This window comes from Lacerta agilis, chromosome 6 (genome assembly GCF_009819535.1).
Source record: "Lacerta agilis isolate rLacAgi1 chromosome 6, rLacAgi1.pri, whole genome shotgun sequence".
NCBI lineage: Eukaryota > Metazoa > Chordata > Lepidosauria > Squamata > Lacertidae > Lacerta > Lacerta agilis.
The window spans coordinates 66,800,060-66,922,719 of record NC_046317.1 but is presented as its reverse complement, the minus strand read 5'-3'; the positions used below and the strand labels follow the sequence as shown (position 1 = coordinate 66,922,719).

The following is a 122,660-nucleotide window of genomic DNA, read 5'->3' as shown; positions in this document are numbered from 1 at the left end:
TTTTCAGAATGGCAGCAACCTATCTCAGTGCCTAGCCTAGCAGACTGCTTGCCATCTGCCAGCAGCAAAACAACATACAGTTAAATGTTAAATACACAGCAATGCCATGTGACACCCAGAAAAGAAGGCAATGGCTTAAAGCTATATGGGCTTACATAAACAGCATCCTGAAATTAGTATTTGCTTTTTGAAAAGTAAATAGACATTCTGAGTGTTCTGCCTAGCAGATGGTAGGAACAACAGTTCTTTCCTGGGGGGAAATTTGCTTGATGACCCGAGGGGAACTGAAGTCCCTCTGCTCTCCAGATTGGGGCCCAGAGACAGTTTGTTTCATTAATCAGCTGATCAGTTTATATCCTCGCCCTCTTTGCCTGCCGGCTGAGACTTCCAAAGGGTGATGGGCAGTGAAACTAAATAGTCAGCCAGTGAGCAAAGGTTTAAATAGTAGAAAAGCCAGCAAATCAATGGGCAAGGTCATAGCTCCCTCCTGCTAGTCAATAAACCTGATTTACAAGTGTATTCGCTATTTCTGGTGATCACTGGTCATGATATTTTACGTATATTTCTTTATTTCCCAGCAACGTTTTTCCTCGCTTGATGGTGAAAGGGGATAAATTCTAACCCAACCAAAAAATATGGAAATGCTACTACTGGCATTTAGTGATATTTATGCCAACACATTGGTAGATAAATGTATCTTCACAACCCACACTCATTACAAGAGGTGGGTGGTATAATCACTTGCTTGTCACTCCAATCCTAAAGGTCCACATAGTTGTGATGGTCCTTTAAAAGAAGTCACTACCAGATATTGCATATTGTTGATAAGTATGCAGTGTCTAGATCCATTTGGGATGCCCCATAAATGAATGATCCAAGAAAACAGGAATATACGGAGTCAGACAAGTGGTTCATCTAGTTCTATACTATTAATTGATGAGCAACAGCTCTCACTACAGCGGCATCTCCCAGCCCTACATGGAAATATCAGAGATTTAAACAGAGACCTTCTGCATGGCAAACCTGTGGTCTATCATTGCTCAACTGTCCTTCTCCTGCCCTGGCTCATCTTTTCCCATTCCTGTGCTACTTTATGTTGTGCCCTGCCCTTGAATTCTGGGTACTGAAGGCTATATTTTGTAACGTGGCCATCCCATCCTGATCTGCTACCGCTGGCACCAACATCCTTTGTTGACTTGTGGTGGTGGCACAACGTCACAGGTCATGATGTTGCAGAGGAACAATAATATTCACATATATCCTATCAGTAATGTTGAAATAATATTCAACTGCTAATCCAACCAGTTTTTTGGGGGGGGGGGGAATCTTGTTTTTTTGACTTCGTTACCAATGTTTTTAGGACTGGCCCTAAGTGTAATTATCATTTGTACTTGCTTTGTTTTTACAAGTGGTGTATATTCCATATGCAGGTCAAGATTATGTTCATCAGTGTCAGGATATTAAAAATGAAAGCACCAATATGCCATTGTTGGCTTTATTTTTCCCTTTAAAATCTCTTTAACTTCAGCCCAGCAGTGGGAAAGTTTAAGGGGAAAAGACTGACAGCCTGAGAGTATAAAGGCTTATTTAGACCTGCTTAAGGGACACGTGTGGCGCTGTGGGTTAAACCACAGAGCCTAGGGCTTGCCAATCAGAAGGTCGGTGCGGTTCAAATCCCCATGACGGGGTGAGCTCCCATTGCTCGGTCCCTACTCCTGCCAACCTAGCAGTTCGAAAGCACACAGTGCAAGTAGATAAATAGGTACCGCTCTGGTGGGAAGGTAAACGGTGTTTCTGTGCGCTGCTCTGGTTCTCCAGAAGCAGCTTAGTCATGCTGGCCACATGACCCGGAAGCTGTACACTGGCTCCCTCAGCCAATAAAGTGAGATGAGCGCGGCAACCCCAGAGTAGTCCGTGACTGGACCTAACGGTCAGGGGTCCCTTTACCCTTTAAGAGTAAAAAACTGAGCTAGTAACAGAAAACTTCCATTTGTGCAGTTTTGTAATTTGTTCTGTAGTTATTTGATTCATGACTTCTGTGTGAATTTCATTATTTCTTCTTCTTTGTCTCTTCTTACCCTTGGCTCATTTTTTTTTGGCCAATCAGCGCCTTCTGATGCTGGCTTTCAACTGTAAGATTTACCTAGGGATTCCAGCATGTAATTGTCAAATTTCAACTCGTCAATGAAATCCCAAACACTTGTTCTTTTAAAAGAGAGAGAGAGAGAGAGCACAAAGCAAAACCTGGAGCAAAAAGATTCAGTAACAAGTTAAGCATCAAACAACTTATTAGGCACAAAAATTAGTTAATCGAACTCCTTGGAAAAACATGCCTCTTAAATAGAATAAACAGTCTTGGCATGAATCCAAGGTCTGGTGTCACATGATGTTTAATCCCTCAATACAGGACATAGTGAACTCATGAGTAACCTCCTCCTCCTCTCATAGTCCTGCCTCCCCTCCAATGCCTTGCCCTTGGCTGCTGGGCTGCCACCTGCTCTCTCTATCCCACCCCACAGCTGCTGGTTTAGAATAACAAATTAACACCCACTTGCAGAGACCATTACCTACTAGGCATGACAAAGTAAACCTATTAACCTGGGACAGTGTGTCAGCTGGGAGTCTGAGAGGAAATACAAGCCTTCATTCAAGAAGTGGGCAATTTTGCTAGTCCAGCTGTAATAAAATAAAATAAACACTGGACCTGGAAGCGGTTTATCTAGGCCTACAAAGTAAAGAAAAAAAATTCCGTAAGAAAATAGGACTAAAGTGCATGTCTCCCTCCTTAACTCCAAAGAGGATGGCTGGAGTTTTGTTTGGAATGAGGGGTGCTAGAAGGATGAGTTCTTGAGCCCAGCTGTTTCACTGTTCCTGTTGAAGTGAAGGCACGTCTCTGGGTGGAACTGAGAATACACCCTGCCTGGAACCCTGGAAAACTCCTGCCAGTTGGCATAAACAGCATAGACCCTAGATCAGGGTGGTCCAACCCTACATGCGGCCCTCAAGACCTGTTTTGGTAGCCCTCACCAACATTTGGTGTCCCCACAAGCCCTTGAGCTGCCTGGCTTTGGGAAGGAGGCATGAGGACTCCTTTCCAAAGCCCAGTTAGCACTTTTCTATCTTTGAGAAGAAGGTGAGAGGGCTCTAGGACCCTGCAGAATCTTGTGCCTCCTTCCCCAAACCCAGCACCTTGTTTAGTTGGTTTGGGAAAGCAGCATGAGGGCTGGGGGGGGGGGCAGAAATTTTTGTCCTCGCTCTCCACCCCCTGGCAAGACAAGGCAGTGTGCAGCCCATGAGTTCCGTGTTGAAGTACCGGTACTCTTGCCACCCACTTGGTATGCAAAGTTGGACCATGTTGACTAGGTGGATCTACTGGCAGTCTTCCAGTGTTCCTGAAGGTAATGCATATGAACAGTGTAGCTATTCATCACATCAGTGGAGCAGGTGAAGTATAATGCCAAGAGACTCAGACTGCCATCCTAACCCAGTTACCTGGGAGTAAGCCCAGTTGAATTTAATAGGACTTGCAAATGTCTAGATTTGGTTAGGATGGCCCTGTTATTGCAGTGAGTCTTGCCAGCAGCCTAGGAGATAAAAAGCTTCCTGGCTATTCCCCCCCCCCTTTCAGGTCAATTGCCAACAATGCATGGGGCACAAGGCCAGTTTCTCCACCACCCTCCTTTCAGACCTTTAATTTTGGAGGGTGATACATCTAAATGAATAGAGACGGGTGTACACTGAGTTCCATCCTGCTGGGGACCACCCCAGCTCCACCCTAATCCTGCTCTGAGCTTTGCCCCCAAATTTATGGCTTGTTGTCGTTTAAATTGAGGAAAAATCCTAACTGCAACCAAATGCAAGCATGGGTGTATTTAGTAACTTTTTTTAATTTTAATTGTGAAATACAGAGCAGGAAAACTGATAACGAATGCTTAATAGTCATGATAGCCACTTATTATTCCATGCAGCTATTTCAGGCTTCCCAGCAGGAATGGTAAACAATACAGTGACACCATGCATTATACTTCTGCGCAACTACTTGCACTTATTTGTGTGCAGTTGCTTTTTAAAGTGTACTTGCTACTGTTTTTTTCCCTACCTGTGAGTGTGGTGTGGTGGTTAGAGAGTTGGACTAGGATCTTGGGAGACCAGGGTTCAAATCCCCAGTCAGCCATGGAGCTCACTGGATTGACCTACTTTATGGGGGATAATTGATGCTTTTGAATTATGGTGCTGGAGGAGACTCTTGAGAGTCCCATGGACTGCAAGAAGATCAAACCTATCCATTCTCAAGGAAATCGGCCCTGAGTGCTCACTAGAAGGACAGATCCTGAAGTTGAGGCTCCAGTACTTTGGCCACCTCATGAGAAGAGAAGACTCCCTGGAAAAGACCCTGATGTTGGGAAAGACTGAGGGCACAAGGAGAAGGGGACGACAGAGGATGAGATGGTTGGACAGTATTCTCGAAGCTACTAACATGAGTTTGGCCAAACTGCGGGAGGCAGTGAAGGATAGGCGTGCCTGGCGTGCTCTGGTCCATGGGGTCACGAAGAGTCGGACACGACTGAACGACTGAACAACAACAACAAATGGGGGATAATGTAAGGATGAAATGAGGAGAGGGAAAACTATGTACACCCCACTTTGAGCTCCTTGAAAGAAAAGTGTGATATAAATGTAATAATAAAGAAACAAATCCCTTTTCCAGTAAGACACTAAAAGAAAAGAAAAGCTGGAGGCACCAGTTATTGAAATTTCAAACTCATTACTCTGTTTTCTCCCCAAGTATGGAGAGGCTGCTGTCAGTAAAAAGCTTTCTCTATGTTCGAGCTCTCGAACTATGAGCAGCCCATATGAATTATGAATTGTCGATAACTTCACATGTGGTACAATAGCTATCCTTTGTGCGGCTCCTTGCCTTAAGCACTTTAATGGCAAAAGCCTTGACAAGGCGCTTGGGAAGGCAGTGCTGCGGAATGCATTCTCGCCCAAGAAGCCAAATGATGTAAAAGCTGCCTTGGATTCCAGACAAATGAGGGGACTTGTTTCAACTGGAAATGGAATGGAATCCCCTTGCAATGCATTAAGCTCCTCTGCTCTCTTGTCAGAAGAGGTAGATTGATTGTGCCAAAGATCTGGTCTAAACTTAGCTCTTTGAACTGCAAATTGGTTCTTGTTGCAAAATGGGTAGGCTTTAGCTGGCAAATCCTCCTTCCAAAATTTACTAGGTTCCTATCCTAAAGTAAAGGAGCACATCTCCTAAAACAGGTTAAGCTTTTGAATAGGCCTGCCTGGAAAAATGAATAATTTATCAGAATCACTACAACATAAGCAATTAGTTAAGAAGCCAGAGGGAGTAATACTTGCACATCATCTGTCATTCTGACTGTTTTACATAAGACACAATCCTGTACATACTCAGAATGTTGCTGGACTGCATCTCCCATCATCCCTGACTATTGCCCATGGTGACCTGGACTGATGGGAGCTGGAGTCCAGCAACATCTGAAGGGCCACAGATTCCCCATTTCTGGGCATGGCAGAAGCCCCACTCCACTGGCAGCACTTGAATTATGCCTACACACTGAAAATAAACTGATTCAACTGTATGGATGTGCTGGCACACCACTATGCCAGTATATTGGTAGCACTGATACAACTCTGCTGCAATATGCAGCAACAACCCAAGCAGGATGGAAATGGTGACTGCAAATTAATGCACTTCTACCCCGCCTTTTTCCCAAGTTGGGAGATGGGGAGGAGCAGGTTAGGCCAAATCTTATAGACTCCAACCATGTTCCTGTCAGTGGTTGCATCCTCTCTAAAGTCAAAGGTCAGAAAACAAGAATGGCCTGAGATAAATAGTTCAGTACTCTGGACAGATCCAAGAGAATTGACAATTGGTTCTGATAAGGGTTGGTTGCTGACTGAGCTCTTATGGAATCCCTCAGCCCTCTCAGTTGGAGGATGTCCTGAACGTGACTTGTCTCTGGTTTGGAGCCTAGCCCTCCATTGCTTCTTGCCTCGTGGGGAGCATATCTCCCACACAAGGCCTTTGGGGCCAAGGGTGCTGGTTTGGGTCCTTGGTTGAGACTGTCCTGAACCCCTGGCATACCTGATGGCAAGTCAGTATGTCAAAGTACATGCATCTAAAGTCCCGTGTAGGTCCAGGAGCATCCAAGGCAAGGTCCACCAACATGGGCAGTTGAGCAGACACAGCACCTCAACTCTGCTTCCCTTTTATACCTTGCTTGCTGATTGCAGCATCTAGGCTTGAGGAGTCATGTGACCCTCACCATCAGATTCACTTGCTGCTGCTGCTGCCCTTTAAATGCCTTTTTGCAATTTAAATCACTTCATTTATTTTCCGCCACAGTGCACATACGCGGTCGCACCTGAGTGGGAAGACACCTGTAATGTACTATGCAAATAACGTTCAGGAATCCAAGTGTGAGTTGCTGTATCACCGTTATGGTATATCACTTGCTTTGTATGTAGAAATTTTTCATTATCCGTCACTGATATCTCCAAATAAAGGATCATAGGGGCTTGAAGAGAACACTGACCCAAGTCCCAGGAGAGCCGTTTGTCATCTGAATAGATGATACTGGTGTAAATGCACCAACAGTCTGACTCAGAATGGACATTTTATCCTTATAAGCTTATTTACTTTTGCTTTCAGCCAGTAGACTGCTGAGCAGAAACTGGGTTGGGATCTCATTATTGATAATCATAGTGGCAACCAGACCTATGCTTTCTTCACCATGCTGTTTATAGACAGCTTGCTTCGATGCAATTTGTGTTTCACAGAAGGAACACAGACTATGTTTTCTGCAATGTCTTACAAGACTTGCATATGCATTTGCGGGGCAGTGGCAAAGCATTTATTCTGCTTCATTGGTGTGACTAGGTTATTCTGGTGCAAACAAAATGTAGCAGTGATCTATCTGATCAGGCTGCCCAGTTACTCAGAGGTAACAAAGGCTGGTAGTGGGAAGGTGCGATGTTAAGCATCCAATTTCCTTTGCTGTTGGGTGCTCAAAAGGTGGCATAAATCACACTGAAACCGCAAAGCAGTACATTAGCTGGTGTCAGAGGCATCAGCACAAATAGATGGTGTAACAAGAAGCAGTCTTGTTAAATCAATACTGTTTTAACAAGTTGGGAGCCTCAGAATATTTTCCAGCCCGCTCTTCCTGGGGGCATCATCAGCCCATGTGGAGCTAGTTTCTGATGGTGGGATAATTACATTACTTCTTCCTTTCATCTCTTCAGTTGCTACTTCATAACTCAGATGCCTGAAAAGCTTTTTCCATATGAGATTGGATAGAATTAGATAAATGTGCATATTTTGACAGCTTTTCTCTAAGCCTTCAAATATTTTTCCCAAGAAAATTTCAGTACATTATTATTAGGCTAATCCATCTTTCCTGATTTTGATTTTAAGGGTGCAATCTGTACTAAAGATCCACCAGTTTGGGGGGGGGAGTCCTGGGATATGGCAGATGCCCAGCTGTGCGGGCAAAACTTGAAATAATTACTCCATCCAAACTCCCCTAACATGTCAGTGGAACACTCCATGGACAGAGCTGTTCCTTACACTAGTGGAGTAGCCAAAACTGGGTGGAGACATGGGCAGAATATGGGTAGCATGGAGGAATAGCACACTCGAACCAAATATTGTACATATATTCCAGACTACATTGAGAGCAGGCCTTTGCGCCACCCATGGATATGGTATAATGAATTCCCTTCTCCTTGGTTTCAATGTGAAGGGGAAATTAAAAAATAGTCATTGTCCCCGTCTTCCACCCCACCCATATTGCCATGACATACTACTGTATAGGAGATGGTGTGATTCAACATCCAATCACAGCACATCGCCAACAGTATATAAGCCACATATATGAAGACCACAAGTCACATGACATGGGGCAGTATCTTGGTGTCCTCATTGCATACACACTGTGTGCAAGGGGGAACCATAGAGAACGAGCACTTTACACAACAGGGAGCACTTTGTAGATATAAAAAAAGCCTGGACTCATGATGCACATGAAAACCTCAGCACATCGCCCACACTTTTGTGTCTAAAACCCTAATAGTTGCCTCACCTAGGGACTTCAGACAATGTTGTCTTCATAGACTTGCATGGGGGGTAATGAAGGCGACATCCCCAAAAATGGCTGGGGTGGGGGAGCTTCTTGTCAAGGATTCACAGTGCAACAAGGTCCTTGCTGGGGGTAAAATACCTCCCCTCAGCCATTTTCAGGAGGATGCAGTCTTTATTTCTCTACTTTGGGAGCTGCTCTGAAGCATGTCTGAAGCATGTCTGAAGTTTCTGGACCACTCTACTTCACCTTGGACCATTTATTTGCTTTAAATGATGTCAAAATACCTCCAAACTGCTTCAGTTCAGTATTCAAGTGTAGTGTAAAGTGGATGCAAATCTCAATTGTTTGGTCACAGGATGGCATTCATTTTAGTTGTACCTGGGTGGAGTAAGCAGTTTGCTGCTGCTGTTCTGTAATTGTTTCTCTGAATAAAGGGGAGGGAGAGATGTGTGGATACTGTCATTATAAGGTTTAGCCACTAGGTGCCACTGGTCAGTTTCCTGTCCCTGTTCGATTCTTGTTGAACAGAGACAATAAAGTTCTTGTTTCATTTCCTGATGGTGTGTCTTTTAAGCCTTCCACAACAGTGAAGATGTCAGCGCACAGCAGCAGCCCTTCTGCTGATTAGCAGAGTCCTGCCCTCTGGCAGTTGATGAGACTGTCCAGGTTCCAATGGGCAGAAGGAGCTGCAGATGGCTGGTAAGGATGCCAGCCCCTCTGTCAATCTGCAGAGTCTTTGGATCTTGACCAGCATGCTTCACACTGTAGCAGCATGGCAGTGTAATGTTACACACAAATCTACTCAGATGTAAGTGAGTATAGAACTGCAGCTTTAGACAACCAACTCTGTTACAGGGAAACTCTTTTATAGGAAATGTTATAAATGCCAAAAAAAATATTGTTTTCTTTCTTCAGATTCAAAAAATGATGCTATTTTGGAAATGGAAAATCAGCTGGGCTGAAAAAAAGAAAGAAATATAACTATGGAACAACACAGCTGATCAGTGACAGATGCATACTTACATTCCAAATACTTACATTCAGGGTTTCTCAGCGCTTTTTAATTGCCCAGAAGTTGCACACGTTTTCTGGTTTTCGGTGGAGGAATGTTGCCCTGAGACACAGGGCTAAGCACATTGCTTTTGGTCAAGGTAATTCCAAGAAATAGAAAAACCTTCTGGAAAACGTATCATGCAGAGCTGTAAAATGAACCCATTGTTGCTCCTGCACCCGGCTATCTCTTGACATCACTGCTGTGTACACAGCACTCATTAGGACCCCCTCTGGCCACTCAGAGAGAAAAGACCAAACAGGGCAAAACAGCTGGTTAGTATATGTGCAAGGGTGTGGTGACTGTATGCAAACAGTGCTTCAAGGAGCCACAGATGAGAATAGTGTGTTGGAATTGGTCCAGATTCAATTAAGTTAAAGGGGACTAACCCTATAGACAAATATCCTGTCCTGTTTCAGTGAGGCATGCTACCTATAAAACTTATACCTACTCACTCTAGTAGCAGGCCCCCTCCTTGAAAATACACACTGAGTTGGAATCATACGGCTGCTGTTATGTGCGTTTGTGTGACGGCTGCAAGTTCCAAGTGATAAACTGGCCATTTGAAGTTTCCACTCTATGGCAGCTGTCCTGAACTAAACTTCCCCATAAATGCTGTTGATCACACTAAATTATTATTTTTTACAACTATGTATTATTATCTGGAGCGTTGTTGAGTGATAGTTTATCATTTTGATTGTAAGTCACTTTGGACAGTCACTTGCCCCCAAAAGTGACCTAATAATAATAATAATAATAATAATATTTGGGAGCAAAGAGGTGATCATATCTAAGTATCCTGCCACATTGTAATTGTCGTATTGGCTGGTCCTGTGCTACTAAGGGATGCGGGTGGCACTGTGGTCTAAACCACTGAGCCTCTTGGGCTTGCTGATCAGAAGGACGGTGGTTCGAATCCCCGCAACGGGGTGAGCTCCCGTTGCTCTGTCCCAGCTCCTGCCAACCTAGCAGTTCAAAAACACGTCAAAGTGCAAGTAGATAAATAGATACCACTGCGGCGGGAAGGTAAACAGCATTTCTCTACACTCTGTTTTCCGTCACAGTGTTCTGTTGTGCCAAAAGCAGTTTAGTCATGCTGGCCACATGACCCGGCAACCCCATAGTCGCCTTTGACTGGACTTAACAATCCAGGGGTACTTTACCTTCTACCTATTTTACCCTGGGCTTTAATGTGGGTGTGAATATGCTTGTTTCTTTATTTCTTTATTTTGCAGAGTCCACACAATACCCTCCTCAGGTGACAGACAGCCCCTGCACACCACTAAATTCAGATGTCCCCAATCCGTTGAGAATACCAAAGGAAACGAAAATCCAATATAAAATCACATGTTATTTAACCGTGGATGTACTGAAATGCATTGTATGAGAGAGTTTTCTTTTTACATGTGTGGTGATGTTTCGCTGGGTGTTGTCTGCTACCGCACACTCCTACTTCTGGTCCATTTTAATCTTTGGCAACTCACTTGAAACCATTCTTGAAATGCAAATCTCTGTTTCTCGTTTAACCCCTAAAATATTATTTCTCATTAAGGATGAGGTTTGGAATCATTTATCAGAGATAAGTAAAATTCAAAAATTTCTTCCCTGCTCTTTCGCAAGGATTCTGAGGAATACCAACAGGTCAACATAATTTTAGCCACAAAAGGATATTTAATTTTTCCAGCCCCATATACTCTGCTACTTCTCCAAAGGCCACCTAGTGAGCGTTATGGCTGTGTGAAGACCTTCCAACCCTGCACTCTAACCACTGGACCTCAAATTATTCTCTTTTTTGGAAAGGGGCAGCTACAACCCCAAGAAAGAAAGAAAGAAAGAAAGAAAGAAAGAAAGAAAGAAAGAAAGAAAGAAAGAAAGAAATTTTCATTCTAGTTTTTTTTAATAAGTCCTGAAGAGTGTTGTTGTTGTTGTTTTTTACACAGTCTTGATTACCTTGGTGATCTAACCATTTTCCAAACTGTGTTTCAGGCTGCAGTCAAGCTAAAAATGTTATATGGAAAAATACAAGAGAGATATTGCACTACCTTTGTAAATCAAGAAAATCTTTAATAAAAAGATTTTAAAATAAATAAATAAATAAATGACTACTTCACGTACCATCTGGCTTCTGACAGGCTGACGGCAGAGTTCACCGGCTCTCCTGCTGACAACACCCTCTGCGTGGCAGTCTGAATTAGAGCAGTTTAGAAAATGTAGAAGCCAGGACCAAGTGCAATAGGAGAATGCAACCATTTCATGTTTATGGAGGACACTAGAGCAGTCGACGTATGACAGCAGAACACTTCAGATCATTCACTACCAATTAAACACTAGGTTTGTATTTGGATGCTGATGTATCTGATAAAATGCTATCCAACACTGCATGCTCCTTTTGATTCACATCCCAATGAAGAGTGAAAGTCCCAGGTTGAAATCTTCTCTAGCTGGAAAGGACCTCAAGTAGGAAGGTTAAAGAAAGGGGTTACCTGATACCTTGGAAAGGAGGTGTGAGTCACTCATACTTTCTCCGCAGCTGGTTTCTGGAGGAGGCAGTAAACTGCACCATGTCTCTGCAGATCTACATGTTACGGGCTCTAATGTGAGGCCTCGTTCAACTGATTCCATAGTAAGAACTAGGCTCAGCCCAAGTCATTTTGCAGCCTGAGGAAGAACAGCAAATGGCACTGCTCCTAGTTCAGGATGCATACATACCCTAGGCCAGCCATGTTATTTTCACACTCAAGCCAGACGATCCCACAAGGACTCTTTCCTGGGAGCAAAAATAGGATCATAGGGTCTGAGACAATTAAGCCAGCACAATGACTCTGTCTTGCACAAGAGGTGGGACTTTGCCACCTCTTGTTCCCCCAGGTGCCCCTCTACCTTCCCCAAATGTGCTTGGGAGGGTCAAGAAAACACAGAGAACAGTACACAAGGAGGGGGAGATCATTATGTCTGGCAAGCAGAAATGCTTGAGCTGACAGACCGATCATCTAAATTAGCTAGCAACCACTACACCACACTGGTGTAGTGGAGGAGGAGGAGAAGAAGAAGAAGAAGAAGAAGAAGAAGAAGAAGAAGAAGAAGAAGAAGAGCATGGGGCTTGCGTCCGCCAGGCAGACTCCGTGGGCAGCTTGCTGTGCCACCCTCCTGGGTGGATTGCCGCCCCCGTATGCGGATCACTTTGCCACCCCCGTGGGTGGATTGCCCCGACCCTGCTGCTCCGGGTGCTGGAGCAGCTAGCTACGCCCCTGAGTTTACACGCACAGAGAAGTATCATGGAAATAAGAAACAATAATAGCATCAATAAAAGGGTCCCTTAAAATAAGAGGCATTTGTTAGCTTTATGCAGAAGGCACAGGGTAGTACTAACTTGAGACCATGGGCTAAAGGTGCCATTAGGTGTAGCAGTGTCCATTCAGATAGTAATCTTGTATGATTCACATCTTTATTTGGTCTAAAGTGTTTGCCATGTGCCATGTTTGGATTGCTGTTTTATGATGTTGGTTTTATGGGTTTTATGCAATATTGCTGTGTTGTATTTTCACTAATTGCTTGTGTAATGCCCTGGGATCTTCCGGCTGCACAGTGGATTACAAATACTACTACTGCTACTACTGCTACTACTACTACTAAAAATCCCTCACTTTTTAAGAGTTGGCATTTTGAGAGCCTCCAGATTCTCAGCAGAAGCTTACGGTTCAGAGAAGCATCTGACATTTACTTGCTATTCTGAGAAATGGTTAAACATCCTTCCTTTAACAAGAAGCTGGAGTGTCTCTGGATACATTAACAACCCAGCCTTTCTCCCCACCCCACCTGCAAATTCCCTGCCCCAAATTGGTTTAATTCCTAATCCTATAAAGCTCATGCATATACCAATCTGGTAATTTGGCTCAAGTCTGCTTTGAGAGTCTCTTGATATTCTTTTATACAAAAATGATCCTTAACAGTTGTTCCACTGTTCAATTTTACCAGATTTACTGAAAACATTTAGCTCTGTTAATTGCAACATGCTTCCTACTGTATGAAATACAGCAACAGATTGAGGGTGAATAAAGATGAAGAGAGCAGGTATTTAAAAAATATATATATATTTTTTTATTCAGCAACAACCAAGTCAAAAATGATTTCCTGACAAACAGTGCGGCTTATTGTCTATTCTCATATATAAACTCCTCCACACCAACCATCTGATATCCATTATTACCATTGCAAACAACCACTAACTCCCCAGCTGGTCAGCTCCATCTCAACACTGCAATAACCATTCAAGGCTGCCATATGGTACGAGAGTTTCCTGAGCTGGGTTGTCACTCAGCTTTATACATTTCTGAATCAATTTCCTTCTGGGGATTTTGTAATGTATAATTTGGAAACCCTATTTTCATGCAAGCTGAAAATTTGGTTTGAGCTCTCTCTCTCTCTCTCTCTCTCTCTCTCTCTCTCTCTCTCACACACACACACACACACACAACCTGATGGTTCATCTACAGCTGTAGATCAACTATCTAAAAATGACTGAGGGAAGTTTCTAGCTTAATGCAAGGCTGCAACCACAGCTGAAGAGGCTGCTTGACTTGGAGAGTTTATGTATATCCAGTTCTAAAATGGATGCTAAAAGAAGTTCTTCCTATGCTGCAGAAAGATCTGTTATTAGGGTGCTTCCCAAAGTCAGGGCTAGGAAATTATCTAATGATAAAGGTTCTTGGGTAGAGGAAAGGTGAGCTACTGATGCCATTTAAGTGCAATAGATGTTCCTTCCCAATTCTGCTGGTTCATATGGAGTAGCAATGATAAAAATGGAGAACACCTGTTCCCCCCTTTTTTAAATTAGATGTATATCCTGCTTTTCTTAAAAAAAAAAATGAACACTTTATTTTCATTAGGTGTATTAGCACCAAGGAAGCTAAAAGGAATACTAAAACTACAATAACATTTTAAAATAAGTTAATAGGTACATTGGCAGAAGCACCACCGCAACCTCCCTAATGCTTCGCCCCCTCCCTTCCAGTAAGCAGCAGCTACACCCCTCCAGGGAAGTGAGCTTGGTGGCTCTGCCCCACTGGGCAAGATACTTCTACATGGGTAGGATTGCTGTGGACAACATTACGATGTTGGAAACATTTCAACTCCAGGTACTGTGTTTTTTGATGATGCAGATTATCCATGTTGCTCCAAGAAGCTCTCTTCGGGCAAGAGATACAGAACAATTACCGGTAAATCAAGAATGAATAGACTAAAAAACAGTTTTTATCCAAGAGCTATAATTATTTTAAATGCTGTAACTAAATGATATGATCTTGGGGAGTCGTGATGGATGGTATGTATGTGTATGTGTGGCTGTAAATGTATAAATGCATATATTTGGCTGTAAATGCGGGATGGCATTCAATTTCGTTGTACTATGTACAATGACAATAGAGTATCTATCTATCTATCTATCTATCTATCATCTATCTCTCTATCATCTATCTATCATCTATCTCTCTATCATCTATCTATCTATCTATCTATCTATCTATCTCTCTATCATCTATCTATCTATCTATCTAACATCTATCTATCTATCTATCTATCTATCTATCTATCTATCTAACATCTATCTTTCTCTTGTGTTCAGGAAATCTGCAGATGCAGAGGGTGCTTGCTGATGTGCCCACATATGGGGCAATGTCACTTCAGCTCATGTCACTTTCCTGTGGGGGAGGGAGCTCGAAGTTCAAGGCATCCTGTTTACCCCAGTCCTTAGCTTTGCTTCATGTGGGATGCAGCTGCCAGATGTCTTAGCAGCACATCTTTTTTCTCTCTTTTCCTTGAGATGCACAGCTGGTATCCCTGTGGTGGAATGCAGTATATATGAAGCTGGAAGGGCTTTAGAAAAAGTCTGATCATCTGTCCTGCCATCTGGACCCAATGCCCATCTTGATGACTGAAGGCAGTTAAATCATCAATCACAGCTCTCACCTGAGTAGCACAACAGCAACAGGTCTCCATCTTCTAAGCTCCCTTCCTGGGAATTGCAGCAACTACAAAACACAGCCACTAGGGCTAAGTTGGCCACTTACCGGTACATATCACCCCCCCAAAATGAGGAAATGTATCTCTTTAATAAAAATAAAAAAGAGGATGAATGAGGATACCGATTCTCTTTAATGTGAAGATGGGAATTTATATGTAAAGATGCCAATTTAGAAATAATTGCTAGAATTTAAATAGAAAAACAGTGCACCTCAACCTAGTGAGAAAAACTGGGGCAGGCGACCAGCTGCTCAGTCTGCTATTGTCTGATGAGCAGCATCAATGCGTCACCTACTGGTAGTTGTAAAACAATGCTGTAAGGTAAGCCATTATTATTATCCCTCATATTGCACATGGGGGACTGAGAGAGAGAGAAAGAGAGAAAATGGACTTCCACAAGGTGGAATTCCCTCATGCGGAAACTTTTGGGGAGGCTGCATGCCACTGGCTAGAGGTTTCGCGCATGTGTGTGTATGTGAACACACATTTCCTTCCTCATTTCAAGAACGCAAGAGGCATTGTCACAGTTCAAAAGTGCTGCAGGAGGACCTGGGCACAGCTGATGAGGGGTATCGCCTGGGAGGCTGTGTGACTTAGAGAGTGTCCTGATGGCTGCATAGAGAGGCCTGGATGCCAGCAATAGGAGCCAGCTTCTAGGGGCCAATGTCCCTTCAGTTTTCCCAAGCTTATCTTGGGTCCCCCAATATTTTATTCAACTTGGTACGCCTGATGCCTGCATTTGATTCCCTGTGAAGTGCTAACTAGGCTTTGAGAAACAAAATAGAAAATTCTTTCCAGTAGCACCTTAGAGACCAACTGGCAGACCAGCATGGCTACCCACCTGTAACTAGGCTTTGAGAAGAATGCATGAGGACTCTAGGACCCTGTCAGAATCCCACACCTTCTTCCCAAAACCCAGCACTTCATTTACCAGGCTCTGAGAAGGTGCCCCCCTCAAATCAGTGTCCAGTGCATGAGCACTGCTCACACAGCCTTAAATCTGCCCCTGCCAAGGCTACCTGGTGGCATAGGTGAGATTTGAACAGGGGACATCCTGAATCATTGCTTTAGCTAGTACACCTTTCATTACTTAAGATGTGAAACATGCATAGGATCATGGAAAGCTGCCTGCAAGGTCAACCTATTTGTTCATCTAGCCTAGCATGGTCCACACAGGTGGGCAGCAGCTCCCCAGAGACCCGGGCAACAACCTTTCCCATCACTGGCTACTGGATCCCTACTTTGTCTGGGGATGCCAGCAGCTTACCCTGGGACATTCTGCAGCAAAGCAAAAGCTCTGTCCCCTGTTTGCATAATCTTGCTTGTGACATTACTCCTGAACCAATCTCTTTAAAGTGCCCATTTGCCCTGGTTGCAAAACTGCTGTGACAAGCAGAATCAGCACAACCAATGGACTGGGGCTGAGATGGATGGAGAAAAGTGGGGCTGGGTCAGGTGTGTGTAGGAGGCAAAATGTTTGAAGGGAGGGAGGCTAAGGAGGCAAGGTTCCTGTCCAGAGCCTAAGAAATCCCAGAGTCCAGGCTATCAGCAGCCAGAATTCTGGAACTGTGCTTGGAACTGAGTCTTCATGCCTAACCTTGTGAGAATTATGAGTGTAAGCGGGGAAGCCAGCTGGATAATGAAAGCACTCACAATTGAACAGGTGCTAATGAGCCCAGGCCTGCTAAAGATCAAAAGGTGAGCCAGGTGCACAGGTTTCAGAACGAGATGTTGAAGAAGTACCAGCTGCAGGCACAGCAGGCTTGGGAAGATGCCTTCAAGCTTAATTTATTTATTTGCAGAGTGTTCTTCCAGTAAGAAGTTGTTCCTTACCACTCTGGAAAACTATGGCCACTTGTACAGGTACAGGCTTTATTATTTTCTTCAAAGATTGTTAAGATTCCTGTGAAGATGTTGGATAAATATTATTTGAAATGTTTGAGGTATCTAGAGCTTTCGCCAGTCCTGCTAGCAAATGCCTGTGCTATGACTTCCACTAGCACAATAAAGCTCCTCTCCTCTTTTCTCCCCATGCACCCACAAATTGCCTCAGGAAGGTGGGTGGGATCACTTCCACACACACCCCCAAAAAACATGCAGGAGGAGGAGAAGGGAGATTGTTCTATCAGACAAGCTGAAAGAGATCCCGCCCCCTGCCACTGCGTGTAGAGTCAGTGGCCATTTTCAGACAATTATATACTGATGTGTCAAGCTATGACAAGAACAAGCCTTTTGCCTTTCCTGTGAATTGCAATTAAACCAGAAAGTCTGTAATTAGTTTCCTGTTGCATCTCAACTGGGAAATTATGGTTATCCACTTCAGACATGGGTAAACCATGGTGTGAAGTTGGGTAGATATTATGGCTTGTTCCAGAGCTGGTAACCATGGCTTCCAGGCTCAGATGGAATGGGAAACCATGGTTAATTAGAAGGGACCCAATCTGGATCAAAAGGCTTCTGCAAAGCTCAGCTTAATATGTGGATATAGGATCACTCACTTGGGATCACTCTATTTGCAAAGTTGGGTTCTATAAAAGATATATGAGCAAATGGTTCACAAAACGGTTTTTCCTTGAGCTGCATTCTGCTGGGTGTGTGCACCCTTACAGAGGATATTAATATGGCTTTGGAGCATATGATTTAAGAAGTCTGGGTATTTTCATGCACAGCTGGCTATTAGCAGGTACAAGCTTTTTTTTAGAAAAAAGATTGCTTTGTACCGTTCATTACCATATCTGGCCGTACATGAGAAGAAGAGTAGTGTCTGTGCAGCTATTGATTTTTCTAAACTGGGTTTAAATTATCTCATGGCTTGTGCCTGTTCATTCATCAGGTTTTACATATGCATGCAGGGGCACATGGGTCATACTTATTTTGTTAGCCGAAAAGCAAGATTACGATTACTATGAACAAGGCTTTCAAACATTCACTTCTCTTAATTGTATGGTACATGACAAAGTGCAGCCACAAAGCAAGTTTGAAAAGCACTGTATATCAAACTCAGGTTGTTTCCTTATCGGGCTTGTTCTACATTCTTGGTTTCTGCATTCATCATATACAAGAACATTTGTAACAGCAGCAGTCGTCTCGCCCCTACAACAGCATATCCATTTCTCCAAAACAAACTAAAGAAAATCCCCGCAACACTAAACACTAAACTATTCCAACATGCAGCACAAAACCTCCAAATAAAAACCTGGCAAGCCAAAGGCCAACACCAGGCATAGGCAAACTCAGCCCTCCAGATGTTTTGGGACTACAACTCCCATCATCCTTGACCACTGGTCCTGTTAGCTAGAGATGATGGGAGTTGTAGTCCCAAAACATCTGGAGGGCGAGTTTGCCTATGCCTGGCCTACACCATCTAAAAGATTTCTACAAAAACAACAAACCCATACCAACACAAGAAATACAAGACAAACTAGGGACACCCAAATACCCTGGCTAACACACCACCAACTACCGGTATACGCAATCTTAAACAAACCAGCAATAAAATCAGCAGCCACTAGGCCCTTGACCACCTTCAAAAATCTTCTCCTGACAGCAAAGGGGTGGTATCCACAATATACAAAATACTGCTCCATAATCCCACAAACCCCCTTGACACAGTCAAAAAGCAATGGGAAGATGGCATAGGCTATGAAATCAACCCTTCCCAATAGACCAGAATGTGGTATAAACCTCTTTAAATCCATCTCAGCCAAAAGAAGGAAACTCGCTCTGAAACTCACCTACAGATGGTACTTAACTCCATGGAAACTGGTGATGATATGCCCAGGAACCTTACCAAAATGTTGGAGAGGCTGCAGCTCCACAGGGACATACCTCCACATGTGGTGGGAATGTCCCCAAATCCAACCCTTCTGGACAGCAGTCCTACAAGAAATATGCAAAATAACTAAACAGGTATTAGAACTCACCCTAGAACTGGCCCTACTGACATTTTCCAAGATCATAATGACCACTCACATTATAAAGAGCTTTTAACTCACCTACTCTCAGCAGCCAGAAGCCTCATAGTCAGACACTGGAGAGACCTGACAGGAGTGAACATGGATAACTGGTACCAAATTGTATGGGAAAATTGTTGGTTAGCTTCCTAGAAAAGCTAACCAACAGACTGAAACTGACATGGGAACAAATAGAAGAGGATGCCTTCACCCCACTATGGCTCACCTTTATCACATACACAGCCCAACAAGACAACAACAAGAACCCACCGACAGCATATTAATCAATCTGGCTAACTTGACCAAACAATTCCTCCCCTCCTGTCTCTCTCTCACACACAATCTCACTGCAGCCAACTAAACACCATCAACCACACCCTGGGCCCCCCAACTCAACCTCTCTCACTACCAAGGAAATATAATAAACAGAAAGAGAACTTACCCAAATGACACTGACATAAAAACCCCACATACACACTTCTCCCACCTCCTTTTCTCCTTCCCCAACCTTATTCTGCATACCGGTACATATCATATGCACCTGTAACTGACATATAGGGGGGAAAAAACTTTACAACCTGAGAAAAGAGACAATGCACGTACTTCTGTAAACCAAGAAAATATTTTTTTAAAATAATTTAAAACAAACCAAAACAGCAGCAGTCTCTTGGTTTCCCAGGCATTTATCACACTTCTTTTTCTGAAATCACAGTCCCTTACCTGCGACATCAGTTTTCTGCTATAGGCATGATTAAGTTGGCACACACAATGGATTAGCTATCCAACCTGGATGAAAGTGAGATCAGATAAAGCCTTCAGAAACAGGGTCAATAATGTCATTGTGTGGTGTAGCCAGTGTGGTATAGTGGTTAAGAGCAGTAGACTTGTAATCTGGTGAACCGGGTTCGCTTCCCCGCTCTTCCACATGCAGCTGCTGCGTGACCCTGGGCTAGTCACACTTCTCTGAAGTCTCTCAGCCCCACTCACCTCACAGAGTGTTGTGGGGAAGGAAGGGAAAAGAGAATGTTAGCCACTTTGAGACTCCTTCAGGTAGTGATAAAGTGGGATATCAAATCCAAACTCTTCATCATCATCATCATACAAAGGACACTGGCAAGAATAAAAATTAGAGAAACAAATCATCCCCCTAGAAACTTGCCCACTTTCAAAATGTCTCCTACGAAATGTGGGCAAACCACAGTTTTGAAATGAGCCTAAAATGTTCAGTCTATACATTCCATAGGCCTCTGTACACTTCCCTGTTGACTCTTCTGTATAAGCAACAGAAGTTCAACACACACACACACACACACACACACAATTTCCTGCCATAGTATAGCAGAAATGCCTTTGCTATCAATCTGGCTGCAGATGTGAATAATTCACAAGTATCATGTAGAATTCAGGTGCATTTGGGCTACAACTGTCCTCAGAACCTGTGTCAGGAATGTTTTTTGGGAGGCCAGCTATTGAACAGTTATTCTTGGAAGGATTCACTGGAGGAAGTGTAGAAAAGAGCAACTCAAATTATCTGAGGGATGGAGCACCTTTCTTATGAATAAAAAAACTTTAAAAGTTGCAATTTAAAAAAGGGGGGGGGGAATATGACTAAGGAGGACCATGACCGATTTATAAAATTATAAAGGTGTAGCGGGAAGGGTTGTATCCAACTAAGTCCCCCCTTCCCCTCTCCCAAATCTGCTCTGGGTTTTTCCCGACCCTTCAGAGCAGTTTTCGAGGGGAAGGGGGTTGACACAGGTAGAGGAATTTCTGTTGTAGGATCAGAAGTCATTCCTCTCATTACAGCAACTTACGAGATTCCAAAAAGAGTGAGCCTGACAGATCTCTCCAGGAAGGTCATTCTAGTAACATGCAGACTCCACTCCTTGCCTACTTTAAAGTGGACAAGCCTTTGCATGCATGGAGAGTTAAATCTATTACTTCCCCAGGCAAGCAAGTATGATGTCTTCGCGGCAAGGTGGGAGCCTCACCTGGCTATAATGCATCTTGTAGAGACTTATTTTGCAAGACGCTAAAGTGGACAGAAACAAAAGGAGGGCAGGGCTCTTGCATGCACCAGAGCTGCACAGAAAATGGCATTGCAGCAAGTACAGCTGTGCTTGCTCATGTGTGGTCACATGTGTGTGTTGCTACCAGCACACGCCCTGATTGGTGCGCCGCAGTATAATTTTTATGGACGTTGAGGCCCTGGGTATCATTTTTTGGCCATTTCTGCATTTTCTGTGTTGTGTTTTCCCCTCCTGAGCAGTACACACATTGGCTACAGCAGCCACTCTCCCACCAAAGCCCTCTACAGTGTAATGGGAGTACATACAGGATTGCTCTGCATTTGGAGAGTGTTTGGAGCCCTGTGACAGATGGAAGATGGAGGTTGGGAACAGATTGGTCCAGCTGACCCTGCTGTCACTTAAATCTGCCACTAGCCCAGATTGTTTTCTCCTTAAAAAACATGTGTGCAGGGTGAAATTCACAAAGCAAAGAAATTCTTCCGTGGAGATGTGCCTATGTTTGCACAACGTTGTCTTCTGCTGTTTTTCCCAAACCAGGGTTGCATGATAAAAATATCAAAAATGAAGGGAATTTTAAAAAAAAAAATGAAGGCAACTTTTGATCTAGGGAATCTGCATCCAAATGAAGTTCAGTGGTGTTCATTAGCCCTGGAGGGTGGGAGAGCATGTGAAAAGAAAAAAAAGAACATCTATCCATTATCAGCTGTACAACTGAATTGCTATGAAATAATGTCCAAAGTATTCAGAACTCACAAGGCAAACAGTGAACTATTAGGGCAGTAGGGATAACAAATCTATGAAAATAAATTATATAATCAATCAGTGGTGCCCTTGGGACTGGTAGGGCAGAATTCACTGACAGTAGGTGGAGCTAAAGTCAATGAAAGATGGAGTCAGCTAATTCTAGTTTCGCCCTCACCCTTCTCCCTGCTTAAGTTCTGCTACAAGGGGCAATACAGGGACTAAGGAGGAGGAAGCTGTCAGGCAGAGCCACCCCTTGGACTCGTTGTGTGAGACAGGCAGTTAGGGCCTGGTTAAGAGCAGGAGGACATTGGTTGGACAATGCCCCATTGACCCAAATAAACCAGCCTCCATTTTCATGAATAACACATCAACCTTTACATCATTGTAATGTATACAATTCAATTAGGCTACAGGTATTATCTCTTGAAATAGAATTCACAGAGGCATAGACTCCAGTTGTTGTCATCCATCTGTCTCAGGAGACAATGGAGGAATGTGCCTTTCGGGGTGACGTCAAACCACCAGAGAGTTACAGCACCTGCTGTGGCTGTAGAGGCTGATACAGGAGACATGTTTTGTTGCAGCTTTGGCAGATGAAGGTGTCTGGTTGTGCTGCTACAGATGTACCATGGCATTTCTTCTCTCTGAGCTCCTTCCAGTGGTCATTCCTCCGCTGGTCACTGCTGCGGATACATGACTTGACTGTCTGTCTCCAGGCACTGTGATTGTCTTCAAGGGATTTCACATGGTGCAGTTGATTTCCAGGGATGATCCCTATTCCCTGGTCCATGTCTTTGGTAAATGATCAGTGACCCTATTTTGCCCCTATTGCTGCCCTTGTGGCTGCCTTGTTTACATTTTGTTAATGTGAATTTACTAGAATTGTCATTATTCATTGTTCATGTCTAGAAGTTTGATTTCTGACCCTCCTAATGTTGTTGGATTCAGCCAAAGATGATGGAGGTTGTAGTCAAGTTGTTATCATGTTCTTCTTCTTCTTTGGTGATCACTCATCATCGAGTCTTTCATGAACATGGTCTTAACAGTGAGTCCGTAAGTGACTGTGGAGGCCTATTCTGAATCCAAACGTCCTTCCACAGTGGGGATATATGGTAGGTTTCCTAGCGGGAGTTGATCATGGTGAGGGTTTGCCAAGCGTGCCTTCCTCTTAGCATGTTTCTCCCTTTAGTCCTGAGTTCAAGCGTTTTCAAAGTCCATGACACCTTTGATAAAGGCTGTTCTCCAAATGGAGCACTCGCAGTCCAGTGTTTCCCAATTTTCGGTGTTTATACTACATTTTAAAAGATTTGCCTTGAGATTGTCTTTCAACCTCTTTTGTTGACCACCAGTATTACGCTTTCCATTTTAAAGTTAGGAACAGAGTAGTTGTTTTGGAAGATGATAATCAGGCATCCGAACTCCATGACCAAACAGTGCTCTGGCACTTGTCATGGTGTTCTGTTGCACCAGAAGTGGTTTAGTCATGCTGGCCACATGACCGAGAAAGCTGTCTGTGGACAAACGCCTGCTCCCTCGGCCTGAAGCGAGATGAGCGTCGCACCCCATAGTCACCTTTGACTGGACTTAACAGTCCAGGGGTCATTTGCCTTACCTTTAGTCACGTAATATCTGGTAGGCCGACAGATTGCCCAACTCTGGAGTAGATGGATAGATGTATCTTCCTCTAGTGCACATGAATACTACAGCACCATGCAGCACACAGGCTACCACTTCACACACTTGCAGGAGCTGATAACCTATTGCAGGACAATTATGGGTCTTAGGGTGCCATCAGCGAAAACACTTACTGACTTTTAAATCAAGTCAAGTTGACACATGGCTACTATAGCGTACAGCAGATAGAGTCTTTAGCAATGTGGAATAGTGGAAGGGATGAAGCTTGCAAAGTGTGTGTTGGGTGGAGCAGAGGGCAGGGAGTTAACAAGCATGTCCCTATTTAGGATCATAGTGAGGAAACCCTTCTCATTCTTATGTTTCATAGTCACAAAGAATAAATACCAGTTTAGGGATCCCATTACCAAGGAAGGATTACCTGTTGTGAGCAGCTCTCTTCCGTGATGGCTGTTTAAGAATGTTTGTAAAACAAGAGAGATTTAAAGCACATTCAAAGCACATTTCTCCCCCTCAAAGAATTCCAGGCACTCTCATTTAAGAGTGCTGGGAATTATATTTTTTTTTAAAAAAGTAATATTTATTAAACAGCATTTAAGCATAACATGTAAAAACAACAACAACAATTAAAACAATAACAACTACATAAAAACAACAACAAAAAACTACAAAAATCTTATTATCTTTAACAAATTGTATTTTTCTCACATCTTAATCGGACTTCCTCCTGTCTCCTCCTTCTGCGTCCCTTGCAAATATCTTTGTGTAACTGAGTGCTGGGAATTATAATTCTGTGAGGAGCAAACTGCTGTGCCTGGAATTATTTGAGGGGGGAAATATGTGCTTGAAAAGTGTGTATGCAGCTTAGATGTCAAGATACTCTGTCTTTCAGACTTTGATCAGCTTAAATCAGTTAGGTTCTCCAGCTTTTAAAAACTTGGATTACAGTCCTAAACTCTCTTATGAGGGAGTTAACCCCAATGAGGTCCAAGGGACAGACTTCAGTGTGATCCTTAGTTTCCCCTTCCCCTCAGTATTCAGGAAGTCCTCTTTACAGGTGCTGCCTCTGCTGGAAATGTTTCCATTCTCTGCAGGCTCCCTTTTAAGTGCCCTGCTAGGAAGAGCAGATCTGCTGGTGTGGCAGCTGCTGCCACCTCCATCCATCGCCACTTCACTTCAAGCTCTCGCTGTGAGCTCACCCCACTGCAGCTTCTGGTCCTTCTGCTTCCTGAGCCATTGCACGAGGTCCAAACAAAGCAGGCCTCAGTGACAGGCTCCCTTCTGCAGACTGACAATGGGACACTCACACTTCTCCCATGTGACTGCCTTGGCAGCTTGGAGACGGATGATTCCGGAAGACTGTGGGGGATCACTTTGGTTTTGCTTTCATGAATAACAAATGTCCCAGATCACTGCAGTGTGCTAGTAGCAGAAGTAGTAGTAGTAATAGTAGTAATAAATTTTACAACTATAACAATAACTATAGCATTTTACAAAAAGAGAGAGAAGCTTGCAGTCTACAGTAGACTAAGGTTAGGAAGAGATACGGAAATGGAGCAAACAATGAAAGAATACAATACAACTTTAGTTATTCATACTTATAAGCTAAGAATGCAATTCCAATCTGAGGATCAAGTGGAAGATGGAGAGCACCCTGGTGTGGCCATGATAACCTCCTCAGACATAGAACTATGGCCAGTGGAGTCTTTCCCAGTATTTCACCATGAAACAGAACATTCCAGGGATGGCCCAGAGGTGGTCTTGTATCCATGGCATCCAAAGCCCCTTTGTTCCTTCAGGAAATGTCCAGACATTTTGAAGCTATGGGGCTTTTGTGGAGGGTTGGAATTTTTTTGTGTGTGTGTGCAATACTCTTTTTTTTTGTATTTGTTGCATATTGACAGTCACTCGGCTACTTTACAAACATAAGATGTATTATGTATAACTTAGTATACCGTGGAAATGTCATGTCTGGTATATTAAAAGTACAGTTCATTCCTAGAATAATTACAAATTGAATTTGTAACAAAAAAAAAATAAAAAATAAAAAAGAGCTGAGAAAAAGAGGTGAGGGGGAACAAAACTCAATGAACACTACATGAAATTAAATTAGTCTATTTTTCTAAGCGATCACTATCGTTTTATTTCTTAACATTTGTCATCATATTTTTTCCGTGGACTTCTAAAAGCTGAAGGTTTGCCTTAATTGAAACAAGCTACTACCCTTTCACACGCCAGCTTATTTTGTTGATTTGGTGTCATATTTCCAAATATGTCAGCCAGTGTGGTGTAGTGGTTAAGAGCGGTAGACTCATAATCTGGGGAACCGGGTTCGCGTCCCCGCTCCTCCACATGCAGCTGCTGGGTGACCTTGGGCTAGTCACACTTCTCTGAAGTCTCTCAGTCCCACTCACCTCACAGAGTGTTTGTTGTGGGGGAGGAAGGGAAAGGAGAATGTTAGCCGCTTTGAGACTCCTTCGGGTAGTGATAAAGCGGGATATCAAATCCAAACTCTTCTTCTTCTTCTTCTTCTTCTTCAAACACCTGAAGATAATATGTATAGGTCAGTGACATCTCCTGTTAATGCCTTTCTCAGCTTTCCCCAACAACTCTCAAGAGGGCCAGGTGCAGGGCCAATGGTCAGGCACATTGGGAATTGTCACCAAAAGCATCTAGTGGGCACCAGGTTGGGGACAGCTGGCTTTAGCAGTTCACTAACACACTATCACAATTATTTAGGCGGAAAGTATCAGTTTTACATGTGTACGGATACTTGTTAAAACAAATCACATTGTTACATCAATATCCTGGCCACTGGTGGAGGAATGGGGGGGGCAGGGGGAGCGCTCTGCCCCCAGCACCATCGGGGAGGGGGGTACCATCGCGCCCACCCCCCTGGACATGCACCATGCACCCCCAACCGCGCCAGGCTCCACACCCCCACGGGCAGTGTGCCACACCCCCAGGACATGCTCCCGGTGCCAGAGCATGCAGCTCCGCCACTGACCCCAGCTTTCTTCCAAGCAGCAATACCGGCACTCAATAACAACAACACCCATTTTATTCTCACGACAATCCTTCAAAGTTGGCCTGAGAGACAGTGGCTGTTCCAAAGCCACCAAGTGAACTTCATGGCTGAGTAGGGATTCGAACCTGGGTCTCCCCTGACTTAAGTCAGGTACTCCAGACACACAGAACAAAACCGATGAAACCAGTTGCAAGGCAACGTGAATAATGCAGAGGGTAACCATGCATATAGTCAAGCTAAGGGAATGCAAGGCTTTCAAGACGACCTAATGAGACTGTGTCAAGTGGCAATGATAAATCTCTCTCTTTGCCTAGTGCTAGACAGGGTGAAGTTAGCCATGAACTTTGGCAGAGTCAATATCTGAAAGGCGGCTGTTTGGGTCTCCTGCTCCCGAAAGCCATCTTCAATAGCAAGGCAGATTGAAGGAGGGGTGGGAGGTTGCATTATACTGCTGGGGGTTAATATCATTTTCATAGAGGGCACAGGGTCTCAAACAAACAAGGGGCCATTGACCAGATGGGGAGATGTGTCTGTTTAATCATGTGATTCAGGCCCCTATTAATCACAACAAAGGAGGGTCCCTTCCTAGCAGCTGGCCCCGAGAAAGAGGTTAAAGAGACATGTGTTGGGGCAAAGCACAGAGGAAGCAGGGTGGCAGAGTGACCAGACCCTTTGTCTCCAGGGTCATTAGCCATCTGACTAGAGGAGCAGGTGGGGAGAAACCTATTCCAAGCATGATCCTCTTTAACTCCAGAAGATACCTAGAAGCTGCTGGAGCTTGGCAGGGATTTGGGAAATGCAGGATTCAATCAAGGGCTCTGGAAGTAAAGGGGTGGGGAGCAGACAGTCTCCGGGGAGGTGGGGACGTCTGGACAATCATGTTCGGCAAATGTGCTGCCTTTGTTGCCCAGGCTGATAATGAATAAATTTGAGTTAAGGAGCCAGATCCTCCCAATTATGCACACTCAATGTCCTCTTCCTGATCCAGCTCGCAATGCCATGAGCGCTCCTATCAACCCAGGGCCCCTGGCAGAGGGCGGGAAAGCAGCGCACACAATTGCAATCAATAACCAACAGATGAATCTTTTCCTGTGAAGAATGGAGCTCCCACTTGGCTACCTGTAAGGAGAGAGGAGAAGGAGGACACTCTTTATTCCAATTAGGCACCAGTGCTCTTCTTCAAGCTGATAATAAATAAAAGATGTCAGCCAATGCCAAATAAAGCTCAAATAAAAAGGGTGGTGGGTTTTTTGGGTATTTATTTTTTAAGGAAACAAGACTGTCTTCTGGAGATGTTACAGTGACTGCTAGTTTATAACTTTGCAAGAAAGCACGTGGAAACATTGCCAGTGTTTAGGATCTCATTAACATGTCAGCATTTTACTATGGATGTTTTTAAGCCAAAAAAATAATATGATGCATGATAATAATACCTATGTACAGTGGTACCTCTGGTTAAGAACTTAATTCATTCCAGAGGTACTTTCTTAACCTGAAACTGTTCTTAACCTGAGGTACTTTAGCTAATGGGGCCTCCTCCTGCTGCCGCCACACAATTTCTGTTCTCATCCTGAAGCAAAGTTCTTAACCCAAGGTACTAATTCTGGGTTAGCAGAGTCTGTAACCTGAAGCATCTGTAGCCTGAAGCGTCTGTAACCCAAGGTGCCACTGTATATCTGTCTACACTCACTCACCACACTGTAATTCTATTTCCCTTTCATCTTGGAAAATAACTGTTAATTATCTGTGTAGCATTAAATTCAGAAAGTCTAAAATATCTGTCTTGGGTGCCCATAGTCTGAGCCGCAGGAGAAATCTCTCTTATTAACTGGGGCTCTACCCTATAGCTATTTTATTCTGCGGTTAACCCAGTGCAAGAAGCTTTATGTTAATAGCAATCACATCACCCAGATGCAAGTGACCAAAGAGGCTATTTGCAGGATATAGTGGGGTGGCAGGCCTCAGGTGTTGAGAACTTATAGCAAGGGTGTGGAACCTGTGACTTTCCATAGCCTGTGAACATCATTTATGCTGGCTGAGGCTGGTGGGAGCTGCATACCAAAAAGTCTGGAGGTTTAAAAATTCCCTTTCCTTGCCCTATGGGCTTGAGAATGTTTGGGCAACTGAATCCTGCACCTCTCTTCCTCAAATGACAAAAAGATCCAGTAAATGAAGCATGCTCCTTAACACTCTTAACGTGCAAGTTTCACTTGTACAAGTAAATGCCATGGCTAGGGAAGGAGAGGATCATGTGTGTAAGTGGGAGGAAGTAGGCACCTTCTTGCTGCCATCCACTGATCTCTGTGCTACCGTGGGCACTCAAACCCAGGCAGTTCTTGAACTGAGAAGACTTCAAGCTGTGCAAAATACAGCTGTTGCCCTAAGTCATGGGTGGAGAACCTGTAGGCCTCTAAACGTTGTTGGATTCTATCAGCCCCAGCCAGCATGGCCAAGGGTCAATAATGGAGTTGTCATCTATGGTGTGTTAGGGGAGGGGTGGTACCTCTGGTGGGGAACACGTCATGCTCCTTCTGGGGTGGTTGGTCCATCTTATGGTAACTTGAAGCAATGGTCAATCAAGCCCTACACCACCTTTGGTCCCCACCCTGCCCTACACCTAGTCTGGAGATATCCAAAACTGAGCATCCTTGGGTTCCTTCTGTTTGTGCCTTCTCTGGAAGCATCTCCTAAGCTGGCTGTGGACTGAGTGAAGAAGAAAAGGGAAATATCAGGGATTCTCCTCCTCTCTCTTTGTCCCTGCCTAGACAATTTCTCACAAGCCTTCATTTATACCCTTTGAGTTCTCTTACACTTCTTAAATTCCAGCCCAGGGCAATACTCTGTTGCTTCAGTATTATAGTAACCTTGGAATGGGAAGGTCTTTTCAGCTCAAGGAGTGCATTCCCTTCTGGGCAACCTTCCAGGGACCACATCCACAGTCTAATAGAGGGTATGGTCAGAGGCAAACTGGGCGCAGCAACGAATGTAAATCTTACCTTTGTAAAGTTGGCTACACAGGTTCACACAACCCTCTCTATTCTCAATTGAAGCAAGCAACAGGCTTAATCAAAGTTCAAGGAAACCACACAACCAGGCAAAAACACTCTAGGAGAAAGCAAAGTGATAATTGCTAAGTGTGGCCTGGGGAGGGGACCCAGAAAGAGAATCTTGGGCGAGGGTCACATTTGGACTCTAGGCTAGAAGTTCTTCATCTTCATGCAACTGGCTTACCTTAAACCTCCCACCCCATTTTGGGTCTCTTTGTGTAAACAGACCTATGCCTAGGATGGGGAAACTTTGGCCCTCCATATGTTGTTGGACTAGAACTCCCACCAGCCTTGACTATTGGCCATGCTGGTTGGGGTTGATGGGAAATATAGTTCAGCAACATCTGGAGGGCCAAAAGATGTTTAGATGGTAAATAACTTGTTAGAAAATGAGATGGGGTGGGTAACAGCAATGGGGATTATAGCACTGTTCTGTTTCTGTTCTGCTTGTTTAATACACAGACATTAAAGTTTAAAAACTCTCAAATGTTAGCTGATTGTGCATACTGCAGCTTTTATTCTTTTATGCCTCCTGCTACTAAACCAAGCCTGGAAAACTATTATCGCTGAAAACTCAAAAGGCACCCTTAAACAAAAGTAAACATATTTTATTTTCATATATATTATTTAAGCAAGCCTCATTATTTTGAGAATTGTGGCTTGAACTGTGCTAATCCCACATGTCCATCCCTTTGCTTTCCCTGAAGAATGCATTTTAAAAATAATTTCCCCGCATGAAGTAGAAGACACGTCACCTTCCAAGTCCCAGGCATAACCTTTCCAAGCCCTTGCAGTGTGAATAGGAGTCGACTGCAGGCTTGGAGACAGCACCTCATTATCTGGACTAAGCCTTGATTTTCAGCGCCTGCAAATCTCTCCTTAGCAAAGACAGCAGTGGGCTAATTTCAATTAGCTGCTCTGTGCCATATGAATTCTATTAATATCGAAGTAATGAGGTAATTACTGTGATTTGAAGAAATTACTAGGGAATTGCTCTGGATGAAATCTAGTGAGCAGCAAATGAAAACATCTGTTTTCAAAGGAACAAAAGAATATTTTAAGAGGGACTTTTCGCTCCCCCACCCCACCCAAATTCCATTCTTCCTTTTTAAAAGGAATAACACACCCAACCTCTCTGATATTATCTCTGTGGAGAGTGGCACATGCTGAAGAAGGGGGAACGGTGCTGAACTTTTTGTACACCCGTACCTGACTGGAACTGACTGTCATGACCTCAGAGTCCAGCAGTGACCTGGACACCTAGGCTGCGTGGTGTTAATGCAGAAGTCATCAGGCCCAAGGGCCACCAGTTAACTGCCCCAAAAGACAGACACCACCCCGAACCGAGGTGTCAGAGACACCTTTGAGAGGGAGTTCTGGAGCACAGGTGCAGTATCCAATGCAGGTAGTGCATGCAGCATAACCTTATAAGGTACCGTAGCTGTTCCCAACCTTCAGGCGTTTCAGCCTACAACTCCCATCCCATCAGCTCCTGCCAGCATCATGGTGAGGCATGAAGGGAGTTGTAGTCCCAATATATATATATATTAAGGGAGCCAGGGTAGGAAAGACTGTGACAGAGTAGGCAGAGTGCCAGGCCAGAGGCCTAGACCTTTCATGCCTTCCACTTTTCAAGGCATGGAGAAGCCTGAGAGGGGCATTTGGATGTCAAGGCATAAAAGACTCCAGCCAGATCCCAGATGTTTGGGCAACAAGTTGCTCATTAGGAGATCTCCTTGGAGCTGTGACAATTGCACTGCCTTGTTGCATAGGCTCCTCTGCAGGAACAGGACATGACAAGGACAATGCAGGGATGTGTCAGACAGGGCTTGGAGGACACACCACTTAGGAAGATAGAGGAGAACCATTTAAAGCACTGTGATGCCTCCCTTACAGTCCTAGATTCCCCCAAAGAATCCTCGGAACTTATAGTTTAAGAGTTGTTAGGAAACCTCTGTTCCCCTCACAGAGAACAGAGCACCCATGGCTGTTAAAGTTGTATATTGCTTTAAGTGTAAAGTGTGCATGCGGCCTAATTACTATCTCCTTCTAACGAGAACTGAACGACAACTGTAAACATCTGACTCCAATATAATTAAGTCTAGTGCAGCCTAAAAACTAAGCTATATAATGAAAACACCCACCCAACACTCATTTGCTTAAAACAGTTAAATAAATCAGCACTGCTGAAACATCTGTAACAGTAATCAGTCACTCATCTCTAAATCTGAAGGGCATCCAAATAACTTGATTGGAACCAACGCCAATCTGAGTGGTTTAACTTTGTTGTCAGTCTTACGAGCTGTGAGACTCATGCACAATCTCAGAAGAGTAACTTGGGTTTTCAGTATCTGTGAACTAAGCTGTAATGCAGGCATAGGCAAACTCGGCCCTCCAGATGTTTTGGGACTACAACACCCACCATCCCTAGCTAACAGGACCAGTGGTCAGGGATGATGGGTGTTGTAGTCCCAAAACATCTGGAGGGCCGAGTTTGCCTATGCCTGCTTGATGAACTATTCTCTCACAGTTATTGTTCTCCATTTATATAACTATAAACAAAATCAATAATATAGATAGATAGATAGATAGATAGATAGATAGATAGATAGATATAGATAGTTTTTTTAAAAAAAAACTTGGGTTTTCAGCTGCTAGGTGTCTTCACATTTGGTAACAGCACTTTTCAAGAACCCCGAGAAGTTGTAATCAATTTACGTTCAGTAATTAACATTCAGTCTCGGGTGTTTCAGCACCTGAAGTCTGCTGAGTCTTTTCGCTATCGTTTTGATATAAATTCTCTCCCCCAGCAATAAACATAGTATTTGTCTGTCGGGGCCTGGTCCCATGACAGCAGGCTGGAGTGGATCAAGAGCTGGAACCAAAGAGGGCAAACCAGCAGAAGAAGCCAAGCATTAGAACTGAAGAGCAATCAGGATCAGAGCAAGGCTAGATACACCTGGAGCACAGGTAGAGATTGCTGCTCAAGCAAAGCACCTGAGCCAAGAAACCTCTTGTACTGCTTCCAGCCCAGGAGGAGCCAATGGCCAGTCTGGGTGGAGTCAGCCTCTAGAGAGTTCTTTCCTGAGAAGCTGCAGGGGTGCTGCTCATTGCACAGGACAGCTATTGTTCTCAGAGTGGTTAAAGGAGGGTGGGGGGTCTTTGGTCCTCCAGATGTTGAACTGCATCTCCCACCTGCATGGCCAATAGTCAAGGCTGATGCAGGAGGGGGTGTAGTCCAGCAACAACATCTGGAAGGCTAATGTTCCCCATCCCTGCTAAAAAAAAAAAAAGCCTCTGCACTATCTGTACTCTCTCTTCAGGAGTTAAAACAAAATAAAAAATAAAAAATTCCTTCCAGTAGCACCTTTGAGACCAACTAAGTTTGTTCTTGGTATGAGCTTTCGTGCGCATGCACACTTCTTCAGATACCACTTCTTCAGGAGTTGTGCACTCAGAGAACTCTTCCCACATTGTTCTGTAGTAGAGTGCTCAGCAATGACAAACATCACTATTCCCAGAGGAACAGGCTCCAATCTAACACACAGGCTTTTCCCTCTGGACTCACAGAATAGCTCTTGGCCGACCTCTGCTGGCAGCCTTAAATGGTGCTCTTGATCTCTCTCTTCCTGCCTCCCTCCCTCTCGCTGCACCAATGCATTTTGGCAAGCGTGTTACATAGGTCGGTACAATCCCACTCTACTGCACCCAACCATACCTATGCACCACCCATAGGTTTTAGATCATTGTCCCTCTAGTCTCCTTAACCTCAATACCTTCCCATGTATTTCAACCAAGACCCTGTGATCGTTCCTGCATTGCAGGGGGTTGGACTAATGACCCTCAGGATCCCTTCCAGCTCTACAATCCTATGATTCTTTGATCATCATCTGAGGCCCTTCTTTGTGTGTCTTCTCCCGGGGTGTGGCAACAGAGGTTGGGCCTTTTCTGCGGTGGCTCCCTTCTTGGGGAATGCTCTCCCCAGGGATGCTCAGCTGGTACCTTCATCCCTCTTCTCCCAGGTCTTTGGCTAATTGAACAATCTATGGCCTTTTAAACTGGGGCAGGGGGCGGTATTGTTTTCGTTTGTCCCTACATTGTACATTTTCCTGCTTTTAATATTGCAAACAGCCTCGTGATCCTCAAATGAAGGGCGGTATAGAAATTTAATAAACCAGGGAAGGGAAGCCCCTGCAGAATTCAGCTCTCCTACTCTGCCACTGCTAGCCAGACCCATGGGATTTCCTGGCCCTATCCAGAGGCATAGCAAGCCCAGGTGCTACCTGGTGCAGAATTTTTTTTGTTACACCCCCCCCCCATCGACAGCTCGGAGTAGGCTTGGGAGTCGCAGGCGGGCGCCAAATGTCCGCCCCCCTTCCTACGCCTCTGCGACTCCCAAGTACCCCGAGCCGTCGGGGGAGGGGGGAGCTATGCCACTTTGCCAGGGCGCTGGCAAAGCTGCGTCCTCTCGGGAGCCATGGCTCCCGTCCGTCCCCCTCCATCCCTCCCCGGCTCGCTGTAAAGCGGCAGAGCGGGAGCTGCTTACAGTGAGCCAGGGAGGGAAGGAGGCTGGGAGGGGGCGCGGCTTAGTTTGCCACTGGCGCCACTCGAACGCCATATGGACAGTGGTGGGATCCTCTACATGTGGCTGTGGCGGCGCGATGGCTGCTCGTGCCGTCGTGCCTGGGCTCGGGAGGCAGGGCAAGCACCCCACGGGGTGCCTTCTTGTCACCCTCGCAAACATGGAACCCGGGGCGCACTGCCCCCCCTGCCCCACCTTGCAACGCCACTGTTGCTCTCTGGGAGAGCCATTAAAATAGCTCTTTCTCTGGGATTTTAACGCAGCAAAGGGGCAGGCTGCAGACAAGCTCTTACACCAGTTCATTATTCTCCAAGTACCTGGTAGTACCACCACGGCCACTCTAGGGATCACTTACAGCGCCAAGATACAATCTCAGTTGTTAGCTACTGGAGACGAAATTAAATCTCACACAAATTCAAAATCTGGCAACGTTCCAGCATTGTAATTTGGTTGCTTGTATTCTAATAGCGATCCCACTTTGCTTCAAAGTTCTGCTTTCAAGGCAACACACACACACACACACACATATACAGTATGCATCTATGTCTTAAGTCTTGCCGATAAATTCTAAAGCATTAATGTAGGGTTGGTGAGAGCACCCTTTACCGGTAATTCTCTAGCTTGCTGCTGCGAGCCCTGGGATTCTGACGGACTCAGGGCAGGGGTGGCAATTGCTCTCATATGAGAAAGAAGAGGAGGAAAGTGTGAAGTACATAGGTGAGGAGCAGCCCAGAAGAGGGGACAGCACCTCTTTCCCTTACCTTTAGAGAGCCACAGCGTACACAGATTTGCTAGCAATGGGGGAAGGCATCACCCAGCTGGGAGGGGAGGCTGGGCGGCTGGAGGAGAAGGACCCTGAGGAGCTGACTCCTGTTTCATCACCAATAACTGGGTCTCCTTCTGCTCTTGGTTGTGGACTCATACCCTCCACAAAAGTGCATGCCACCAAAAGCACCAGTCATAGTGTGCCTATCTTGTCTTTAAAAGCTGGCAGGAGGGGCTTGACTAGTTGTTGAGAAATCTTTACAACTTTCATTCAGTCTTAGACCCCTGATGTCCTTTTTGTATACTGCCCCCGCATGCTTTATATCAGTCACCCCCAAATTCGGCCCTCCAGATGTTTTGGGACTACAACTCCCATCATCCCTAGCTAACAGGACCAGTGGTCAGGGATGATGGGAATTGTAGTCCCAAAACATCTGGAGGGTCGAGTTTGAGGATGCCTGTTTTGTATCAATAAAATATAAAACAATACAATCAGTGCTATTTTCTAGAAAAAGAGGTGCTGGAACTTGTCATGAACACATCCCTCGTTCTCTTAGAATGGCAATGGTGCCCATTTGAGAGGTGCTGAAACTGTGAGTTCCCCCTGAAAAAAGCCCTGATTACAATAGAATAAATATCAAGTGTAATACAACATGCAGAGGGGGAAAGGCAGCATGAAAATTTCATTAAAATTAGACTGCAAAAAAATGACAAGTAGTAGCGCCGTCAATAGTATATAACTCTACGTATTCACAGACCATAGCTTGAAAGCATATTCTTGAAACTAAGCAGGTCTAGCTTTAGCAAGTATCTGGATAGGATTCAATCTCTAAACACCAGGTGTGCCGCCTTAACTTCCATGATGGAAAAAGTCAGGGCATAAAATCATAATTTTAAATGTCTCCCTTCCTGATTTTATTCTCTCTCACACACATGGAAATCACTCCCATTTTTTCCTTATGGTAAGCGTGGTTGAAAGATTATTTCCTCAACATGGGAAGCATTATTAGCTGGTTCTGATTCTGAACACCAGCAAATGGATCCCACTCAGTATTCATGCCAGTGATAGGATGAAGGCCTTCTAATTTAATAATCTAGATAATGTCAAATTAATCCTGTCCCACAAGAGGTTATGACATCCCTTGCATTCTGACTGGTAGCTCGAAAGGGTAATTATGCCCAACAGCCATCTCTAGACAAAAAGAGAGGAAGTGCCAGTTACACACGCATGATTAGCTGTGTAAATAAATCTAAAAAGAAATTTACCAAGTCACTGGGCCATTAGACTATGGTGTAAATGTCTGAAACATTTGCAAAGGCCACAATCCATTGCAGAGTTAAGTCAACAACAGGCCCTGCTTCTTTATCCTATGAAATCCAACAACTGTGAAGTTTTTCTCATTCTTTATGTGTGTTAACTCAAAGTGTGTGTGTGCTGTACAGTATTCCCTAAATGATTCCTAAAGGTTTTCCCCCTAGATTAAAATTAGAAACATACTTCACCCTACAAACACACACACACACAGAGAGAGAGAGAGAGAGAGAGAGAGAGAGAGAGAGAGAGTCATAGTCCCCTCTTCAGAAGTTCACCCAGTGTGTGGATAGCAGCGTTGGGGGTGGAAGAAGACGGGGCAACAGTGATAGTACAGCCCCACCCTTCCTCACACATGGTTGTTAATCATGAGAGTCGAGAAGCAAAAAGCGAACAAGGCCAGTCATGGGAATGCTGGTTTGGAGCCACACTAAGGCTGCACCATGGGATCAAGGTGTGTCCTTCCTTGGTTTCTTGGGAAGATGTCTCTTTTCATACCTGATATTTTGGCAGGTGATGGAGCAGAAGACTTCCCCATGCCAAAAGTATGGAGCACCCCGGACAAACTTTTCATATCTCACCCTCTGTGCTCTGGCATGCATTTTAAGACTCAGTGCTATAATGGTTCTGTAGAAGAGGGGATTTCAAATATTTGCAAATATTTATTTTGGTTCTACTGCTTTCCTACGTCCTATTGGATGAGTTGTCATTCCTTCCCTAGCAGTACAGCACAAACAATGCCAATGAGGGGAAACAAAGCAAACTTCACATCTGCCACAAAGTTTCTTGGACAATTCAATTTTAGTCTGGGTTCTTTATTTGTAACAAATGCCACCTGTTATTTTTTTCATATCATACCCTTCCTCCAAGAGGTTAAGGAGGTTTACATGAAAGAAGCCCATTTTATTTTCACTACAACCCTGTGAGGTAGGCTAGACAGGACATACTAACAGAACAATAACTCAATAAGCTTTGTAATGGAGTGAGATTTGAACTTAGTTCTCCTTGTTTCAACCCCAGCACTCTGTCCACTGAATCACACTGGCTTTTATTTAAAATACTAAATACACACTTGGAATAGGTTTTCCTGTCCCTACAAAGAAAACAACATGATGTTCTGCACAAACCCCAACGGATTATTAAACTATTAGGCATGTGATGTATATATTTTATAATTGCCCAGATTTCCACCAGTATCAACTATGATGAACAACATAGGAAGAATCACATCCTAATAATACTAGATAATCAATCATTCTTCCCAAGCCTATCCTTCTCTGTTAAACATTGTACTTTTGACCAGCAGGGGGAGCCTAAAGGCTACAGCGAAACTTTATGGGTTATTGAACGCTTCCACACTTGAACATCATCCTGAACATATTTTGTTCAGAACAGAGCATGGAGACATCCCACCTGATACAGAGACATTCTTTATAAAGCATCTGGATAACAATGGTCTTTCTATAGATTATGTCAATACCCTTTAAAAACGTTCCCACACTTACTACAGGTGCCATCAGGGTAACCCAGCCATATAGGCAGGGTATAAATAATAACATCATCATCACACAAAATATCATGAGAATTGCGTAGCTGGGTGCCAGTAGGAAATTCACACAAAGTTTTCGTTACTCAAATTTTGTGTGTCCGTCCCACTCGTCTGTCCATTGATTAATATCAGTTTGCTTTGCTATCATGTTCAGTTCATGGATATCAGAAAAGCATGTTGGCTAACAGCTAATTTGGATATTCACAATGGTGATACTGTGAATCTGAAACCAGCACAAGTGGCCCTGTTTTGGTTCAGATACTGACCCAGTGAGTACTTCAACATACATCTGAAAATACATTGAGATCACTGCTCACTAGTAATGCGAAAACATCCAAACTTTGAGATGAGGTGGCACATGTTTGCCCTCACCTGTCGGAGGTAGTATGCTGTTGCACTCAGATACTGCTTGCAGGTTTCCCATAAGTATCTGGTCAGCCATTGTGAAAACAAGATGCTGGACTACATTGGCTGACAGCCTGATCTAGCAGGCCCTTTTATGTTCTTATCTTCTTATGCTAATGATCTTGACACACATTGGAGCATTCACAAGAAATAATGGCAACTCATGTTGCCATACACAAATAATCATGTGAGCTGACAACCCCACCAGGCATAAGAATACAGTAATGCAATTCCCATCCCCTGACCTCTGGAAGAATATTTGGTCTCTGAATGCACAAAACTCCTTTGAAAGTTTTGTGTCTTTTGAGAATTTCTTCTCATTGGGAACATTTTTCCACTCTCTGATCACAAGCTCTTCATTTCATGTCAGTAGTAGTTAATTTAATTAATGTTACTAGGGGGGAAATGTCTAGCCCTTTTCTATAAATACACATGAGGTTTTGAACACAGCTCCTTCTCCGTGCCTGGAGTCTTGCAAAGAAGCAAGGTGCTATAACAGATCTGGAGTACCAGAGTTTAGGGGTGCAAGGGCATTCATAACTGCTAGAGTTAGTGAATGTTAGAAATTAATGCAGGGTAGAATTTAGATAATATTTGGAGTTTTGAAGGGAAAATGCCTGGCCAGAGCCTTACCTGCTATAGAAGTCATTAACAGTGACAAAAGGTGCTGGAAGCAAGTCATTAACACATCAATGAAAACCAAGAGATTCTCTGCCTGTGGACAGAGGGGCGAGTTCCCATGGTTACTGTGGAAGGAGAAAGGTTTAGGATTTCAGCTCCAAAGATTAGGAAAACAGGGGAGGGGCAGGCTGAGCCCAGGGGGGGGGAGGGTTGCATTACCCAGCTTGGGTTTTTTTCCTAGCAAGTGTTTCTGGGAAGAAGGGGGTAGAGCCAGGACTCCAGACAGAGGCCACATGAGGCAGAACCATGATCCTGGGGGGGGGAGGGGAAGAGGCACAGAGATGGTGTGCAGGATACCTTGAACCCCAATGCTGCGCTACTGTGGGGAACAAAACCCTCTTGAGGTGTGATGCTCTGAACTCTCTCCAAAGAAGACCCAGGTGTAAACACGTGTGCAATAAATCATATTTCTTAAAGCCCCTGGTCTCCACTGTGCCTTGACTTCCCAACGGAAACACAACCCTGGGTGTTGCCAGGGCTTCAGGAATTCTACTCCTTCCTGTTGGCAGCAAGAAGCAGAGAAACAAGATAAAGGCCCTTTTAATGAGTTTATTCATAACAGCAAGAGACAAAAGAACTCCATCTACCCTAATCATGGCGTTGCTCCAAACTGGGCTCCTCCTCCCTCTTTCCTAGCAACAGCATCTCCCTTTATGGTGGCCACTCGTGGTCAGATGTCTCTGATTCTGTTGTTCCTGCACTCTTAACAAATGCCGAGTTCTGGGAGAAGGGGGATCAGAAATACTCTCCAGTGACAACGTGTCAGCTGGCTGCTCTGCCAGAATTTCCACCGCCCCCTTCTTCTAAGCTGATCAGCTGATAGGTATGGAAAACCTGTGGCTGTAATTAGTCTTGCAGGGAAAGGCAAGGGGTGAGATGGCTAAAGATAGCTTTGTTATGTATAATGAGATAAGAATCCAATGTCTTTGTTCAGACCAGGTTTCTCCGTGGTTTTAAGTTTGGTGATTAGTTGTAATTCAGCCACTTCTCTTTCCAGTCTATTTCTGAAATTTCTTTGTATTAAGACAGCTACTTTGAGATCTTTTATAGAATGTCCTGGGAGATTGAAGTGTTCTCCTACTGGTTTCTCTGTCTTGTGATTCCTGATATCAGATTTATGTCCGTTTATCCTTATTTATGTCCGATCACCCATTCCCACCACCCTTCTGAGCAATACCCCTCCCCACTCCCTCACTATATTTAAGGATCTGGTGACTTCTGTTTCAGTGTATCTGAAGAAGTGTGCATGCACACGAAAGCTCATACCAAGAACAAACTCAGTTGGTCTCTAAGGTGCTACTGGAAAGAATTTTTGATTTTGTTTTGACTATGGCAGACCAACACGGCTACCCACCTGTATCAGGAAGGCAGAATAGAGTGCCACATCTGAAAGCAGCTCCACAGAGGATCAGGGAAATTGCTGCATCAGGTGCCTTCAGAATGTTTTGCTTCAAGAAGAAATTCCTGAATTATTACAGTGTTCTGCTGGGAGGCAGAACAAGAGGAAACTGGACGCCAGTTCTCCCCCCCCCCCTCAAAAATATTCTCAGTACTGGGGACAGTAGATTATGGCCAGAAACCACTTATGACTGGGGAGAACACCATGCACAAACGATGCAGGCATTATAAATGCAGAGTTGCTAGCAGAGCAGCAACATGTAGCCAGTGGCAGAGGAAGCCGTTCAGGCGCCAGGGGCAGGGTGATCTGCCCATAGGGGCAGAGGGACCGCGGGGCCTCCAGAGTCTGCCTGCCTCCTCCCACTCAACCGCCCTACAGCTGGGGAGAGGCAGCGGGCGGGCCATTTGGGCAGCGCGAAGCCTGTGCGCATCCAAGCCACTGAGTCTCTCCCAGGAGAGAGGCATGGCTTGGGTGTACTGCAGGCCCCGTTGTTAAGTGCCGCCCAGTGTTTTGTCACCCCCCCAGTGCTGACACTTGGGGTGGCCAGCACCCACCACACCCTCCCTTCCTCCGCCCTTGCATGTAGCATCTGAGAGTATTAGATGGAAGAGGTCTTAGTGCAATGTTGGGGAGCCTATGACCCTTTGGCTGTTGTTGGACTCCCATCAGGCCACCAGTCAGGAATGATGGGAACTGTAGTCCAGCAACACCTGGAGCCCCCCAGGGTTCCCATCCCTAAGTTAGCAAAAGATTGGTCCCAATTATTGCCAGTACTTTTCCGAGCACAATTCAAAGTGTTGGTGCTGACCTTTAAAGCCCTAAACAGCCTCGGTCCTATATACCTGAAGGAGTGTCCCGACCCCCATCGTTCAGCCTGGACACTGAGATCCAGCACCGAGGGCCTTCTGTCGGTTCCCTCACTGCGAGAAGCCAAGTTACAGGGAACCAGGCAGAGGGCCTTCTCGGTAGTGGCGCCTGCCCTGTGGAATGCCCTCCCATCTCATGTCAAAGAGATAAACAACTACCTTACATTCAGAAGACATCTGAAGGCAGCCCTGTTCAGGGAAGTTTTTAATCTGTGACATTTTAATGTATCCTACCCAGAGTGGCTGAGGAGGCCCAGCCAGATGGGCGGGGTACAAATAATAAATTATTATTATTATCATCATCATCATCATCATCATCTTCAAATATATCAAGGGCTGTCACATGGAGGAGGGAACGACTTGAACAAATGGCTTCAAGTTACAAGAATGGAGATTCCAACTAAACATCAGGAAATGCTTTCTGACAATAACATCTGTTCAAGTGGAATGGTCTCCCTCAGGAGGCTGTGGACTCTCCTTCCTTGGAGGTTTTTAAGCAGAAGCTGGATGGCCATCTGTCATGGTTGCTTTAGCTGAGATCTGTGCATTGCAGGGGTTGGACTAGATGACTTTTGGGGTCCCTTCCAATTCTACAATTCTATGATTCTAATTATTCTAGCCCAAAAGTGACCTACTTCTATCTTCCTAGTGGCCTACTTTCCAATATTTCCACACAGCGCTCCAGACACCAGTTTAGGGCAGCTCTGCAGTTGGGTAACATTATACTCCAGACTTAATGGTCTAACAAAGGCTCCCCTCTTTTGATTGTAATGCTTTTGCTTCAAAATGTGGGAAGCCAGCCTTGTTGGACTGGGGGACCCCTCCACCTCACCCTGCTGAGCAGGGCCCTGGACCTTTGTCCTAAAGCCCTGTTCTGATGGCACCGCTGGTTTATGGGGCTCAACAATCCAACCTTCTCAAAGAGCACCAAGGTTTGTGTAATAAAGTTGGCAGTAAGCTAGAAGCGAAGTACATTCAGGCAGGGAGTGCAGATGTTCAGATGTTGAGAAGTTATTAATTTGTGGGGGCTAGGAATTATTGTACATCCAGAAAGGGGGAACATCAAGAAGAGGCAATGTGTAGTGATCCTTTGGCTTTCCAGAATATGCAATAAAACCCAAACCAAAGGTGGTTGGAGAATCAGATCTGGCCTGTGAGCTGCTGATTAGTGGCCTCTAGTCTAGCCTGAAAGGAGATGTTTTGCTCCAAGCAAAGAACATTGGCAGGTGGGGAATAGAGCCCATGGAATAATCTTGAACTTGACAGTGGTGGTCTTGTAGATGTCAAATATATATATAATCTAGCCTCTTTCCTTCTTTAAGTTGTGCTTAGCCACAAAAGTAACTTCTTCTATGCATTGCACAGAATCTATCTATCTATCTATCTATCTATCTATCTATCTATCTATCTATCTATCTGCAGCATTTATATTCCACCCTGTGGCCAAAAAGACTCTCAGAGCTGCTTACCATTTCTGAGATGGTCCCTGCCCTCAGGCTCACTATCTGAAAAGAAATGACTCACGAAGAAAGAGGGAATGGGAGGGAAGAGGGATATGCAGTGGTCTCTAGCCCATGAAGTCTTATGCCTCAGTAGATATTGTTACTCTGTAAGATTCTCAAGACTCTTTGCCGTGTTTGCTTTCTGCTAATCTGTCAGCCAGCCTTGGCATTTAAATGCTCTCCCATCCTAACAAAGATATGCATCCATTTCACTGGATTAGCGTGGCAGAGCAATTTCATGATAGGAGAGTTGGGCGGATAATACGAATAACTTATGACAAACACTTCAGCAGAGTCACCGCAATCGCATCAGAGGGCAAAAGAGCTCTGAGTTAATATGGAGAAATGGAGCTTAATGAAATGTCACTGCTGAAGTGCCTGAAAGATCTTTTAGCTTGATATATAAGATACACAGCAGAAGTGAGGATGCAGAAGGGAGCCTTTCTGTTAGCAAGATGTGCTTCATGAGCATAGCCAGTTTGCCCTCTCTCCCCCAGCTTTTTAACTATCAGAGAAAGAAAAATAAAAGCTGCTTCTATGCACAGCTGAAAGAGGATTTAGTGATTATGCATCTTTCCCACCCCGCCTGTCATTATGGCGACAAACAGTACCTTCCAATAATGTGCTGAGCAACATGACAGCCATCTCTTGCATCTTCTTCCTCCAAAGTGACAGGAGCACAAGTCCTTTCTGTCTGAGCGAAGCAAGGGCCATTCACTCACACCTTATTCCACACTGACTTTGCCACTGAATGTAGATTTGGTAGGGGAGTTGCAGCCAATGTAGACGAAACACAACTCTCCAAATACACGCCACTCGCTTTCATGAGTTCATCTAAAGCCACCTCAGGTGTGCATGATGTCTGAAATGGCCATAAGTGAGGACAAGGCCTCCAGTGATTATTAGTCACGAAGGCTATGCTATCTCCATATTACTACCAGCAGCAGAAGTGTTGTGCTTCTGAGTACCTGTTGCTTCAAATCATGAGCAGGAAAGCATTGGCCATAGCAAAACTACAATTCCTGTCATACCTGAACATTGGCTAGGGGCTGATGGGAGTTGGAGTCCAACTTCTGAAGAGCCACACATTCCTCTTCTCTATGCTAATGAAAAAGAATGCTGGGAAATATATAGGCCAGGACCCAGCCTAGTCCTTTAGGTTGCAACCCTATCCCCATTTACCTGGGAATAAGTACCACCGAAAATCATGGACATTACTTCTGAGTAGACCTGCACAGGCTTGCAATGTAGATAATAATCCAGAAGAAAAAGCGCCACCAGGACCAACAATTTCCAATGCAATAGGAATCCCCTAGCTGTTACCTTCATGATCAAAATTATTTATTCCATTTCTTGAACATTAAGAAGGCATTATCCTAAATGCTTTTCTATATGTTAGCTGACAGCCCTCTGCTTTCACCATATGAATGACAGTATTCATAGAAACATTCTTCCTTTAATGCATTGACAGTAAGTCTAAAATCCCCATGGTATCAACACTTTGCAGTCATCTAAGTCCCTTTGAAAGGTCTCTCGCTGTCACCTGAGTGAGGAAGAGAGAGGGAAATGGGACTAGATTTTCAAAGGAGATCACAGTTCAGGCTTTCAAGTGATCATCTCAACTGAAGGCAGAATTTCAAAAGAGCTTTGTGCATGTTGCACTGTTTCACACTGAACCAGTTATTTTGGCATCCCTAATTTTCGAGAAAAGAAAAGAAAAATCACGAATCTTAAAAGCAAGCTGGTGATTTCTCTACCTCTGGATCAAAAGAGGAGGATGAATAAAAAGCAGAACCTTGTTTACTTGCAAAACAAAACTTTTTTGTTTGGAACGTACAGTTTTATAATATAGCTGTATGGAACAGTGTGGAACAGGGCGCTGCTTCCTAACATGTGGGTCTCAAATCCTGTGGAAGTGGGTTGTGGGATTTTTATAAGTAAACCCAAAATATATATATTTATATATTTTGTGCTCTTATCTGGCACAATGAATGCTTCTTAAAACTATTTGCTTTGCTGGCATATCATAATTCTGTGTTGACACTTTTAACTGAATGTCAGAAAGGCTTGAGTCTTACATATTAACACCTGGGAACTGCTCTCTGGCGACAGTTTGCCACAAGCTGTGCATACAGAGAGTTGTTTTGAGGAGCCTCTGCATCAGAGGCAAGCTGTAATAATCACCCAAAACAACTCCCTGCACAAGCACCTTGCGGCACATTGCCACCGGATCTGCTGCCAGGGTTAATAGTTAAGCCACGGGAGATTTGAAGCCTGCATGGTCAAAATTTATACACTGCACTTCAACTTAAGTAACAGAGAAGTTTGAGTGATGTCATTCAGAGTCGTTGTAAGCTGCTTTGAGGTTTATTATTATTATTATTATTATTATCATCTAGCTGTGTATAAATTGTATATGTAAAAATGTAGTAAATGTGTTATGCCTCTCAAAGATAATTTTTTGGAAGTGAGGTTATCAAATTTTTGGCTTCATTTACCAAAATACTCAGTTACCTCAGAATAGCCTGAGCTCGCTGATGAGGAAGTACCTGTGCTGCTGTCATAACTTTGCAAGACAGGTTTTTCAGCAATGACTGCTATGAGGACAAAATGCAATAGCAGGCTATGTATCAATAATGATTTGAGACTTTGTCTGACAACCATCAAATCCCATACTTAACCTAAATGTAAAGATAGGTAAAGGGACCCCTGACCATTAGGTCCAGTTGCGGACGACTCTGGTGTTGCGGCGCTCATCTCGGTTTATTGGCTGAGGGAGCTGGTGTTTGTCCGCAGACAGCTTCCGGGTCATGTGGCCAGCATGACTAAGCCGCTTCTGGCGAACCAGAACAGTGCACGGAAAGGCTGTTTACCTTCCTGCTGGAGCAGTACCTATTTATCTACTTGCACTTTGACGTGCTTTCGAACTGCTAGGTTGGCAAAACCTACTCGCTGGCAAAATGCAAATACCACCATCCCACTGATACTTGCCAAAATGGACTTCCTCATGAATAAAACCATTAAAAATAGCTATAGTTTGTTATATCTAGCACTGCTTGTGTAACAGTATGTTTTTGGAATAAATATTTATATCTTATGAAGCAATACCCTGCAATTAGATGGTTGGTATTCTTCTATTCCCATAAACAAAACTGTGAATAACTTTGTAGGGACTATAAATATTTCAACAAATTCCACATTAATAGGGGTGTTAAGTAAATTTGTGCTTGGATGCCTTAAGTAATGGTTATAAAATAGGCAAACTCGCAGTTAAAATGCATGAAGCCCCAGCAAGACCCAAGGCCCAGAATTCACGTGACAATAAATCAATGGGTAAACATATCGAGTAAATTTGGACTTGTGGGTTGTCATACCAAAAAGGCCGGGAATAATTGGAATAGAGGAATGTCAATTACAAGACAGAGGGGTAAGGTTAGGGGGCCAATGTTTCCCTATCCCATATTTTATGGTAACGGCCCACACACCTACAATTCTGTATACGGTACCTGCGTTCATCTCCTGACCCACTTCCTACAACAAATGGGAGGACCACATGCTCTCCACCATTGCTCTAGGACAGGGACAGAAAAACTGTAGATCTCCAGAGGTTGTTGAACTCCAAATCCCATCAAACCCAGCAAGCCTGACCAATGGTCAGGGATGAGGTGAGCTACAGTCCAACAACATCTGGAGGGCCGCAGCTTCCTCAGCCTAGCTCTAGGAAGCTCCATTAAATTTTGGGGTTGTAGAAACAGAGATGTTTACACCACGTCTCTGAGTAGAGAAGTTCCGGGGTGCAGGGTTTACCAGATTTTGCTTTGTTTCGAAGGAGCTCACTGGAAGCTTATATGGCAATTTTTATTTATATTTCTATCCTTAGAGAAGTGGGGCAGTCAGGGGAAGAGCTCCAGCTTTGATTTAAAATGCTAGGCTACATCCACGCCATATATTTAAAGCACATTACTTCCCTTAATGAATCCTGGGAAAGGTAATTTGTTAAGGGTGATGGGAGCTGTAACTCTGTGAGGGGTAAACTACAATCACCTGTGAAGGCAAGGCTATGTTGTGATGGCAATTCCTGTCTAAGGCTGCATTTAAAGGTAGGAAAGGGTGTGTAAATATGGAGGCAGCTGACTGGGGGGCACCTAAGGTAAGAGCCTCTCCCCAGCCTATTTAGTCCCAGAGTCTAAAGTTACCTTGCTGCACAATAATAGCAAATCAGTTCATGGCTCATGTTCTGCCGTGACAATAAATCTATCACCACTTTGTCATGCAACGTGAAGTGCTGAAAGGACAAAAGCAGCATATTAGTGGGCAGGCAGCAGCCATGAGAGAAATGGCACAGAGCTTGCTCTCAGATATGCAAACTCCAAAAGTCTCCAGAAACCAGGCAAGTGCACACAAAAAAAACAACCCAACCCCACAGCATTGGGATGGAATGACCTGAAAAGTAGTGTCAGGAAGAACCCACATGGAGTGCAATATTAATGGACCTTACCCAGGACACAGGTGTTCTAACTGGTCCTCTCTGCTGATGAAATTGCAGACACCACAGTTCCTATGATGCACCTGGGCTTATGGTCTCCTGGGACGACAGCAGCTCTTTCCTGAGTGCATCGCTTTGCCTCTTGAAGTAGGAATGGCAATGCGAGATTTTTATTTCTTTATCCGTTGCATTTCAAAAACTGCCCATATTTTAAATTGTTCTTACTTGCCCTGGGACCTGCAGGTGAACTGTGGGTAGTCAACATATTTATTTATTATTATAGCTTAGCTCTCTGGGTGGCTTACAATCCCATTAAAAATATGAAACGTGGCCCAAGGTTTAGACAAATAATAATAAAACAAATTATAAATAACAACAAAAAATAAGATCTAAAAAAAAACCCTTAACAATGACATAGCAGCTAAAACAGCTACTGTAAGTATAAAGCCAGAAAAATGACTAAATTGGTACAAGATTCTAAAAGTGCCAGTTAAATATATCCACTGTAATTAAAAGGCCTAGGACAACATAAATGTATTCACAGGGCATCTAAAAGTCCATAGAGTGGGCACCAGGTGGGCTTCTCTGGAGAGGACATTCAATAACTGGGATGGCATCGCCAAAAAGACCCTCTCCCTGGTAACTACTTGACACCCTTCATTAGGTAGGGTGACTTGGGAGAAAGCCCTCCAGTGAGGCTCTCTAGGGCAGGGGTCGGCAAGGTTTACCTCACCTGGGCTGATGATCCCTCCATGGGCCGGATCGCGAGAGAGCGCGGCCGCTATTTCCAGCGTCTGTGTCTGCGCAGACGAGATTTCCGGCACCGTGGAAGCGAGTCTCCGCACCGCACTGCACCAGTTTAGCGCAGCACGTGGGGACTTGCCGAGCGGGCGGCTTGGTTTGGGGGTGGCTTGTGGGCTGGTTAAATGACCCCCATGGGCCGCTTGTGGCCCATGGGCCTTAGGTTGCCGACCACTACTCTAGGGCCATGCAGCCGTATATGGGAGAAAGTGATCTTACACTATAAGTTGTCCTACTAGAACATTCCAATGAAAGCAGTGCTTTTCTGCCCCTAAGGCAAGTTTCCATGGAAACAGGTCAGGAATTACTGAACTTCCTCATATATTCTGGCACCTCTGAGTCTTGCCTCTTTTTTCTGCTGTAGGGAAGCTTTCTATTGACAGTGCATACAGCCTCTCACAGAGCCTAAAAAGCACCAGTCGCTGATGTATCCTGAATGTGTACCTAACACAGCGCATCACATTTTCCAAATGTGCTTATTACATCGGCAGAATGATGCCGTCTTTCTTACCAAACAACATTACTAGCATTTACTGAGCCTTCAAACTCAATGTGTTGTTGTTGTTCAGTCGTTCAGTCATGTCCGACTCTTCGTGACCCCATGGACCAGAGTACGCCAGGCACGCCTATCCTGTACAGCATGCTAAAAAATGTTAACAGTTTGTGAGAAGTTAGAAACAAAACCAATGTCTTACAAGATTACATTTTTTTATCCAGCTCGAAGGAGCTCAAAGCAGTGTTTCCCCTTTCCTTTTTTATCACAATATTGTGAACTAACGACAGGACCGGGGAATCATTATCAGACTGAGGGCCACAATCCTTTCTGAGAAACCTTTCAAGGGCCGCATGCGAGTGGGGGCTGGGCCAGAGGCAAGACTGGGCAGATCAATGAACATTATTTTCACCTTTGTACGGTAGTTTCTACACATCCCTCTCTCTTATTCTCCATCCAGGCAAGCACAAAGCATCCCAAGAGTTGAAGGACACATGTCAGGCAGGCAAAAACACTCAGTGTGAAAACAGGACCAGTGAGAGGTGTGGTCTATGGAGGATTGTGGCCACGACAATGGCTCTCAGCATATTCTGAAACTGAAAAATTCTTCAGTAGGGTGCGTCAGCCATGGGACCTGACTGAAATCACTTGCACTTGACACTTGCTATGGCACAGTTGGAAAGCTACTCTTGTGGTTAGTAATGTAAAACAAGTGTGCCTATTTTCATCTGACAAATGTTGGAAGAGACAGGCATCTGCCTGCAGCAGTGTAGCCAAGGAAGGCAACAAAAAAGACCCAACAGCGATCTCCCTCTGCTTGGGAGATGCTCTGTTCTGCCAGAGTAACAGGGCATCTCTGAAAGGCTAGCATGAGAGGGAAATGTTGCTTTGCACAATTAAAGTGGATTTAAAGCTGCCACTGTGGTACAATAAATCTGCTTGGGGGGGGGGGGAACCAGACCTTGGTCAGGAAAATGACAAGGAAATGCATGGGAAAGTGTGGCATGAGGGTTTAACGGGAAGTCATATAAACACCCCACAAACAAATCAGATTGAAGGCTTAAAAAAAAAAAAGACTGGATACAATCTAACCTTTGCGTATGCTTTTTGCAAACAAATCGGGATACTTACTGAATAAATTGGTTATCTGAAGGAACCCTCACCAGCATGCCTTTAAAAATAAATAAGTAAAAATCAACAGGTAAAGCCTTTCCCCACATGGAAATGCAAAATTGTGGGAGATGTTACCTGCTGAATTTCATCCTACCCTGCAGCTACAATGCTGGGCCTGGGCCCCTGCACAGTGGTGCAGTCAGGTAATTGTAGATTCCAATCTTAAAGGGTCTTAAGGTTAGGTGCTTTAGATCTAAGGTTAAATCCCTTAGATTTAGCCACATATTTCAAAGGGCCAGCCCTGCTCCGTTTAGGGCTCTGCACTGATCCGAAAACCCTAATGTGACGGCATCACTGTCCAGGCGATTTCCTGGGCAGCGGCGGCGGCTGAATTGGAGCTGATGCCCGTTATATCTGGGGCGCCTGAGAAAGCGTGCGGCGGACGATCACGTCTGGATCGGAGGCGGTTTTCCGAGACGCCCTCTCCACGCCGCCTCCTTTCGCCGGAGCGGCTTCTGGGCCTGCGCGAAATGAGTCTGGGGTGTTTCTGCAGACGGGGCGTCGCCAGACAAGCGCCGATCGGCCATGTGCCGGCGGATCCCTCCCCCCGGGCTTGGAGAGGAGGGTCCGGGGGCGGCTCCGGGGGCGGGGCAGCGGCGGGCGGTGGCTGCTGCTGCTCGCTCGGCTGCTCGTCCGCCCGGCCGGTGACTTCTCGCTGCGCGTCCCGGCTCCACTCCAGGCAGGCAGGCAGGCGGCGGAGGCGGCGGCGCAGTAGCGGCGGCGGCTACCCGAGGAATGCGCTGAAGATGGCGGCCGGCCGGAGAGCTCCCAAGAGCGGCTTGCTGGAGCTGCGGGCGCCGGGCGAGCAGTGGCTGCGGGTGCTCGTCACCCTTTCCGACGACTTCTTGAGCGTCAGCCCCAGCAGCAAGGGCGCCGACGAGCCGCTGCAGCCGCCGCCCAGCCCCGTGCAGCTGAATGGCGGCGAGCCGGGCGCCCCTGTCCCGGACTCCCTCGCCAACATCAAGCGCACCGTGCGGATCGTCAAGCAGGACGTCGGAGGGCTCGGCATCAGTATCAAAGGTCAGGGACGAGGGACGGGAGGGGGGCAAGAGCCAGCCGGCCCAGTGGCTCGCCAGTTGGAGCAGTTTTGCTTTCCCCGCCCCACTCTTTTCTCGCTCTCAACCTGCTGTGCGCCCCGGGCGCCCGGACAGACTTGGGAACGAACCTGCCTATCTCTCCAGAGCCGAGTTTGCCTCCGCAGGCTGCTGGAGTGGCTATTGTTGGGCACTCGGCAATCGCCTCGCCTCTGCCTTGCCCCTGTGGTGGCGGAGATGACACTGGGCAAACTTGAGCCGTGTGTTCGCCACTTCTGGGCTCTTGCAAACATGTCCCTCGAAGTCAGTTTAAAATGAAAAAAAGCTCCGAGGGACTGGGGATGGACTGGGGCGCATAAGCTTTTGGGGAAGTCTCCATTTCAGTTCTGATGATGCGCGAGGTATTAATTGCAGCCGCTTAGGGAGCTGCTTAGCTGCCCCGAAGGAATTGGAACGGTGTTAAAGTTGGGAACGTGGTGGTAGGGACCCTGAGGAGTCTTGCATTCTTCCGTTAGGTCCAATCTAGGCATCTCACGAACGTGCTAACTGAACGTTTTCTAATAATTTTATTGCACAACCAAGTGGAGAAGGCATTCTGTGTTGCTCAGAGTTTGCATGCTTCATCAGGAACGCTGGTTAATTAATAAGTGACTTAAAAAAAAAAAAAGACCCCGTGAATTTGTAGTCTGCTAGACCAACATAGCTATCTGATCCTGGTTGTTTTTAATTGTAGTATCAACACAAATGGTTCTTCTGAATTTAGATTGTTGCAGAATGCAAACAGAATTATATCCAGTGCTACCCCCTGCTCAGAGCAGATCCGTTGAAATTGATGAACGTGGCTCACATATTTGTGTTAATTTCAGTGAGGCTACTCTGTGTAAAACACAGTTGGAGACAACCAATTGATTAGATTTACAAGACATCAGCACTGCAAGGGCATTTGACCATATAAGCAAAAAAAAAAAAGTTGACTTGGCTGACAACTGAGCTTTGAATCTCAGCCACTTAGTACTGAATTTTATGTGGTATCTGAAGAGCCACTTCATAGGATGATCAGTTCCCATGCAGAGATGATTTACATGTAGGGTAAAAAAAAATACTTTGACCCTGGCAGTGCAGTCTTATGCATGTTTACCAAGAAGTAAGTTCTGTTATTCTCACTGGGACTTACTCCCAGGTAAACGTGTATAGGATTGCAGCCTGAATGACGTGAAAACTGTGTAGATTAACTTTGTGGCTGTATTAAATCCCAACTTTCTAGTAATGGGACTGCTCAGTGCTCAGGTGTAGAGCATCTCTGTGCACTTTGGCTTCAGAAACTTTCAACATCCATGTATATGCTTTACAGACAAATTATGAACAGTCCCATCAAACAGAAGATGTCAGTTGTCTGATAATACCAAGCAAACTGTCCAATACCTACACAAGCCCAGCTTTGTATATGCAATATTCTCTTACCCTTACTAGGCTATTAGTTGGGAATCTAATAACATCTGGATGGCCACAGGGTCCCCTACTCCACCTTAAGAACTGGATAGTGTTCTCTGCAACCCTAGAAATGCCATGCAAGTAGAAATTCTGGGAGGCCTGAAGTTAGTTCTGACAGCATTTTTGGCATAACTGAAGTCCTCCCATTATGCTACATGTGCCATGTGAGTTGATGCAAAGCTTTGCCCTCCATCACATACAATTGCCTTGTCAACCCTAGCCTCTAATAAGGATTTGGGCTGCAAATGTGAGCACCCTTACTTTGGACTATGTCCCATTGTATCTCAGTGGGGCTCAATTCTTAAGGAGATGTGTACAGGATTGCACCGTCAAGATCCTGGAAAACCTCTTGTATTATAAATGATGGCGTGAAAATCGAAACTGCAGGGAGATCTAGAAACTGAGGCATTAGTCATATACATTCTTTATTTCTTAGTTGTGTATTGACTGGTAGAATGCATGCCTGCAGTTGGGCTAGAATGATGGAAACATACTTTTGCATCAGAAAAGTAGGCCACGTTCTCACATACTTTTTAGTCTAGTGTATCCATTTCTTGTAGGTCTAGAAAGCAGGACAGGGACACTTTTACAAATCAAATATGCATTCCAGTCACTGGAATTATAAATGTCAAAAATTCAAGTATCACTTGTAAAAAGTGCCAAAAATGTAATAAAGAAATTAGTATGATAGAAGATTCTGTGAGTAATGGGGGCATAAACTTGAAGATTCAGGACCCTTTGTTTGACCTTCAAAATTGGGGGAGACAGCACACCTTGTGGAGAAAGTTGGTCTCTGCCCCCCCCCCCCTGCAATGGCATTTTTATTTGGCCTTTAAGTAGCAGTGTAAGATGGAGGAGCCGACATTATTCAGGCTTATGCATCTGTTTGTCTTTAAGGCGCAACAATGCATTTTGTTTTTGTTGCAACCAATGAATGCAGCCTCTGCTCTGAAATCCATTTAGCAGCATTAAATGACTTGAAGATCATGCAGGTTGAACTTCATGACTGCATGAGATCTACTAATCTAGATTTCTTAGCAGTGTGGTTGCTTAATGCACAGGTGTCCTGGCTTATTATGTTGATCCTTTCAATTAAGAGCTAAAATAGAGTATTCATGTAAAATGTAGCCATGCTTTTATATCTTTTTACATTAACCTGTAGACTCCACTGTTAAATTACATTATGCAGGTAAAATTAGCATGCTATCTTTCTGTCTGAGGGGAGTTTTTTTGCTTTTCAAAATGAGGGTGCATTCGTAACAAGTAATACCCTTGACTACTAGAATTTGACCATTGACTCAAAGCTTGTGTTCCTTGAGATATTATTGGATGCAGCATAGTCAAAGATGCTGGAAGTTGGAGTCCAGCAACAGCTGAAGAGCCACAGGTTTTCTACCCTGCTCTTAAAGAGCTAACATCCTGTTTAGCTGGTACAGGGTAGTGACCCTGAGCTATATACAAGTGCATTATTCTTGAGCTTCATGTCCACAGGACACTCTTCAAATAGTTCGAAACTTTTGAAATGTGTTTTAAAAAAACAACAACTTGCAAATAAAAATCAGCATTTTTTCCACTGAAGCCAGTGGCCGCTAGGGTTGATTCATTGGCCTAATGTCTTAGGAGAGGGGATAGTTTTGCATATAAATCTTTGGAATAAATGCATAATTCATTTATATGTTGCCCACAGCTTGGTACATTTGATTGCTGCCAACTGCAGGGCACCTGTATGCAGCTGTTGCTGATCCTTTGATCTATAAACAAACTAATATAATTGTACAATTGGTCCATGGGGCACAGTCTAGAGTGATAATCTTATAAAATACTGTGCAATATGGCATCTCTTAAAACGAAACAAAAAACTGCACAGGTTACGTCTCTCTTCTTTCCTTTTGCTAGTGTACCAGTTTGGGGTATGGAAGCCTTGCACACTGAATATTTTGTCAGTATTTTCTACAGCAGGACTGGGAACCCGTGCCATTCTGGATGTTGCTGGGCTCCCATCAGCCCCAGCTAGAATGGCCAATGATTAGGGATGACGGGGAATGCAAAGGGTCTCCACTCCTCATCTTCAGCCTCTTTGAAATGCAACATCTGACTGTTCTCCCTTTTTTTGCTTTTACTTCAAGGTGGCCGGGAAAACAAAATGCCCATTCTGATTTCCAAGATTTTTAAGGGGCTGGCTGCAGATCAGACGGAGGCCCTGTTTGTAGGAGATGCCATCCTTTCCGTCAACGGTGGTGACCTCTCTGATGCGACACATGATGAGGCAGTGCAAGCACTGAAGAAGACTGGCAAGGAAGTGGTCTTGGAAGGTAAGCAGGCTGTATTGCAGATGGGCTCAGATGTGGAGGATCCCTGCCCTTTTCACTTCTGAACTTTTACCAACAGGATCCTTGGTTCACTCTGTTCCTGTGCAGTGCACAGGTGAATAATCTTCCCAGTGATACTTCCCAGTGAGAGCCAGTGTCGTGTAGTGGTTAAGAGTGGTAGACTCGTAATCTGGGGAACTGGGTTCGTGTCTCCACTCCTCCACATGCAGCTGCTGGGTGACCTTGGGCTAGTCACACTTCTTTGAAGTCTCTCAGCCTCACTTACCTCACAGAGTGTTTGTTGTGGGGGAGGAAGGGAAAGGAGAATGTTAGTCGCTTTGAGACTCCTTCGGGTAGTGATAAAGCGGGATATCAAATCCAAACTCTTCTTCCCCGGTTTCACTGAAGCAAGGGCCAACCCGGAAGTGGAGGATGCGTGGTGGTGACTAATATTTTAAGTTAGTTTAAATTAATAGAATGCTGGGGTGAAACAAGTGCTCTATACTACTTGCAATCATGCTAGCACATTTCTGTTCTGTACCAGGAATGGGGAATCTCTTTCAGCCCGAGGGCCACATTAGCTTGTCGACAAGTGTCTGGGGGCCACATGCCAGAGGCAGAAAGGATGTAGAGCAATGGATGTGACTTTCGAACCTTTGAACAGGAGTCTGTATTTCAGCTAAGGAAAAGTCTGAGCTTTCTGTACACACTGCCACACATCTCTCCATCCAGACAGTCGAGGCATTTTTCCCCCTTCAGTAACATACAGTGGTACCTTGGTTCTCAAACTTAATCCGTTCCAGAAGTCCCTTCCAAAATCAAGGCGCACTTTCCCATAGAAGGTAATGCAAAATGGATTAATCCGTTCCAGACTTTTAAAAACAACACCTAAAATAGCAAAAACAAAATAAAATAAAATAAATCCTTGCAGTAGCACCTTAGAGACCAACTAAGTTTGTTCTTGGTATGAGCTTTCGTGTGCATGCACACTTCTTCAGATACACAATAGCAATTTAACATGGATTTTCTATCTGACGAGACCATTGTTCCAGAAAACGAAAGCAATAATCGATGTACTGTACTATCAAATAAATAAGACAGTATTGTAGATGATAAAAAAATTAAATTAATTTTCTTTCTTACCTGCACTGATAGTAGTCATTGTTTGGAGGGGGGGGGGCTTTTTATCCATTTCCGCAGTCACACAATCAATCAGTAGCTGAACTGGGTTCCACACAGTCACAAAAACAAATTAACCGAAAAAGCCTCAAAAACAAAAACGCAAAATAAATAGCAAAAACAAAAGCTCCAGATACAGTGGTACCTTGGTTCTCGAACTGAACCTGTTCCGGAAGGCTGTTTGACTTCTGAAATGTTCAAAAACCAAGGTTCGGCTTCTGATTGGTGCAGGCGCCCAGGAAACAAAAGCCGACAGCCACGTCAGATGTTTGACTTCCGAAAAACGTTCGAGAACCAGAACACTTCCGGGTTTTTGGTGTTTGGGAACCAAGGCATTTGAGAACCAAGTTACCACTGTATTCCAGCCAGGTAGAAGCACTTGAACATGGCTGGTGAGAGGGGCAGAATCCCAAGGGCTCGATGGAGACTCCTGCAGAAATGCACCTGGTCCCCAGTCCTGAAGTTTCCCACTCCCTATCCTATACTGTGGCTCCTTTTCTGGCTATGCCAATATGCTTTGCAGTGATACCAACTGTGTTGGAACACGGAGACACCCGGGAGAATAGTCTTCACAGGCAGCTTGCCAGGAGCCTTAGGAACAGACCTAATCTGCCTGCAGGTTGGCATACTGATCCCAGATAAAAACTCACAAATGTGCCAGCCTATCTGCTCACAATAGAAATTCGTGCTTTTATCTCCCTTAACAGATTAATTGCAGGTGCTTGCTCTGTGATTCTCTCCCCGCCCTTCATTCCCTACAACAAAAATCTGCTGACTCAACATCTTTGCGAGAAAAAGTGCAACTCTAGGCTATGTCTCTTAAGCCAACTTGAGGTGCAGCCTTTTGTTAACTGCTGAAATTCAGATTTAGCTCTGGAGTCACCTGATGACAGCAGATATGTATTTTTCGTCTCATTTTAGTGAGGGTTTGAATCCTGATGCTGCTCTCTAGCTCTGTAACAGTACAAATCATTGTAGACTAGCATAGCTGGTTGTCCTAAGTGGAGTGAATGACTATCTTTTTGAGGGCAGGACAAGATCCTAAGTAGAACTGAGATTCCCTTTATGTAGGGAAAATATATTGAATATATTGAAAACCAGGGTCTTGGCTGCTGTCCTGAGCTCTGAAGTAATCAGGAGATTAATCTTCTTGTTAGTAACTTGATGGGGTTTGATTGTCCAGTAATGAAAGAATATATTGTAGCGTCTCTGTTCTGGACATCTGGAGTTTTATTGATTGGAGAATCTGTAATAGTGAAGAGGTGACGGAGAGACCTTTCTGAGTCTGTGTTTTTTCCCAGATGTATTAGTCTGTCTTTCCTATCGACCAGGAGGATAAGTCTGGTATTGGCTTCATTTCTGCAAAGTCCTCCTGTTACCTGAGGAAACCCTAACAGGTTATAGATCATGTTCAGCGGAGATGTGAATTGCCAAAAACAGTTGCAAATATCTGAAAAATGAACTTACTGGCTCAAATATATGGGTCTGCTGCCTTTTCCCTCTCCCCTCCTTGTGTATTGCACATGCCCTTCCTTTTATTTATCACTTGAAATAAATTTTGGCCTGGTTCGCCTGTCACACTGAGCCAAACCATGACTTAGCACAAACATTCCTTGGTTGTTTCATTGCCGCGCCAAGCTGAGCTAAGCTATAGTTTGGCATGGCATGTTGTCTGAACCTGGGCTTGTGGTTTAGCTCTCTCCATGCTGGTCACAAGCTGTAACTAAGGTTCATGCTTTGACTTGTTACTTGTGGTTAGTACAGAGAGAGCTAAACCACAAGCTCACAGTCAGACAATACGATAAGCCAAACCATGGCTTAGTTCAGTTTGATGCAGCAGCAGAACAACAATCAAGGGGCGGCCACAACCTCCTCCCTATTTAACCCCCACACTTGCATGCTTGCACTAATCCATAGTTTGGCTTAGCACAATATCCAAACCTTTGTTTTAGTTGTCAGATATCTGGAAAAAGTCTATGAAAAGCCTGAATGCAGTCAAACAAGGGAAGCACGAGCATTCTTAAGAACGACCATCTTTAAGGATGTTATTTATTTGTTTGTTGCATTTATATGCCACCTTTCCTCCAAGGAGGTCAAGGCAGAATGCATGGTTCCCCCCCCCCTCATTTAATCCACAAACCAACCCTGCAAGGCAGGTTAGGCTAAGAGGCAGTGACAGGCCCAAAATCACCATGTGAGCTTCATGGTCCAGTGTGGGTTTGAACCCTGGTCTCCCAGGTCCCAGTCTGACGCACCAGCCACTGCACCACACTGGTTTTTCATGGAAGCTGTCTGTGGCTACTACCTCTCATGGTGATGTTCTGCCTCCAGTGCCAGAGGCAATATGCTTCTGAATACCAGTTGCTGGAAATCACAGGAGGGGAGAGTGCCGTTTCCCTCAAGTCCCGCTTGCAGGCTTCCCATAGGCTTCTGGTTGGCCACAGTGAGAAGAAGATGCTGGACTAGATGGTCCATTGGCCTGATCCTGTGGGGCTCTTCTTATGTTCTTCTATCTACTGGATGGGGTCTGATGTGAGTTGTTGACCAAACAATTAATGGACACTAGATTGGGGAAGGATGATATGGAATAGCTAGCTCACTCATCATTGCTGCCCCTACAGTTGTGGACCTGAGGTTTAGAAATTGTGGCCAGCTTCAAATCATGTTTTTCAAAAGCCAACTTTCCAGTGTGGATAGCCTTAGGGTGGTCTTTGGCACTCGTCCTACTCAAGAGGAGATCCACTGAAGTCAATAGACATGGCAAACTTAGGTTTGCTCGTTTCAGTAGGTCAACTCTTGAGTTGCAATTAGTTCATTTCCACCCTAAGGTTCGTAGAGAGAGGGGAAAGTGTTTTTCTAACTCAAAGGATCGTGTTGCTTGCCATAACAGCTCTCAATATTTAGACACTTTTTTAGTTTTGATCTAATGCTGAACAGTATAATTTGAAAATTCTCAATCCAGAACCCTCTATTCCTTTTATTAGTATTCCTTACATTTAGGTGGCTAGTTTATTGTTGCTATGGTGACCAGAATTGCTTAGCAATTATTGGTTTTCTTTGTAATGCCGTGTGGTACTTGTTTGCTTATACCTCTAAATATTAAAAAGTGTGTGGGGGGGAGTGGTCATTTAATGGATTTCCTGCTAAGCTGGGATGTGATTCTTTGGTGCCCAAGAAAAAAAAAGTTTAATGTAGAAGAGAGACACTGGGAAGAATTTCAGCCTGCCAGATGGAATGCTCCCCCTCTCCTCTCCCTGAACGCTGTTCTGGCAGGGGGGGGGGGGGCTCTGATCCCTGCCAGAGCCAATTTGGGGTGCATGCAGGGGAGTGAGAGGGGGAGAAACCCCCATTGTGCTAGTGGAAGTCCTTGAATCCAGCCCATTGGGCTGTTTCCAATGTTAGTCCTACTCAGAGGACACCTACCGAAATTAATGGGTGTGACTAATCAAGGTCCACTAATTTCACTGGGTCTATTCTGGGTAGAGCTTTGCTGGAATCACCCCTGGGGCTCCAGTCCTTGTTTGCCCTTCTACCCCCTTGAGTGTCTCCCTCGCCCAAGGTTTCTCCCTTGGCCTTGCCCTTACATTTCAAGCTCGCCGGGAGGGATAAAACGGTGTGTGAGAACAGGGAACACAGCGTGCCACATCCTGAACTTCTTGAAGGAAGGGTGAACAGGACAAAAAAAGACACATGCTGCTAATCCCATTTCCATCAATAGAACCTTTTAATTTGAGATGTCATGTATACCTAACAGTACTTGGAGGCATTCGACAAAGCAATCTGTCTCTGCCTGTGAATATCTTGACAAGTATCTAAAACAGGTCCTTCTCCTATCGCAAACCACCAGGCATAGATCCCCTTCTTCCATGGCACTGTCCACTTTGATTATTATGAATAGGCAACTGATGAATGTCCAGGGACTTGAGAGAACAGGATGCAGGATTTGATGGAATTTGGGTTTGATGCTCTCTAGCTGTTGTTCAGCTCCTATCATGTCCAGCTAGCATGTCCAGTGGTCATAAGTTATGGAAGTCAGAGTCCAACAACTGGAAGGCACCATGTTGGCTATTTCTGAGTTACACATTTTTGGTACTCCCTGGGGTGTTAGCGTGAAGATCTCATAATGTTCCAGGAGGTGGGCGGAGAACTGAGAACTTGCTGCGTTTCGTTTGTTTTGTTGCCTTGAAACTGAGAGCGCGAAGACTAGAAGGGGCAATTTGCAGGAAATTGATTTTTCTGTTTCCACTTAACAAGCAAGAGGTTGCTCCGAAAGGGTCTGCTTTTTACACGGGCTTTGAGGAAATCACAACACATTTTTTATCGTAGACTGTATTGTGTTGCGTGGTTGTGGCTCTCCAAAACATCATCTTATTTGTTTCATTTAATTTAGATTTATGTCAAGTTTGTTATGGCCTGTGGTTGAACAAATAAACTTCTAAAAATGTTATATAATAGCAAATAGTAAAAAAAAAAAAAAAGTTTTATGTCTCCAGGGCTCTTTTGCTGAAAGGAAACTTAAGTCTGGAGGCAGCTGGGAAGGTGTGATAGGTTTCATTTAACAGCACCATACTGGTAGTGGTCACTTAGCCCTGCTTCAAAAAATTATCTTGAACTACCCGGAAGATATCAGTTAGTTGGCATAATCTTGTTGCATGCAGTTAACATTATTTGCACATCACGTTAGTTAATAAGACCACACCTACATGCAATTGTTTGCCACGTTGCATTTATTTTACTGGTAACTTTGTGAGTGTTCTCCAGGGTGAAATACCTCAAGTAAGTCTCAGAAATCTTATAGCTGAAATATTTTTTTTAAGTGGAATCCATTTCTGACCTCCCCCACCCCAGCCTCCTTTTCAGCCACACTTCAGCAAAACAGAGGGGCTGTTCTGTAATTAATCAGTTGCCCAGTTAAATCTGCATATAAATTATGCTGACGATGGGGAACCAGATATCGATGGAATGCTGCTCCCATCATTCCTGACCATTTGTCATGTTGGCTGGGGCTGATGGGAGTTTTGGGAACCTGATGGAACATCTGGAGGGCACCACATGGACTACCGCTGATATCTCCATCAGTTTGTGTAGGGGCAAGGGGTACTGCTAGTGGGTGGGCAAAATCCTATGCACCCCAAGGGATCATCATGCTCTAAGTTCCATCTCACATGGTGGTTCCCTGCAGCAACAGCTGTTTTCCCAGAACCAGGCCTTAATTTGTGAGGGACACTTGTGGTTTTTAATCCCCTTGGGCATCCATTTCAAATATTTGCAAAAGTGTTTGCAAGCAGTGCTGGCTCAAAAACCTCGATCATTTTTAAGCTGAACATAGAGCTGTTTGTGCATCCCTACCAGTTACCTTGGCTGCTTATCACCCTTCCTAAAGAGATCTGTATACATTCTGGGTCTTTGCTAGACTCTCTTGTCTATATCTCCCATTCTCCAGTTTGCAAGTTATTCCCCTCCCCGCACCTCCTCACTTTCCAGTCTCTGCTGAGTCCAAGCTGATTTTAGCTGTGCTCAGCCATTTCAGCTGATTAGCTCGTTTCCCCTCCTCCCTTGTTTTTGCTTCTTCTTTCCCCAAAGCCCACAGAACCACACATAGCTTTGTGGAATGTGCTGCTCTGCCCTGCCGATCTTGTTGAGTTTTATAACCTAAAGGGAAACACAAAAACCCTTTCTTTCAGACCCTGCAAGTACTGCTTCGTCAAGTTGCTAGCTGGGTACAAAACTTTCTTTGTTTCTCTTTTATTTCTTAGGCAAAAAGAAAAATTAACTAAAAAAAAAAGCCCCAAGTTTCTGATCCGAAAGTAAAGCAGAATAGATTTGGCCACTTAAACAGAATTGTAGAGTTGGAAGGGACCAGGAGGGTCATCCAATCTTAACCACCTTGCAAGGCAGAAAACTTTTGCCCAATGTGGGGCTCGAACCCACAAACCTGAGATGAAGTGTCTCATGCTCTACTAACTGAGCTGTCCAGCATCCTGGAGGGTTTGTAGGAGGGCTTGTCATAAATGGTCAAAAACGTTGTGAACCTAGAAAGCTGCTTTATACTGAGTAAGACCACAGCCAATCTAACTCAGTATTTAGAGCACTGGGAGTGAGGAACCTCCGGCATGCCAGACCTCCCCATTTGGTCCACCAGGACATTTTGGCCAAGCCATTCTCACCTGCCCTACACATATGATTTCAGGTATGGGGGCAGGAAGAACCCTGGCTCAGCTGAAAGGGTATTTGCACTCTTAACATCACAATCCCAACCACTCTTAACACCACAACCCAACCAACCACTGCAGCAAATTTCTTGCCAACACTATCAGTATGCCCATTAGTCAGAGCCAGTGTGTGTGCGTACATTGCACAGTTATCCCATAGGAGATATAATTGGACACATGCCCTCATCCCTAAGCATTGCATCCCTAGTTATGGCATAAGGAAGGAGTGCCTAAGCTGAATGCAATTGCGGGCTTTGCAGTTCACCTATTCCGTTAGTTGGTGGTGTCTAGAAGCTGTGCCACAAATTATAAACGATAGGTTATGATAGCTCAAGCCCAGCACAGTAAAATGAATTCTGTAAAGTGATAGCACATTCAATAGGCTGTGGGGTCAGGGAGGAAACTCTTCCATTTTGCCTTTAGTTGTCTTTTGGAAACACTCAGTTATGAAACAGTTGTATCAACTTAAAAACGTGAAGAGCCCATCTGATCTCCTGCTATCACAGGCTGTGACATTCGGGAGTGTTGCACAAAGCTGTGTGTGTGTGTGTGTGTGTGTGTTTTTACTTGGCACGCCTCTCTGGCTGAAGACTTATGCTCAGCAACAGTATTCTTCGTCTCGAATACTTCCAGCTGTGCAGTTTTTGCATGACTGACCTGTGTATAGTCCTTGAAAGATCCCACCAGAGAAGAGATTGGTAACGAAAGGAAGGCGATGGAAAGAAAGTTAGAGTGCTTGGAAGGGGAAAAGAAATAAACAGCTGTGGGGGTTGCAGATTGGACAATCCAGGATGGCGGTAAATGACGTCAAGCTTCCCACCTAGCTAAAGACTGAGTTGCCTTTGGGCTGGTTAACAACAGCCTGGAGTAGTTTATCAGAAGACCATTAAGAAGAGATGGAAGGACCCTCTGATCTGGGATTCTGTTCCTAGACCTGGAGGGACCAAACAGGTGCTTCTGGGAAGCCCACCAACAGGAAATGGGCACTTTCTTGTTAATGCAACCCCCAGCAACAGCTATGATGAGTCATACTGCCTCTGATCCTGGCAGTACTAGTAGGCTTCATTAGTCTTAGCTTCCACAAATTTGTCACCATTGGGATATTTATCCCTGCAGCATCTGACCACAGCACACAGCTGTACAATGATGTGTGCTTTACTCATCATTTCCATTCAGTTGTGTGCGTAATAACACTTGCTTCACCACAGGGTTGGATGCTATGGACAGGTGCCATTGGGGGCACACACACACACACACACACACACACACACGAAGCAGGAAATTGATTCGAAATGGTTCTAAAGTCTGGTATTCTTCAGCTATCGGCTGTTTCCAGGTGCTTCACAAGTATTCAGTAATGTTTGCCAACACTCCTAAATATAAAAGAGGAAGATCTAGGCTGAACCCTTGACAACCCTCGGTCATGCATCAGCTCAGTTCAGGCATTGCATCCAGCCATGGCTGAGGAGGTTGAACTATACTCTAGTGTTTTGTTTGAATTGATAAACCACAGTGTGAGCTCAGCCAGCAAATCCGAATTGGAAACTATTATTTGTTCTGCCTGTGGCTTGGCATAATGTTTGAACTGATGAACTATAGCCATCATTCTTTCTCTGGAGGCTGCAGCGCCATGGATATGGGGTTTTTTGTGGACTTATGAAGCAGAGTGCTGAGAGGAGGGGAAATTAAACCAGATAAGCAATGCTAACCCATGATTTCCCTCTTTTACTCTTGGAAACTTGGACTGTCGTTTGCATCCTGAACAATGGCTAGTGCAATCACAGGTTTGGTAGGAGGTCTGAATTGAGTAGCCAGACACATCACTAGAGCATGTTAAAAAAAGAGTAAAACTAATAAAGTTAAGGTATGTTAATATCCAGATTTTCCCTGATCTGTTCTTAAATTATGTCAGAAATAAAAAGAAATGGACTTTATTATACAAGGTTAAACACTCTGTTAGAGATAGATAGATCACTTATATCCCAGTCTTCCTCCCAAAGGAATCCAGTCAACACATCTTAGACCAACTCACATCACTGGCATGTTGTGAAGATGAATTGGGAGGGGAAGAACCACATAAACTACTGTGAGCAACTTGAGGATGGGATATATAAATGTAATAAATCAAAAGAAAAAAGGAACAATGATTTGTTGTTAAGTTGCAATTTCATAATAATAAAGCAACACACCAGAAACACACCAGTACCAAAGTAGCTGCAGGTCATGCACAAGTATGCCGTTAACTCTTCTTCTCATTGATTAAAGTTGGCCATCACCCAAAGATCAGCTAAAGCTTGAGATGAACAGATCTACCAGTTTAGCTTGCAGACATACTTTTGGGACACAACGGCTATGCCTCCATTTGCTTTTTGTCCTGATCAGTTTACTCTATAGAGTGACATTAAATGCTTAATTTCCATCCTGGGAAGTATCCTAAGCAGTTCAGTTGATGTTCTTTGTGAGAGCCTGTTTGCTGTGTTACGGCTTGTATTATCTCCAGAGCCACCCCTATTGATATCTTGATAATTTATATGTAATCAGTTTAATTATCAAAACCATTCAATATGCTTAAATAAGAAGGCAGTGTGGGATGGAGGAAATCAGTCTTAATATTGAGGATCATTTCCCCCCCCCCAGCATCTGGCTGGTCTGAACCTGTGGACGTCTCTTGTAATGCTGAACCCATTGTTATGGCAAAGAAGTATGTCATTTGGAGCAAATCCCCATAAAAATGGATTTATCTAGCGATTGGTTTGAACCATGCAACAATTACCACATGAAGCCTCCTTGTGCCTGTGATTACAACAATTGCTAAAAGCAGTTATGAGGAGCCTGTGGCCCTACTACCCCCCATCACCCCTGAATGTTGGCTGCCTGTTTTTGATGGATGTTGGAATGATGTCTGAAGGGACACAGATTCCCCAACCAGATTCCCCAAGGACTGTAATTCTGCATCCAAGGGCTCTCAGCACACAGCCACAAGTTGATAGTTCTGACAGTGCATCTTGTAATTGGGCCATGTAGCTTGAATACAGTGTTGCTGGGCAAAGAAATATAGCAGCATGAGCTTACCCTTTAGCGGGAGCTGATTTGGATTTCACAGAAGCAGTGATGTGAGTCGGCCCGCATAAGATCGGTGAGAAAGTCAGTGATCGTGCCTCATCTTTTGCGAATCTGAACACGGCTGCCGAGTCTAACTTTAGGCCAAGCAGTTTCTTTCAATTTTCTATTACGGCAAAGCTGCTTGTATAATATTGCTTGAGTTAGCACAGTGGGGTGTCTGCCATCTGCTCTTTATAGCTTCTCATGCTTGTTCGCCTCCAGCCAGCCTCACCCACATGAAGGTTCCCCCCCCCAACCTTAAACAAAACTGTAAGGGGAGAATATTGCATGCACATAGAGGCAACGGGATTTGCCTCTTGGACAGCTGCTCTGGACAACTGAAAACTGGCAGTCTTCTCTGGTTTGATCTGTATTCGCACCAAAGCTTAAAGAAAAGTGACAACACTGATACTGTACAGAGGCCTGCCATTTGCTGATATTCCCAGTAAAAACCTCTCAGATGGAAGCTGTCTGAAGCCTTTGCAGAGTTATAGGTTGTGCGAGAGAAGAAACGAGGGTTCTGTGTGCTGCTCTTGAGAAGGAAACGCAACCCAAACAGCTCCATGACTTGACTTTGCCATGGAAGTGGCTCAGGAGAGTTGCCCCTTGGCCGGGGTGAAATTGTCTGGATAGGTTTAGGTTGCGGGTTTTCTGCCTCCTGTTTTTAGAAATGAAAAATCACCCAACCTGTTAGCCTCTGTGCCAGTTATAGGGCAACTTGTACATGTGCATATGTTTAAATTAATTAATGTGATCCTATGCTTGCCTATCCAAAAGTAAGCTACATTGCGTGGGTTTTATGGCCAGCTATGCCTTTGGACAGGGGCGCAGGTGGTGCTGTGTGTTAAACCACAGAGCCTAGGACTTGCTGATCAGAAGGTCGGCGGCTCGAATCCCTGGGCCAGGGTGAGCTCCCATTGCTCGGTCCCAGCTCCTGCCCACCTAGCAGTTCAAAAGCACCTCAAAGTGCAAGTAGATAGATAGGTACCGCTCCAGCGGGAAGGTAAACAGCGTTTCCGTGCGCTGCTCTGGTTCACCAGAAGCTGCTTTGTCATGCTGGCCACATGACCCGGAAGCTGTACGCCGGCTCCCTTGGCCAGTAACGCGAGATGAATGCCGCAACCCCAGAGTCGGACATGACTGGACCTAATGGTCAGGGGTCCCTTTACCTTTACCTTATGCCTTTGGACAGGATTACAGCCAAATATGGACAAGTGGGCTGCTTTATTTTTTGCATTTACACCCCACCTTTTTCTCCAAAGAGCTGAAGGTGGTGAACATGGTTCTCCCCTTCCTCGTTTAATCCCCACAACAACCCTGTGAAGTAGGTTAGGCTGAGAAGCAGTGGTTGGCCCAAAGTCACCCAGTGAGCTTCATAGCTGAGTGGGAATTGGAACCCTTGTCTCCCTGGTCCTAGTCTGACATTGTAACCATGGACAGCTGCCTGGACAAGGAGTGCCATTCATAGCCTTGAGTCATAAGTATTGAAGAAGATGGACTGTGTGCACAGTCAGATGAGCTGGCTGGAAGGGAGAATCCCAATCTCTAGTGTATAGAATCATTGAGTTGTGGACTTGGAAGGGACAACGAAGGACATCTAGTCCCCATGCCCAACATGGGGCTTGAACCCACAACCCTGAGATGGAGAGTCTCATGCTCTACCAACTGAGCTACAGAGTATAAAACAAAGCCATTAACTAGTATGCTTTGGAGTAAATTGCCTGCTGCTCTTGCTGCAGAATGTCCTGAGGTCTTTTGAGAAATTCAGGTTGTAGTTTTTTGTGTTTTGTAAAGCCTTTTGAAGCATAACTGTGGAATGGCCAAGGGGGGGGGAGCCTCTTTTGTTCAGAGGCTGTGTTACAAAGGAAGTTGTCTTATGTGAGTCCTACCATTGGCCAATATAGCTTGGTGTTGCCCACACTGACTTGCAGCAGCTGTTCCAGGGTTTCATGCCAGAGTCCCTCCCAGTCCCTCCCAGTCCTGCTTGGAGATGCTGGGGATTGAGCAAGGCCTTCTGCATGCAAAGCAGGTGCTCTACTCCTGAACTACTGTCCTTCCTCCTTAGTTTGCCCAAGAAGATGGTGCCTGTGGCGTTTGCCTTTCTAGGGTATACATATAGGAGAAGGAGTAAGTAAGGGGTTAAGTGGCTGGCCCTAGGCTAACCAATAAACAGAGGGGGGAGGAGCTAGGGGCAGCTGAAGGAGTCAGTTAGAGTTAGAGAGCGGGGAGTTAAGGAGTTGTTGAAGAGCAGTTGATCGAGGGAGTTGGCAGGGTTGTAACCATTATCTTAAGTTGTTGAAGTTTTTAAATAAACACTTATTATTTTGTTTAAAATTGCACCCTGACTGTGAAAGTTATTACCAGGGAGGGGATCCTGGTTGGTGGCAGCAAAGCGGCGTGGTGGCACAGGGATCAATAGTCCGTCAAACGACCGGGGACCCTGTGTGATCGCCACAAAACTGGCGGCAGCGGTGGGACAAGATCAATACGCCGGCATGAGACATCAATAAGCCCGTGGAGGGATATTGAGATCGTTGTGCCTGTTCACCACAAAATTGTCAGAAGCAGCTGGGGTTAAACAATACACCTGGAAGGGGAAGGGGTGTAGTTGTGGTTACCCAAGGACGCTGCAAGGCTAAGATAACAAAAGGAGAAAAGAGAGCTCACAAATCTGTTCTGGCAGAGGGTTTTGACTTGGGGTCGGAGGAAGTAAGCTTAACGGGTAGAGAGAAGACCCATAGCAGAACTTTGAGACCCGAGTCTGGAGAAACCTAGCCAGGGGGAACAGTGCTGAGAGGAGATTTCTCTTATTTTGTTAATTTAACTGTCAATTCTCAATCACACAATATGCCACCTAAAAAGACAAAGAACCCTGTGAGGGAACCAGCTCAAGATAGCTCTGAAGGGGAGGAAAATGGGAATCCTCTGAGGGAAGAGCAGAGCTTAGAAGATGCCACTAATATTTTACCTGAGGCGAGAGAGCCACAAGTTTCTATAGAATTAGAAAAGTGGAAACTAGAACAACAATATAAATTTGAATTAGAAAAAGAAAGAATTCGAGCTGAGCAGGAAAGCAAAAGGGAGAGCGAAAGAATTCGAGCTGAGAGGGAAAGTGAGAGCGAAAGAATGCAATTTCAGTTGGAAATGAAGAAACTAGAATTAGCAGCCATGGAGAATCAAAATAACAGTAATAACACCAGTAGTCAAACAACAGGGAAGGTAGATTTAAAGCGATTCCCTGAGTTCAAGGAGAAAGATAGCCCAGAGGCTTTTCTGATATCATTTGAGAGAGCCTGTAAAGATTTCCAAGTGAAGGATGAGGAGAAAATGGTGATCTTAAGGGCTAGAATTAGTGGGGTATTGGCAGAAATATACGCCCAAATGACAGAAGAACAGTCAACAGATTTTGAGATGTTTAAACAATTAATTTATACGAGGTTTGGAATTACCTCAGAACAACTAAGAAAAAAATTCAGGAGTGTGACAAAGTTGAGAGAAGAAACGTATGCTCAGTTGGGGGCAAAAATGACGAATTACCTCAAAAAATGGTTAGAGCAGGAGGGTGCGGATTCAATTCAAAAAATCAGAGAGGTTATTGCGTTGGAGCAATTTTATGCCACCATAACTGGGGAGCTGAAATATCTTGTAAAGGAAAGAAGTCCTAAAACCATCCAGGAGGCAGCAACCATAGCTGACCAAATTAATGAAATTAGGGACCATGGATTTGATAGTCCAAAATTTGGCGGGAAATTGTGGGGGAACCCCAGAAACCAATTTCAATATGCTAAAGGAAGCTCTTCTCCAGCAATAAAAAAGGGGAAACATACCACAGTCAAAAAGCCCAAGTGACGTGGGCCAAACTAACACCCATACCTCTGAGGTAAAAGAAAATAAATCTAATTATATTGGGGGAAGAGATATGAGGTGCTGGTCGTGCAATAAACTGGGCCACAGAAGCTTTGAATGTAAGACTGGTGAACAAGTTAAATCTGGGGGCACAAACACTCAAAAACACTCTTATTGTATCCACTCAGTAGGGCAGGGTGAGGCTAAGCAGGTTGCCACGGAAACCGAAGCTTTAGCTAGGCCTGAGACAGAGGAGATTCCTGAGGCCTCAGTAATACACTGTTACTTGATTAAACAGAATGATTTGCTCTTGAGAAAGTCAGGAGAAAATATTTGGATTGAAAACAAAAAATATCTAGGGTTAAAAGATACCGGATCCCAAATCACAATTGTTCATCCTGAGATAATCAATCCCGAGAGTATAATTCCAGGAAAAACTATAGGATTAAAAGGAATCGCCAAAGAGCCAGTTAGACTCCAAATGGCTGAGGTAAACATTAAGTTACATGACTGGAGTGGAAAGTGGCAAGTGGCCATTTCAGAGGAAATCCCCACTGCGGTGCTTATCGGTTGGGATCTCCTGGAGCATGTGCAGAGTGCGTTTGTTATTACCCGCTCCAAAGGGGGCCAACTGTCAACTGATACTGAGGGAAGCGAAACAGTTGCCAATGAGGGCAGGACTCAAAGTCCTCAAGTTGAAACTTTGAGTGAGCCAGGCTTCCTAATACCTTTTAAAAATACTCAAAAGACTAGTTTCTCTCAGGAACAAAAGAATGACATGGGACTAAATGGCTGTTTTGAGGCAGCAAAATCTTCTGTTCCATTAACCCCTGATTGCCCAGAGAGGTTCTGCCTAGAGGGGGGGCTGTTATATCGTGAAGCCCTCAGCACACCTTATAAAGGGGGAGGAGGAAACCGCAGACAACTAGTGGTTCCTCACATGTACAGAGAAACAATCATAAAACAAGCCCATAATAGTATTTTTGGGGCACATATGGGGATAACTCGGACCAAACGAAGAGTGGCGCAAAATTTCTATTGGCCAGGCATGGGGAAGCAAATTAGAATGTATTGCCAAGCCTGTGACATTTGCCAAAGGCAGGGATCAGGTCAGGACAAAACCAAGGCAAAACTGTGTCCTTTACCTGTAATCTCCACACCATTCCAGAGGTTAGAACCCGTGCCTAGAGCAACCAAAAAGGGGAATGAAATGCAACTAGCCTGGGAGGAACCATCCCAAATCGTGTCCAAAATAAATAATGTAGACTACCTTATTCAGCAGGGGGATGAGGGGCGCAAGGTAGTTCACGTAAACATGATTAGGCCTTACCAGAAAACTGAAAGCTGGGCTCCCTGTGCTATCCGAGAGGACCCAGAAGAAGTGGAAATACCATGCTGGGAGGGGAGAGGGGAGCAAGAATGTAATATACAAGAAGTTAAGCTAGCCCCTACCTTAACCCCTTCACAGCAGGAAGAAATAGGAAACATCCTACAAAAATTTAAAACGATTTTCAGTAATACTCCAAGACTAGCAAAAGGGGTAGTCCAACACATTGACACCGGGATTGCAGAGTCTTGCGATTTCATATTTGTTATGCCGTACGATGAACAGAGTCAGGTGTGGTTGCAATGCAAAGCCAGAGCCAATGCTTCATATAACCACACCATAATGGAATATGAAAAATACATTCACATGGGCATTAATCCAAAGAAGATTGTGATGGGTGTTCTATGGTATGGCTATGATTATACCTGTCTAGGCTCAATTAAGGCCCATGTTTGTTCAATTGCAAAAGTTCCTTTCCAAGGGGCTCCATGCAGTGACATGGCAGGATGTCAGCGCCCATATAAAGTAAACATGGATCTAGTAAACAGTCTCATTTCCGGGATCCTGTGGGATGAGGAACAGGAAGCCCCATATTTAGAATACAAGGTCTTTATATTTGACATTGGGGGGCAGGCCTGGAAAGCTTATGACTGGTCACATATTACCACAGTGGCGATTTTTGGAAAATATGACCCTGAGCTTATGGGTTACGCCCATTCAAGAGGAGTCAGAGTTGTTTTAAAAAGAGACCTATCTGGGAGATCAGTTAGAACAACTATTCAAAGTTATAATAAACCATTCATCAGTTGGAAATATAGAAAGAAAAACATACTGAAAGTTATAGTTGCCAGGGTGTCCCATCAACTTTCTATGAAAGTGAAAGTGTTTCCTACACTAGAGGTTGTGTGGTGGGAAGATGGGTACTCTGCTGCTCATGCAACACAAATGAATGCCCAAGATGAACGTGGTTACACAGCATTAACATGGCCACCACGTCAAAGACATAAAAAAGTAGTCTTCAAATTGCTTGAAGTGGGAACTGATAATTCAACACAGACCAAAGATGAACTGACAGCAAGTGAGATTGCTAAGAGCAATAAGCAATTGGAGCTTTTTAACCTACTTTCATTAAGTAAACCTGATTGTCCAAAAAGCTTCAGCAAGCTGACATTAAAATCAGCTATCCACAAACTTCTGAAAGCAGTTCCCAATGAATTAAAAAGCCAGACAACTAGTTCTAATGCAGTTTTTGATGACTTGGAGACGTTTGTACAAGGCATCGAGCGTCAACACTTAACAGAGATCCTGAAGGAGAGAGAGGGTGATCCAAGAGAGCTTTTGACCCTGAGAAACAAAGACTCTACACAGATTGGAATCCACAATCGTTACAGACGCATCGACTGCAGGGATCGGAGTGGGACTGTGTCATATGGCGGGGGAAGACAACTCACATCCCATCACGTGTGGCAGAGAAAAGACTGGTGCCCAGAGAAAGACACTTCTTGTGGCGGTTAAGGACAATAAGGAGCGTGAAAGGATCATGGACATCGTGGCAGATGCCTTATCACGAAGACCCGAAGGCAAAGATTAAAATGGACAGTTACAAATTTTCTTGCAGTTAACTAAAGGTTTGATATTGCATGATCTATTGTATATAATGTGAAAAAAAAACAATTATCAAGCCAGTATAAGATGAGGAGTTAAGGTTAGTAAACATAGAAAATGTTTGTTTGAATTAATGTGTCACGCAGTTTGATCAGGAGTATAACTCTGTGCAGTTATCCCTCCTGAATCAAACTTATTTAAGGGGGGAGGTATGTGGCGTTTGCCTTTCTAGGGTATACATATAGGAGAAGGAGTAAGTAAGGGGTTAAGTGGCTGGCCCTAGGCTAACCAATAAACAGAGGGGGGAGGAGCTAGGGGCAGCTGAAGGAGTCAGTTAGAGTTAGAGAGCGGGGAGTTAAGGAGTTGTTGAAGAGCAGTTGATCGAGGGAGTTGGTTGGTGGGTGGTTGTTGATTGTGAGGGTTGGTGGTGAGGTAGAGTGGTGAGCGTAGGCAGGGTTGTAACCATTATCTTAAGTTGTTGAAGTTTTTAAATAAACACTTATTATTTTGTTTAAAATTGCACCCTGACTGTGAAAGTTATTACCAGGGAGGGGATCCTGGTTGGTGGCAGCAAAGCGGCGTGGTGGCACAGGGATCAATAGTCCGTCAAACGACCGGGGACCCTGTGTGATCGCCACAGTGCCTTTTTTGCACCACATTTATCTATGAATCCTGGGTGGAACATTGGCCAGATGGTATTTGGTCATGGACATATATAGATTAATAGGGATATGTATGGTGCTCTTCCACCCATTTCCTGCACAGTCATAATCTGCATAATTCTCTGTATAGGTACTGTGTGCACAGCACAAAATCAGTATTAGCTTAGACAAAGCAACAGGCCCCTTCAGGTGTGCAGATTAACTTCAGGTGTGGGCGGATGTGATGGTGGGGTTTGGGGATGAGTGTGTCAGCTCTGCTTCTCCATGTCACTGTTCCCATTGCCCTTCGTGGGTTTGGAAAGTGACTGTGTGAACGGTGGAGCCTCTTGTGCTCTTGAAGGCTTCCCATGCATATTAGAGTCCTGGAAAAATCAGGGTTCTAAAATGCACTGGAAGCCTAAATGAGTAGAAATGGTTCTTTGCTTCACACAAGCTGGCTTCCAACTCCAGGAGGGTGGTGAGAACCACAGCTGGGAGCAGAGCTTATTGCCCCCTGTCTGCCCCCACAACTTGTGTGCTAAGTTAACCCAAAATCCTTTGTCTCACTGTTTCCCTTAGTCTGGAGGGGCTTGTGATTTTATTTTATTTTATATAATACAGACTGTTTACCAACGACAAACGCATGCACACCAGAAGCAGCAACCACTCTTCAAAATTTCCTTGCAACACTCTCTCAAAAACCTATTATCATTCTCCAGCCTGAAGCTCCATTGGGGTCTAGTTATTATACCAGGCTTCCTCAAGCAGGTTCTCTCCAGATGTTTTTGGACTACAACCCCCATCAGATGGGAGTTGTAGTCCAAAACATCTGGAAGGCACTTGCTTGAGGAAAGCTGAATTAGACCATGTGAGTTTACTCAAGCATTATTTTAAAAACTGGCCTCTTAATCATATAATACCCCCCCCCTTTCTTTCCATTTCCATGCTGCTCGGGAGGAGAGAGATTCTTTCAGCAATCCCAAGCATGCTTTTCCAGTTCCTGTGACCACTGCATGTTTTTTCAATTAGCTCAAAAGTTTTCCAGATGCATCTGAGACCTCGGCGTATCCAAAATGAAATGCACTAAGCTGAAAAATAAGGCTGAGTCAGCTCTTTCTCTCTCTGCAATGTTAATTATGTCAGCCCACACACCACGGAGCCTGACCTCTAACTAAGAGCGACCTCCTTGCCTGCCACGAACCTTATCCACTATTATCAAAACAACTCCTAATGCGTGCTCCTAAAATATCCATGTACATGGTTTGATCCTATCCATTTGCTAATTCTTTCAATAATGTGCTGCGGCGCATTATCTTATTATCGCCAGGTTAGCAACAAGGGTATTGCCTTTCCTGAGCTGGTCAGGTGGAAAGCCATTGATTCACATGAGCCTTGCAAAAATGTTTTCTAGAGCAGGGGTGGCCAACTCCCAGGAGACTGCGATCTACTCACATAATTAAAAACTGGCAGTGATCTACTCCCTTTTTGTGGGGGTTCAGGTCAAAGTTGTTGAGCTTTTTTAGGGAGAAGGAAAACCCCAATTTCTGAGAATTCAAGGGAGAAAGGGGAACAGCCACTCAGCAACAGGTCACTGGGGAAAGAAACAGCCGCGCGGAGCAAACTCCATACAATGGTGCCCCGCTAGACGAATGCCTCGCTAGACAAAAGACTCGCTAGACGAACGGCATGCGGAAGGTTGCCCCGCAAGACGAAAAAGTCAATGGGGCTGCCTCGCAAGACAAATTTTTTTTTTTAAGCGAAAACTAGCGGTTTTGCATTGGTGCTTTGCAAGACAAAAAAAATCGCTCTACGAAGACACTCGCAGAACGAATTATTTTCGTCTAGCGAGGCACCACTGTATTCCGCTCTGCACATCATGCAACAATGGAGGGTAGGCCATGCAGCTGGGGCCGGATTATATTTTACCAACGCTGTGGAAAGGGACCCAGCGATCAACTGCAATCTACCAAAACCTCCCAGGGATCTAGCAGTAGATTGCGATCGACCTGTTGGACATCTCTGTACTAGAGTATTCTGGCTGTGGTGTGTGTTGTGTTGTAATGAAATCATATTATCTGTCCTGGAGCCATGTTTGAATGAGCAGATCAGGCTTTTGGAATCAAGTAGCTTCAGTTCATAGTTCCAGTCATCTATTTTGCTTCACTTTCCTTTAAAAAAAATAAAAATATTTCCCTTCTTCACCTTTCCAGTGATGGAAATTTTTATTTCCTCCTCTATAAGCTATTGCCTCCTTCACTTGTTTTTTTTTTTGTTGTTGTTTTTTAAACCAGACTTTGAGTCAAAGATTTCATGGTTAACCAGGTTGTGTTTGGGACCTGGGCATCTGAATAATTGCCTCCTTTTCCTGAAAACATGCTTGCACACTCAGATTTTCCCCAGAGACCCCACATCAATTCCACCTCTAGTTAAGCTACGGTGGGTGAGCATGAGAGACAAGGAACCTTGGTGCTAGTGCTATCAGATGCTTTACTATGGAATAGTTTGTCAGTCCCCCCCCCACTTGTTTTCCTAGGCAGGGTGTAGGCCAGCCTATGCCAGCTGCACATGCTGAGGCTGATGGGAAGTGTAGTCCAAAACATCTGGAGGGCACCTGATTGGCAAAGGCAGATCGAGATGCAGTTGCTTCAGTGTGCATTAAGTCTGGGCATTAAATGGTCCCTTCATTGGATTCTGTTCCTGGCTTTGCTGCTTCCGTCCGTTGAGTTTTGCTGATCTGATGTTTTGCTTTCTTTCTTTTTAAACTGATGATGTATATTTTTATGATTAATTGCTACCCGCAATGGATGGAAAGGCACAGTGAAAAACACTTTAGCAATGTAAAATAAAATGAATGCCTCGCAGGGGTCATATTGCTACAATGGAAAAAGCCCCTTTTCTGTAAAAGAGCAAGTTTCAGCTACTTTTTCTCCTCCGTTTTTGAACAACTGATGAACCAGCTAACAACAGCTGTGTTTATAACTGTATGTCTGCAAGGGAGAAGAACTTTGCCAAGCTTCTGAATGTTAGTTGCTTCTTAATATTCTGTTCTAATTGCGCAGTTTCCATCTCTTAAAAGGTAGGTCAGTGTGGGGTGGGATGCAGTTTCATGTTCCCTATATGTCTTAATTTGCATTCTTTGAATAAACACACACACACACACACACACTATATATATATATTCATAAAGAACATTTATGAATTTTGCCAAGGGTATTCAGAAGTGCTTGACCTAATCTCGCAGGAGCCTTGGTCTCAGTGACCCCACGTTATGCGAGGTATATTGTCAAACGAGGATGAGACTTCCTGGGTTTCAGTAAAGATGGGACACAAAGAGCTTAGAGTTGTAGCCCTTCTTGTGTCAACCGCTTACATTTACCTGGGTGCAGAGTTGTGTATTAGAGTGGTAGCTGCTACTCTGGTTCAAATCACAGAGTAGACTTAGGATCAAGCTACACATTGCACCTGTGCAGCTAGTCAGGAATCACAGCCAGCCAGGAATTGTTATCAGGATCCAGCATGCAGGGAGGAGAGGTTTATCCCTACCCTCCTTAGCTGCAACCCCCCCCCCCCGAGTAGTTAGGAGGCTTAAGAGTTGTATCCAATGCTAGTCCTACACAGAGTAGAGCCACTGAGGCCCATTAACGTCAGTGGACCTGCTGTGTGTAGAAGGAGCATTGATTACAGCCCAGAGGAAAGAAAGAAGTTTTAATTGGTTTTGCAGCCATGGGGAGATGAGATTTTTGTCTAAATTGTAGCTGGGGAGGGAAGGGAATAAACCTCTCCTCCCTGCATGCTGTGATCCTGATAACTACCGGTATTTGTTATCTCTAATTAATTAAAGAAAAATAAGACGCATAGTTCACTGCTATGCATTAAATGCAGCGTATAGTTTCACCCTCGGTTTGTCATTCTAAAATGTTTAGTCCCTCTGGGGCTGAGCCTGAGGTGTGTGTTGGCTCAACCTCCTTCCTGTCCAAAAGTGCTTTTTCTACTTTCAAGAGGACAGATCAGTTGATCTTGCTTGAAGAAGGGAGCGGGGGGGGGGGGGGGAAGAAACACAAACCCTTCTGCTTGCTGATGACTTTTCTGGCTAGGATTGTTGAAAAGAATTGTGGCATTTGTCCTGGGATTTATTTCGCTTTAATATTTTTGGTTCCTTTGAAATTAATCCATGCCTGCTGGCAAAACTTAACAGTCTCTCGGTGCTCTAAAAACTTAAAAGACTTACAAAAAAAAAAAAAAAAACAACCACGAAGTTGGAGCACTTTTAATGCCCACATTGCAGTGGGATTGCTACAAATGCATTTAAATCTCATCCACTGAAACCAGTGGGACTTAACAGTGGATTGTACCGCTGTACTTTATATATAAAGAATGTATCTATTCATTGCAAATGCTTCCACTTCTACTTGATGGGTATTTAGGTACCATTTGCTGCTACAAAATATATTCTGTCTCTGAATAGTGTCTCATTTGATGCTATTTTGAACTTCTTTGTTGCTGGCTTTATTGTCCCCCCTCAATTGCCCATTATTGTGGAACCGAGTCAGTTTAGGATGCTCAGAGACCCAGCGTATCACAGAGCACCTTTCAGCAACTGGGTTTGTGTCTGCCAGCTGCATCCCCTGCTGTACAGAGAGAGAGCCTGACCACAGTTATCCATGCTCCGGTTATCTCCAGATTTGACTCCTGCAGTTCATGATACAAGGGGGCTGTCCTTGGAGACAGTTCAGAAACTCCTGTTGGTTCAAAATACAACCACTAGGCTGCTAACAGGGCCAAGTGCATATCTCACTGGTTGAATAAACAGGTTTGGTGCCTGCCAGTTAATTTGCAAGCGCAATTCAAAGTGTTGGTGTTTAGTCTTTCTTAAAGCCTTACATTTCTTGGGAGCTGGGTACCTGAAGGATTAACTGTAACCGAGGCAACACATGAGCCCTGGCTTATTAATATGTGTAGGTTTGGAATGGGGCGATGGGTGATCAGTCAAAGAGCTTAGTCAAGTCTTTGCCAACCTGATGCCGTCCAGTTGTTTTGAACCACAGCCCTCATTTCCCCCAGTCAGCATGGCCAATGGTCAGGGATGATGGAGTGGTAGTCTAACCTGGTGCTCTCAGGACAACACAGAGCTTTCTTCTTTCTTTCTTTTCTTTCTTTCTTTCTTTCTTTCTTTCTTTCTTTCTTTCTTTCTTTCTTTCTTTTTGGTACATCCTCTTGATTATTCAACGTGGAGGAGGATTTTGGTTCAATACCACTGGCATGGATAAGTCTGCCAAGAAATAAAGAAATTGTAGAACTCTGTCATTGAGGGAAGCTGTCGTGATTGCAGGATATCATATAACGAAACCAGTAGTTTAAAAAATTAAAAAGCAAAGTGTTTCAGGCCTCCACGTTTGGCTTTCTTGGATGCATAAATGCAACTGATCTATATGACAGCTATTTGGGGGAACTTTAAAAAGCTACAGCCTTGCCACAGGGAACCCAGCTTAACTGATTCCATGTGCAACTTACTAATAAAACGCTCACTGCTGTAATCTATACACTATTTATATCAAAGTAGTCCTTGATGTCTCATGAACTTCAGCTGCAGCTCAGTTAAGATTCCTTTAGCGTAAAGTGATTTTTTCCTCAGAATAGTGAATTTAGCTGTTTGAGGACTTCTTAAAAAAAAACCAAAAAACCTTCCATAAATACTCAAATACTTTTAATATAATTACTGATGAAGCAGCAGCAACTTCTCCCACCTTTCCCTTTCAATGTTCCTTTATTTCTACATCCACATCTCTTCTGTGGTGACTAGAACCTCAGGTGTGCTGTTGTAGGTAGGGAAGGGGTAGGATGAAAAAACTGGGGAAGGAATGGGCAGGAAAAGCTTTGAAGCAGGAGTCGAGAACCTCTTTCCCTACTAAGAGCCATTGGCCCAGGGGAAAAGTCCAATGACAAAGCCGGTGGTGGGTAGAGCCAGACACAATATTGGGTGGAGTTTTCAGTATTGCAGGATTATATAACTATCTCTCTCTTTGTACTGTTCTGTTCCATTCCTTCCTCCCTGCCCCTCACACACATGGCAGTTCTCAGAGGAACGGCCCAGAAAGCAAGAATGGCCCCACAGTATCAGGAAAGCTGGGTGATGCTGAAAGCTGCAGATTACTTGTTGTTCAGTCGTTCAGTCGTGGCTGACTCTATGTAACCCCATGGACCAGAGCACGCCAGGGACCCCTATCCTCCACTGCCTCCCGCAGTTTGGCCAAACTCATGCCAGTCGCTTCGAGAACACTGTCCAACCATCTCATCCTCTGTCGTCCCCTTCTCCTGATCTTTCCCAACACCAGGGTCTTTTCCAGGGAGTCTTCTCTTCTCATGAGGTGGCCAAAGTACTAGAGCCTCAACTTCAGGATCTGCCCTTCCAGTGAGCACTCAGGGCTGATTTCTTTAAGGATGGATGTTTGATTTTTTTGCAATCCATGGGACTATCAAGAGTCTCCTCCAGCACCATAATTCAAAAGCATCAATTCTTCAGCGATCAGCCTTCTTTATGGTCCAGCTCTCGCTTCCGTACATTACTACTGGGAAAACCATAGCTTTAACTATACGGACCTTTGTCGGCAAGGTGATGTCTTTGCTTTTTAAGATGCTGTCTAGGTTTGTCATTGCTTTTCTCCCAAGAAGCAGGCGTCTTTTAATTTCGTGACTGCTGTCACCATCTGCAGTGATCATGGAACCCAAGAAAGTGAAATCTCTCACTGCCTCCATTTCTTCCCCTTCTATTTGCCAGGAGGTGATGGGACCAGTGGCCATGATCTTAGTTTTTTGATGTTGAGCTTCAGACCATATTTTGCACTCTCCTCTTTCACCCTCATTAAAAGGTTTACTTTTACTTTTAATTTACTTTTAAGTAAGCAGATTACTTACCCTGACTGTAAAGCCAAATAACATATTGCAACCCACTGTTGCTGCTTTTGCAACCAACATGGAGCTTTCTGTATTGAATGTAAGCATCCAAACTCTTGGATCAAACAGTTTTCTAAGCAAACTGCTTTTCATTTTGAGAACAACTTTAGCTCAGTGATGATTGTCCCTTCTAAGTGAGGAACCAGGTGTTGTGCATTTTATATTAGATGCTTCCTAGGAAGCACTCTCAGCTATGTGTTAAGGATTATTATTCAGTGTTGCATAAGTTACCCTGTCTTTCATTTACTTATGTTTGGGGGGGGGAGGGCAGGCAGGTTTCATGGAAAGCAGTAGGGAGCGACAAGACATTTGGGAGTGCAATTGCAAACACCTATAATTAATTCAATTCACATTGGCAAGCACCATCTAATCTGAAGAAAATGAGGTGCATTTAAAGTCCAGCTGAATAAATAGCCACAGTTAAATTCACAGCCCCATTGATTTCAACACAACTCACATTGAAGGATCAACTAGACATGAGGTTGATGTCGTCAATGTGTAACTCTTTTCTGTGTGTAGATAGAAGCTGATGGGGAGCCTGAGCAGCCTCAGGATCACGGGGAAGGAGCATTTAACGCACAGGTGTCAAACACAAGGCCCGGGGGCCTAATCCGGCCCACCAGACCTCGTCATGTGGCCTGCGTAGCAAAGCCGGGCCCGGAGACGCGCAGCGGGTGGCGCTTGGCCGGATTCCCAGCCGCTTCCTTACTCCCCCACCTGCTCCTTTTCTCCGCACCCCCCACCTCCTCCAGCCTCGCGGCGCTGCTCTAGCAGACAGCAGCCGCGACACTCCCGAGATTTCAGAGCGCTCCGAAGGTGGCAGCCTCGATCCATCCGCCCTGGTTTTGGAGTGGGATTAGCCGGCGTTTCTAGAGCGCGTCGCGCAAAAGCACTTGAGGCGCTTGTTAGCGGGTGGAGGGAGCAGTCACCTCGGAGCAGGGAGCTCGAGGAGGCTTTTAGGGCTTGTGGATTTTACAAGTAGCGGCGGGGAACCTGTGGGGGAGCCGCTTCACCCCTTTAGTGCAGCGCCAGCCTCGCTACCTTTTTTTTTTGGCTACTGGTGGCTACTGGCAGCTTCCTTGGTGCGGGATTGGTGAGAGAAGAACCGTTTTGATATCTGGAACGTAACAAGGAAATGAGACAGAAGTCTGAGCTTGCAGTTGGTGGCCAAGATTCTTCGCCCCTTTAGTGCAGCGCCAGCCTCGCTACCTTTTTTTTTTTACCTGGCATAAAGTGCCGCCTTGTCAATCCTTAGCAAGCGGCTTTAGCACCGGGGCAGCCCCAATCCTGGCAGAGATGCTGCCGCCGTGTGCGCGCTTACCTGGGAGCAATCCCCATTCTACACAGCGGGACTGACTTCCGAATCTGGCGGCTGGGGGAGGGTGTCTTTCTTGAGCCAGCGCGAGCGCATCCTGGCTTCTTAGTCAATGTCCTCTTTATTCCTAACGAGGCGGGGTGGGGGAGGTTCGGAACTCTCCGTGGGGAGACCGCAGCAGAAGGCGGGACGGCCGGAGCATTGGCTGCAGCCCCAGGAGCACATGTCAGCTCGGGATCTCAGCCAAGGCAAGCAGCCGATGAGCCCGGCTGCAACAACGCTTCCGGTGCTCGTTGCTGCTGCTGCTGTTGCTGCAGCCTTCCGCTCCTCCTTCCTTACCCCCCCCACGCGCGCCACCCCCCCCCCCAATCTGTGCAGACGCCTCCGCTCCGAGCCCCCCTCGCATTGCATGGGATGATGATCGTGCCTGGTGGGGGTGATTTGGTGTTGATTGCACATTATCACTGGCAGGTTGGACTGGTTGCTGATGGACGGCTTCTACCAACGGGGCCTGCCCGTGCACACCCAAGGAGGGAGGGAGAGAAGGAGCGACTCATTCGCTAATCTTTATTATTTAATAATTTATGATAATAAAGAGTGGACACATAGTCCTACAGATACAACTGGCCCTTTGAGGGTGACCAAACTGCTGATGCGGCCCCCAATGAATTTGAGTTTGATACCCCTGATTTAACGCTTTCTCTCCCTGCCTCTGTCAGGCCAGAATTGCTTCTTGCATTTCAAGGGAAACTCCCATTGGCACCAATGCTGGCTCTTCTTGAAGTGCAGATGACATCTTCCCAGGGTGCTTATACTTTGCCAAAGCTGCTATTTGCCTAACAAGACAAGTGCATATTAATCGCATTCATGCAATTAGCACAGAATCTAGTTTGGCTCTTAGTGCACCTGCCTTTCTTTGGATTGTCCCAAAAGGGTGTACCGAATAATGCTATATGTACCGTGCTGGATCAGGTTAATGCCAGCCTCTTAGTCATCCGACATACGGTTTCAGCTACCTTTAGAAACTCACTAGCATGGAATGCACATATGTTTGTAGTTCCCTTGGCAAGGTATACAGCAATTTGGAAATGGGATACTCGGCTCTAGCAGCAAGGGAACTCACCCTAAAAATAGAGCAGAAAGTAATTGGCAAACTGCAGTGCCCTCCTTCAACCCCCTGTCCTGGCTGTTTCACTTTTCCTAGCTGAACATTGCTCTGAAAAAGTGCCATACTGTACAAACCTCCTCCTGGTATTCCTGCAAACTGCATCTTACACAATATTAGAACACAGATCTGAATTTGCAGCTCAGAACTGTGAAATCCTTGACATTGTGATGAAAACCAACCTCAGGCTTTATGATATGAAAATCACAGTTTTTCATTTCAAGCCATAACTCTGGACTGGGTTGTCTTGGGAAACGAAACATCCCCAAGCATTTTTTTTTGGGGGGGGGTGTCTTTGGGAGGAGAGGGGGAAAGTTGTGCATAGTAGGTAGAAAATTGCTTCTGGTTCATAAGACTACCAAATGAGATGGCGGAAATGCTGTTTTTACAACATGAGGTCTAGAAACTTGAAAATTTCCAGTGTTTTTAAGTGGAAAAGTATGCTCAAGGCTCCATCAAAAAGCTATAGAGTGCCTCTGAATCTTCAAATGTCATTTTCCTTTCGAGGAGTTTTCCTGAGTGTGCTCTTGTCTCTGTTTCATCAATTTTCTCCCTCTCTCTACTAACCATTAAATGTAGTTTGAAACAGGTACAGTTGTTTTTAGGAGCCAAAGGACACTTTCAGTAAGCTACAAAGAGTCTGTTCGTCTGTTTAACAAGCCATCTCCCTATTGATGCTTTATTAATTATTGAAGATATATATGAGCTCTTTGTTGACTATGTCATCCAAGCGAAAGTTTCATTATTAAAGGGTTGGCCTGGCTTTACTAATGGCACATTTTGGAATCCATGCATCAGTTTGTTTTATTGACTACATTTTAACTGCTGAACAAGCCATTAAAGAAGATTTAAGTGAGTCCTGTGGTTGCATGAGGGTTTCCTTCCGTAGTTGTACTGAGTATCCCTGAGAGTTTAGAATCACAGATACAGACACCTCAGCTTTTTCTTCTGCCTTTTCAGTAAGTTTTATTTGGGGCTGGTGAAGACGTAATATTTGTCAGTGATGCTTGGAAGTAGGCTGTTAGATTTCTCCTCTAGCCCTTCTCCTTTTTGATGTCAAGTCTCCTTTCCCTTAACCATGGTCATTGGTCAAGCATTATATTGGTACTATTAATGACCCATAGTTAACAGTTTGAAGCCAGGGGTTAAAAAAGATCAGCAAATAGAGGATAGGAGGGAACCCACTAAGTCTGAGTTGGAAGCACTTGTTATGTTTCATGAGCTTTTATGGCAATCTTGAAAGGCATGCCCCACCCTCCTTTTACTTTAGCAACTCGGGAAACAATGGACTTCACTTGCCATCAGTAGTGTCTGCATGTACCATATTTTTTGCTCCATAGGGTGCACCGGACCATAGGGCGCCTCTCGTTTTTAGAGGAGGAAACAAGAAAAAAATGTTTTTTCTGGTTTTCCTCCTCTAAAAGCCCTGTTTTTTTGAGGATCAGCTAAAAGTTTTGCAGCTTTTTTGCAAAGGGAGAAAAGCAAAGCTCCTTTTGCAAAGGGGGAAAAGCAAAGAGGAAAAGCCCCATTTTTATGGGGTTCAACTCACATTTCTCCAGCTTCTAAAGGAAAGGGAGCCTTTTCTACAGTTTCCAGACAGATAATCTAATCAGCCAGTCACGATGTCCCTGGGGAAACAAACAACCTCCCTCTGCAGCACATTCAACAATGGAGGGCGGGGCTGAAAGGGAGCTGGGACTCTTATTTCTCTCCCCATCTCTTGGTGATCAGCTGCTGAGTGGGGTCCTTTCAACACCCCCTTTTCTCTTTGTAAAATAAAAAGGACTATCTCCTTTTGGCCCCTGGGCAATTCGGCTCCAGGGACCACCATTCGCTCCATAAGACACACAGATATTTCCCCTTAATTTTTAGGAGGAAAAAAGTGCGTCTTATGGAGCGAAAAATACGGTAGTCAAATCTGATTGGCTGTGTTGTGACTTCAAGTCATCCTGTTCACTTTTGTGATCCAAACTTCATGGGGAGGGAGAATCGACCACGTGACTCACCCAGCAAGCATTTTGTTCACTCTTAATTGGCTTTGCTTACCCTCAGTGAGAATCTATATCCAAATCTTATTGACCGCAAAACTTCATCTTCTCATCTGGCTTATTATGGGGTTCCTAATTGGCCGGGATCCGCTAAGTAGAAGCAGCAACAATTAGAAAGGAAAACTGGCATCAAGCAGGGTTTTTTAAAAAAAAATAAACATTATCACAAGACTCACTTGTTTGTGGGGATGTCAGGAAATATTTCGGCCCTCTCGATGCACTGCTTTTGAGCGGACATTTGACACTGAAGAACATTGGGTGCATCTCTAGGGCTTTAATTGTCAGTATCGCTATTGGCTTTAATTGTCATTATCACCTTTTGCTTCTGTAGCTTTTAACCATTGTTAGGGGAGGGGAGAATTGGTGCCAACAGCGCAGCAAGGGAGTTTGTATGCCTGCAGCCTGCTCTCAGTCCCTTTACCATGGGTAAGAATAAGTGTTGTCTGCTTTGAGGTTTCCTAAAAAATGTTACTGGGAAGTAAAATAAACAGTAGATCACAGCAAGACAAAGCCAGTTTGTGGCCAAGCGAACCTAAAATAAACCACAGGAAGTTTGATCGGCCAGGTTAAAACAGTCCCTTTTTCATGACCTTCCTTTGCAAACCAAGTTAACCCTTGTCAAACCTGAGCTGCCAGGTAGCCAGAACCCCTCAGATCTGAGGTAACAGTTCACTTGCTGGCAGTTAGATTATATATATATATATATATATGGGAATGCAGCAGTTAGATTATATATATATATATATATATATATATATATATATATATAGCAATAAGGAAAAACAGATCAGTTTTAGAAACTGCCAGGACATAAAGACACGATCCCACTGTCTTCCCCACCATATTTAGTTTGCCACGTATGTGAATGGGAGCCCTGTGATTTCACCCATTGAGCTCCTATCTCCTGACTTGTCTCCTGTAACTGATTGGGCCTTCTGAGGGCTTAGATGTTTGCTTGAGGTAATGCCCATCTGAAGAGGTGTTGACTTATTTACTGGACTTTAGCTCTCTGAAGTACCACATGTATTAGATTAAGCAGTGGGGGAAACAGATGAAAGTGCTTCAAGCTCCCAATAGCACGAGGGCAGGGAAGTCTGATTATACAACAGATTTTCAACAGAGGAGGTTTGTGTGCTTTCCTATTTGCACACGCTTAGCAACAATACGAATTAAGGTTTTCAGAATTTCCAGTTTCTTGTTTTCCAGTTTGTCAGATATGACCCCTGTGATGGGCACTGCAAAATGCACAGTGTTGTAAAATGCACAGCATTCCCTGAGTATTCAGACAGGCCCAAGGCTGGGGAATGGGGTGGCCTCCTTTTGAGATACACCAGCCCCACTCTCTGAATTTCCAGGGTTTTTCTTAAAGGCAAGTCTCTGGCCCTTCTCCTTGCAGAGATATAAGGGGAAATGCACAAGCAGAAATCCTCACAGTTGACCAGTAAAGGATAGGAAGGGGGAAGCTGCTCTGGAACTGGTTCCACTTCTGATTCTGTTAAGCCATCTCCTGCCAATGTGTCCCCTTTGACCCCTTTTTCCTTCTTTCTTGTGCACATTCCCGCCTTCTTAATGTCAGCAGTGGAAAGCAAGGTCAGTGGGTTGAACTGGGTCTAAGTGAGGGATGCTGGGGTACTTTGATCTTTGCAGATTCTGAATTCATTAATATCCTTTCAGACTGGAGTGCAGGATGGAACTTGTCCACTAGCTTCTGGAGTTCTTGCCTCATCAAAATACATTATGGAGAAGTGCTTATTTTTCAGACAGTATATTTAAAATTATGTATATAAGCACATATTTAACAATAAGTAGGAACATGCTAAGTGGTCTTGTGCCAAGTCAGACCATTCCACCCTTGGAGCTGGGGCAGTTCATTCTCATTAAACATTTGAGGAGTGCGGAGGAAAAAGAAAACTCTGCTCCCCCACCGCCTTGGCCACCGTGAGCCAGCAGGGCTTTGCATTATCAAGTGGGTCCTTATTAAAAGAGGCTTTCAGTAGTGGCAAGGCCAGCCATTAAATGGTTGGCAGTGCCAGACTTCCTATGAGGAGAGAAATCTCTGTTGTGCTCAGTGAAATCTGCCTCTGAATGGCATGCTTAGAATTGGACTATTAAGACAGTGATCCAGGTCTCTTCCCAAACCTGCTGTAGATAGCCGCAACAACTTCTAAATCTTCTTTGGCTTCCCATGCAGTGGGTTTGGTAGCCATGCGTATATGGGTGAATTAAAACCAGGGAGTAAATCAGGGATATACTGTAGTTGAATTCTTTCTCCCTGTGGCTGCCACAGCTCCTTGGTCTGATGAACTGGCCATCTCAGCAATGTCTCTAGAGCCATCTCTTCCCCTTAAGGGTCTTGCTTACATGCTTGGCTGGAGTGAAGACATGCATAGAACTGGAAAAACTCCAGTACAGTTTGATACTCTAATGCTCCAAAGGCTTATTTGGGGCTGAAGGACATGCCAGCTTCTTCAGATGCAATAGAGCTTCACATGACATCTGCAAGAACATTACTCCTCGTCTTCTACACCTCAGTAGGAAACAATAATTATAATGTTAAATCAGAACAAAACCTGTTGCGAAATCAAGATTCATTTTGTCTTATGTACGCAGAGCAGAATATAAACATTCACATAAAACGTAGAAAAATCCTTACTGAAAAATTACGGTAACTTGCGGTTCAAGCATCATGAATCTTAATACCGTCTGGTTTCATATTCTGGAATGTGCTGGAAAGTGATACTGCAATGCAATGGAAATATTCATAAAACCCCAATCCTTTATTTTCTATGACAGTCACGCTGCAGCTTCTGGAGGCTTCCAGCTGTTCTCCAGATGTGATTCGTTGGGTATATCTATATCTATCGACATTGAAGTGTATATATAGCTGTTCCATAAATGCAGTTTGTGTAGAAAAGTACTTTAAATGTTGGGGTGTCAAGTTGCTCCTTCAAGCAGTAAAAGACTAAACATGATATTCTGATTTTCTAAAGATATTATAAAGTTTTGTGTGTGTGTGCGCGTGCGCGTGCGTGTGTTACTTTTCTTCCGCAAAGCTTTAGATGACAAGTTATTGCTTCAAGTTCTTAGGAAAATGGAACAAGGAAAATATAATACTTTGCAAGCATGTTGCTTTAAAAAAAAATTATCCCTGTTTCCACTAGGGCAAAACCCCAAGTATAGGGTCTCTGCCAGCACACATCATTTTCACTTACTTCTATGGGGTAAATGATTTTGCTGTCAGAGAAAACCATTTACGCTACTAATGTGGTAGAAGTGGGAACAAGATAATGGTTGGGCAGCAGTGCATCAGAAGTCTACAGAGCTTTGGCTCAACAGACCTGGCTTTGTGCAAGATGTGACCTAAATAGTGAACGCTGGATGTGACATTTCTGATTGTTCTTGACTATTCATAGCCTGAACTATCTGAACTTTCGCTAATGCTAATTAACAGAAAATAAACGCACTTTCCAGAATTATGCTCATCAGCGGCAATGAGGCTATAGGGGGTACTAGAGTGTTTTAATATGCATGTAAATAATCAGCATGCAATTTCATTACAAAAATAACAGGCAAGCAAGGCTTAAGTGAGCCTTGAAAGGAAGCTCTGTGCTGCACATCAGAGATTTTGACGTCCTATTGTTTTGGTTGTGGAGAAACAAAAACTGGCACCTCTGGTCAAAACTGTGATGGCAGTGCTATGATTCATAATTTGGTGGTTCTCATCAAGCCACAGTCATGTACAACAAGTTTTTTTGTGCTCATCGGAAGGCCTGAGAGAATGAATGAATGAGAATGTGCATAAGGAGGTTGTATTCCATCAGAAGGGAGAATCCTTTTTCACCCCAAGGGCCACATTCCCATCTAGTCAACCTTCTAGGGGGCCACATGTCAGTGGTGAGAACAACCAGAGGGAAAAGTGGACAGAGTACCAAATGGGAATTTTACCTTTGTACGGTAGGCTAATTTCTACATACACTGCCACACACGCCTCTCTATTCAGGTAAGCAAGAGACATTGATCAGAGTTCAAAGACACATTTCAGCCAGGCAAAAACACCCAAGGGGGATAACTATGACACAGCAGGCATTTTGGACATATTCTTTAAGACTTGCTTTATTTTCTTTTTTTGCTGGCTTATCCCCTATTATTAGTCTAACTTTACTTTTGGTGTAGATCTTATTCTAATTCTTGGTGAGCTGTCTGTTTAATTAGTTGCTGGTTTCTTAGTATTTATTTATAAGTGTTTTATTGTATTTCTCTGTGTTACTGTAAGGTGCTACTCATAAAGGAGGCATATATATGTTAAGCAAACTGGGAATGTTAGAGCTGAATGGGGACTCAGCTACACAGCTGCAAATTAAACGTTTTGAGTTTGTTGTAAAGTGCAATATGCAAATGTGGCACTAGATGGTGACAGTGAGCTATGCAGAATTCAATGTATTTTTCAAAACTTTTTTTATATGTGTGTAGATCCACCTGGGTCACTGAGAAAGAAATTGACCCCTCTTAGAAGTAAGTGTGGCCTTGCCCACCAGCATACAATACTTGCAGATATGCTATCCCAGTTGACTTAGGTTTCCTGTGCAGAAGTCATCTAGAACACTCCTTTTTAAAGGAGTTGGGTTTGTATAATCACCACATAACATTTTCAGAGATGAGGCAATCCTCTTTGCAAATGGGAGTGCGAGTGCTCAGAATCATGAGCTTCACTAGTGTGGATGGAAATGTCTTACAAAATAGATTGCAACCCATTTTCCATAGTTAAAACACCATATAAATAAACATTTTTGTCTCTGTTACTCCTGGCTGTGCAGACCAAGTAAGCACCTCCAGAAAACCCGTTGTTCAATTCTTTTTAAGTTGCCCAAAGTGACAGCTTTCAAAACTCCCCTAGGAAATTGGTTGTTTAATTCTACCATCATGAAGACGTTTCTTCTTGCTGCTTGCCCTCATCTTTATTCTCTTAACTGAATCAAGTTATTCCTAGCTGCACTCACTATAGTAATGCTAAATAATTCCTTCCCCCTTCCTCACTTCTCACATTTATCAATGTTTGCCACTCCTTTACATTGCCCGGATGACTTACACTTTATAGATATGCCAATTTCACATTTCCTCCCATTCATCATTCTAATTTCTGTGTTTCGGTAAATTCTGGTTAATGAGCAAAATACGCCCCCCACGCTTTTCAGCACCAGTGTCAGATGGTGGGGATGGTTTAGTCATTTATTTTCAGTATTTCTACGCTCCTTTTCAGGGCAAGCTCTCCAAAGGCAGCTTACATATCTGATTAAAAACATGTTGGACTCTCCTTCATTGGGGGTTTTTAAGCAGAGGTTGAAAGGCCCATCTGTCATGGATGTTGTAGTTGAGATTCCTGCATTGCAGGGGGTTGGACTAGATGACCCTCGGGGTACCTCCCGACTCTACAATTATATGATTCTGTGCTGGGGCATGTTACTCTTTGTACAAGGTAAATTGCAAACATCTGCTCCCAACGCTCCCGTATCACTGCTTTCTCAGCAGGATTTTTTCATTTTGTGTTGGGAGAGAGGTCTTCAGGTGCAGATAACTTGGAGAGATCCAAACGGATATAACTGGCCAAGCTCAACAACATTTGTAGAATTCTCTATCATTAATGGGTGTGTGACACCCTGACCAACTGCTTCACCTATCCGTGAGGAATGGTGATTCCATTGGATGCCCTTGATCTCAATGGGGGACAGGTGTATCCTCAAGCATTTGCTTAAAAACTGGATCCAAATTGAGCCAGGCTGTGTTTTGTATCTCATTTTTAGGGGGTGGATATATGATGCTTTCCAGGGCCAATGATTTGGCATTTTTATAGTTAGCACTGTGTCTTTACCCCCACCCCATTTTAACTCTGCCCGGGGGGGGGGGGGAATGAAGAACTGAAAATTGACTGCTGAATTCTTACCATGACCTTTTTTATGTTTTATTGCTTGTTTTACTTAACATATCCTCCTCATCTTCCCTCTTTTGTCTTTGCAACAACCATGAGCAGTAGGTTCAGCTAAAAGAGAATTATTCACCCAAGGTCACACAGTGAGTTTCATTACTAAGCAAGGAATTGAACCCAGGCTGCCTCTGTCCAAGGCGCCCTTTCTGTCTACGGCACCAAACAGTCCAGCTATGTCATGTCTGTGCATTGTTCATGCTTCTGTGCTCTCTGATACAAATAATGTTCTTGCCGATAACAGAACCAGGTGCATGCCGCCTTCATAACACCTGTCTGGACATCCCTTCTCAGGTGGATAAGCTTGATGCCTCAGCCTTTTGAGGCTCCTGTGTTTGCTGCCTTCTCAGCTCACATGACAGTTTCCCTTATCCGAGCCAATCTCAATTAGTTTTTCAATTAAGATTTCATGAGACGTTGTATCGAATGCTTTGCTGAAATCCAATTACCCTGCAGCCTACTGCCATCTTCTTGTCCATTAATCTTTTAATTCCATCAGAAATGTCTGGCTAGCAGCAGTTCCACTGGGCTGCTGTAGCCTGTGGTTATATTCCATGTGCCGATTTGCAGACCCTTCAGAATCCAACTGTGTGCAAAGCCCTCTTACCTTGCATAAGCCGATGCCTGGAGGAAAAGGTTGAACTAAGAGCAGCAGGAGATTTAGAGGGAACTTAGGTTATATATTCCATGAGTGGGGCAGGCAGGGGGCTGGAGAAGCCAATGCATACCTGCTGTATCTACACCCCCATATGAATTCAGCCCCTATCCCCTGCCATTGCTCTGCAAGTTAATAAAGGAAAGGTTTCACCTGCTGAATGTACACATATGGGTTTAGGGGTGATGGTCACTGGGTCAGCCATCTATCCCTCAAATCAGCTAAAGTCTGAATTGTGATTTGTTGTTCTGTTTAAGAGCAGGACCCTCCAAAGCCCAGATATTGGTTACAGGAGCATATTAGAGGCTGGGCCGTTCAGGTGTTTTCATGCTGACTGCTCAGAACAGATCTTTGTAGCTTTTGCTCCATGGGGGTATTTTTGCAGATGGCACATCTCTACGAAAAACATGTCAGTTCCTAAGCTTAGCAGGGACATTTTAGACACCTTCATGACGTTGGAGGGGAGAGAAAGAAGCCCTGCTGAGTCAGCTCAGCTTGAAATCTGCTTCCTAACGTCGTGTTCCAATGCAAGATCCAGGCAGCAGGTTTTTATTTTTGCACAGTATGCATGCTCTTCAGGTCATAAAGCGAGAAACCCTGTTCTCCAGAATAGGAATCTTTTTTGCATTGGGTGGAACTATGAAATCAAAATAAAGCAATAATAAACTCCAGTCCATGATTACTACCTTGCACTGTCTGTTCTAGGATGATCCTTTTTAAGCAAGCTGTTTTCTGTGGATTTGGATTCCCTTCAGTCATTCTCAGTGTTTGGGGCTCATCCACACCATTGTCCCCAAGAGCTCCTTAGCTCTGTGTCTGTTCTTGTGCCCCAATGCTACACAATGCCTCAACGAACCTAGGAGACGAGGCTCAGCTATGAAGCTCCCTGGGTGACCTTGGACCAGGCACCATCTCTCAGCCCTAACTTCCCCCAACAGGCTTGCTGTGAAGGAAATGTGGAGAGGTGAGGAGAGCTATGTATACCACCTAGACCTCCTTGGAGGGAGGATGGGGCATCATTCTAATAAATAAGTAATTCATTACCACCGATGGGGCTTATGGTGGTGATGGCTTTGTACGATCCCTTCCCCATCTCAAGTTGTCATGCCCAATTCTCTTATATGTTTCATGCAGCATAGCTGTTTGGAAGTGCACACCAATGTCCTAAATAAGGATGTTATAGAACCATGCTCTAGCCAGGCAGAGGGGCAGCTAAGGCCATATAACGTACAGTACTGTGCGTTATCTCGTTTACATTCTTGCTTCCTGTTGCACAGTTCAGCTTGTCTTACTGCAGAAGCACAATGGATTGTTGGTTTTTAAAACTTCCCCTCCTTCATCACAGTCACCAAAACAATTCTAAGGAATGTTATTCAATTCAGTCTCGTTTTGTGGCCTCAAGTAAAATTCAGTCTTTGTGTGATGTCGCTGTCTCTCACTCTACATAAGAAGTGTCAGCGGTGAGTTTATTTCAGTATTCCCAAAGACAACACTTTGATATTTTGGAAATAATAGTCTACTAGACTTGGGCGGCTTTATGTTCACAAATGGGTGGTCCAGATCAATTTCCCCCCATGTGTAATTGGCATGTAACATCCACACACACTATTTTTTAAATCTCAGTTTTTCCACGGGATTTTCTGTGGTGTGTTTCCTGGCCCTGCTCCCAATCTCTTCTACATGCTTCCATTCTAGACATGCATGCAGGTATTTCTGCAACTGTGTGCCTGCATCTTAAAATAAAATAAAATCCACAGGAAGTGCAAAGAGCTAGCCATGCCAGCTTCTAGTTGTCATGTTTCACTGTGACCAAAATGGAGGCTTGAAGGGGCTGGGGGTTAAGATGGGTCAACATTCATTTCTAGTTTGTGCTTTTCCTAACAAAAGAAAATTTCATTCTGAAGTCATCTTCAGAACTGATATTCAGCTATACCAAAATTCTGATAAAGACATTTTGCAAAAGACCTCTGTATTAACTTTTAAAAAGTCCCCGCAATTACAGTCTCCAAAATAAGCTGAAACCTTAACGGAACTAATTCTAGCCCGGTTTTCTCATTGGGAAGACTCCTTTCCCAGCAGACTTTTGGATGAGAGGAATTTTGACAGCATGAATTTATAAAGTATTTGCTGCTATTGCTTTTATTATGAACTTTATTGAGATAATTGTTTTAATTTATACATAAGTAAGTTACATTCCAACATGCCTTGTGGTGTGTGGTAGTCCTATCGTTTAGGTCTCCGGAAACAAAATAGCAAGGTTGTGCTCAGGTGAGGAACAAACTGAAGAAGTGATGAGGCGGAAGGGGCCCCCAGCCGAAACATCACAGAACACATGGCAAAATACCAACTTAACAAGCATGTGCTAATGAGCTTCTACACCTGCAGAGACCAGATGTAGAATGGATTGTTTTTTACTTAGTGGATTTTCTTTGAGAAGAGGAATTGTGGAATTTATTATTATTATTATTTTAAAGAAAGACTAGCATTTTATTATGACGACATCATGTGGACAATGCAGAAAACTTTCATGCTTGAACAGCACCAATTCCACAGCAAACCCCCAGACCACAGCAAACTTCAGACTTCGTATAGGATTTGTGTGGGGTTTACTCCTTAGCCTTTTCTTCTCCCAAAGATGCTTTGCAAGGCTGTGGAGGTTTGCTATCAGACTTTTCCATCTCTTAAATGGGCTACTTTCCCAGGTTGATGAGCCCTGCGTGCAACTCGTTTCCCTCTAAGGTATGTGCAGAAACCACCTTCTTGACTATTGGACCCACTATTGGTTTCATCCACTCAAATCTGCCACCTGAGGAAGCGGTCAGAGTGGACCTGCTACATCTGTACACATGACTTGGAAGCTGGCAGGTTATTGTGAGAAGGCTGTCTTTCAGATACCCAGATCCCAATGTCTTTTGGGCTTTGAAGGCCAACCTTGAACTGGGCCCAGAAGGAGACTGTTAGCTAGTTATGCTCTTTAGTGGTGTAATGGGGGAAGCCAAGCAATTTCAATAAAAATGTCTCTCTTTCATAACTTTCTCTTCCCCCACACTATCAATCTTCAAGAGTCAAATGAGAGCCCAACATAAGAAGCGTTCATTAAGCTTGGCAGTGATGGATCTTTCGTTCCAGCCCCCAGGCCACTAACACCTGGAGTTCCGGACATACCTTCAGCAAACAATCCCTTTTGTACATTAAGGGAATTGAGTGATGACGTTCCATTTCATTGCTTGTTTACCACTGAGGTGCTCCCTTTCCATATCATCCCACTTCTGGCAGCAGATGAGAAAGATGAATAAAAGTAGTCCTTGAGAACATCGTAAACCCAGCTTTACCAGAATGGTTTCAGTTTCCCATAATGCTGTGGTTGTCCATGATAGAATATGAAGAACGAATGTGCCCCCATGACACAGCTTTTATATGGGTGTTAGGAAGTAAATCAGTAATATTAGCAATGATGCTTCCTTTCAGGAGGGACTGGTGATTAAAGTGCAGTGCTTTTATAGTCTACTCTAAATCACTGATGTTTTCAGGAAGCCCCATAATTTAATAGCGCCACTGGATGCCAGGCTTTTGGGTTTTCATAGACCAGATAGGGAAGGAACCTGTTAAAGAGCTGTCATTTGTGTAATTTCTAGCCTGCTTTGCAAGAAACTGCTCAAGAGTTGCTGTGAGCTTGCTGATAAAATAGTGACAGACACAGAGGTTGAAATTCCCATCCGTAGCGCTATTCAGTTTGGTCTATCACAGCTTTTGGCAACGCTGTGTGTTTCTGTGATTTTGTCTTGCAGCACAATTTCAAGATGTTGAACATGGGTTGTCCTAGTCTGTGGTGGCTGGGTGGACGAGAAAGCCTGTAAACGGAATCCCAAGAATGGACCTAATGGCCAAGAATAATAGCCAAGCAATACCTGGGGCAAATTTGTGGATATCTTTCAAGCTTCCCAGAAGAAAATGGTTACTGGTCATGGCAGCCAAATGAAGCCTCCATATTTGGAGGTATTATCGCCACATAGGAGATGGTTTTCATCTTCATTTCTTACCGGTGAGCTTCCAGTGGCATTTGGTTGGCTGCTGATGGAAACGGTATTGTAGATTAAATGGATCTTGGTCTAATCCAGCAACAAATCTTACGTTAGAATTATAGAATCCTCCTATATATCCAAGTAGATCCTTTGCATACCATATTAGCACATGCAGCCCAGAGCTGGGATAAGCCATTGTGCCATTTTGTATTCGCAAAACCTTACCAGTACAGTTTAGCTGGAACTGATGGGCATGTGACAAACACACTACAGTGCAACCTGCGTCTCCTGTTTCTGCCTGAATAAGCTTTTGTCTAGAGAGAGCTTGCTCTTGTCACCCCATGTGCCTGTTTTATCCTGATATATTTCTGTAGCTGTCTTTGATTTACAAGCAGAATGGAACCTGAGGTCACTCTGTAGCAGTTGAGCAATCCATTTGGAGGAAGAAGGGGGGAAAAAACCTGAAAATTTTCACACATGCTTCTGATTCCATTCTGTTATTATTATTTGTTTCTTTTTAAAAAAAAATCAATTAGTTTCTAAGCACTGTAATCATCACTGGCAAGTGCTGTCTGCCTGGAGTAATGACTTGGGAAGAAATCAGAAGAAATATCAAATGTCTGAAAGAGTGGGGCTGCTATTTATAGCAAGAGGCAAAGAACATGAGGATCCCTCCCCCCCCCCCCGCTGTCGCTCCCCCCCCTCCCCGTCAGCTCCTGTCCCACCCAGGCTCTGGGATTTGAGGCTTCAGTTGTGAAACTCAATCCTGCAGCAGCAGCTTTTTTTTTTTTGTCCCTTTCCAAACGGTGCCCGTACCCTTTTATAGAAGGTTCAATTCTCTGGTTAAGTGTGTGAGGTCAGCCTGTGCTTGTCATTCCCAAAGCTGGCTTGCGTGACGGTATGTACTCAGAAGAGACTCCTGCAGTCCCAGGAAGAAAGGGTGCCTTGGGGTAAAATAAAAACCAAAACCACCCGCTCAAATGAAAACTAAAATAACAGCGTGAGTTAAGAGAATAAACCCTTTGTGGCCCACTTTTAATGTCCACATCAAAACGCTCCCAAGTTGATGTTATAGTTAGGGTTGCTTTCTATGATATAATAAAGTAAATATTTTACTGCTTGGAGCTGTTGTAAGAGAAAATCTAACAACAGAGCCATAGACCATTGCATGCAATGCAGGAGTTTTGTTTTTTTAGAGAAGAGACTATACCTAAAGCAGGTTTGTATATCTTCCACCATCAAAAAGCAAGTAGGCTTTAGCAAAGCCTCCATTGGTGCCAATGAAAACCACAATAAAAAATTCTTTCCAGTAGCACCTTAGAGACCAACTAAGTTTGTTCTTGGTATGAGCTTTCATGTGCATGCACACTTCTTCAGATACACTGAAACAGAAGTCACCAGATCCTTAAATATAGTGAGGGAGTGGGGAGGGGTATTACTCAGAAGGGTGGTGGGAATGGGTGATCAGCTGATAGGTGTGGAAAACCTGTTGATGACTCTTAAGGGCTGCAATTAGTCTTGCAGGGAAATGAAAACCAAGTAAAAGCTGGCTGCTGCTGCTGCACGGGAGCTCCAGGAGATATTTATTGCCATGCTGGGGGGGGGCTATTTGGGGAGGATCAAGGATAGGGATAGAAGGGTTAATGCCACCCTTTTCCATTTCCCCACAATTAGGCTTCTTACATGACTCCATTGGTGGCAATGGGATCTCTTTAAAGTGCTAGTGCTTAAGAGAGGCCTGGGGAAGTGTGGGGAGGAGAAATGAAATGAAGAGAGAAAGAAATTGAAAGAACTGGGTGGATGGAGAGTTTGAATGGGTGTGGGAGGAGTGGGGTGTGTGGCTTTGGTCCACCTGCAAGAAGATTCCCACTGAGGGAATGTGGCTCTCTGGCTCTACAGGGGTGCCCAAACTTTTTCCAGAGAAGGCCAGATTTGATGAAGTGAACATGCATGAGGGCCGACCAAAGTTGCTGAGCTTTTTTAAGGATTTTACCCCAGGACATATACTGCCACGGGGGCTGGATTTAATCGACCGGTGGGCCAGATTAGGCCCCCAAAAGGGACTTTGGACATGCCTGCTCTAAGAGGATCCCCACCCCTGGTCTAAACACAAACTTAAAGCAAGAGCAATTAAGCCTCCTAACTCATTTTCACCAAACAAAGAAGCATGACTCTGTATTGGAACTGCTCTTATATTTTTAAAAAAACTTTTATTATTTGTGTGTTTGCTGCCCAGAGCTCCTTAGGGAGGAATGGGCGAGATATAATGTAAGAATAAACAAATCCTTACTAAAAAACCTCTGATACTTTCTCTTTTGTGCTTTAACAGGACCTTGAGGTTTCCTGGGCACAGAGACCGAGTCTTCCCACTTGCAGGGTCAAGCTCTTTGTGAAAGTGGAAGGGGCCTGGAAAAAGGTGCCCGGCTGCTTTCCCTCTTAGGCAGCGGGTTTCATGGCTTATGCCTTAAAAGAAACCACAAAACAATACAGCACGACATTCCCAAGGAGGAGTTTCTTAAGATAGAGGGTAAAGGTGGACAGCAATAACATCCATCAAACTCAGGGGAGGCAGAGGTGAAAGTAGGGCCAGTCGGGGTCAAGTTGGGATGAAAGACATTTCAATTTAAGTGTTGCCTCTGGATGTGGCCAGTAATTGCTGCTCGGGTTTAAGGCTGACAAAAGATGAAATACACCGGTAGCAAAGGAATGCGGGCAGGAGCGGGGCAGGTACTCAGCAGAGTTTCACTGCAGAGCAAATGAGCGTGCGACACATTAAGACAACCCCCTCCCCCAGCGAATATCCCTATGTTTGAAGACACATGCCTAGTGCACATGGCGGGTGCACACTAGTGTGAACCCTGTGCTTACAGGCACAAAACTTCCTCCCCAATGGCATGAATGTATTGCTTATTGGTTGGCGTGGTTGTGCTTCTTGCCAGCTGTATACCTGTGTGCTCTGGCCTTCAGAACTGTGCAGCCTCCAGCCAGTTCCACTTCCAGACATTTGGCAAGACCCCCTCCCCACTATTATTCACACCTGTATCACTCTTGCCCTGTTCACTTTCCCTCTTCCTCTGGGCCTGATCCTTGCGGCTACCTGGAGAAAAGAGGCAGCAGATTTTTTGGATGGGGGCTGGTTAGTTCTGCTATGACTATGCATGCCTCTTCGGCAGCAGGGGAACTGGCAGATGCAGCCAAAGCAGCAGGATTTAACCCTGCTCATCAGCTAATGGGCAGAAGTTGAATCTTGCTCAGTTTAGCTGTGGACACCAGTTCCCCTGCTGAGAACAGGAACACACAGCTGTAGTATAGCATGCAGCTATTTGAAATCCCTCTTGCAAACTGCCCCAATCTGTTTTTTCAGAGGATCAGAGAGCAGTGCAGACCTGTTTGAAAAACAGCTTACAAACAGCCGGATCTGCTTTTTGAACCCCTGAAAACCAGAGGTTTAAAGAGCTGTGCAGGGCTGTTTGAAAAAGGGCTTTTAAATAGCCCATGCTGAGCTTTGACGTTCCAAAAATCGAGGCTTCCACTGACCTCAGGTGTTTGACAGGTGGGTAGCCCCACCCACCTGTCAGATTTAGCCCAGCAGGGCTAAATAAACAAAACCTCTCCGTTGTTCCTTTTCTTGGGCCGCTACTTTCCTTCCACGCTTGGCGATCATCGTTTTACTATGAGACTGTGTTTCGTAAGCTGCCTTGAGCTTGTGGGGTGAAAAAGGCCAGGGAAGCATTTTTCAGATATAATATATATATAACTATTTAAAAGGATTTAAAAGAGAAACAGTTGGTATATTTATGCACACAGAGAGATGTTGCTGTTTTAAAAAGAGATGGTAAACAATACCTGCCACGGTCTAGAGCACGATCCTCCAGTATGCGTCATAGATGGTTGACGCAGCTTGAGAGAGGGAGAGGAACAATTGGCAAGGTGCTTCTGAACATGAGAGCATTTGACTAAAGCGACTGCTTTAGGAACACAGGAACACAGGCCAAGGCTTTGGGTGATTGTTGCTGCTGCTTTTCCCCAGGAGAAGTTTGTACACTTAGAAGCGAAAGAAATTCAACCTTGCAATTTACAGAGGAGTTGGCAAAGGGGAGCAAATCCTCCGCTGTTGCCTGAAGAATCAGTCCTTCAGAACATTGCCTTAACTCGGGGATGAGGGACTTGTGGCTCACCAGATGCACTTGCATAACCACTGACCATGCTGGCTGGGGCACCATCTGGAAGGCCACCAGATCCCCATCCCTTCTTTCCCTAGATCAGCTGCCCCTTCTGCCACATTCCCAGCCCAGACGCTTTCCTGGTAAGAGAAGGCAGATTTGGACCACAGTGCTGGTTGCCAAGGGTCTGCGGGCGAATGTATCCTCAGATATTTCTGACCTGATTGGCACATCTTGACCATCCTTAGTTTTACTTTTCTCAAGAAGAAAGTCCAATGATAATATAACCAGTGCTATTTTTCTAGGAAAAGAGGTTCTGGAAATCACCCCATTCTCTTAGAATGGCAATGGCGCCCACCTGAGAGGTGCCAGAACTGAGTTCCGGCGAGTTTTGGCTGAGAAAAAGCCCTGAATATAAAAGAAGAGGAGGAGGAGGAGGAGGAGGAGGAGGAGGAGGAGTTTGGATTTGATATCCCGCTTTATCACTACCCTAAGGAGTCTGAAAGCGGCTCACAATCTCCTTTCCCTTCCTCCCCCACAGCAAACACTCTGTGAGGTGAGCGAGGCTGAGAGACTTCAGAGAAGTGTGACTAGCCCAAGGTCACCCAGCAGCTGCATATGGAGGAGCAGAGACACGAACCCGTTTCACCAGATTATGAGTCTACCGCTCTTAACCACTACACCACACTGGTATCAAGAGCAGTACTTGATGGCGAACTGTAGAAGCAATTCCATATTAAGCACACCACCCAGTAGAGATTGTATATAAGGAATCACAAATGGCCCAAGATGCATTGGGTTCCAGACTCAGTTTTTGAAGAACAGACATCGCCATTTTGTAGCCCTCTTTGCTTCGTTGGCTGTTTCGGTAGAAGCAGAAGACACACCAGGTCGTCAGCACAACTGTTAGTATGAACATAACTGAAAGGGTACGATTTCCCGAGGCAGGAGTAGATAAGCTGTCTTATAATGATTCAAACAATGGTCCATCTAGACATAATACCGTTAACACTGACTTGCAGTGGGTTTTCTAGGATTTTAGGTGGGGGTCTCTCCTAGCTCTACTTGGAGATGCCAGGGATTGAACCCTGGGCCTTCCGCATGGAAAACAGATGCCTTACCCCCACAGCACTCCCCCTAATAAATGTCTTCAGCATGCACGCTGAATAAGGCCATACTAGTATTTGCAGGGGAGAAATGTGCAGTCCCCTTCCCTTTGCGGCAGACCACAGCGTTGGCTGTTGTACAGTCAGCAGCCTAAACCATAAGCTCATTGAATGGGGCTGGCACCGTCAATACAGAAGTTGCACAACTCCAAAGGAAAGAGCGACACATGGAAACATTTGGGGTTAATCTGAGGAAAGCTTGAGTCATTGGCCAAGGCTACACCACTTCAAAAAGGGGCAATGCTGTTCGGTTAAAGCAGCCCTTTGCTACAGAGAGATGCTCCAGAATTGTTTGTGTGCCACTACAGAATTCCAGGCTCCGGGCAAACTGACTGAATCTTGGTTGCTGCTTTAGTAACCAATATGTACAATTTATTCCATTCTCAAAATTGCGCATTTGGGCATAGGGCTAAGAGGTTTGGAGGTTTTTTTTTAATGCACTTCCCAGTTTGGTTCATTTAAAAAAAAAAAAGCCATTGGCAAAAAAGACTCCATTAAGTGCTGAATGCACAGGTTTGGGAAATATAAAACACAGGAACATGCAAAATTGAACACATCTCGCTTTGGGTGGCCAGCACAATAGCTGCCATCTGTGCAGTATTATGCATGCAGTATTAAAAGGAACAAAGGTCTCTTGAACCATTAATGTAATGGCCAACACCTTAAGACTCAAAAGTGATGGAAAAGATCAGTGTGTAAATAACAGATTTCACATCTCCATGTTCCTTGATTGATTTGGATCAAGTATCTTTCATTTATCTAACGTACTGTTTGGGGTTATGGCTGCTGGTTGTGTTCATTTAAAAATCTAGGGCTACAGAGGCAAGCCATAGTTCTGTTTAATCACTATGATCCTATCATTTATATAGCACTTTTTGAATGCTTTCGAACAGCTTTTCATATAATGGGCGGTTTTTAATGCTAGCCCTACTCAAGGTACACCCATTGCAGTAAATGGACATGACTAACTTGAGCTCATTAATTTTAAAGGGTCTGTTCTAAGTAGAATTTAGTTGAATGCAACCCATTATCTTGATATCCTAATGATGATGATGATAGCAACAACAAAAATTTCCAGGCTAACAAGTTTTATTATTTATTCCACAGGCTACTGTCCACTTCATTAGTTTACACCAGGCTTCCTCAAACTCGGCCCTCCAGATGTTTTTGGCCTAAAACTCCCATGATCCCTAGCTAGCAGGACCAGTGGTCAGGGATTACGGGAATTGTAGTCTCAAAACATCTGGAGGGCTGAGTTTGAGGAAGCCTGGTTTACACCATAATAAAATTTGTTAGCCTTTAAGATGCCACAAGACTCTTGACACTGTTGCAACAGATTCAACAAGCATGGCTGCCTCTCCAGCGCTTGTAAGGTGGGACATTGTTATTGCCCTGGTGGCTGGTGCCCCTTGGAAATGGTGGGGCGGAAGGCAGGGAGCCCGACAGTAGGTGGGGTCAGAGTCCATGATAGGCTGAGCCAATGACAGGGGAACCAACGAGTTCTACATTTGTCCCCCGTCCTCCTGAGTTCTTCAAGCGCAGCACTGAGATGGAGGAAGGGGAAGGGGACAGGCAGTTTCATTCCCCGGACTGGTTGCAAAAGACAGGCAAGTGGGGACAAGTTGAGGGTGGGCTGAGGTTGGGGGGGGGGTCAGTGCCTAATGGAGCAGTCTCCACTGCCTGATGCAGAGAAGGGATTATAGGCTGGGTTAGGCCACGTTGCAAATTCTGCCAGAGCAAATCTCACATGACCTGCCACTCTTCCAGCCCTGCTGTGTCACACCCTTCCCCCCCCTCACAGATCCTACACTTGCAGTTTCCCCTGCAGTACCCAGTTTCTGCTGCGCTTTGCCCCACTTCCAGTTAATATGATCAGAAGTGTGTTGCTCTGCGTACCTGAGCTATTTCTCTCTCCTTTATATGAGCTGATCCACTGCAGTGACAGAGGCTCCCACTGGACCACACTTGGAGCAATCTTGGCTGGCATCCCGGTGCCTTTGAACAGCGTGTTGGCTGGCGGTCGGAGAACAGCTTGCACAGGCGGGAACATTTATCCGACGTATTGGGAACAAGTGTAAAAAGTAATCTATTTAGCGCACTGTCAGATATCTGCCCCGGCTACCCTTGTTTCTTCACGGTGCCCCTCATCGCTTTAAATAGTAGTTGCGCTGATTGCAAAGTGATAGGCTGAGAACTGCGGACTCGGCTTTGAGGTCCAAACTTAAGGATCCGCTGCAGCACTTACTCTGTTTTAAATAGTTGCCATTGAAATAGGATCCTACGTCCATTCCTCTGGGGGTTTTCCTGTCTCACAACCAGGAAGAGCAGGCTAGGCAGCCACTGCACACAAGTCAGAGCACACAAACAGTGCACTGAAGAGATAGGAATCGTCTGGCATATCACAATATATAGAGGACATGCGCAGTTAGTGCAATGCGCTCTATGTGGGGCTTCCCTTGCTCTTGACCCCGGAACCTGCAGGACGATTGCTGACAGGAGTGAGAACCTGTCAGTATATAACACCTCTGCTCAAAGATCAGCGCTGGTTGTCGATTTGCTGCTGGGTCAAGTTCAGGGTGTTCATATTGGTATATAAAACCCCTTGCAGCTTGGGACTTGCGAGATCACCTTACTCCATATGTGCCCACTCAACCGCTTCGATCTGCAGGCACTGGCACCATTACAAGCGCCACAGAATACTTGTTCTGTGTTTGTGATAAATGAATGTTTTGGTGTGGCAACACCCACATTTTGGAACTCACTACCTGTTGGCATTAGGCGGGTGCCTTCACTATACTCTTTTCGGCCCCTGCTAAAAAACATTTTTGCTTAGGCAAGCTTATCCAGACACATAGTCTGTTGACCTGTGTTTTAGTGTTTTTTTTTTTAGCTTAGCATTTATTTTGATGATTTTTGAATGTTTTAAATAGTTGTTTTTAACTGCTTCTCCACCCCCCCGAAAATTTCCTTCTTTTATTATTTTTGCGAACTTCTTTGAGGTGCCTTGTTCTTTTTAAAAAAATGGTGAAGTGGTATATAAATTTTGTGAAATAAATACTGGTGCACAAGTATGCTGCTTATCTGAGGCAGGCAAGATCTTGAAAAATTCAGAGTTACTTGTGCGTTTGGTGCACTGAATAGGAAAGCTGTGTGTTCTTATGGGTGTACCACCAACTAGAATAGGGAACACTGGGGTGAAATATATATATATATATGTGTGTGTGTGTGTGTGTGTGTGTGTGTGTGTTCCAGTAGAACTTAAGGCAGCAACATGGAACACCACAATCAGGTTCTGGAAGTATTGATTTTGGCATGAAGTGAAAGGGGCTTGGGTTTTAGATGCCATCTGGCGTATTTGCATAATCACTTTGGCATTTTGAGAATATGGGCTGAGTGGATCTGTGCAGAATTTTTGGCTTGTTTGTTTGTTTGGCATGTGATAAAACCACTGCGTGATTGACTCACCATGTCTGTAGCTAGAAACTCAGTCTATATTTACCATGCCATTGCAGAGCTGTAAAACCTTCCCTGTGTAGGTACAGGTTCACTTGCAAGCTTTTCTGACTTACATCTTGGAACAATGACATCTTTGTTTGCCATGTGTGCTCAAGATGCCACTTCAAATTCTGCTCTGCATTGTGTTAGATGTGGGGCTGCCTTTTAAAAGTGTTTAGTGCAAACAAATTAGGCTTGCTAGGGATGGATTTTTTTTTTAATCTCCATGTCAAGCTTATCTGCATGGATATTTTTTTTTTCTAATTACTGTCTTGTTTCTTCGTCTTGACAAGAAATGAAGCTGTTGTTGTTTTAACCCACCCTGAAATAGGTGAGAAATTACTTTTAATTTTGATTTCTCTTCTGTGCTAAGAACCCTAGCAATACAACGGTACACCACAAACCAAAAATAGGAAAAGTGCAGAGTACTTTGTGTTCTTACCTGCATTAAAGACATTCTCACCTTGCACAGCCTATAATTATAGGGTGGTTTAAAAGGAGAGCAAATTCTGCTCTTGGATAAGGAATTCTGACTCTGGATAAGGAAAACATTCAGATTTCCAACTCCCAAAAGAAAAGGTCAGGAACAATCTTTCACTTAAGAAACCTTGCTGATGCTAGTCGCACAGGGTGTTCTGGGAAGCACCTGTGAAATCTGCTTTAGTTCGATGCCCAGACTATAGATCACTGGAGAGTAGCAGGATTGGAAGCAACCTGTTACAGACGTACCTGGAATTGTACACCTGAACGTTCTGTGTGTTGGTTTTCTCTTTTCCAGTGAAATACATGAAGGAGATCTCTCCCTATTTTAAAAATTCCTCATCTGGTGCAACTGTAAGCTGGGACTCTTCACCAGCCTTTCAGAAGCAAGCTTCACCTGCTCTCTCCCTCCGAGACCTCAAGGAAGGCAAGAACATCCCCTTAAAAATGTGCTACATATCACGGAAATGTCTCCCCAGCGATCCAGAAAACAGGTAATGCTGCAATTCCCTTGACTTTTTCTCATTGGTGTTATGCCACCTGTAGAGGCATTTGTACATCAGAGTTGCACTTTGGCATGTAATCTTAACTGATCTGTGTGGTTGCAGGAAAATGGAATAAAATATACAGAACGCCTTTCTGAAAGCTTGTACCCACAGCCTTTTTTCCCTTGTATGCTTAAATTTGTAACCATCCGCATTACTGAGATGTATTTTAAAGTGCTTTGAATGCTCAAGATGAGCTGGATCAATCCTATTAACTGTGTCAAATGAGTGGGATTACATCAATATAATATTGTGAGTCCACCCTGCATTGCAAATTGTCTTGGGCTAAAGATGAGACCTAAAGGTGGCCATGGCTTTCAGTAGCACCACATGTAAGAACCACTGTCTCCAAAGCAAGGGCATTAGTAGAGCAAAGACTTGGAAGCCATAGCATGGCAGATCCAGGTCAACTCCACCCCACCTACCAAGAGACAGGGCAGGGCACCAAGTCCTGATCGCAGATACACCTGAAACTGCAAGCCCATGTAGACAAGAACAATCCCCACGAAGGCTTTGGAACTAGGGATAGGGCAGAATTTAGCTTCAGTCCACATTGAAAGGTTTGTAAACACACTAAATTTGCACCTCTCAAAACAATATCTGCACCAAAATGCATTCATCCTTCGGAATTCGTACTTCTCTTGAGTTTTGCAATGCATCAAAATAGGGGGCAATGTTTGCAGAAATGTATATTAGGCAAAACTACATGTAGCAGTTTGTGTCTGGGCTGTCAGAAGGGTTTCATTCTCAAGTTAAGGGAGATTCTTCATGCAGATACCTGGAAGTGTGCTCAGCAGATGGACGGATCCCCTTGTTCCTTCGAGCAAAAGATGAGGTGTCTGCCCAGGCGTGGTTCAATGCCATTCACAGCAACATCAGTGCCCTGCTGCCAAGAGTCAAAGAGGAGCTGAGGACCTCACAGTCTGGAGTCACTGTTGCAGGAAGTAGAGACATCAAGCACGTCGGTTGGCTGACCGAACAGGTAATGGTGATCTTCTTGGTTTGAACTGCACTGCTCATGGGGATATATATATGTCTGTAGCTACCAAACACAACTTGAGGAAGGCAACGCAATCCCTAGGCAGTCCTTGGCCAACAAATCTTATCTCAAATTATGCCGGTGTGTGCATGTTCTTAGTCTGCACACTATCCCTGGTTTGAGTTGTATAATGTTTGAAGTAGGGAGACTTGTCCAAAGCGGCTGTCTTTCTTCTTTTATTCCACTTGTGCAAATGGGTGCCTAATAAAACATCTGTGGGAAAGTATTTTTTTATTGACCTACAGGGTAATCCTATACATCTCTACTCAGAAGTAAGCCCCGCTGAATTCAGTGGAACTTACTCCCAGTTAAGTGAGCATAGGATTAGTTATCAGGGCTGATTTGGGGTCCTGCAGAATTCATTGTATTTGGTCACATGAACATTTGAGCCCTTTTCAGGCATTTTGCCTGATCAATGAGAACTAGATGCCTATAGGTGCACCCAATATCTCCTGCAGTGCCTCTAGGTTTGGTTTCTGACTCGGTATAAGGCACCTAGCTTCCCATCTCCCTGGAAAGAGTCCATATTATACTGAAAATTCACAGTGAACAAGAACTGTTCTTAAAATGGGAAAAATAAATAAAGGAAATGAATGGAAAAAAGCTCAGATTCATTATAACTTTATCTTTTTGTCATTCCTAAATCCATACGTCAAGAGTCCCCTCCCTACCTCAGAAAAGCCTCTCTTATTTGTGTCTGAGGATTACATTCCCCGAACAATAACCTGCCATAAGAATGGCAAGCATATCCATGGACTTCTGATTCACACCTGTCCTGTACCAATCAGTAGTGGTCCCCTCTCATGCTTTTATTTTTGAAGTAGTTCCCGGTGCTAAACAAAAACACCCGTGCTTCTCCAGACCATGCGGCCTACTTTACAGTTGGTTGTTTGTTTGCTCCACATGTGTAAGAGGAGATTGGTGATCAGTAGGTGGCTTTTCCTAATAATAATTTTCCTGATATGATTAGTATTTCTGTCACTTTTCGGTGCACCAAGTAGTGCCTTAAGGGTTCTCATCTCATCAAACTGAATGAGTGGCTGAATGGATTCAGACAGCCACTTAGCAGCCTGGTCACATGGCATCCATTTGTGACTGTGGCTGTTGCATGGCAAATAGATGGTTAGGTAACAAAAGCTTCCTATGGCCAACTTGGCATCTGCATGAGCTGCATGAGCCGCCCAAGTTGAGCCCACTCGGTTCGCAGCAGAGTAGGATCTCATCTTCATCAAAACCCTGAACGGTAATCCACTGCACCCACTGCTGGATCTTTAATGCTGCTCTTCTCTAGAGCTCCAGCTGAGCATCTGGCCTATGTAAGTCACAGCTGATTTATATTTAGGCAGAAACTCCTGTCTCCTTCGATCTTACGCATTTTTATAAACACGCACATGGGTCCAGGAATACCTTGGTTTGGATAACAGCCGGCTTTTACATTTCTCAAAAGGGAGAGCTTGCTTCCAGATGACCTGTTTCTTCAGCATCCATCTTGATTTGTTTGTACAAGGTTTGCAGAGAAGTTCTACATTGGTTGTTTATCGAGCTTTAGTTTTAATGTGTTTGTGCGGAGGTTATGTGATTTTGCCCAACGTCCTTGTTATCTGGCGCATTTCCCCAACACTTTTCTTCCAAAATCGAATTTTCTCCTCCTCCCTAGGTGTTAGAGTCTGCCACATACATTACCACAACATCACAGGTGCTGCTTCCCCATGACTTCTTCCAATAAGGTCTGTAAGTTGAAACCACCTGAGTTGGGTCAATTGTATGGCTCTTCGTCATGCGATCATTTCTTGCTCCACCTCCAAGGAAGGAGCTACAGGACTTGCCCTGTGTGTATGGTTTCAGCATACATGTGTTACCTGGGAAAGGAAGAAATCATGGAGAAGTGGTTCATATGCCACTGTGGAAATGTCTGAATCGGACTAGAATGTATACAAACAATATTCATATAACCATCTCCATTTGAGGGTTACATCACTGGAAGACTATAGACAACTGTGTTCTGTCAGTTACAGAGTCTGCTTGATAGCTTCCAGGTGCGATTGAAGGATGTGGTCGTCCATGTGTCTATAGGGATGCTCATGGAATGTAAACGTCATGAATCTTGATGAAAAATGTCCTTTGCCCCTCTTGGACTTGTGCACATTGGAACTTGGCTACCCACAATATTTCATACTTGTCTGGACGTTGTGATGCAGTTCTCATCAGTTTAAATGATTCGAAAGAGGCATTTACATACCGATTTTGCTAGCAATTCACAGATTAATACAGAAACAGAATAGAATAGAATTACGGGTGAAAACATGCAAACGTGGCACAGACCAGAAGTAGTTAAAGCCACCCATCCTTCTTATAAACGCCTATATTATGGATGAGGAACCTGTAGCCTTCCAGATGTTTTTACGCTACACCAGGCCTGACCACTTGTCATGCTGGCTGAGGCTGATGGGGAGTTGGGGCCAAAAACATTAGAGGGCCAGAGGTTCCCAACCCTTGCCCTATAAGCCTTGCCCTATAATGTCCTATAACCCTTGCCCTATAAACCCTTGCCCTATAATGTCTTGGACGAAACTGTTCCTACACACACCCAATCAAGTTCTTAGGGTGTCATCTTTGCTCTGGAGTCCGTCTGCCCACCAAGTGATATAAATCGGCTCCTGTACAGAACAGGGCCTTCTCTGCACTGTCTCCATAATTAAGATATTCCCAAGAACAACACATCTACCCTGCTTATAGTGTTTCTTCTTCCCCTGTTAGCTGTGACAATTTGAGTGTTTCCGTCTGTTCTGTGCTTCTGTGACTGTTACTTTGTTCTCAGCTCCCCGGCGATGGGACAAAGAATATCCTGGCCCTCCTCACTGAGAAGGAACTTCTCTTCTATAGCAGCTTTCCGCAAAGCAGAGAGGCCTTGAATAAGCCAACGCACAGTTTCCCTCTCATCGCCACCAGGTAATGCAAGCCGCAGTTTTGGAACATGCATGCTGGTCTGCTTTCCTGTTCCGAACTTGATTGGCTGGAGTTTGTAAAAGCTTCTTTCTGAGTCACAAAGTCTTGGCTCCAGGGATGTCATCCTCTTTAACTCGATACGCTCTTTCTTTTGCGTGATCTCTAATCCTCTCACTGTCACTGCTTGGACTGTGTCGCTACAAACAGAGCTCCCCAGCAAAGAGGAGGAGGAGGAGGAGGAGGAGGAGGAGGAGGAGGAGGAGGAGGAGGAGTCTGGATTTGATATCCCGCTTTATCACTACCCGAAGGAGTCTCAAAGCGGCTAACATTCTCCTTTCCCTTCCTCCCCCACAACAAACACTCTGTGAGGTGAGTGGGGCTGACAGACTTCAAAGAAGTGTGACTAGCCCAAGGTCACACAGCAGCTGCATGTGGAGGAGCGGGGAAGCGAATCCGGTTCACCAGATTACAAGTCTAACGCTCTTAACCATTTACACCACCCTGGCTCCCAAGAGAGAGCTTGTATGCAGTAAACAATTTTCTCTTCACTCAGTTATGATGGTTAAAAAAGTGGTCCCTTCCCATTTCTTATGGATGGATTCAGGAGCAAGCCATCATATAAAGGCTGTCCTAATTCCAACGTTTTGAAAACTTCTCCATTTAGGGGGTTGCCCTTTCCTTCCCAAGTTGTCGTGCACGATCCCTTCCCCAACCTGGTGTTCCCCTCATTCCTGAGCATTGACCATGCTGTCTGGAGCTGATGGTAGACCAAAACAGTAGGGAAGCACTTCAAACATGTTAGGGGTGCATTCAGACAAGGGCAACATTGTGTCCGTTTTCCTGCTGATAATGCTTGTGCTTCTGTCCTGTTTTCTAATGTTCCACACATGCGTGCTTCTGTTCCCCCATAGATTCCCTCATGAAAGCAGCAGGAAAGAACTGTATGCTAATATGCCACCCCAAAATTTGTCACTTTACTTATTTATTACTGTTATTATTAAATTTGTACACCACCCTTGATCTGTAGATCTCAGTGTGGTTCGCAACATAAAAATACAACATAGAAAACACAAGCTACGCGATGAAAACAAAGACAAATGAATAGCCGCCCCCCTCCCGATTACCCCCACGACTTCCCAAGTTAAGGGGGCTGCAATTTCCCCCTGTAAACAAAGACAAATAAATAGCCGCCCCCCTCCCGATTACCCCCACGACTTCCCAAGTTAAGGGGGCTGCAATTTCCCCCCTGTAATCAAATAACGCAGAATCGAGCAGTAAACATGTGCTACACTGAGAGCCAGTGTGCTGTAGTGGTTAAGAGCGGTGGACTCGTAATCTGGTGAACCGGGTTCGCATCCCCGCTCCTCCACATGCAGCTGCTGGGTGACCTTGGGCTAGTCACACTTCTCTGAAGTCTCTCAGCCCCACTCACCTCACAGAGTGTTTGTTGTGGGGGAGGAAGGGAAAGGAGAATGTTAGCCGCTTTGAGACTCCTTCGGGTAGTGAAAAGCGGGATATCAAATCCAAACTCCTCCTCCTCTTCTTCTACATTCCATTCGTTTTCTTGACGGCTTTTGAGTCATACAAAAAACTCAGATGTAGTGCGGAAATTAACTGTTAGGGAAATGTTGGGGAAATGGAACAAGCTGAGGTGTGAATGCGGCCTAGGAGTGATACAGCTAAAAAGATGTGAGTGAAGTGATCCTGGTGGCTGGCTAGTGGCTCTTGGTTTATCTCCCCTTGCCATGTGTGGTCTGACTCCCTCTGTCAAGTCCTCTTTCCTTGTCAGACAGTTTCCTTAACTCTTGCTTAGTAGCACTCTCTAATCTGAGTTTATGTATGTTAGTCAAAGTGAAGAATTTATGAGTGATCTTACTCGGGGATAAAAGAACAGCATTTAGGAAGGGTCTGGGCTCTGTCCTACCATGCGGTTCCTTTTGAAGAATCATTTGTATGCCTTTGTATACCAAAAATAATATGCAGCCATCACTTAATGGAATGGTTTGGTTGGTTTTTAAAAAATGGAAGTTTAAGAAACTGGAGATTGGGGGGGGGGTCCCCTTCTGTTTGAAGCATTTCTATGGTTCTGCTGCCCCCTTGTGTTTAGGGTCTGAAAACAGACTAGAAATACAAATTTACTGCTCAGTAGAAATATACTGTATTAAAGAAAGGATTTTGCCTTTTTTCGATAGGCCTGTGTGTGAGAGAGGGGGGGGGGAGAGGGATATGTTTCACAAAACGTACTTTGCTCCATGGATGGTGTTTCTGGGCAGTTGGTGGTGCAAGTTGAGTTACGGATGTTATTAGGGTGAAGTCTAGTGGCCATTATGTCACACAACTGTTCTAGTGACAGAACAAGACACCAAAATAAAAGCGAGGCTTTGCCACCGAGTGTACATTTGATAGAGGGCTGTGGCCAATCCCACTTGCCTTCAAGATGCGCACACAAAAACCTCTTGCATGCATATCTTTAAAAAGTGCCATAAATGAAGCAGCCCTGTAATCCAGCACAAGTCCATGGGTTGACGGGATATTGACAATATACAGTCGCAGGTAATGCAGGCTGTTGACCAAGCACCGCAGGTTATAATGCAGCACCTTGAAAGCAGACATGCATGTAAGAATTCCTATGGGAAAATCTGGATTTGGGTTTCCAGACTCAGTATGGGATAAAGCTCTGTCCTGTGCCTTTAATGCAAGGGTGGGGGTGCAGATCCTGGATTCCTCCACTCTTCTGTGGTCCATTTTGACACCCTGGAGGGGTCCACCCATCTGACAAATCCCCCGATCTCACTAGAAAGTCAAGTTGCCAGTTTTTCCTTTGAAGTGTCCAGCCAAGCTTGGAGTTACCACCACTCAGTTAATTGGCACTGACTTCAGCTCCCACCAGCGCAAGACACCATAACTAATGTCGGAGATGATGGGATTTGTAGTCTAACAACACCTGGAGGCTGATGGGTTTCCCACCTTTGCATTAGGCTTTGGGACAATAAAATGTATTGGACTTCAAACTACCACACGACCCCTTGGTATATTTAGACTTCTCTGTGTATCATACAATGCACACTCGGTTGCTCGTTGTGCATTAGCCAAGCCCCAGCAGTCTCAGGCTGCAATATTGGCTAACTGGTAATTTGACCATGGAAAGAGTTTGTTGCACTGAAAGGCCCTTTCTGACCCAATTCCTACAGGCTTGTGCATTCTGGCCCATCCAAGAGTTCTCTCCTCTACGACTCAGAGCTCTCGTTTGCTTTGCGGACTGGAACCAAGAAAGGCGTAGAGACGCACCTGTTTAGCGTGGAGACGCACCGGGACCTGGCCACGTGGACAAGGATGCTGGTAGATGGTTGCCACAACGCTGCTGAGTGTGTCCAGGAAGTGTCGACAGGTCAGGAAGCAAGTGGAGCTTCACACATGGGAACTTGAGGCTTTCTGGGGAATGGGAATGAATCCATGGGCCCATTTGCTTGGGGGGTTCTCCAATTTGCCAATCCGGCATTGTAGACTGACCTAGAACCAAGGGTTCTTTGGAGAGAAGCTACTCTACTCTTTAGTCCAGCACCACAAGGCATGACTGGGTAAACTGGGTTAGGATAGGAGACTGTTATCCCAGTGTTACTGCCACTTCTAAGCTCACCATATGTGAACTATCTGCTGGATAGTTTCTTTACTCTTGAATAATGGGAGAGTAGCTTAGATGACAGATCTTTGCCTTGATTATAAAGAGCATTTTTTATTTATTTATTATTATTATTATTATTATTATTATTATTATTATTATTATTATTGCTTTCTGGTCTCTCCATATCAGCCTTTCTCAACCTTGGGTCCCCAGATGTTTTTGGCTTACAACTCCATCATCCCTGACCACTGGTCTTGCTACCTAGGGATGATGGGAGTTGTAGGCCAAAAACATCTGGGGACCCAAGGTTGAGAAAGGCTGCTTCCAAATGATTATAGCCAGCAAGGGATGCAGGTGGTGCTGTCGTCTAAACCATGGAGCCTCTTGGGCTTGCCAATCAGAAGGTCAGCGGTTCAAATCCCTGTGACGGGGTGAGCTCCCGTTGCTCTGTCCCAGCTCCTGCCAACCTGGCAGTTTGAAAGCATGCCAGTGCAAGTAGATTAATAGGTACTGCTGCGATGGGAAGGTAAATGGCATTTTCATGCACTCTGGTTTCCGTCACAGTGTTCTGTTGCACCAGAAGTGGTGTAAGTCATGCTGGCCACATGACCAGGAAAGCTGTCTGCGGACAAATGCCAACTCCCTTGGACTGAAAGTGAGATGAGCACCACAACCCCATAGTCGCCTTTGATTGGACTTAACCGTCCAGGGGTCCTTTACCTTTTTTACCTATAGCCAGCAAGAACTTGCAGTAGGTTTCCGTGTCTCAGCATCAGTCCATTCTCTAGAAAGCAAAGTTCAATGCCAAGTTCAATGCAGGCTTTTCTCTTTCTCCACCTCCCGTCCCCAGCATGCACATGGAATGGGAGAGACTGCACGTTGTCCATTCACATCGAGAAGGGTTTCACCATCTCCACCCTGGAGCCAGGCCTCACCAAAGTCATTCTGCTGCAGCAGCCTTTTGAGAGGCTACAGATGTCCTCAGACGACGGGGCCAAGATGCTTTACTTGGACTTTGGCAGCTCAGAAGGAGAGATTGTGAGTTCCCTTTCTTGCCTTGTTCCTGTTCTGTGCTCTTCCAATGAGTTTTCAGGGAAGCAAGTGAGATGTAATATGTAGGAAGCAGAACCCGCTGTATTGTGTCCTTGGGGTATTTCCTGAGACCCTACCTGCCCGCAGCCTGTCTCGCCAGAGTGGTGCATGCTCTAGTTATCTCTCGCTTGGATTACTGCAATGCACTCTATGTGGGGCTACCTTTGAAGGTGACCTGGAATCTACAACTAATCCAGAATGCGGCAGCTAGACTGGTGACTGGGAGTGGCTGCCGAGACCATATAACACTGGTCTTGAAAGACCTACATTGGCTCCCAATATGTTTCCGAGCACAATTCAAAGTTTTGGTGCTGACCTTTAAAGCCCTAAATGGCCTCGGTCCAGTATATCTGAAGGAGCGTCTCCACCCCCCATCAATCTATCTGGACACTGAGGTCCAGCACCAAGGGCCTTCTGGTGGTTCCCTCGCTGTGAGAAGCCAAGTTACAGGGAACCAGGCAGAGTGCCTTCTCGGTACTGGCACCTGCCCTCCCACCAGATGTCAAAGAGAAAAACAACTACCAGACTTTTAGAAGACATCTGAAGGCAGCCCTGTTTAGGGAAGCTTTAAATGTTTAATAGATTATTGTATTTTAACATTCTGTTGGAAGCCGCCCAGAGTGGCTGGGGTATAAATTTGTTATTGTTGTTGTTGTTGTTGTTCCTGGAGCTGGATAAGAGTTCCACAAACAGCGGCTGATGAGAAACTGTTGATACTGATAATTGCCATTATTTGCACATTGCAGAATCTCACGGGGGGAACCGAGGCTTTAGAATGAGCATTTAGAATTCAGGGAAAGAAGTGACAGGGTATTAAGTGGCCGGATGGCTCACAGAGGTTGTCTCTGTGGCATGAGTCTTAAGCAGAGGCAACATGGCAGAAGAGCATGGCTCAGAGGAATAGAGTAGGATAATGATCTGTTGCTTTAAAGCAGAGATGGGGAACTTATCTTTCCAGATGTTGCTGGAACACAACTCTCATTATTCATGGCCATTGGTTATGATGGCTTGGGCTGATGGGAGTTAGGAGTCCAACATCTGGAAGGCCACCAATTCCCCAGCCCTGCTTTAGAGTCAGAAAAGGCTGCCTTGTACCGAGTGAGAATATTGGTCCATCTCTCTTAGTATTGTCCATACTGACTGGCAGCGCCTTCTGCAAGGTTTCAGATGGGTCTCTCCCATCCTCTCCTGGAGATGTCAAGGATTGAACCTTAGACCTTCTACATGTACCACTGAGCTACATTCCAGGCTCAGCGCAGTGGTAAACAGGGCTTGCCATCTTAGGAGAGCAAATAGGGCTTTGCTTGAATGTAATTTACAGGTCCTGAAAGGGGTATGTGCTGTCCTGGACTTTGAACCCATCATTTTAAACTCAAATGGGCAAAGTCTACTGGGCCTTTCAGAAGGCTGCTGAGGGTCAGGGTGACAGCCCAGGGTGGCAGCATGCTTAGTTTTTGGAAGTGATATGTTTGTACTAAGCACATAATTGTCAGGCATGGGTTTGTTTGGTCTTGTGAAATGCTCTGAACCAGCCCCTCATCACTGTCAATGTTCTTCCTTCATTGCAGCAACTAGATCTTCATTCCTGCCCCAAAACCATTGTCTTCATCATCCACTCATTCCTCTCTGCCAAAGTGACCCGGCTGGGGTTGCTGGCATAGGGACACAGGGCAGAATCTGGAGAGAGGCAAGACTCCATGTGATCTATGCACTACGGCTATGCCTTCATGGCCAAAGCACATTTTTAAGAATGCCATTACAGACTGGAACAAGGACAACGGTTGTAATGCATCCACAGCCAAAGGAAGCCAGTAGACTTCCAGGACGACTGATGGAAACTCATGGACAGGCAACTGCCTTGGCACGCAAGTCCCAGGATGGACAGCCCATGCAATAAAAATGCTCCTGTAAAGTTGCCCATCAGCACGTGATGTTCCTAGAAAAAGAAAGAAAAACCATCACAAGCTTGGAAAATATGAGACTGCTGAAGATGTCATACCAACCCAGTTCTGCCGTCACATTAGTGCCTTGAAGATGATATTTTATATATATATATATATTAAAAAAATGTTTGTATCGAGGTTTTATATTTATATAGCTCAGTTTATGAACCATAAAGGGATGCTTACAGTGTTGTTTGCTCTGCATTTGTCACGACCATTTTACACTCAAGACTGCAATGCTGTGCCCATCTGTGTGGGAGTAAGACCTGTTTAACGCAGTGGGACTTACTCCAGAGTAAACATGCATAGGGGTTGAGTTGAAAATGTAGTAGATTAAGCCAGATCTCTTCATTACCTGTAACACATATAATCTGGGGGTGGGGTGGGAACACCTCTTAAGCCATTTGTCTTGACATGCAGCCGGCATAAGCTGAAACATGGCTACATGTATTTGCCGATTTATCCAAACTTTGGAGATAAGTTACAGAAGCCATAATTAAAAAAAAAAAAGATGCTCGAGTTGAAAAAGATCAGGAAGATGATTTTTATTCTTTATTGGTTTGCTAACTCTTGACACCTCGATTTTTGTTTGCCAGACATATGTTTTAACCGGAGGTGCTCTTGAGCGGGGGAAGCAATTAGTTTTATGAGCTGCAAAATCATGCATGGAATTATCTTTATTATTTTGTTTTCCTTTTGCGAAAATAAATACAGATTACTAAAGATGACTAAAGCAGAGTTTGTTTCCCTATCTGAATTGAAAACAACATTTGGCGTTGCCCACCAAGCCTGAAATTTACCAATTTTTGACACAACAGTGGCTTTCTCATCTCAGTTTAATTTTAATTGGCATAGCTTTTTGGCTGCTTCCCGTATACATGACTATTTTCAACTAATCAGAGTCCTGTTGTTCAGTAATGTTTGGCTCTGGTAAAACTGCCTACATTACATTCACTCTTTGCTAATCTTATCTGCTCTTAATTCATTTCTTAAATACTTTTTGCGGGGAGGGGGGGATATGGGAATTCAGTAATTGGTATACCTCCCCAACACAGCACGACACATACCTTACATGTATCATTCCTAAACAAGCTGTGATGCTTGCCACTTACATGACTCTTAACGCAACCAATGCTCCTTGCATGCCTACAGACATTTCAGAGGTGTTCGTTTCTGCTGAAGGGAACAGTGGGAGGGACAGGAAGGTGCTACCGCCAGCAACTGCCTTGCTACATGGCCTTGTTCATCATGAAACAGTCCACACCACAAACGCAGAACACTCCAAAAGCATCTCAGGGAATTCCAGCCAGCTTCTCACCAGCACTCCTATTAGGCGAACAGGAAGAATTTGCTCACTGCAAAACCTAAGCAAGAGAGAGGACATTTATTGTAGCAGAAGGGCATCAAATAAGAATTCTCTACCCTGAAAATAAATGCCTCCTTGAGGAATTCAGAATGCAAGTTCAAACGACTTTTCACCAGGTTCAGAAGAAAGTAGGGTTGACACAAACCCACGCACAATTTGATAGCAGATGGGGGTTTATTTTGCCACAGTGTCCTGGCCAGGCCCCTCCAAGTGCTCACATATGAAGTGGGCCTACGTACTTCAGCCACCACTGTCCATTCAAGGGGAAATTTAGATTGGTCCAGAATATCTTCTTGTAGAAGAGCAGGATACCCAGGGACAAACCACACAGCTCCAAAACAGGCAACTAGCAGGCTGAGTGGATGCAGGAGAAGACCTTAGCTAGCCAAAACAAGCAGTAGGGCTTTAATCTCAATCCAATTGCCCCCGCAGCCGCACTTTTGTTTTTAAAGGAGATTCTGTGCTGGATTGTTTGTCTTATTTAGTTTGGCCCTCAGATTTCACTCCCCCCCCCCAGCTCTTCTGCCTGAGATCCTTTGAATGGGAAATGGCATCAGGGATCGTGTCTGGGGTTTTTTTGCGTGCAGAACATCTCCCCCTGCAATGATGCGATTTACATGCACACAGTTCCTACTGTTGAACTTCCCACATAACATTAACATTCACCAGAGCCCAAACAACACTGCAACAAATGGATTATTGTGGCTAAATAAACAATGATTAGATTATATCATATTGCAGTTATGACAGCAACTTCAGCTGACGGGATAATAGAGATTACTTGTGCAGTCTTGCTGTGTGTGTGCAGAAATATTTTGTGGAAGAGATACACACATTGGTGTGTTCCCTGGAAAGAACATCTTGGTGAAGAGAGAGAGAGAGAGAGAGAGAGGTGTTAAGAACAAGCAGCCTGGGATCCTTAAATCACAGGCATTGCCTTAATCTGTCTTTTGCCTGGCATCAAGTGGTCCAGCTGTTTCCATGCCTGACCCCAGATTTCTCTCATAAGGGGACTGCATAAACCTGCCAGGGAGAAGAAGACAACTTCAGAGGTTGATGAGTCCTTTCCAGAATGACAATGCTTACATTGATGCTCATGGCAGGAGGCTGCAAGTTGGCTGGTCTCGCCTATTAATTTTGATTTGCACTTTTCCCTGCTGCCTAGTGTGCCATCATTGGCCGGTTACTCACCCACCTGAATGGAGCAAGACCTTCACAAATGATCCAAGAAGTGGCGAGAGGAAGCACCCCTTGCTACCAATCTCCTCACAGCAGATGTCTAGGCTGGGTACCTGCCACCGTAGTATTAACCTTAAGCTTTGGTTGTCTGCTAGGTTCTTGCTCCTCTCCAGGAGAAACAATGTAAAGCAGGGACCAAATCTGTAAAAAAGAAAAGAAAAGAAAAGTGGGCTAATTTGTATAGGTTTGCAGAATCAAATTTTTACTGCATTTGGGTTACTATAGTGACAAGACCCTACACCTTTCTTTCAATGCAGCATACACAAGTATAACTGGAGAATGCCTACAAGAGAAAGTGGTTGGTTATGCATTAAAATTACTCCAGCCTTATGACTTTGCACTGAAGTGAAAGACTACAAACTGTGGTTGTGACTTAATGCAGATGTGGAACCGGCAAGCCTTTTCTGTTGTGGCTTGTGTATACAGTAGTGCGGTGGCAAATTCAGATGTCCAGGGTCCCTTCGTGATAGACATGCCCCCCCACCCCCAGTCACATCCTCTTCTAAGATTATACAAGAACCTCAGGAGCCAATCCTGAGTGGCTGGCTTACCTTTCACTCTGATTGGCTCCAATCAGCCCAAAGGGTATGAAGACTTCTCAGTGGCTGAAAAGCTCCCCTTTCATGCTGACTGGGTGGTCCTAGGGCCCTGGAGTTTGGGATCCTGCTTCAGAAACGATAACAGGTCTTCAACCACCTTGTCATCCTGGACCACTGCTCCTCTGTGTTTATATACAAACAGCTAAAAGCTCAATAGAAAAGCAATGCTACGTAGTTGCAAGTAGTCGTGCCATACAGGTAGGCCCCTGTGTTTGTATCCATGCTCTCAGTCATCATTGGAGAAGAGAGGGGGAAGAGTCATGACTCATTAGGAAGACAAAGCCTCCCATTATCTGGGGAGAAATGTTCGGGGGGGGGGGGGTTACGTATGCAAACCATTAGCTCAGATACAATCTCATCCCAAGTGCCAGGTATTCTAAATATATAAAGAATGGCACTCTTGAGCAACAGTAATAAATTGATTCTGCAGCAAATGTATTCTCTTTCCCCTTGGCTGACGCAATTGCTGGTTAGCGGTTGTCATGGTAATGCCATTTCTATACTCTGAAAAACTATTAGATGGTGCTGATTGCACAAGCCTCTCGCAAAAACAATGTTAAGAGTAGTAACAACAAGAAGAACCGAGAGCATTTGTCGTTTTTCTTCTGCAAAAGTGTGTGTGGCTATGTTAAAAAACAAACAACCTATCAGGCCGGTGTGTAAATCAGAATGTGTGGCACTGCGCAGTCAGTGAGTGTATCTGCGAAGTATGCACAGATTGAAGGATTCTGAGCACGACTTTCAAACAGATGGCCTGATATTGACCTGGAAGAGTTTTCTGTAACGTCTACACCAATCTGCAAGAGAAGATGGCCCAATCCACCCCTCCAATCACCCTGACGCTTCCTTCCAGGAAAACCCACAGTTTATCGCTGAATTGGAACAAACGGCAATTGGGTTTTCTGTGGAGTGCCGTTTGTTCCAATTTAGCTCTAAAGAGTGGGTTTTCCAGGGGAAAGCAGCAGGGCAAAGGTAAAACCACTCAGACTTGTGCCTAGACAGCATTGGACAAGTGGAGAACTGCTCAGATCCATGCTTTCTAGGCATGGCACAAGCAGAAGTGTGGCTGAGCCATGGGTGATTTCAACAGTAACCCATAGCTTAGGTTTGGGGAACATGTGGTCCTCCAAATGATGTTGGACTACAGCTCCCATTATCCTAGACTATTAGTCATGCTGTTGGGGTGCTATTATTATTACTACTACTCCTACTCCTCCTCCTCCTACTACTACTATTACTACTACAGAGTATACACTACCCAGGGAGCAAGGGCTATGGTATGAAGGCCCATGATGAAGCAACATTGCTGAAGGTAAGATTTAGGTCTTGTCATTGCCTGGCTGGGAGACTAAGGGTGCTATTCAACTAAGTTTTACTCCAGAGTTGACCTATTGAAATTAATGGACCTAACTTAGTCATGTTTATTTATTTCAATGAATATACTCTGGGTAAAATTAGTTGACTACCATCCTAAACCTGGAAACCTTCTACATGCTAGCTTGAATTCCAAGGCAGGACACAAGTGTAGTAAGAAATACCATCACTGTAGAGAAATACCAGCTTCTAGGATGTCGAGTAAAACAGAAAATTTATTATTTGAAAAGCTCACCATTTCACTTTAGAACCATCTCCCCCAGTGGTTCCAGTTTTACATTAGCCGCGGCCGTCAAAGTGAAGTGGATGTTCATGTTTCTAGAGGAATCAGAGTCATTTCTTGAAAAAAAATGAGGAGGGCAAAAATAGGATCCCATTTGAGGGAGAACAACTGGGCCAAAAGATTGGTTCAGCTCACCTTCATTACTGGCCACAGCAGCAATCTTATCTCAAGATTAAGAGCGGTCCTATGTTTTACCACACGTGCATGTCACATTCCCAGAAAGCCTGGCAAATATGGATTGGCAAAAAACAACAATAACCACCCAACAACCCCAAACCTACTAACTGTTAAATCAATACAACAAAGTAATTCAGAAACAGATGGCGTGTTTTTCTCTGATCAAAAGCATGTCTGTTCTAGGAAAAATATTATTATAGTAATTTAGCTTCCCATTACTGTCCCGCTGCTATTATCATTTAAAGCTGATTTCAATAAAAGAAGGAATCACTCCCAATCCACAGCAAGCTTTCATTTTACTCCAAAGAGTGACAATTCCACTTCAGAGAATGTAGGCTGGGAGGATGGGTGGGGGAGGTTGCTTAGAACTGGTTGACCTAACATTCACCGGAGTCTTCAAGGGGGACCTACATGCAGCAGCATGGTTCTGTGGACAAGATCCCTGTGGTCACAGAAAGTGTATACAGCTGATGCATCTAGCTAGACCTCAGTAAACATGACTGAATGTCTGTTGATAGGCATGGAGAGGCACATTCCCATTTGGGGGCCACTGGTCTGACACACAGCTGGAATGCGGTCACACTGAAACAATTCAGCCCAAACCAAATGCTTCAGGTCCCATTGTTTTCAATGGGAAAGAGTTAAGCTGAGGTAAGACTTCATCCAAACTTAGCTTTGGACTTAGCTTTGATCATGCCCAGTCACCTCAATCCAGCCAGAGATATCTGTGCGTATTGTTGTTGATGGAGTGCCTTGATAATAATAATATAATAATAATTTATTATTTATACCCCGCCCATCTGGCTGGGTTTCCCCAAAAGGTGTCCAGAACAATCCATAAAGGTAAAGGTAAAGGGACCCCTGACCATCAGGCCCAGTCGTGTCCAACTATGGGGTTGCGGCGCTCATCTCGCTCTATAGGCCAAGGGAGCCGGCGTTTATCTGCAGACAGCTTCCGGGTCATGTGGCCAGCATGACAAAGCCGCTTCTGGCAAACCAGAGCAGTGCACGGAAACGCTGTTTACCTTCCTGCTGGAGCGGTCCCTATTTATCTACTTGCACTTTAATGTGCTTTCGAACTGCTAGGTGGGCCCAAGATAAAACAACAAACTCATAAATAAATAGAACACATGCAAAAGCCAAAAATACCTATAAAGATAACAAAGCTATTAAAAGAGGGTGTGTAGCCATCCCCCTTTCTCTCTGCCACCCTTTATCTCCCCCCACCTTGCCCTGAAACTCCCTCCACAGCAGGCTACCAAGGGAGGAGCAGGTCATTCTTGCCAGAAATCCGAACTGATCACTGGCAGAGGGCATTTTCTCTCGCCTTCACCTACTCTGTCTGGCTCAGCTCTCCCCACTGCTCTCCAGCCCTTGATCTCTTTAGGCTCTGCCACTTACAGAAAAAGTGGCCGAGGCCTGTGTGGTGCCCTATAAGTTAGCAGCATTGAGAGAGTGGGCAGTCTTATCTCCCTGGACAAGAGATTTGCTGCTGTGGGAGCAGCAGACTTACAAGCCTGTCTGTTGATGTGCTTCAGGTGAGCTGCCACCTGTACCCAACCAGTATATATGTAAATAAATGGAAATACTGCAAAAGTGACAAAAGGAAGTCAAGTCTGGATAAAGCACGTGCATCTGAAACTTCTCACTGCTTGGAGAAGCAGAGGGAGCATCATAATCTATTGCTAAGCAAGACAAAACCAGAAAAGGCTCAATTCCAAAACTGTTCCTCATGCTCACAAATGTGGCCCATTCCATTCCTAAACATGGGCATTGCTTTGTTCTGTTTCTATTTATTTGTGCTTTTATCTTGTATTTTTATCTTGTAAACTGATGAAGGGCAGAATAAAAGTTAAAATAATAATGATTAAGACCCTCCTCCTCCTCCCTGCACCAGAAAAAAAAGAAACATGGGAACTGTTTGTTGAGTCCTCACAGAGCTACATTTCACAGCACCCTTAACAAACTACATTTCCCAAGATTCTTTATGGGGGTGCTTCAAATGTATGGTGCGTATGGAGCCGCTGTTGGCTCTTCTAGCTAAATAGCATGAAAATGCTGCACGCTGGCAAACGTTGAGACTTCCTGGCAGGCATCTGAGAGAAAGAGCTATACTGTAACTTGGGGATATGTACAGGGAAATTGGCCTCCTTTCAACTTCCTCCGCCCACTTGATTTTAGCTCACTGGTTTTTGAGAACAGGATAAAATGCTAAGTAACATGAAAGAAACAAGCTTCTTTTTCACAAAACTCTTCCACAAGTCAGTAATTTTAATCAGAAGAGGTACTTACTCTGCGGTGGTTTTATGTGGCTCCTGGCACTGAATAATTCTCTCTCAGAACCCCCACCTCTTTTATCTGTTCTTTTATTTTCTTTTTTTAAGAACAGCACAGAACCTCCTTTGGAAACACCCGTGATGCCAGCACACAGGGAAACTTTCCTTATTTAGTGTCATGGGCCAAGTAAAAGCAAGACTGCAATTACAACCAGAGAGAAAAGGCTTCTCATGTTTCTGTCATCTCCTGTTTATCCTCTAAGTTGGTCTTCCTGCTCTCGCAGGGCAATATTGGCTGTAACAGACTTCTGTTTCAGTGTAAAGATATTGATATCTTCCACCCCG

At 44.5% G+C, this 122,660-nt stretch overlaps 1 protein-coding gene across 1 annotated transcript; it reads left to right on the top strand.

Annotated features, from left to right (window-relative positions):
• The first annotated feature begins 50,266 nt into the window (after positions 1-50,266).
• On the top strand, positions 50,267-115,729 carry SNTA1 (syntrophin alpha 1). Its single transcript, XM_033153275.1, has 8 exons — positions 50,267-50,651; positions 54,283-54,468; positions 104,113-104,308; positions 105,134-105,341; positions 108,217-108,347; positions 111,536-111,732; positions 112,817-113,004; positions 114,627-115,729. The coding sequence occupies exons 1-8, from the start codon at positions 50,378-50,380 to the stop codon at positions 114,717-114,719; spliced, it is 1,473 nt and encodes a 490-aa protein (XP_033009166.1). The 5' UTR covers positions 50,267-50,377; the 3' UTR covers positions 114,720-115,729.
• The last annotated feature ends 6,931 nt before the right edge of the window (positions 115,730-122,660 follow it).

What these genes read in the sequence shown, in the direction of transcription:
- SNTA1 (XM_033153275.1), top strand. Translation starts at nt 50,378, where the DNA reads ATGGCGGCCGGCCGGAGAGCTCCCAAGAGCGGCTTGCTGGAGCTGCGG. An exon ending in TCGGTTGGCTGACCGAACAG is followed by an intron (nt 105,342 to 108,216) that starts GTAATGGTGATC and finishes CTTTGTTCTCAG; the next exon opens with CTCCCCGGCGATGGGACAAA. An exon ending in TGTCCAGGAAGTGTCGACAG is followed by an intron (nt 111,733 to 112,816) that starts GTCAGGAAGCAA and finishes TCCCGTCCCCAG; the next exon opens with CATGCACATGGAATGGGAGA.